The following is a 127,368-nucleotide window of genomic DNA, read 5'->3' on the forward strand; positions in this document are numbered from 1 at the left end:
AGAGATTTCATGGCAAAATGAAAATCTTGTTAAATGTTATTAATTATGACTTGGAGCACACAGTAGCCCCCTGAGTCTTGTATTCCCGATTAGGGATTCGTGTCTTATCAAGTATCTAATTAATCTCCGAGACATCATTTATTCGGCCCAACATCCCTTCGGGAAACTCTGGAGGTTTTCATGACAAAGCTCTCTTGAATATCTATTTTAATTGTTCGAATTAACTGCTTAAATTTGCATGTCAAATGGAGAGCTGGCAACCCGATAATAAATGTAAAGCAGTTTTAAGCTTTTTTAAAATATTTAAAAAAAACCGCAACACTTCATTTGATGTTACGGGAAGGCAAATGTTTCTTTCATTTTAGAAAGGAAAAAAAAGATAGCCTATATGCAAATAGTGAATTTGAAATGCTTATGTCGCTGCACAGTCAAATGGCGCTTGCATGTTATTTGAATATCTGTAGCCCCGCATTGAAAAGGTTCAAGGATGCTCTCTGACTTCTTTGTGCTTATCCAGTGCAGCGTCCGACTCTAAAGAAAAACCCAGGGAATAATTAGAGTGCGAGACTAGGCCTGGGAACGCATTGGGGACAGGAATCTCATTTAGACAACCCTTTCAAAAACGGCAAGTTAAATTGACCAGAAGGCAATTATTCAGACGAAAATTATTTTCATTACCTTTAGAATCCTGACAGCTATTTATAGACGAGATAACGTTAAATATAAAATAAAGTAAGGTTGTCAACTGTTATTTCACACTTTAGGATTTAAATTATAACGTATTTACACGTGTACTTATTTTATTACTGTTCTTAAATATGACTTTCATCCAATGTCTTAAGATAGAAAAAACGAATCTGCTTCACCAAACCACACTGAATTTTTTTTAAATGAAGAAGTTTAAAAGTGAATCCTGAGTCTTTTTTTTTGCACTGTTTGAAAAATAACCTAGATAAATATTGACAGTGCTCTCTCTCTCTCTCTCCATATATATATATATATATGAAATGAAAATTTATATATATATACTTTTTGGTGAGGAAGATACTCCATAGAATTCGTGGAACACATTTAGCAATTATATGGTTCCATTAAGTTTTACAAACGGCACTGAAATCGACATGATCTAAGTGGGATTAAATCTGTAGGGGAAAGCCGTCGCCCGGAGAGGCAGACAGTAGTCGTTGTCAGTTACCGCCTTTGTTGAGTTTCCCTGGTATGCCCTCTTGCTGTGCATTGAGCAGAAGTCATCTTTGTTTTCAAGCCACAATGAAAAAAAATATCAAAGAGGGGAGTCCTGGTCCAGCCTCGCGGGGCACAGGGTTATACTAACCAGCTCAATGATCAATGAGCTCGCGCCGCTGTTTTCTCTGTTCTGAAAATGCACAGAATGCCACAGTTCCGCATCCAAACCCGCCCCAAAATCTGTTGTTCCTGTAGCAGTTAAATCTTATTCATTCTCCCGGCCTCTGTTCGCTACAGTAATTGTATATTTATCCGCAATATTGTTGGAAATATTAATAATTACAAGAAATAATGGTGAACGAACATTGTTATATGTCAAAAAATCAACAGATAGCCTATAAATAAAACGCATATTTTAGAGATTTAAATGTGAATCTTAAAATAACTGAATAACTACCATAACATAAAATCAAGTTTGCTGACTGAAACAAATTGAAACAAATGTTATTTAGGCTATCGAAATGTCAATATGTTTTATTGACGCAGTTTGTACTGTTTCATGTCATAAGAAATTTGGCAGTTCATCCAATCGATCCCGCTATTTAAACGTTTTTATGTGAATGCAATTAAATAACTTAAACTGTCATCTTGGTATTCACCAAGAATAATATTTTTGTTTATACACAGGCACTTTCATTAGAACCTGCTATTCACGACAATGAAATCACGTTTCCGACGTATTAGCGCCACCCTCGGGTTTAGCTGAATTTGCAAAATAAGGTCAAGCATGATAGAATTTTACAATGTCGCATATTTCTAAACGTCCTTGTACTGAAACGATATGAAAATGATTTTATCATCTATCTCTGATGAATTACGATTTTAATGTTTTGTGTGGGTGATATGTCATTTTGGGAAAATAAATCCTTGTTTTGTGTTGTAAAGAAAAAACGAATTTCACTTCATCACGCACCCGTGAATCATGTGATGTGTTTGAAAATTGCCGTTCCCATTATGGACTTCTAGGTACAACTAACATCTGAATCAACGGGTTAAGCATTTTAGGAACGAGTATAAATGAAAATAGCTAGCTTTCTCAAAGATATAAGCAAATGGGAATGGAAGCTAACCTTTTAGCTCAAACCGGGTTACCTGAGTGTTGTAATTACAGTAATTATGTACATCAGAATTACATACTAATTACATTAACATCAGATCATTCTTAATCGAAATCTAATGAGCTAGAGAGGAAGAATTAATCAATGACAACATAAATACGGGCCTTAATAAATATTAATTTAACTTTCGAGCGCAGCTCACACAGGATTAAGCATTTTCGCGATTTTTTTTCCCATTTAATCATAAGGTTTAGCTCATGGTGCTATTTGCTTTGGTGACGCTGGAATGTATTTGCATGCTATCAATGGAAAATTCTTGAACAATTATTTCATTGTATTTATATTTGAATAGCTAACATAATGCAATTAATGTAAATAAATATTCTAACCTGTAGCCATTTTAATTTTAGTTTTTTTCCCCTAAATTTAAAAATTAGCTTTATTTAAGGAGGCCTTATCTTTTTGAGTGAAATAAGTGTATGGATGCAAGATTTTGACAATATCCCTTATAAGAATTTTACAACAGACGTAGCCTAAATAAATCAGGAAATGTATACATTAGACTAATTAATTACTGTAGGTTGCTGTATAGGAATTATCCTGCCGTATAGCTACGGATCCCAATACATGATTTGAACTTCTACGTTTCCTATATTTGGATGTGTATCTGGAGCAGGCCTGCTTGAGACATTTGTAAAACTACCAAATATTAGCGTGTATGGTTTATTGGGGGAAAGCAAACATTCCTTTCCAGATTGAATGCCGGTTCATTACATAATTAAACCTCGAAAACGAGATTGCATGCGATCGAGTTTACACGTCTCCGTACAGAATAAAAAATGTAACTACTCACGAAAATAATTTTAATAGGACATTGGGCCACCATCGTTGTTGATGTAACTGGCTGCTCTTGCCCCTTGCAGGTTGAAATTTGCGGTCAACTCATCAGCGCCTGCTTTCCATTTTGTCTAGCACTTCGCTTTGGTGCACTTCCGCACACTGCTGATGGTGTTGTCCCTCCTTGAACATTCCATGCCGACATTACCGTTTCTCGAAAAACACCAGTTTAACTGTCTTGGTCACCGAAGCTCCCGCCAAAAACACATCAAGAATCATCCTTCGTACAGAGTCAGAGATCACCTCTTGCAGTCATGCACGCTAGTTATAATTATAGGCATCCAGGCCTGTCCGGCATTTAGGCTACATGACCCTGTATGCTGAGATTGATAGCCTATTTGTTTAATGAACAGATGAAACACCTGTGGTAACCTCCATTGCACACATTTGTTGCGCCACTTTTACCCAGGTGTTTACATTTTTTTGTGAAGGCCTACACCTAATCTAAAGCACAAATAGCACAATCTGACGCTATCTCTACGTTTTAAATGTATATATCCCCGTAGGGCCAGCAAGACGCGGGAGATATTGTGAACTTTAAGGACCTAACACTTTGGTAATAAAACACATAGGACAAATGCGTTAAAGCGGATCTTCGTTTATACACATCCACTTACAAATTAATGAGTTTATTCATAACTGGAACCCAATAATCTTAATTTTCTAAATGATCTTCATTCAATAGTTCTTAATTATGACATCTTTAATTATTGAAATTACAAAATAAGAATTAAGAAGTGTTTTTAGGCTACTAATGTTAGCATTAATAATAAGAAAAGCAATCGTGTTATTAAAATTAGGCTTTGACAATTATAGGTCCAAAGCGTGATTAGTTATTCGAAAATGCGTCATGATAGCCAAATTTAAGGAATCAACAATATGCGAGATCCAAAAAAAAAACCACTACATATCTACATATTATTGTTACCAGTTGCTTTATCAGATTAAGCACGTAAAAAATCTCAGAAATATCGGCCTAGTTCATAAACATGGAAATTATATCGATTTATTGAACAGATATTGATGGCTACCTTTTAAATGATGTTAGACACCCAGGGACAAGAACGCTACGTTTATGCAGTACATAATAGTTGGGTGAAAACGCGCAAATGTAGAGACAGTTTATGACATATCGAGGAACTATATCTTTAATTGCAATGAAACACAAAGTTTCTTGATTTACAATGAAAAAATAATAATACGCGCATGCTGTGCGATTCACGCGCCAGACGTTCTCCATATACGGATATAGCTTCCTTAAAATAAAAAATATTTAAAAGTATATTGAATCTACGGAAATTTCTTAAATTATGCCAAAACACGGCTAATACTGTCAACCACATTTTCGATGTTTAATCAGTTTTCACTTAACAATGAAGTCTTGTACAAGTTAAAATAAATTGATCCAATTCTCACAAACTGATCATAATATACATACATTGCCATTCTTGCCCGTATTACATGTCTCAGGACTGCAAAAATACAAACGTTTTTCCATTACGCAAAAACGACTCTATTTGAGATAAAAGGATTTCATACATTGCTCGAATTTGTATGCAATTAAGATGCCTATCTGGAAGATTTGATCGAGCTGCGGACAGCTCGATCAACAGAGCCAAATCGGACAGAAGAGGTCACCGGGCACAAAAATGGTTCCCTAATTGTCAAGTCGCATTAAAAATATTTTTACTAAACTAATACAGAGAACCCCAACACGTTTGTGTGAATGCCAGAACGTATCCGTGATGCTCATACGGTGCGACACCGTTGGTAACGACTGTAAATGTACAGATGCCCTCTGCTGGTCAAAATACAACATTTGCTTTCTGAATCGGATCTAAACCCAGTTTTACACGGTGTTGTGTCATGGGTTCATTTTAGTCTCTCAGCAATTTAATAAAACAAATACAAATTAAAACTTGATTGAATATGTGAACATACTGGATATTTACTAGAAAATCAAATAAACATGCCATAATGTTTTAAAATTAAAATCTCCCAGGTCTTGAAAAGTTTGGAGGATTTCAAGTTCAAAAGTGTTCAAAAGCCCCCAGGCAACATTTCTATTTTTATTTTTTTAATTCACAGTTCAGGGTCCCATCCTTATTCATCACCAACCATCTTTTTACGGTCCAGAGTGCGTTTCCACAAACTGCCACTTTTCCCTCCGAACCCTTGCCCTCCTATCTGTGGGCTCTGTCTGATTTTATGCCTTTTTCTCCATCCTGCTCCTCTCTCTTCTCCCCCTCTGTCTATCAATGCTCCTACTTCTATCCCTTCTCCTTTCCCCCTTCTCTCCATCTCTACTTCGGCTCTTCGCTCTTCTCCTCTCTCTATCTCTGCTCCTACTTTTCTCTTTCCTACCCCTCTCCCTACTCCAACTTCTACTCTTCCTTTTCTCTCCCTTCCCTCGCTCTCTGCTCTGACTCCCCTCTCTTCTCCTGCTTGGTCTATCCCTGCTCTTCTCTCTTCTCCCCCTCTGTCTGTCCCCACTCCTACTCCTCTCTTTTCCTCTTGGCTCTCTCTCTCCATCCATACCCGTCCCTTTCCTTCTTCCCTCCCCACTCCCGTGGTCCACTCCGGCTCTGCGGTGCCTGTTTTTTTCTAGGCCGGAGTCCTCCCTGCTCCACCTGCCTTGGTGCTCAGTCCTCTGGTCTGGGCTCTGGCTCCTGCCTCTGGGGTTGGGTCTGCTCTTCTCCCCGCAGTCTCTGCTCCGTGAGCGGGCGTGGCGGGACGGCGCCTCCCCCGCGTGGGTCTGGCTGCCCGCTCTGCTGTCGCTGGAGGGTTCCCTCCTCCTCGGAGTCTTCTTGGCTTTGTGCTTGCGGCAGGAGGCAGAGCTATGCCCGCTGCTGCTGCTGCTGTCAGAAGAATCGCTGTCTGAGCTGCTGCTCTCTCGATTCTTCTTGTGCTTGCCTTTGCCCTTCTTCTTCTTCTGCTTTTTCTTCTTCTTGTTTTTCTTCTCCAAGCGATCCAGTTTCCTTTAAATGCAATGTTCACAGAAACATAAATGGCTATCAAACAATCTGACAGCCGAGGTTTAAGAAGAACTTTCCTTTGCATCTCAGTCACATTCATGCAATGCAGAGGTCTGGGAACCACAAAATATCACACTGCCCATGAGCCTCAACATGGTTTACATTCTATCTAGCATTCATACCTCAGAAGTTTCTGCTTTTGTTTTGTGGTCAGAGACTTCAGGAACTCAACTTCGGGGTCTTCTTCTTCTTCACTTACGACATACTCCTACAGAAACAAAGAACAAACCATCACGTGTCTATAAATAATGAAGACATAATAATGCAGAGGAGGAGACTGGTTCAAACCTACACAACATTATCTGCTGAGCATACACATCCTTCACAAAAAAGCAAGCAAATGAACACAAATTAAAAAGAAAGTAAAAACACCACAGGACAACATCTCCTGGTTCCCTTCAGGGAAATTATGGGAATAAATGTACATGAGCATTCCCATTGTTTTTATAAGCTCCTATTTTCATGAAATCTGCCCAACTCAATTTAAATTTCACTGGAGGAACCTGCTTTGTGTGTTCTGGTAATTGGGCTATTTTACTGTAATCAAGTTTAAATTCAGGATCCGGCAGGGATATTGTTGGTGCTTTAGCCCTTACCCCACAGTGGGGTTTGGGGCGGGCCAATGATTACCTGGGACGGATCGCAGACCGTGGCGTTTCTCCCCAACACGCTCTGCTTCAGCGCAAACCCACTGTTTCGCATCTCAGCCATTAGCTCGGAGGGGTGCATCGACGGACCTGTTAGAGCAAAACACAGCCTGAGTCTGGCGACGCCAGGCCCTCCGCGGGCTCTGCGGCGAGCTTTGTTAACGGAAAAGGGGAGCAAATCAGCTCACTGGTCTTCCGGCTGAGGAAATCATAAGATATTATTCTCCCAGAGCGGCGGCCGGGGGACGGAGAAAGGCGGTAATTGCGTCCCTCTCCCGGCACAGGAGGGGCTCCGCCGCCGCGCGCGCCGGACGCTACCCGAGCACACAAATCACCACGACGCCAGCCCACTTCCTGATTGCCAGTCAGACGGCTCTGCTCTCGCGGCGAAGCACCACAACAAAACACCGACCTGGACGGGGGTCGGGCGCATCTCAGCCAACGCGCACAGGAGTCAGCTTTTCAAACATGTCATTCACATCTCAAACAATAGCGTTTTGCAATTTTGCAGTTAAAAGATCACTTAAGGTAAATCATTGCCTTGTGCTGTAATTTTCAGGTTTTCCCCTCGTACAGCCGTGGAGAATTCAACACATAGGCTGTGATGCAAACAGTCTCTGAACACTCTTGCAGTTTCCACTACCCTCATCTCATATACACATTTTAAAAGCAAAAAAATGTACTCTGTACCTGAAGAAATCAGCATAATGCAGCATTGATTATCACGACCACAGACCATTTTAGCTAAGTCATTTTTGTCTTCGTGGTAATAGAAAAATAGAACATTATTAAAATGATTTTTGAGCTGATCACCAAAATTCACTATGTTCAAAGCCTTGGCTATTTTTTAAATGGACCAAAAAGATATGACATAACTGGAGATATTCATCTTTAGGGAATGGGATTAGACAAGCATTGCCATACAGACACACGTAGCAGGCCATGTTTGCAGTAAACAAGCATAAACATAAGATATTTATTATGGGTCGTCAGTATGGGCAAAAGCCTACACTTACAATACCACTGCATGCATTCAATGCCATGCAAAGGAAAATTGATGAGCTCAATTTTCCTTTGCATGGCAATGAAAAAAATTGAAGCAGCCGTTTATATTTGTATTTCTAAATAAAATGTTCCATTCAACATATTTTCCTTTTTCACTGGAACAATTTCATCTCAACTCACTGGAGGAGAAGATGGAGTGACCAATTACACTGAAATGGGCGCCTGAAAGGGTGATCTTCAGACCAGGTGTGACCTACCTGCACCATCAGTGGCCACGGAGCTGGCGTTGATCCCAGACAGGCCGAAAAGCGGGCACTCCCTGTCCGTGTTCACGTGGCCCCACTTATGGCACTTGATGCACCTCACATTGCGCACCTGGAGGACAGGGCCAAACAGGTCATCACTTCTGCTCCAGAGCAACATGGGGAACAGCACTGAAAATATGGCATCGGTAGGAACAGAGACATTCCATAGGGAACAGCACTGAAAATATGGCATCGGTAGGAACACAGACATTCCATAGGGAACAGCACTGAAAATATGGCATCGGTAGGAACAGAGACATTCCATAGGGAACAGCACTGAAAATATGGCATCGGTAGGAACACAGACATTCCATAGGGAACAGCACTGAAAATATGGCATCGGTAGGAACAGAGACATTCCATAGGGAACAGCACTGAAAATATGGCATCGGTAGGAACAGAGACATTCCACAGGGAACAGCACTGAAAATATGGCATCGGTAGGAACAGAGACATTCCATAGGGAACAGCACTGAAAATATGGCATCGGTAGGAACAGAGACATTCCATAGGGAACAGCACTGAAAATATGACATCGGTAGGAACAGAGACATTCCGACAGGGAAACAGCACTGAAAATATGGCATCGGTAGGAACAGAGACATTCCATAGGGAACAGCACTGAAAATATGGCATCGGTAGGAACAGAGACATTCCACAGGGAACAGCACTGAAAATATGGCATCGGTAGGAACAGAGACATTCCACAGGGAACAGCACTGAAAATATGACATCAGTAGGAACAGAGACATTCCATAGGGAACAGCACTGAAAATATGGCATCAGTAGGAACAGAGTTATTCCACAGGGAACAGCACTGAAAATAAAGCATCGGGAGGAACAGAGATATTCCACAGGACATAAGAGGGGAGGCCAACATGATAAAGGTACAATTAACTGTTGAATATGCTTTTTATACCTGAATTCCAAAAGGCTGATCTCTGATGTTCATGTCATCCTTTGCATACCTAAATTGAAGAAAAACAAATGAATATTACTAGGAAAAAAGAAGGCTCCTCTAAATTTACCATTGAAAATATGAACTATGAAAATGCATTATCACATATACTTGCACTATGACTTACTTCTCTCGTGGCGCTACTTTTTGCCACTCAAACTTGTACTCTGATTCCCCCTCCTAAAAATAAAAACAGAGGATGAAGAATTCTCATTAAAAACAGTGCCTGTTACACCAAATCACATAAACAGCAGTGAGGCCTGGCTGTCGATGAGTATTACTTTCGAAACATTGTGGCTACATTACTTTACAATCAATTAGCAGACACTTATCCAGAGCGACTCACTGGTGTCGGCACACACAACCATTCACGAAAATGAGGATTTATACAAAAATTGTGTTATATTGCAGTATTTCTATATAAAAACCTCACAGAAACCTATCCAATGCATAATGCCATTTGCAAAATTGAAGGCAAACAAAGTTTAAGCGAGGCTGCTCTTCGTCAGTATGCGTCAAATGAATACGCACATTACTATGTCCCATATGTATATCTGCAAACATCTGTCCATTAAAATCCATGCTCAATCAGTTACATTACCTCCTTTGTCTCCTCTTCACAGGAAAGCATTTGTGTGAGAGAGAGAGAGAGAGAGAGAGAGAGAGAGAGAGAGAGAGAGAAATGTTAGCCAAATAAATAGAGGATTTTGTTGCATTACTGGCACAAATAAAAAGATGGTTGAGGTTTCTACCTTTCGATGCTCCTGGTGGTGCCTCGTACATAAAGTTGAGGCCATTCTTCACACGATTATCACCCATCAACAATCTAAAAAGATAATTAAAAAAAAATTTTACACTAAAAATATCAGCCACAGGAGAGCTTATTAAAAATGTCATTCTTGTGAACAACACGAAAGATAAACAACGATACTTTGCAGAACAAAATTAGCCAAGATAAATCCAGACATGCAGTTCTGGTATCTCTCCAGACCCAAGGAACACTGCCTCAAAATGAGCATCTTCTACAGCAGATGTGCTTAAAAAAATGCAATATATTTTCCTCATTATTCAGGATGTCATACTGTACTGTAAACGGAATATACTGAAAATATATAAAAATTAAATATATTACCATAATATTGCATTACTTAAATACATAATACACAAATAAATACATTATTGCTTATTTCAGATATTTTAATAAATTCCACTGTTGTGAAGTATATAGATAAATTCAAAAGTATTGGGACACAGTGACACAATTTTTGTTGTTTTAGTGCTGTACACCAGCACATTGGATTTGAAATAAAACAATGAATAAGAGGTTAAACCGCAGATCTTAATTGCAGGGTATTTACAGCCATATCAGGTGATCAGTGTAGGAATGACAGGCCTTTTCATACACATTACCCCCATTTAAGGGGATCAAAAGTAATCGGGCAAAATAACAATCTTGAGTCATCGTATTTAGTATGTGAGTCATTCCACGGGAAATGGGCTAGGTTTTCGGGCCTGTTCCTTAGAATCCCTTCATTTTTAATACACATATTCCTTACCTATTTGTACAGACTAGAACTGAAGCTAGAGGTCCAGATACCAAATAGTTAGTGAGAAATAAATGATCAGTGGTCATCCAAAATGGCCACCTTTTACTGAGGCATCAAGTCATCTATGCAAAACAATGGTTATAAATACTAGTGACACATCTTCAGCAGAAGAACATTCTTTCTCATTCTTTCATCATTTCATGGAGATACGCTAATTTGTGGAAATGGATATCACCCTTACATAGCTCCTTCATATTCAAATGATGAATTAAGTTGTATACTCTTATAATTAGGGCCAGCGGTTTGTCTCCCCTTGTTCTCTCACATGGGGCTTCAGTCCTCTGCCAGCTAGAGGGCGTAATAGCCTCTTTGTCAAGCCCATTCCCAAAGTTTCACAAATGAGCGTTTTTTTTGTTTTGTTTGCAAGACACACGCACTCTTGTAAGAGTGATAATAACAGCCCTCTCTCGGTTCTACACAGCTGTATTACATGTAGCCCAGAAAAGAGCATGCAACAGTCTATTTAAATATATTCTTTTGGTTTTCTGGAGCAGAAGCATGTGACTTTGGTCGCAATCACGTCATCATTTATTTAAAAAATCTGCTTCCATCACTCTTTATCACATCTTCTCTTTATCGATATGCCATCTTTTCCACCTCAGCAAAGTGTAAAAACTTTTAGGGATATTTCAGCGTTTTTTCGAATTTCAGGTGTTTCATCTCCGGAACAAGCCGTGGAGAAAAATTCAAAAATTCAATGCACAAATTCAATATGCACATAAAACAGTAGGATGGAAACTATTTATCCTATTTGCACCACCTCAATAATCTAAGTTGATAAAGTAACTGGCCCTCATTAAGCACAGATGATGATTGACAGTGATGTTTACAAGCAACATGTGTTAAATTCAGTTTGATTACTTGCATACACACGCTGCAGTATTTTTAAGTGTTGTACAGGGGCATGATAGGTTTTGTTGGAAGCAGTGGGAAATGCCCACATTAAAAATGAGAGCAGTTATAGAACATTTAACTTGCACAAAAGGGTTTTTTTTTTTATTAATTAATTCCACTAATTAACTAATCCTGGTCTTCAGTCAAGACTAAGCAGAATCAGGTGTCTTAGTGCTGGGCTAAACCAAAAACATGCACCCACACCAGTCCTTGATGGATTAGATTAAACACCCCTATTTTATATGGTTGCTTTTTTCATTTTACTGCAGTCCTGGTCATGGAGAGCCACAGTCTCTACTGGTTTTTGTATTTTTCCATAAGATCAGCAACCGATTCAAACCCATAAAACCAAATGACCTGAATTAATCGTGTAATCAACTGCTTCATCAGATCAATTGCTGTGCTACTCAAGAGCTGAGCTACAATGAAAGCCAGCAGACCTTGCGGCTCTCCAAGACCAGGAGTGAAGACCATTGGCTCAAAGACATGCGTTTGTTAGCATTTAAACTTCCATCCATGTTCACTTTTCTCCTGACTCCTTCCATATTAGATCAACTAATTGTTTTTCTAAATGTCTCAATTTGAAACTCAATTGCACGATTAGTCACTTGATTGTGCCTTTGGAGCACCTATGGGGACTCCTAGAGGAGACAGAGTTCACGGTTCTAGCTCAAATGTTTTAATGTACTTTAACCTAATTCTAACCTGGACATTCTGTTCTTGATGCTTACCAATGGTTTGCATCTTGTGGTGAACCCTCTGAGGTCATGCTGGTGCTGACTTCTTATTATAGTTTTTTGACACATCTATGCTTACATCCTGGAGAGTGTTATTGATTTGTTTCATAGTTGAAAAGGGGCTTTTCTTCACAATTTAACGTATCTGTGGATCATCCACTACAGTGGTCTTCTAGAGTCTGCCAGGTTGTTTGCTATTGTTTAGCTCACCAGTGAATCATTACTTCTCAACAATACATCAAACTGTTTTATTTTATCTGTTTGATTTATCTGAATTTTCAGCCTCATGATGGCCTGCTTCACTGAGGCTGACTCTTTGATCCTCAAGTGAAGAGACAACAGCAACAGACACCAAATGCACATTCCACACCTAGAATCAACTCTAGACCTAGACTTCCAGCTGTGTTTCCAGGTAAGCTGTGTATGTTTAACTCATCTGCACCAAATTTCACCAGCAGCATACCAACAGTTCATATACTGCAAAACACCTGACATCAGCCCATCACACTACAATAGGGAGGTCTACAGAAATCAAAGGTGAATGCCCCTCAGAGTACCACACACACAATCACAGCAAATTATTTACCAGTGTCAATCAAGTTTCCAGGAAATTAAGATCATAAATACATTCCAGACATTGCCAAGACTGAGTCAATGGCAAGGGGTATGGGTTTCCAACTTGTTTCTGTGCAGATCATACCTGTTGTTATAAGTGTCCTGTTCTTTCAGATATGCTTGCATCAGATCCTCTTGCTTCTTCTTCTCGAACGTCAACTTCTGCTCCGCAATCCATACCTATATGGCAAACCACAGGTCCCCAAACACAGCTTAAACAAGACCATTTGAAATAATTGACGTATACAACGAATTATATTAATATGTTCCAGATTTACTTAGGAACTTGGATTTATAGTTATTATAAATAGTTCAATAAGCTATTAACAGAACAGTTTATTATCCTGTGATCTTACCAAAAAACGTGTTGTCATAGTGCACCACACATACGGTAACGTTAATGGATACACACACATTGTATGCATTTGTCTAGCTAAGTCCTTTCATTTCATACTGTATCAAATTAAAGAAGTGAATGAATAATAATGTAACGTTGATAATGCAAGTCACAGCCAAGTTACAATCGACAAACGTTGTTTTCTGTATACTGTCCTGCTAGCGACTTGATGCTAACTTAGCCCCCTTTACCTGGCTGTCCAACAAAAATAACAATCGGGTGAATACTCGAAAGTTTAGCTAAAACGGGTTATCAGGTTATTTGAAGAAATACGTCTCTGTAATATTCACGTCTGCATTATCGACGTAAACCAATATAAGCTATTTATAATGTCGATATTTAACTAATAGTTGTCTAAATTAGGCAAGTCGCATAACTAGCTAGCTAACGTTAGTGTTAGTAAAAATTCGCTTATTTGCAGCCAACTAGCAAGCTAGCTAACAAATCTGTCATTCACACACTTACCTTCTTTATATTGGATTTTGAAGCAGGATGAAAATCCTTCTTACACATGAAATTTGCAAACGACTTCCCCATGGCTGCACAGCAATACAGCCAGTACTACACAGAGAATTCACCGTACTTAGATAATGGTGACTGTTTGCAAAATTGTGTATTAGGAAAGTATAACTTCCGCAACATTCTTGTCCGGTTTAATTTTGTAATTCCGGTTGACTTTAAAGTTAAAAAGCTTCCGGTGTGATTGCAAAAAACGGTGAATCTGCTAAATTGGTGTCAAATGTGTTTCTGCTTAGATGTCATTTGGACGTATTGAGCCCTTATTGGATACAAGGCTGTCAAATGATTGTGTACGTTAATGCATTATTTTGCGCAAGCTACTTACAACCAAGCGACCAAAACCAGACTTCGTTTTTGAAGCTCATTTCCTGGTCTTGTTGTTCCTGGTTGCTCACTAGCGCCACTACGGTTGGCTCCAGTATAGGTGTTTTGGCTCCAGTATAGGTGTTTTCATATCCGGTTTCCATGTAAGTCTACGGTACAAATGCGGTCAAAATACAAAGTCAATACATTTTTCTCATGAGAACAAATAGAGTCACAATATGTGTGTTTTATTCGTCTTATGGCTGTCCGTGGGTCGATTTCATGATTTGTTGTGTCATTTGGGCACTGTTATAATATTTGTTGTGGACCAATGAGGTACAGTTTGCGTCACTTCTTGATTACTGCTGAGGACTAAGCTACAGTAGGGGCTACGGTCTATGGTTACTGTGGTGGGGGTTGGCGCCTCTTGGCCTTGACATTGCGGCTCCGGCCACGGTCCACCTGTGCGGAGTCAGAAAATGCAGGCATCCCATTTCGTGGTGATTTCATTATGGCGTGTGCTATTTACAGCTGCACTAGACGACCATAAAATAATCCTCCTCTTAAGTTTTTCGGTAGCCGAGTCATTTTTACTATTTCCTGTAGCCTACTTAACTAAATAATTAGTTGGCAGAAAGCGTAATCAGCTAACACTTATTTGCTATATTTGGTAGTCCAATAGCCTGTGCTAAAACAGCTCACAGCTTCGGCTACCAAGCCATTTGACTAGCAACCCTACCCGGCAAATATTCAAGTTGACAAACGTGTTTGAAGGCTTGTCAGTCGTGTAGCCTACATTCCGTAAATGTCTACCTGGGCCATGCTTCACGGATTTGACAAAGCTACTATAATCCCGATTTTGGGATAAACACTGCAAAATTTTCAGTTTCACGAAATTAAGAGTCTTAAGGTTTATTTGCTGGATAACAACACACGATGAAGTCACACACAGAGAATTTAACGAAATTAACCATCATTGTAAGACTGGCATTTAGAAATTAGCATGTTTTTAGCATTTAAGAGACCGACAAGAGCATTTAAGCCAGTGGTTCTCAGAATCGATCCTGGGGGCTCCTTGCGTATTGGCTTTTCTCCATTGGTTTTGATGATCTACAAGAAAATAATAATTAGAAATTCAATGTAGGGTACATTATTTTTGTCTTCATGCACCAGGTGGAAAACTTGCTCTACAAAGTGCGATGTCATATTTACACGCCTGCAGATCAGATATTAAAATACTTGGTAGATTTGTTAATCACCGCTGTCAGTGTTCATTTTTATTCGTTAGTGACTTGCGAACGATCGGTCAACTAGCGTCACCCAGCAAGTGAACACCACAAACGGCGATGGGGTAGCAGTTACTGACTCATTAACTGACTGTGGCGAAAACCTACGGTGATAACTTGCTTGGTTAACAGCAGGTCTATCAGACAGTTATATGAAAATTAGCCTAGTCAAAAATCACCAGTACACATCTCTGATTAATTGACCATCAGTGTAGTCGATGTTCTTCCCCTGTGGTTTATATTGCTAATGCGTGAGCTAACCACGGATAGCCTACCTAGCTCACTGGCAAGCTATGCTAGCTAAGCATATTCGTTTTGCTGAGAAACATAAATTGAAGATAACTGAACATAATTTTATTATTAATGTCATACATATAACGTGATTACATGACACAGTACAGGATGGAAATTAAACTCCGTAAACATTAGATAATATTATATGTATATATATATAGTCTCACTGTCATGGTTCTGTGGTTTGTTTGCGTTTCCCTTTTTGGGCGGCACTTCAGTTTTTAGTTCTGTTCTTTTCCCCCTGTTTAATTGTATTGTTTTCAATTATTTCATTATTCTTTTTGGCTTGTCTCGTTTTCCTTCCCTCTCTGTGGCCTGATTGTTCATTGTGCCCTCCTGTGTCTCGTCAGTGTCTTGTCTATTTAAGTTCCCTTCTTCCTTGACTCAGGTGTTGGATCCTTTTGTGTGTGTGTGTGTGTGTGTGTGTGTGTGTGTGTGTGTGTGTGTGTGTGTGTGTGTGTGTGTGTGTGTGTGTGTGTGTGTGTGTGTGTGTGTGTGTGTGTGTGTGTGTGTGTTTCGGTTTGTGCTCCTTCGTGTTCTTGTGTCTCTGTGTTTTGCCCTCAGTGTTCTTTACCCTGCCCGTGGTCTGTTTCTACGTCGTTTTTGGATTTCTGGAGTTTCTTTGTTTTTGCGTTTTACTATCTTTGCTTTGACTTTTTGAATCATGCCCTACGCGGTTTTGTTTTTGTTCTTTTGTTTTTTGTACTCATTAAAAGTAACATCCTCGGTTTGTGTTCACCCCTTTGGATTTTGAGTGTTTTTTCGACTCTGCGTTTGGGTACATTCCCTCGCCCTCCCTGACACTCTCTACCAGTAATATCAATAGTGACATTGGAAATTGTAATAGAACTTCCAGTGCATTAAGAAATCCAAGCTGCCTATATTCACAGGGTTGTATAGGTTTTCACTAGGATAATTCCAGCACTTTTACAACCAATTAAGTTCCATTCTAAATTTAACATTTGAGGTTTTCAGCATCTCATGAAATTCAAGGCCTTTTATTAGAACAATAGTCTCCTTTGTGATCTTGACAATTTTAAACATACCTCGTACAATTTTGACAAAATGCCTGAGAAACTCTTCATGCAGTTAACTGAGAAACATCCGATCTTCCAGAAGTTTTTTTCAGCATTTTCTTGTGAAACCCAACCAAGACAAGTTGGTACAGCAGTTGAAACGGGGGGAATTTTCCTTTACAAAATATTGTGCATCACTGATTCTGAGATGATTGTTTTCTTGAACAAAATAAGCTTTGATAAATTCTCACAGCAGTATAAAAGATCTAGCAGGAGGACCTTGAAACACTCTTTGAAACATACCTGGGTTCAGCTGCTAATTAGCAGCAGTGGTTTTGGCCCAAATTCAAATTATGATTTTTCTTGAAATGAAAGCCTTAATGGGTAAACAATCAATGAAATCCATTGAAATATTAAATGGCTCTGGAAAGTCTATCTCCACTGATATGGAGTGTTCACCAGATCTTAATAGAATATATCACTTTTACATAATATTTAAATGAAGTTGGAGTGTAGTCATATTTACCATTCATAAATTAAAATTATATTTCTGGCCAGACATGGCAGACCTTACTTAGAAGACAGGTGTTTGGTAGGACTGTGCCTTGCATGTGCAGTACTGTGGAGGAGTGTTTGATGGAAGACAGGTGAGTAGATAGAAGAACAAAGTGGGGCCCTGGATATCCAAAAGCCGCTATCTAGCAGCCTTTGACTCAGACCAATAGGAGTCTGCAATGCAGTTTGAGACTTGTCAGTTAAATTTCAATTTGTTTACATGAAAATCACCATTGGCTTTTTCTTTCATGTTTTTAATACTGTATTCTTCATATGCAACAATCTACATAAAACTCACTCTGAATACTTAATGCAGGCCTTGCCAAATTCATCCAGACATTCACTGCCATTTAAAGTCCATCTTGAGAGATACTGAAGTTGCCTGTGAGTTCATTTTCATATGCATGGCATGCAGATCAATCCAGTCATAACAGCTGGTAAACATACCAAGATCTAGAAAGAAAATGCTCTAAGGAGCAAGATTCATCATAACTTTAAAATACATTTCAAAATCCAGAAAGTTACTTTATTAAAGTTCATCCAAAAGCAGGTTTCAAAGCTGTACTGTTAGAGGAGATAGTTGAAATAGTTTCAGAGCAAATGCGTGCAACCAAAGTAGTTCTTGATACAATATCTCCACCTTGTGGGGTAAAGCTGCAATGCAGAAGCACAGCAGAGACGAGAGATACCAAGAAGTGAGGAATTAAGAATTGAAACTTTGTAAATTTGGAAATCAATCTTTAAATAATTTGAGACATTTATTATAGTATTCTGTTTTTCCACATACATGTATCAGTAAAAAGGTGATGTAGCATATTGTGAACAAAGAAATGGAAACACCAATGTAAAGTCACCTAATAGGGTTTGGCCCATTATAACCTGTAAACACTATGGGATGGAGTCTTCCAGTATGGAATTCTGCTGGAAAAATGTGATGAGACAGATTCAAGTCCATTAACTCACGCTTAACTGGTGGAAGTGGAAATTACTGTCTCAGACTTGTTCCAGTATATCACATAAAAACTTGTTGGGTTCATGACATTATGGCCTTTAATTATTATAATATTATCATGATATGATATCAGTGAGCAATTGTATGTTTGACATTAATTTATTGGTTCAAGGTTCATTTGTAACAAAGTTGTCTGTTCTCGGGTTCTTTGATTGCTTGTTCAGATACTTATGGACTGCACTGTATATGTGACAAGTAAAAGTGTGCCATTTATTTATAATTTTGCCATTATGGATTAAGCGTCAAGGTGCTGTGGTGATCATACTTAATTTTCAAAATGTATTAAAAATATATTTAATGTATATTTTCAAACTTATTTAACGTTTTCTTCACTTGTAAAAATGACTCTTTATAAATCATACTTATTTTATTATGCTTGCCATTCAATTTCAAAGTGGAGTATATAGGGGAAATGGCCAATTCTTGTGCCCCATGTTACAGGAAGTGGCCAACAAACTTTCTTTTGATGCATATCTGGGTCCAAGTTATGTTGCTTGACAAGTAAGAAAATCCTGTTTTCTCCGGTTTTAGTTAAAAATAGAGGCTCTTACCATTCAATTTTCCCTACTTCTCTTGAGCGAGTTTTTAATGTATTTTCTGGAGGGTCTTCTGGAATACATACAATTTCAATAGGCCTAATACATATTTTGGTCGATAAATTAGATTTATTTTCCAGCAATAGCTTGTTTGAAATGTTTATGTGCTTTGATATTCAAACAAAGATTGATTTCAAATCGTCTTAAAATAGTTAAAGCACAAAATGTTCAGGGAGAAGTTCCCCGCTCTTATTTTAAAATTTTTGCTCGTAGCGGACACCGGAAGTTCTTTCAATTTTTTTATTTAATAAAAAAAACCAAATTAAAGATAATTCCTAAAATACCGTTTAACCGAGGATACTTTAACATTGATATTGATATGTATGGTAAAACTAAAAGTGCAGTGTGCCGGGTATCTTGGTAGAGAAATTTTGAAGCCACGGGTTGTCATATCGTGAGGATAAAAGAAAACTTGCTTGTGGCCGGGGTTTCGTTTTCCATGGAATCAACTGTTAATGATTTGCTGTGGCACATCTTTCTTCGATTTACGTAGCGCCAACGCTACCTAGCTAGTCTAGCGATAAAAAGTTTGTGCAAGAGAGCCACAAAGTGTATTCTACGCCACATGAGCTAAAGTGTCATTCTTTGTTCTTGGGAGAAATTTAAATTTAGGGAACGGTTTCGTATTATTTGACAGCTGCTGTCCATTTATGAAATCCGGTCACATGAAATGAAAATAACAGGTGACACCGCAAGTGCGTAATCTGTGGGTGACACGAAGCTTCTGTGAAGCAAGATAGGCATTTCCCCGGTAATCGGGCTGACAACGTTTTCTCTGCTTCCAACCAGGTGACAACACACTTGCTTTATTATAGCTGATAACGTAGCTTTGTATTCATGTAGCTAGCTATTTACTATTACAGTATGGGCTTGTCAAAATGTTAATGGTAAGGCCCGTGACCCTGGCATATTAACACAAATAGAAAACTAGATCTTTGATGTCCTATTCGGTAGATGCACCTGTAGTGGTAGATAGCAGGCATGCAGATTACACATGAAATGAAATGCAAGTTAAGATAGCCAATCGTTTTAAGAAGTTCATGATCTCTCAAAGTTTAGAGCGTAGGGGGCCTGTAGGTTACTGTAAACTACGTGGATCTTTTGCGGAACACAAAAAATGTCTCTTTTTGACGAACTTGTCAAACTGACAGCAAGTGTATTTTCTTTGTTCAGAATGATGTTTCCTTCCTCCTGTGACACCTTTGTGGCCTTGCCTCCATCGACATTGGGGCAGCGTGTTGTCTTTGGAAAGAACTCTGACAGGCCCTGTGATGAGGTCCAAGAGGTGGTCTACTTCCCAGCTGCAAACCATGAAGCAGGACAGAAAGTGGAGGTATTTAACGTACCATTCTGTAAACCCCTCTGCTTTTGAGTTAATGAATGCACAAGAATATCCTGATGGTAATTTGGACGTGACTGCTCATTTGCTGTTGCTTTCCTGGCCTAGTGTACCTACATTGAGATCGAGCAGGCTCCCCACACCTATGCAGTGGTGTTAAGCCGTCCTGCCTGGTTGTGGGGTGCAGAAATGGGGGCAAATGAGCACCAGGTGTGCATTGGGAATGAGGCTGTGTGGGGCAGACAAGACGCAAGTGCTGAGGAGGCTCTCCTGGGCATGGATCTGGTCAGGTGAGTCTGTCACAACTGAAATTAACGAAGTCGTGTCTGCATGTTTCCTCTCTGCCACACTAACCTAAGGTATCAAGCTTTATACTGTGTAAACAGTCCTCAAAGGGCACCTCATAAGTCTTTAAAATGTTCATGTGGTACATAAAAACAGATTATGGCATAATGACTTGATCATGTTTAAATCTTTAACCTCACTTTAAGGGGAAAACATCTGAAGTGGGGATCTTCTGTGAAAGTAGAAACAAGGCCTTGATATTAAAGTATAAAATTGCTTAGGATTTGAATGGCAGGAGGGAGACCTGTAGCAGGGAAATGTATGTTCTGGCTGTCCTGCATTTTCAGGCTGGGTTTGGAGAGGGCAGACAGTGCCCAGAAGGCCGTGGATGTGATTGCTGAACTGCTGGAAAAATATGGCCAAGGGGGGAACTGCATGGAGGACGAAAGCATCTTCACTTACCACAACAGCTTCCTGATCTCAGACCGGACTGAGGCCTGGGTGCTGGAGACGTCTGGGAAATACTGGGCAGCGGAGAAGGTGGAGGGTAAATATTGTCCAAGGGAGTTATCCTATTGAATAGGTGGCATGCCTTAAAAGGCACCCAGGTCATATTTTACATAATAAGAAAGAAGTAATCACTGTGTGAATAGATGCACCAAAGCTTTATAAATGAGACTTTGTATACAGGATGTATAGTCTACTGTAATACTGCATGCCCTTTATGGAAATTGAATATTCTGCAATATATTGAAAATATGATTTTTAAAAATATAATTTAGATTGAGTATATTTTACATCTGAAAGCAACAATTTTAATATTTTTCATATATTGTGGAGTGTTGCAATATCTTTAATGCATTTTATTTTAATATATTTTCAATGTATTCCACTTCTGTAGTCATTTAAATAAACACATTTCCTCATTACTCTAAGAAGGTAATCTACTTTAGATTTTTCAGAACGTAGTACTAGCTCCCCATTGAAATCAACCATGAAGTGCTGGACGTTGAACTGTAAAATATTTGTCTTCCTTATTTCTTGATTCTGTTGGCCTAGAGGGATATCGCAACATCTCCAACCAGTACTCAATAACCACCAAGATAAACCGGGAGCACCAGAAGATGAGAGAGTATGCCAGGAGTCGAGGCTGGTGGGACGGGAAGGCCCAGTTCAATTTTGCCGAAGTTTATTCTTATATGAACACGGCCAGGATTGAAGCCTCAGGCAGCCGATACTGTGAAGGTCGCAAACTCCTGGAGAAAAGTAAAGGTTATTGTCGTTGTCATGAAGCACTGATCAAACATAATGTTTTTCTGCATGGTGAAGTCAAGGTGAGGTTTGTTTGGGGAAAAGTTGCCAGGGTTTTTTTTTGGTGAATAAGTAATGTCATGAAGTCACGCTGACACTGGTCTTCATATCTTATGTAGTTTGTGTATGTGCACCTACTGTAAAGGCGAATTAGCACAGTACACTCAGGTGAAGTGCACTATTACATTACACAACAGTCACTTAGTAGATGCTCTTATGTATTTTTCATTAGGCATACAAAAGTGCAATACCACCAAGATGGCACAGAAGGCCCATTTATAAAAAAATTGCTGAACAAAGCAACAATTAATATTGTAAGCAATCTTTATATTGGTTGCTGTGTGGATCATTTAGTTAAGGCAACGCGCTATGGTGCATGGATAAGCCCCACAGCCGTGGATCAAATCCAGACCATGCCACTGCTGACTGGCTGGTAGCTCCAATGGGCAACAATGCTGGTTAATTGGGCACCTGGCTACAAATGTCAATGGGATATTCCAAATTAGGGTGGGAATTGGATATAATCAGACCCATGTTGTGTGCCAAAAAAAGATCTTTACGCAGCTGTACCTATAACATTGTTCCAAAAGGAAAAGGGATAGCTAATGAGGGTCAGGGTTGTTAGGTTGTGTCAGAAGATGGGTAGGGCTTCTGCTGTCCTGACCACAATGGGAAGTGCATTCCAACACCAGGGGGCCAGAACATACAGGAGATATGACCAGGAAGTTTCACAAACTATGGCTGTGTCCGAATAGTCTTTTTTGCTTAGGAAGGTTCCTAATTGAGTGAAACGACCCGAAAGTATCTAAGTGGCAGCCATGATAAGAGCTGTTCGAATTCTCTAAATGCTAAGGAAAGGTGCTTCAATGCTTCCTATCTTATCTCCTTTAGCATAGGGCACACTGGACCGTCCTTTACGAAAGGAAATGCCGTCCCACAATTCCTTACGGCAGCAACATTTAAAGCGAAGCACCGTTCGGCCGTTCACGAAAAAACAAACGATCAACATGAGTTGTGTGGTGGTTCTTAAGCTGTTATATGCATAGGCTTATAATCAGATCATAATCAGCATATTAACCATAACACAGAAGTCTGTCTTTCAAGAAAAAGGGATGAGATGTTTTTAGCCAGATTATGTTTTTAATTCCACATGTTTGAAACTTATGAATGATGATATGTACAGTAGTAAATTTGCATTAAATTGCATTAAATTTAATGAATTATTTTCATGCAATCATACTAATTGGGATTCATGTCGATAAATATGAGTGGACAGGAGGGTGAGCGTGAGCAACCATTCTCAATGTGACAACCATTTCGTTTCACTTTTGTGACTGGTAGCCTATATTCATTTTTTATTTCAATTCCAACCTTGGTAATTAAGTAATATTTAACAACACGGTAAGAACGCATGGGGCGAAGTATCTAAGATGCACTTTTAGTAGTCCATCTTCGGAACGTTGTAGTTTCACCACGGCAGACCCACGTTCATAACATCCGCCGTTGCATAATTACGTGGCCTAGTGTAAGTGCAGTCGGATTCTCTTAGCACCGCGGTTGTCTTTTCCTAAGTCCTTATGAATTCTCCTTCACATCTTTCCTTAATCTCATGACGTTTTCCATCGAGGTCAAGGAAAATTGGTTAGGAAACGACATAGGACGTAATTGTTTTTGACTAATCGGACGCAGCCAAAGGGTGGGAGGGGCCAGGAACCCAGAGGTTGCAAAACTGAGAGGTGTGGCTCGTGTGTAGAGTCTGATGATATTTTGAAGATATACTGTAATGGTCCATTTAGCTGTTTAGTAGGCTAACACCAAAGTTTAGAATTAGATGCAAGCTGATTTCAATAGCAGACACTGGCTTCCAAGGAGAGCAAAAGGTCATGTAGGGGCAGAGACTTGGGAAGTACAGCATTGCAATTTTAACCAAGCTGAGCTTCAGGCAAGGGTTTGTCACCCAACTCAAGCTTGACAAACTAAGACAAAAGGGAGGAACTGCAAGCATAATTGAAGTCTAAATTGTTATCATCTGTCTACCAGCTGAACACTCCCCATGGTTATCTTAGTGCACCAGAACAGTTCATTATCTGAGTTTAATGATGGCAATTCCTACTGTAGCCCCATGTGCATAGCTCTCTACAAAACTGTACATCTGTTGACCAGAAATCATTTTCTTCATGTGACTAACTGATGTAATTCTGTAAAGATGATATAAGTATGGGAAATGCATAATCTGTGAAACAGGACAGTCCTGTCTAATGAATTTAAATAGAGTTAAATCCATGTTGTCTATTCTGTACATAAAAGACAGGGTTAAACAATATGTGCTTGCCCAGGTGTCCAATAGCTAAAACTGATCAGGCAAGTCACAATTCAGGGCAAATTCAGTTTGGTGCTGCTAAGCCAGCATAGAAGCTAAAGTGTGTGTGAGGAGAAAAAAGGTTGTGAGGAAGGTGTCACGTTGGGCACTGAGACCAGTCATGGAATTAGTGTAGTCGACCGGGGGGGCCTGTGTCATGAAGTAGGATTTCAGAGTTAGTTGGATAACTGCACTGAGTAAAACCCAAACAGCTCCATTTGCTTCAGTTCATGTTCCAGATTTGGGAGGATTCCGGGGTTTACTTGGTGCTGTCCAGCTAATTTAATAATCCCGCGTTGTGATACTGGCCCCAGCACTGGAGCTAATGGATCAAAACTTCTTCAATAGCTAGCTAACCTTGGCATGTTTACAGGAATGTGAAAACTGAAATCTGGATCAGTGTTTGTTGTTCCTGCTAAATAAGTTGCAGAAGTGAATACAAAGTTTACAACAACAAATCTGCAGTAGCAAACGAATCACAGCTTTTAGAGAGAATCTCCATGATAATTCCTAAAACATGGGAAAATCCAGTATGATTACTATAACAGTTTTGTGTAAAGCAGCTATGGAGTATGTTCAGGCCATGCCAAATGTAGCAAAATTCCATCCTCTCTTCACATTTCCTTAGCACTTACATTACAGTGGTATCACATAGGGGAAAGTAGGCTTTTGTTTTTCACAGTTAAGAGTGTTTTTTTAAATTTTTTTTATTCAATATATTTGACAGGGACAATGTACAATTTTTAACATAAATTTCAGCAATAGAAATGATGACAGTGCAACATTCCTCTAATCAAAAGGTCAAATCACAGCGGAGACGATGATGGGGATTCTGAGGGACAAAGAGAGTGGAATTAACATGGAGGGGATGTTCATGACAACGGGAAGTATGGTGTCTGTTGTGCCCTGCGACCCCTCCCTGCCGGGAGTGCACTACTTCACCGGAACACCGGACCCTGAGAGGTGACCGCATGCTGCTTGAACAGGCATTGTATCGATTGTCACCTTGTTTTGGCATTGACGTTCGACTTTTGTTGGGCACAGTTTAAACCAGTAGTGGGCAACTTGCCACCCGCATGTCCCTGTAAAGTCTAGTGACTTTAAAAGTACAGTGTCCACAATGTTTGAGACAAAGACATAGTGAGCTCCATAATGTTTGGGACAAATGCTTTTTTTTCTTGGCTTGGCTCTATACTCCACAATTTCAGATGTAATCACACAATTTGCATGTAGTCAATGTGCACATTCTCAAATTGTATTTAAGGATATTTTTATACTTTGTTTTCACCATCTAGAGATTACAGAACTTTAATACATAGCCCCCACCCTCCATTTCGGGGCACCATAATGTTGAGGACATATTAATATCATGTAAATTAGTCATGTCTAGTACTTTGTTGCATGTCCTTTGCATCCAGTGACTGCTTGAAGTCTGTGACCCATGGACATCACCATGTGCTGAGCATCTTCTCTGGTAATGCTTTGCTGGGTCTGTACTGTGGCCATTTTCTGCTCCTGCTTGTTTCAGTGGCAAGTTGCTTCTGTACACTTCAGAATTAATTCTGCTGCTACCATCAGCAGTTAAATCATTAATGAAGACAAGTGAGCCAGTACCTGTGGCAGCCACAAATCCCCTACAGCCCTGTAGAACAGTGAGGATAAATAATTAAAACATGTCTGTTTTAATAATCCTCACAAGTAGCCAGGAATGCAGGCGATATATATATAAAGTATATTACCTCATGCAGTGATCAAATGGTGGAAAAGTATAATCATAATTAATCAGTCTCATAAATTAATTATTAAATCACGATTATGAATTTCAGTGCAAAATATTAAAATAATAACCAATGATATAACATATGCAAGTTATCTGAGGTGGCAGGCTCAAGCAATTCTTCAAAATAATAATCAGACCGATGATGAGGTTTAATAAAATATAATTTATTAAACAAAAAACAAACATCTAAACTAAAATCATTAAAGGCTAAATAGAAGATGATATGAAAGGGGGACTATACCGTGTGTCAAGTCATGTGTGTGTTCATCAGCATGCATGGGACAGGGAACAAAAGCTCTTCTGTTGGAACTTATGAATCAGCTTTTAACGTGCTGCTAAACCTCGCATGGAAATCAGTGGAATTGCATGGACAAAAGGCTACAGAAGTTAGCCACGTCTAGCTAATTTCAGTGTACTTTTGAATTCTAAATATACGAGACCAATATATCTAATGAGTATATGTTAGTGCATGAGAGATAACATGCACAGATCTCAGTTAAAAGAACGACGGGCTGTAAGCTCATGTTAGTAATAGTAATATATGTGATCCTGTGATCATGACGTGATGTCATTGAACCAAAATAGCATCCAGTCCTTACAGCCCCATGTCCTCTACAGCCATTATTGGGTGAGAAATAAAAAAATAATAAAAAATTAGACAAACCTTAGGCTCACCAAAATCAACGGTTTGGAACATCATTAAGAGAGCACTTGGTGAGCTCACTAATTGCAAAGGGCCTTGTAGGCCAAGGAAGGCCTCTACAGTTGATGACTGAAGAATTCTCTCCATAATGAAGAAAAACTGCCAAAGACCTATCCCGACATCAGAAACACTCTTCAGGAGGCAGGTGTGGATGTGTCGGTGAGCACTGTCCGCAAAAGACTTCATAAACAGAAATACAGAGGCTACACTGCAATATGCAAACCATTAGTTACCCCCAGTTGGTTTCCTAAGAAGTATCTAAAAGAGCCTGCAGACCAAGATTCATTTGTGTGAGTATTGGTTAGAGAAAAGTGAGTCCAGAAGGAACTGAATACAAAGCATGCTTTGGTTTGGGCATGTGTGGCTGCCACAATATTGACTCTTCATTGATGAAGTAACTGCTGATAGCAGCAGCAGAATGAATTCTGAAGTCTACAGAAACATCTGCTCAAGTTCAAGCAAATGTCCCCAAACACATTGGATGGCGATTTTTCCTACAGCAAGAGAATGATCCCAGACATACTGCTGAAGCAACAAAGGAGTTTTCTAAAGTAAAAAATAAAACTGGAAAATTCTAGGCTAGCCAAGTCAGTCACTTGATCTGAGTCAAATTGAACATACGTTTCATATGCTGAAGTGAAAACTTAAGGCAACTAATCCCAAAACAAGCAGGAGCTGCAATGCAGGCCAGGCAGAGCATCACCAAAGATGATACTCACCTGGTGATGTCTATGGGTCAGACTTCAAGCAGTCATTGCATGAAAAGGATATGCAATAAAGAACTAAACATGACTATTTTTATTTAGAGAACATTAATGTCCTAAACATTATGGTGCCCTGAAATTGTGGGTTATATATAAAAAGTGCTGTAATTTCTACATGATGAAACCAAAATTTGTAAAATTCCCTTTAATAAAAACTGAGCATCTGCACTTTAACCACATTTTGATTACAATTTAAAAAATTGTGGAGTACAGAGTCAAATCATAATTCAATCATAAGTACATATATACAAACATACATCAATACTAAACCATAAAAGAAATCTCCCCTTGAACTGGTAATAATATGCGTAATTTGATTTGTGACCCAGTGAGGATAAATTGGGCTGGAATTGTGGCCCATCTGCAAGTCGAAGTTGCCCACCGCAGATTTCAAGTAATTAATTAATTTACAATTAAAACGCAGTTGTGTCCAGGCAGGATTGAAGACTGACCTTGTGTGTGGAATAATACAGTATCTCCTCTCACCCCAGGTCAGTTTTCAAGCCTTTCATTTTCGTGGTGGACATTAAGCAGCTGAAGAAGACCTGTTCTCCGTGCTTTGGGCCAGATGACCCCGTGAAGGTGAAACCCCGTTTCCAGAACAAGCCGGACCGCAAGCACCACCTTTTCCTCAGACATGAGGTGGTGGGTGCCATCATTGAGACTAAGAAGGTAAAGCTTCAGGCTTTGTTTATTTGGAATATTTCATCAATGGTTAAAGGATTGTTAACAAAAAGTTAATTGCCACTAAACAATCTCTTAAAGGCCAACTGTAAATGTTATGTTTTGCCCATCTTTCTACAAATTATACATGATGAATAAATCTGCAGCCACATAGGTATCATTTGAGAAAGACAATAGGATGTATAAAACTGCATAAGTGGCTGCATTTGCATAGAATTTGACAAATTATCACGCTGATTCCAATACAGGGTCTCCCCATCTGCATGTGCAATTTTCCAAGATGCCTTAAACACTTATCAGTGCAATGAAAACACACCGTTTGTTAGCCAGAGGAGGTGATTGGGTTAAAATAGTATATTTCTACTTCCAATAAGTAAAGTAAGAAGTTGACTTGTTTGAATTAAATGTAAAGCGGTAGCACTGGTTGTAGTGCTGGTAGTTCCATTTGTAGTAGAACTAGTAGTAGGAGTAGTTGTAACAGTAGTCAAGGGATAACAAATTTGTGGGAAAAAAGTAGCACACTATAGTATTATTATGACTGTAAATACATTAGCATTATACAGGTACAACACTACAGTATAAGTGTACTTCTGCAATAAGTACTAGTATAGGCTACATCTATCGGACTACTATACCTGCACAGCACTAATGTCATTATGCCTACACACTAAATTATTATTATTATATACCCTTACAGCACAAAAGCATCATTATACCTGTACCATACATTGCTATTATACCTGTATTGCAGATGTACATAATGGTATTATTAAACTGATACCTGTGAAATGCACCGTTGTTAAGCAAATAATAAGTAAAACATTTGTAGAACAGTGGTTAGCACCTTTGGCAAGCAAACCAACAATTTCTCTTATAAAATTTCACATTTTGCTCAACATATGAAGCAAACCATGGCTCATTTTCCCAAAATGCAACTCCTGGATCTTGCATTGTTGCAGACAAGAGAGATGCAAGTTGATGATTGAGTGGGCTGAACAGGAAGGGAGTAGGCTAATGCTTGGAAAGGCTGTAATGGCATCATTTCCCCACAGGAGCGGGGGAACAAAATAGTACAGCACATGAGAAAGCTAGAGAAGGAGAAAATGGCCGAAATGGAAAAGCTTCTGAGTGGTGGGGTTGAAGATTCTACTTTGGTTGTACATCTCTTTTCAAACACCATTGAGGAGGAGCTAAATGTGTACAGCAATCATGAGTAAACAACAAGTATAATGCCAGTCAAGATGCATTTTTCCTTCCCAATTTCATGCCTATATAAACATTACATAGAAGTAATTGGTTTTGTTGGTGCAAATATGCACTACTATGAGCTGTTTTACGTATAATTTCCCACAATACAACATTTTAATTCAAATTACTTAATATACTGTATATTGGTAATGCCCCATTTATTTTATTGATTACCAATTGCAGTTAATTAAAAGTTTTAAAATGTTTAAATTTCTTGTATGTAACAACAGTACATAATGAGTTATGAACATTGATCAATATCAACAAAATATATTCTCATGAAAACAGACTATAATTGAACTGTATATTGCATAATTATTACATTTTTGTGTACCTGTGAAATCACACTCACTTTATTTTTAAGTGTTCATTTAGTCTCAAGACAAATGTAACCCCTTCCAGGTATGGAAGCAGATAAATAATGAAGTTTACTTTTGATGTAAAGCGTGTCATTTCTTTAAAAAAATAAAATTCAAAAATTCAAAAGTTGACCAGGCTCGTCTGTTGTGTGTCTTGAAACTACAGAAGTCACACCAGTGATTGGTTGTAATGTAAAATACTGTGAAAAACACTTCTCCAATAATCATGGTCTGAAAATGACCAATATAAAACCCTTTTGTCGTGGGCAGTATAAGCACACTATTGCTTTTTGGAATTAAAAAAGAAAAGCTTAAAATCTTAAGTAAACAGGCATAATTGCATCACATGCTATTAAGCCTGTTTAGAAGTTACAAATAAGAACCTAACCCTGCGTCACATTGCTTTGGTTCTTATATAACTTCAAAAATGATTAATTTGATAGGATGATAATTTAAAATACTGTATTTATGATACATAAAATATGTGGTGTAAATTGGCATTGCTTTAGCACAATAACTGCAAATGAGAATCTATTCCTGAAATTTCAGAATCACTACAAATGATACTTCAGATTTCCAAAAATTAATTTGCAGTGCATCACTGCCATTTGGATTGTTAATGCCAATTTAGTTATTTGGTTAACTTGCCTAGGATGTTTTCAGGTGCATTATTCAAGACTTTTTCAGAAATTGTAATTGAACAAGCTCATTTTGTTTATGAAAGTATTTGTTTTAAGTGATGGTGAAATTTTTTATTGCACATAATATCCTGGCAAGTGATGCCAGTTCATTGACACAGAAATGACTCCATTCATCCAAAAACAAATCTGACTTAAACAGATTTGACTAATATCACAGTTCATAAAATGCAGTCACAAAAAATTATTAGCCCGCAATTTGTTAACAGGTTAAACTGGGGAGGTTTCATTTGTGTATCGCAATGAGATCATGATGTGAAATACTACTGAACTCCAAGGGAAATATGACAAACAGAATTCAAAATCAGGAGCTCTCTTCATGATCTTTATTAATCATTGTAACTCTTCAAAGGTAGTCAGTACCTCACTAGGTAAAGTACTTCGTTTTAATGCACAACTTATGAAACTTGAAACTTGAAGTGCCAAAATACTGTGAATTTCAAAATGTACAACTGAAAAAATGAGGAATTACCTGGCCTTGTTGATATACATTTGACAAATATGTATATTGTGAACACAAAATAAAGTCAGTCATTTTGACAGATTGTATAATTAAATTATATAATTCAAGAAATAGCTGTATATAGATTTTTGTCTCACTACCAGTAATATCAGTAGTGACTGGGAGAATCGTAATAGAACTTCCAGTGCATTTAGAAAACCAAGCTGCCTATATTCACACGGTTGGTATAGGTTTTCACAAGGATAATTCCAGCACTTTTACAACCAATTAGTTTTCTATTCTAAATCTAGAATTTGAGGTTTTCAGTGTCTCGTGAAAATGAGGACCCTTTGATATATTGTTACTATTCTCCCCTGTGATCTTTACAGTATTGAACATAACATGCACGATTTTGACAAAACCCCTGAGAAACCCTCCATACACCTCACTGAGATGCAAGAAACATCCGGTCTTCCTGAGGTTTTAACAGCATATTCTTGTGAAATTCAACCAAGACAAGTTGGTACAGCAGCTAAAATGGGGGAAATTTCCTTTACAAAACATTGTGTAACACTGATTTCAAGAGGATTGTTCCCTTAATTAAACAAAATAAGCTTTGATGAAAAATTCTTACAACGGTATACAAGCTATAGCAGGAGGACCTTGAAAAACTCTTTGAAACAGACCTTGCTTCAGCTGCTAATTAGCAGCAATAGTTTTGGAACAAATTGCAATTATGATGCTTCTTGAAATTAGTCTTAATGGGTAAACAATCAATGGAATACATTGAAATATGAAATGGCTCTTAAAAATCTAACACCAATATAGAGTGTTCATGTGCCTAACAGATATTAATAGAATGTCACATTTACATTACATTTAAATGAAGTTGGAGTGTAGTCATTTTTTTAATTCATAAATTAAAATGCTATTTTTGGCCAGGAGAACAGATGTGTCTGTATCCTGCATGGCAGACCTTTCTTGGAAGACAGGTGTTTGGTAGGACTGTGCCTTGCATGTGCAGTACTGTGGAGGAGTACCTGATGGAAGACAGGTCAGTGAGTAGAAGACTGAAGAGGGGCCCTGGATATCCGAAAACAGCCATCCAGCAGCCTTTGACTCAGACCAATAGGAGTCTGCAATGCAGTTTGAGACTTGCCAGTCAAATTACAACTGTCCTGGCTGAAAACCACTTTTGGCCTTCCCCTATCATGTTTTTAACACTGTATACTTTATATGCAAAAGTCTGCATTAAACTCACTCTGAATACTTAATTCAGGCCTTGCCAAATTCACCCATACACTCACTGCCATGCAAAGTCCATCCTGAGGGATAGTAATGTTGCCTGTGGGTTAATTTTCATATGCATTCTATCTCAACCCAAGGACAGCAGAGTGTATATTAGACTTCATAAAGTTTTTAAATTTAATGTTTCATACATACTGTATTTTACCATGCAAACAGAGTTAAAATGTTCAAGTTGTCCATTATTTAAAATAATTTCTCTCTGAAAGCAAGATCTCACGGCCCGAGAAGAGCCCTTTGACCTCCAGTGTCATGTGACGAGGGGGGGCCTTGCGCTGGAGCTCTTTCGTTCTGGCCATTCTCTGCTGGAGAAGCGGTAGTGGAGGCCATCGTCCCAGAAGCCGGACTCATGGGCGACGCCCTGGAGCACCCCGCCGTCCATCAGCTTCTTCCCGTACAGCAGCGCCTCACCCCGGTCCTGCGCCAGGCCCACCCGTAGCAGCCAGTCCGCCAGCTCGCTGCCCAGAAAGGTTTCCACCACAGTTCCCTCCCCACACCTGTGTGTCAGAGGAAGGATTCACCACAACCACTATGCACAGATGAGGGAGAGGGAGAGAGAAAGAACAGGAAAGAGCACAGGTCGGAAAGGCAGAGACGTCATCTCAAGCAAGGAAGGGAAGCTCTGCAAAGAGAAGCAATATAATATAAGCTGTGTTATCCTTTCGTTCAAACAACAAAGACTAGGGTTTGGATCAGATCAATCCAGTCATAACTGATGGTAAACATACCAAGATCTAGAAAAAAATTTGCTCTAAAGTGCAAGATTCATCTTAGCTTTAAAAAAGCTGTATCGATAGAGAAGATAGTAGAAGAGCAAACATGCAACATAAGTAGTTGTTGAACATTCCTTTTTCATGCCACTCATGTTACATGTACCTCCACTCCAGAACTAATTGTAATTTGTATTATCATCCTAATGTTGTAGCTTGTACTTCCCCCTAGTTTGACTAAGCATAGGTTAGGTCAGAATAATGTTCACTGCATAAACTTGACTGTGTTCTCGGCTATTACATTACATTACATTACAGGCATTTAGCAGACGCTCTTATCCAGAGCGACGTACAACAAGTGCAATGAATAACTGCACAAAATGAGTATTGTACCTAATCGAACCTGTGTTTTGTAGTTGTTCCAATGCCCTTGATATGCACTTTTGTACGTCGCTTTGGATAAAAGTGTCTACTAAATAAATGTAATGTAATGAAACAATATCTTCACCATGTGCTGCAAAACTGCAATGCACAGCTGGTCTTTTTGGAGTATTCTGCTGTCTTTTGATTTTTAGGGGTCCTACGAAGTAGGAACCCTATTGTTTTTGTTAGTATTATTATTATTATTATTATTATTATTATTCTTTTCCTGGAAATGGTCAAATAACTCAAAAAGTCCTTGACCAAAAATGATATAAATTACCAGGTCGAAACTAGAGACCATGAGTAACTATGCCAGAAAGAATGACCATGATCCATCCATAGGTGGTGCTATAGTAACCGATTCAAAAAGCAAAATTCAAAATGCTGGCATTTCCACCCCGTTTGATGAAAATGCATGAAACCGGGTATACTTGTGTAATTCCTCATGAGGAACAAATATGCCTCAAGAACCCATAAAGTCCGCCATGATGGATTTTCCTGCAGATTGAAAATTTGGCAAAACCTATAAAACGTTTCTTCTAATAAACCGTAAGTCCGATTGGTCCGAAATTGCCCATGTGCGTGTATTGTGCGTGTCACCCTATAGGGTGTTAACAGCTAAGAGATCCATTCCAAGATGGCGGAGAAACTCATATTTAAAAAAAACAAAATTTGGCCACAAAATTCCAGTGCTTATAACTTTTTACAACAATAATCTATGGACTTGAAACGGACTGGGCATGAAGAGGGCACTACCATGTTGTACCATGTCGGCGCAGTTGCAGATATCTCAAAAAACAAGGAAATTACAGGCATTTGAAATTTTGGCAGAAAGCTAATGCTAATATAATGCATATTTCAAGTGCTTATAACTTTTTTGCAACAATAATCTAGGGACTTGAAATGGACTGGGCATGAAGAGGACACTACCATGTTGTACAATGTCGGCACAGTTGCAGATATATCAAAAAACAAGGATATTACATGCATTTGAAATTTTGACGGGAAGCTAATGCTAATATAACGCTTTAAAACTCATCTTCTCATGAACGCTTTACCTGATTCCGTCACCATCGTACATGTGTACTCTTGGGTATTCTCTCCATTAAGGGTGATACGGAAAAGTTGTTTCGTTAAAAATCGCTTGATTTGTGGCGTGACAAAGTTAGCACTTTATGTTAATGCACATTCATATTTCGAACTAATGTTTCTCATGAACCGGAAGTTGGATCGTCTCACGCACGTGTATGTAGATTGTCCAAAATCCTAAAATCTATGCCGCTTGGACTCTTTTCTCCTTCGCCTTGTATTTACCCAGATTGGACATGTTCGTAGGGCCCCGCATTGCTGCTTGCAGTTATATTTTAAATTTTGGACCTGCCCATCTTGGGATCACCATGGGAAAAACAGCTGTGGTTTGGTATTTGCTTTGATTCATTTATTTTGTGTCTAACTTGTCATCGTCTTTAATATTTATATAGTTTTATCTTTTTTAAGGTAGTGAACCTTCGCTCTTTAGATTAGACATTGCATACTAGTTGCAATTTGATGAATCTCTTTATTTAATCTGGTTGTGAGATAAACGTTGATCCAACAGGTTGCTCTGCCTATAAACACATTTGAAGATTTAATTGAAAATTGATATTTCTGATAATTATCAACAAATTAAATCAAATTCATTTATTTAACATGTTGGATAAGGGGGTTTTAACTGTTGAGGCACTTGTGTTCAGTATTCAGAGAGCCAGACATTAAACAACGGCACAATTCGATTCAGAAATTAAACATATTTCACTTAATCCTCATTTCCAGACAATGCACTATGGGATGTCTATCAGTGTGGAATTCTGCAGGAGAAATGTGACAAGACAGATTCAAGTCCATCAACTCATGGAAAATACTATCTCAGACTTGTTCAGAATATCACATAAATACTTTCTGGGGTTGGTATTCAGATCTGATAACTGAGAAGGCCATGACATTAGAGATAATGTCAATGTCATGCTCCTCAAACCACCAGGTGAGTATTAGAGCTCTGTGAATGGGGGTCAACTTAAAAGATGCCATTCTCTGCTGGAAAGAAATGTTTCTACATGGGAGGATGATGGTCAGTACCATGAAATAATGACTAGTATCAACCTTGTCTTCTAAGGGTATGAGCCATGCCAGGGCAATGCACCTTCCAGAACAATGAAATCACCTGAATCCTTCATTGTTCAAACACCCCCCCCCCCCCACATTTTTTCCCAGTTCAATACCTGGAGATTAGCCTATAGGCTATTGAAAAATACAGCAGTTCTTGGGTTTACCTGATAGCTAGTTTTTATATTACGGCAAGTGATGATATGATATCTTACCAGTTCAGGGTCCTTCTAATATTTCATTGTAACATAGTGGCCTATTTTCAGTTTCTTTGACTGTTTTTAGTGAAGGCCAGACTTTCGACTCCGAATTAACTCCAGCTTGATAAAATAACTACTGACCACAATCATTTGGGATGGGATATTTTCAATAAGAGCAGAATCCATAAATTCCCAAATTCTCAAAAACCAGAAAATTCAGTGGGAGCAGGTCCTCACCATCCAACTAGACGGATACCGAGGAACAATTATTGAGTATGTATGTTCATCATCTCCAAGCACTGGTCATGGGCTGATCCAGGGAAATTTATCCAAGGTCAAGGTCACTGCAACAACATAGCCATCAACACTTTAAGTCTAGGTCACACAGCAGGCATTGGCTAGGTCAAGTTATGACAAGTTAAACTAGGAGGCATGACAACGAGCTACAACATCAAGATAACAATATAAGTGCAATATAGGTGGTGGATGAAGGCACAAGTGTAACATGAAAGTGCTACAAGAACAAGACAGGATACAAGTGATGACAGCGATGCTAGACTGGGAGTGCCCTGTGGAGTAGGGATAGTTAGTCCCGGTACAGTCTGAAGCAATGTGTCTTCAGACCATGACAGAAGATGGACAATGACAGAGTGATTCATAGAGGAATGTGGAGTTCATTCCACCACTGGGGAGCTAGGGTGGAGAAGCTCCTTGGTCGGGATGAGCGAGAACCATTCATCCAGATGGCAGGGAGTGCAAACAGAGCGTGTAGGGTTGAAGACCATTCAAGTTTTATTAATAGTTTAACCCCAGGGTTTTCAACCAGGGGACCGCGATCATGCTCTGAACCTCCGGTCCACATTCGCAATCTCTCCTCTGCCAGTCCGAGATTGCATTCTTTTCCCCCGGTCTGTGTGCAATCCCCCCAAAAATGATGCTTTTCGCTCTTCCTTGATTTCTTGAGTCGATTCGCCAGACCATTTTCACTTGCGGTGTGGTTATGCATATTCATACCATCAAGACTTTGTTTTTTGATGGCAGTATGGAGATGGAATTGCTTTTCCTTGATTGTATAGTTTGCCAATGGGATGAAAAGTGAGACGGAGTTGTCTTGTTTTCTGTTGACCCTGTAAGTAGCGCTACCTGCAGTGTGAAGCTAGCAACAATAAGGACTTGTGCGAGGGTCTGAAATTTTAAAATAAAACTTCCAACAATGAAAGCAATATTACGGTATTTCACGGTACTAACATTACTTCTAGCTATTCCAGTTAGCTACGTTACGTGACGTAGTCGGGGTGAATGGGTGGAGAGGAGGAGACTTCTTTCATTGTAAACACAGGACCACAACAAGGCTTTAAAATCCTACATACTATGCCTTTATGGAGAACAAGCATTTTCTTGTTTTGTGGTACTTTCTTTCGTTGTGTTACGCAAGTCCCATGCCATCCCCTTGTCCATAACATTTTTGCTGTGCTCTTACCAGATTTCACTATATTCTCAGAGAATATTTTAGATTGGCATGAAACTGTAAGTAAAGATAACCAGGAAATACTATCCAGTGACCTGTCGGAACTCTGGGCTACTAAACGATACACTATCTTTCTTGTATTTATTTCACTTATCAGACATTCCAATATTGGATTTCAATGGATTGGAGTGAACTGCATTAGGTCAGAAAGTGTTTAAGCATGCTTTTATATTTAAACATAAACAGCTAGCTTGCCAACTCGTTCTAGCGAAATGACAGCTATCTATAGATATTTGGCAGGCATCTTTTACTTATTCTGTGTCCGGCATAGTCTTCCAATGAACAATGGCAGCTGTTTCTCTAAAATATTTAATACAAAAACAGTTAATATTTGAAATATATGTACAAAACAGTAAAAGTCTATAGAGAGAAATGTCGACAAAGCAACAATGTGTGTAAAAAAGTCTTAATATCAGTCATTTATAGACTGTGTCATGTAGACGTGTCATAATAATTTGATAAGAAATTAATTTAGTGCTTATTGATCTCCTAGAAGATTTATGTTTATTTTTGGGCAATATGGTGTTATTCATTCAAAAATCGAATTCTCTTCACCCTCTTGGTCTTGGTCTTGACTTACAGTAGTTTAATTACCACTGTCTCTGCTTGGAATTGGATATGTCTGAGCTGGTCTTGACTCCAGCCCTGCTTGTAATATAGGGGCATTCCTGTATATAAATCCTGTATGTTTGAATGTATTTATTTCTCAGGGCCAATCAGGAAAGATGAGACGGTTTGTATCGTGTGAACAGGAAAAGCAAGAAAGCCATACCCAAGCACAAGATTAATAGGCTATTAGAGATAGCTGTTTTGATACGGAGAGGAAAGTGATTTCACTCCTGACTGCAACACAAGACACACAGGAGAGACATGAGAGACATGCCAATACAGTATTACATAAAATGTGTCATGTACAGTAACATTTCAAACATTAATAAAGGTATTTTTTTAAATTTTACGCTACTGGCTAAATTTGCCAATACACCACATCCCCAGGCACTGACATCCCTTACCTCCTCTTCTTCACAATGTCCTGCACGCACTGGTCCTTGTGGTACCGCACAAACTGGGTGCAGGTCAGGCGAATCTCTTCAGGAACAGCTACCTGTGGCTCCTCCACCCGCTCCCTGCCTTGCCAAAGACTCAATAACCTAGACACATTCAGTTCAGAATATTACACACATAAGGGCTAGTGTGGTTAACAGGATACTTTATTCAGAATGGAAGGCTTACCACAAGATATTACTCAGTCTAGCCTGGGTCTAACTGCACAACCTTGCTCAGTGATTAGGTCATCTTGGTACCTCATCCAGAACCTTGGTGTTACCACAAGACTATAATTACACAGCAATTACAATTAGTTCCTGATTCTTGCTGCAAAAGTCTAAGAAAAACCTGGGACTTATAGCAAGACCTTCCTAATTGCTGGTTCTTACCTCAAGACCATACTCATCATTATAGACCAGGGGTTCCCAAACTCAGTTCTCAGTCCACCTGTGTGCTGGGTTTCGTTACAACTGGATGCAATCACAGAATTTTAACAAGCCGTTATTTTTCTTAATTAAGTGCTTTTCACATTTAGATGGATGACTTACACTCCTTAGCCACATTATGTCAGAAATGGCTATGCATGCAATAAAGAATAAAATTCCCATATTCATTTCCATGTTCATATAGTGCTTATTGTATTACATTGCAAAAAATTGAATAAAAATTAAAGGCTGAGGTGAATCGATAGGCTACTAATTGCTGAAAGTGGGGACACATGGTTGCTAAAACTAACCATCTGGAAGATAATAAAGAATTCAAATACAAATTAAGTAAAACTTGCAAACCTGCATTGTGTTAATAAGTTCAAGGAAAAAATTAAGAAATAAATTAAACACATGTTCAACAACCTATTTAGGTGCCTATTGATTTACCACTGTCATTCAATTGAAAAAAACTCTTTTTACGCAATTGTTTGAAATGTAGCGAAATAAGCACAATTTAGCACAGTATCAACATGGAATTTTATAGTTTGTATCATGCAATGCTATTTCAGACGTAATATGGCTTAGGAGGACAAATAATCCCTCTAAACCTGAAAAGCACCTAATTAGGAAATTAGCAGCTTGTTGAAATTATGGGATTGCAATTGTGGTTGGAACAAAAACTAGGGGGGCCCCAGGGCCGAGGGAACCACTGGTATAGACAGAAGAGGCAGACTACAGGTGCCCAACTGACCAGAAGAGTTGCAATTTCACCAAAGACCAGGACAAATGAGGAGGATGGGAAGGTTAATTTGTGGCATCAAAAAGCACACCAACTTTATTGATTACCTCCAAATGCTAAAAATCCATAACTGTAACCCTCATAAAATACCAGAGGCTTACCTCTTCTTGAATGGTAGGATTATCAAATGCTTATCCAGTCCAAAGATTCCAAATGAAATGAAGCCCTAGGACACGGAAAGTGAGTATTACAACGGATGCCTGGTGAACGCACCATGAAGCAGTTCCCCCCTGAGTAGGGTTCCATGAGGTATACCTGTCCATAATTGACCACAACACAGAAAAACTGCAGCTCCAAGTACAGTCTCCCAGGGACACGGTCAAACAGCCACCACAGGCAGCTGGACAGATTCTGAAAGAGAAAAAGGAAGCCAAAGTTTTTGAGAGACCATCTTCTGGAATCAATATCACCACACACCCAGGTATGTACCTAAAATTTTATTCCATTTATTGAGTCAATTCAAGTTAAAGGGGGTATTTCTGAATGTAGATGGGCAGGGTTCGAGTCTCAGCTGTTTCTGTAGCATCAACAACTGTATAAAATTTCCTTTCCTTCTTTCCAAGTTTCTTCTCATATGGCCTAGTTATAAAACTAACATTATTTAAGAGAGCACAACTACTTTGCTAAGTGAAGTGCAGAGGGATATAATCTGGTGTGAAACATCAGTCATTACATGGAATTAGTGAATGCATACTGATCGATCAGAATTGAGTATCCAGCAAAGCCATGGTTTAAAAATATGTATGCATACATACAGACACATACAGAGTATACAATGTATGATAAAATATTACACATTTTAGCTATTACCTATTGTCTGAATGAGTGTGAAAAGTTAACCTTTCTCAATTTGGCTCCTTTTATGTAAACGACCCTAGCAGCACTCTCACTCACATGACATTGTAATACTTGATATAATCTAAAAATCGCAATGATCTTTCAAACACCACCTCAATTTAACTTTTTAACAAAATGCTTACTAGTGATAATGTTATCTCCACACTCTTGTTTGCCACCCTCTCCATCATCAGCTTTTATTTTATCAAAACATTCTTTGTATTTTATCCATACAAATGAACAAAATATTTTATGCAAAAATATTAGCTGAACCACAGCGGTCAGAGCATTAAGCACTGAGATTGTCTTCAACAGACTAAATTTAAGGCCCAACGAGTCAAGTTCTCAGACCTTAAAAAACATATTAATAGATCAACTGGAACAGTGCTAAACTTTAGGGGGGCGACATAGCTCAGGAGGTAAGACCGATTGTCTGGCAGTCGGAGGGTTGCCGGTTCAAACCCCGCCCTGGGCGTGTCGAAGTGTCCTTGAGCAAAACACCTAACCCCCAACTGCTCTGGCGAATGAGAGGCATCAGTTGTAAAGCGCTTTGGATAAAAGCGCTATATAAATGCAGTCCATTTACCATTTACTTTAGCACATGCCACATTTATGGTTTCATTTTTCAACTGTTAAATTCTGCAAATCAATAGCAATGCGCATTTAAATTAGCTGAACTATGTACTATGAACTATGTAATGTTTCCAGGAGAGGTTCAGTTACCTTCTTTTCACTTAACATGTAATTTGACTAGGGGTGTACAAACATTTGCATAGGACTGTACATCTTCCAGCTGGCTAGCTGCATCTGCTTAGAGTGGTACCAACACAAACCTGTCTGTTGTACTCATGCGTTGCATTAAAGCACTGGAGAACCACGGAGCGAAGCAAAACTCCATGAAAAATATGTGTGCACCACTCATAGCTCCGCAACACTCGTGGCTCATGGCATATCCAAAAGCATTCTAGAAAGCCCTCCAGCTTTCCAACTGTTCATGACTAAGCATGCAAATCTGTCAGTTTTGTTCAGCACCACTCCCATACAGTGGAGCATAGAGCATTTTAATGAGTAAAAGCTTTTGACTGCAAACCCTGGTCATAAGAAAATGCAAAAAGTAAATGAACATTTATACCTCTTAACAAATAAATGTCAAAAAAAATAACAACACTGTATTTGAGCATAAATATTGAGCACAAATATTATTACATTGTATTAGCCTGATATGGCTGGCTGATGGAGAGGGGTAGGTAGGGTTTGTATGGCATTACTCACAGCCAGCTGGCAGACAGTGAGGAGCAGGCACAACAGCACGTGTCGGGCCACCTGTCTGTCAGACCTCGGCTCCTCCTCAGGGGTCAGAAGGCAACGAGGAGACTGACAGCCCTCCCCACACGGATCTGAGGAAAAGAGCACAGGGGCAGGCGCATTACTGGCATGCATCACTGATCTGAGGGAAAGAGCACAGGGACAGGCGCATTACTGGCATGCATCACTGATCTGAGGGAAAGAGCACAGGGACAGGCGCATTACTGGCATGCATCACTGATCTGAGGGAAAGAGCACAGGGACAGGCGCATTACTGGCATGCATCACTGATCTGAGGGAAAGAGCACAGGGACAGGCGCATTACTGGCATGCATCACTGATCTGAGGGAAAGAGCACAGGGACAGGCGCATTACTGGCATGCATCACTGATCTGAGGGAAAGAGCACAGGGACAGGCTCATTACTGGCATGCACCACTGCAGATAAGATCTGATAATGGCAAGTTTGGAATTTACAGTCAGTTCAACTGAACACATTTCAAAAGATTGTTGTGAAATATGACTACCAGTATTACCTAACGTTCATGAGGAAATGAATATCAGGAAGTGTACCTGAATACTCAGGGCTATGCCCTTCTTTTGGGCATCAACTAGATTATTAAATAGGATACACAGAGTAAACTATAAGGGATATCACCAACAATACATTCTCAGGCCCTTCAGAGAAAACCAGCAAAAATACATTGTTAATGTCGACTGTTCGGTAGTTCACCCACACTGAGGTTCAGAAACAGCAACAGGAACTTTTAGCAACTGAAAACACTACTTTGTAAAAAACACACAAAGTCTTCCTCCTCCTGCTGGCACAACATTTTTACAAAAGTGCATTTATTTGTTGCACACAATCTACATACACTATATGACCAAAAGTATCTGGACATCCCTTGATCTGGGGCTGTTTTTCATGGTTTCAGCTAGGCCCCTTAGTTCCAGTGAAGGCAAATCATAATGCCACAGCATTCAATCACATTATAGACGATTCTGTGCTTCCCGAACAGTTTTGGGAAGGCCCTTTCCTGTTTCAGCATGACGGTGCACCCGGGCACACAGCGAGGTCCATACAGAGATGGTTTTGTCGAAAATGGTGTGGAAGATCTTAATGGGCCTGCACAAAGCCCTGACCTCAACCCCTTCTAACACCTTTGGGGTAAATTGTAAAGCCAAGTGTGAGCCAGGCCTAGTCACCCAATCAGTGCATAACCTCACTAATGCTCTTGTGGCTGAATGGAAGCAAATTCCTGCAGCAATGCTCCAACATCTAGTATAAAGCCTTCTCAGAAAAGTGGAGGTTGTCATAGCAGCAAAGGGGGTACCAACAGCATATTAATGCCCATCATTTTGGATGAGATGATAGATGTCAGCTGTCCACATAGTTTTGGCCATATAGTGTAGTTTGCCTTATTTGAGAGAAAACCTCCATCAGGTATAAGTCGTCCATAGTAAGTCTACTATTGTACTGTGCCAAAATACCTGCGTTTATGGATGCTAGGTCGCTTACGTTGGTGCTTACAATCATTTCAGGCATGGGTTCAGGCTGAACACAGTCACAAGAATGGCACTCTGACAGGCACAAGAACAGAACACATGACACAAAAGGCAAAAACACAAGTACATGCAAAACATTCACGCAAATTGACATGTCACAAATGAGTACATTGAAGAACATTAAAGAAAAAACCCAACACCCATTCTCTTTAAGAAGTTAAGACAAGAAAATTCCCCAAACAGAACACATTTAGCATTCCAATGAAGGCACAGCATGTTGCACACAGAATTACCAGTAACATCCCTGAATGGTTACCATTTATAAAACACATCTTTCCATATCCACGTGTGTGAATAATATAAGCATAAAATTATCATGAAAGGCCATCCGCAATTCGAATAATAAACCTGAATAATGGACTAAAACTGCACTGTTCTTGTGGCCAGAAAAGTATTCAATTACTTTCAAATACATTTCATAAAAGTTTTCATTGAATATAGTATTTATAAATAAAAGGCATTTTAATATAGGAAAATATTAACAAATATACTTTATAAATTATTTGAAAGGAGAACAGTTCATAATTACATGCAGAGTACTTAATCTATATTTCAAGAGAAACAATTCCATCCAACAGCTGTTCATCACAATATCATGTTATTCCTGGTGTAGTCACAAACAGACTGCACAATATTTGATTTTGTAGAAGTATATGAAAATATTCTCACATATTTATGGATTTAGGCTAAATAACAACTAACACAACACAATTAGTCTTATTTCATTTGATTTCATAATCATTTTTTAATTATAATGTGAACTCGTGGTAGTGTACCCAAGGTAATGTATTTTAAAAGTATTATGATAGAATCTTAAGGAATATACTTCAGTTACAAAGCATCCATCTGGGCCGGTAAATTTGTAAAGCTTTCCAGAAAATAAAAATTGTTCAAACATAAATATTTAAATACTCATGTATTAGGCCCATGTCTGCGTGTGACTTATACATGACACTAAAGGAACATCCACCCTAACTTCCATACTGTGTCCAGGGAAGCTAAGCACGTCAGCTGGGTGGGTACCTCTAGGATCGCTGGTCCCTGTGGCTGTGGCCTCTGGCGTGGCCTGGTTCTCTGAGCTGTTCTGGGGCCTCAGGTCCTCGCTGGTGCCGGACACAAAGCCTTGGTCCAAGGCCTGGTAGCTGCTTTCCTGGGAGCCCCGGCTGAGGCCCATCAGAGAGCAGCCCCCCAGCAGGATACTGCAGGCGAGCACTACTGCAGTGCTGATCACCTAACGCACAGGGGCACCAACCACTGTTACATAACCCACTCCTCACACTGTGCATATGGGCTCAGAGCACTGTGTCTACTGTCCAAAATGCCAACTTATCGATTTGTATAAGCCACTCGTGTTTGCCCGCATCACGCAGAATGTGTGCAGGAGTTAACTTATGAGCCTACCATAGACCTCAAAATGTTTGCATCAAAGGACAAAGCTACCAAAGAGGTAAGGCCAAACCAAAGGTGTGTACATATGTTGCATAAAAGCAAATAACCAAAACGAGGGCAAGGCTGCTTCACTCCCATTCAGTGCGTTTTCATGCACAGTTTAAATCGATCTATATTAATAGCTTGATTTGTCCAAAGATAAGATTTAATTGGACTATTGTCGTTGTCCCAATATACATGACTCGGAAAGAATCGATTTATTGACCGAGGTGTGTCTGACGAAGGCTTCTTATAAATCCTGCTTCCTCCAATTTTGTCGCAACTTTTTTGAAATTCGCCATTCCACGTTTTTCTTCCATCCATGTATTTTAGGACATTTAACTCCTTTAGTTGAGATAGCATGAAGTTTGTCTCCTCCTGATTTTTTTCGCCATGATACCTCCTCAACTGTGCGCCTAGGCCAATTTTTGGCCTATTGAAGCGTATATATATGCCGTAGTAAATCAACCCCCAACCGCATTATCTAGGTATGTTAGCCTGACTCTGAAAAAATCGACTTTGTACGATTTCAGACTACATTGGTTACATGATTTTTAAAAGTGCAGTTTTAGCCGAACTAAAACAATAAATCTACTTTTTCAAAAATCATGTAAACCCACTGACTGATACAGGTAGCAAAGTGACCCACTGCTGGTTGAAAACAGAACTAAATCCTCTGGATTCAAATATAAGCACATTTTTGTGCAAACAAAATCCAAAGCTCACAGGGGGGAGAACGAGTGGTGTGCCGAATCTCAACCCTTATACAAACCGCCCCCCCCCCCCCCATGCAGCCGAGATTTCAGTTCCCCACCATGACACCTGCTGTGATCTCTTCACTGTCTGTGACCCTCTCTGCTCTCCCCAGTTTGAGGAACTGCACTAGTGTATTTAAGGTCCTCGCAAGCACCAAATGTCCCAAAATGTGAGGCATTTTCTATATGAATTGGGATGCAATCTCAAAAAGCACCCAATATGTAAGATCACAGTCTTTGCTGGCTAGGGCGTTGTAACCCTATACAGTTCTATCTAACTTTCATAAAACCCAATATGTTTTGGCTCAGTGTTGCTGGCTAGGATGCAAACTGCTGCAAAGAAATATGAGGAGACAATTTTTCAGAAAAACTCCTAAAACATTCAAAACTCCAACAGTTTGGAAATGCCAAAAAGATGTTCTTAAACTGTCTCATCTCATTGCATCTTTACAATGTAAGAAACCCCTCAGATACACCAAGGTCACAAACGGCAAGAAACCTCTCGGCAAACCAAATAGTGGAAGTATCTGAGTGGCGAAGGAACGAGAGTAGTCTTACCCGGTGCTACTGGAATGGAATTCATTTAAAGTTGTCTCAGTTATCTGACTCCAAAAAAATGTTTTAACTTTTCCTCTGTGCTAACAGTTATGCATAACATCAATGCAAAACACCACGTCATCAAATAAAGACACAACCATGGCAATACAGTATAGATCAACAATCCTGCTTACACTACCTCTAAGCATATCACATCGGGTTACCCTTTGTATCTGGCAGGGTGCTGACCCATAGGTAACAAGATCTTTTGTCAGCACCCCACCACTAAAGATACAAACTTGTTCCCCATGACATCAGTTTTTCCACAATACAAAACATGATTATATAATAGATTATATTAACATTATTATAGAGAACCTAAAGTTCCCATAATGCACAATAAACAGTCTGTTTTCCTTTGAGGGTATGATAAGAAGCAGACTTCTATCAACAGCCCTACAACTACTTCCAGACTATATAAGTATAAGCGCACATAAATACGGAACATTCTTAGTGTCACTTTGATAATGGTATTTGCTATATGCTCAAAAATCCACATTCAAAATGTCTAGCTAACTAAAGTTATCAAACCATAATAGCAGAGGTAGAACTAGCCCTGAAGATGAATGCTAGGGCTGTAAGGCTAAGAGCAGAAGCGAGTGACATAATGTTAGCCATGCTGATTGCTCAAACCTCCCACTCAAACTGTAGAGATGAAAGGTAGGTGTTGTAGGTGTTGCTACGAATCATTTGCAACCTTGACACTTTCACACCTGACAAATACACCTTGAAACGGGCTAACTTTGTCTGTCTTGCAAATGGGGGTTGGATATCAATAAATACCTACTAACCAATAAATACACTAGCACAATTACAATGACAACTATGATGCCGACAGAATACAAATTACGTGCTTAATGGATTTACTTGTTTGATTTGGGATTGGAAATTTTTTTGACCATTTAACGTGGATAATCCAACATATTCAATCAGTCCGTTTATTTCAGCGACAGCTCCAAATGTGGATGACAGCTGTGACGTGGTGTCGCGTGTGTAGGGTGCTATTCCAACCTTAATTCAAATTTGATTTATGAGACAAATTAACGCAGAGTTCTGCCTTGAATTCAGTACCTAATAAAGTACATAAATAAAATAAAGAGGGTGGACTAGCCGTTCTTTTAAAAATACAGACACACACACACACACACACACACACACACATCAACTTCTCTTGCTTCAGATAAACTGAGATATTTATGTCTTCAAGGGAAGCACCTGCATGTGGCATGGTCACGCTACAGTAGTACTTTCCCAAAATAAAACCAAAAGCGTGTTTGTGTGACTTTTCTTTACTATTAGCCTTTTGATTCTTGTACATATAGATGTAATCCATATTATACTGTACTATCTGGTCTGGTTCCTTACTCTGATTGTAATGTTTTTTGTCTCTTAGGGGTTATTTGAATGGGAACACAGTAAAACGCCTCATTAAATGTAACAGAAGTTCAAACAAAGCCCAGTATTTGTCTATGATGCCTCTGTCTTGGCTCTGGATCCCAGGCGGCTCTCACCTGGGGCCTTCCATAGAAGAAGGCAGAGTCGATGCTGTCAGATGTCTTCTCTCCAGCAATAAGGAGGACTCCCACAACCAGCACAGGAACTCTGAATAAATTTCCAAAGGTTTGGTGAGAAGAATGTGTCTGCCACCACCCCCCACCCCCCCAGCCACCACACAGTACAATCTCAGGGAAGCAGGACTTACCCCCAGCCCACAGCCATGAAGAACACTGGCAGAACCTTCAGTTCATTGTCCCTCTTCATCAGTGCAAGGGAGAATGCAATCAGACCTACAACAACCAGAGCAGCATGCATCATATCAATTTACCTGTACCATAACACTTTTTATCCCCAGCTAAACTGCCTACCCAGTTGGCACAGGCAAAACACAGAAACTAAATCGACAGGAGAAGGTGGGCTACAACACCGGTTCCTCCCACAGTAATGTCATGGCCAATTAGGCAGCACACAGTGGACACATGTATGTTTTGGATTGCAGGCCGCATACTCCAGGTGAATGCACATTACAAAAGTCACATTTACAGAACTACTGTGAACTTGAATTATGAAGATGAGGGGATGACATACCTGTCCACACATAGGTGCTGTAAATTGAGCCATACAGCAGACCAAAGGTCAATACTTGTCCGATAAAGTTGTCTTGCTCCACAATGAAGTTCCACAGAATCATACTGACACAAACAAGAAACTATTGGAGTGAAGGCATAATATATGAATGAGACAAAAATGGAATTCAGGACGGTACTTAAAAACCAAACTCTGTTCATTTGATTGCTGGGTATACAAAGTTGCTCTAATGCTTAGTGGTTAACATCAATTTAAAGGCTTTACTCTAGGGTCTGTGATGCCTAATGCAAAACCATATGCTAAGTACATGGACTGAAATAAGTTATAACTTGCCTGTGCCAGAAATAGGTTCAAGGTGAACACATGCGGCAGTCTTCTGTACTTCTTACTCAAGAGCATGACGCTGACAGTCCACACCTGCAACACACACAAACACACACACAAACACCACTGAGTTTTGTATTTCTCTTAATTTAAACAAGCTAATTGTCCACAAGCTCTGCGACTGTCCTGATCCCTCAGTGCCCATATGGCTAAGAATTGAATTGTGGCTTAAGGTGGGTCACAGCCACACCATTCTTGTAATTTGGTCCAGAGCAACCCAATATTTGCAATGCATCCATGTAGCAGAGATGACAATGCAATCAAACAGCATGTTTTGGTATTTTACAGTATTTGGCCATTCTAGACCCATTAAATCTCCACTGAACTTCCTATTGCTTTCACTTACTATCACAGGGGAGCTAAACAGATAGCTTTTTTGCTGCAAGCAAAAAAAGGAAAATTAACCAGCTAATATTGACTTAGCTAACATTAACCAGCCCATTTCTGTAAAGTTTATACATTAGCTTATAATAACTGGACAATAATCTGTGCCCTTAATTTGTATACACTCCAATACGTTTAAAACACCACATACTAAAAGAAAAATTTAACTGTCGAGCTAATATCATGAAAACTAGTTTGACTGATTTGCTACACAATTGCAAAATAAAGGTAGGAGAGAAAGGTGTGATGAGCATTAAATTAGAATGATGATTCAAAATTTGAGTTTGACAAACAAGTCAATGCTGGGTACCTGCAGTTCTGATTGGCTACAGCAGTGCGTGATTGAAAGCCTGTCATAGTGTATTGCTTGTTATACTTTCACCAATATATCCATTTTTTGGCTTTGTGAATGAGAGAGGAAGGAAAGATAAATAGGAAGATCGTGGAACAGCACAAAAATGTATGTGTGCAAAAAAATACCACAAAATTCACTTTATTCTGGGGATGTTGAAAAACAAATTCTAAGCTTACTAGTTATCAGTGGTTGTGTTTACAAAGTTTATTTATGCAGAAAAAAAGAGCCAAAATGTAGGAAAAAAATACACTGCATTCTATAAATGCAGATATTCTGAGGTCTTTTTTAAAAAAGATTACAATGGGTGATAACCCAGACTAGGGTGATGACCCAGAATAATTCCTCCTGTTTCTTTGAGCCAATTGTCATTCGGTGTCTGAAGTTTGTGTTTTTTATTAATCAGAATACTTACACAGCTGTTGGTAGCACTGTGAGATTCAATGAGAAAGACCTTCATTTGAGTCGAAAACGTCATGCCCTAGCTAGCTTGTTCAACATGAATCAATTAAAACAGATATTACTCCTAGGATTTTTGCAAATATTATTAGCCTGCATGGCAAAAATGTATTTTGATTAGAATTCCAAAACATGCATAGCTTATTTCATCCCAATAATCCCACTATTTCACCCTGCTTCTGTCACAAGTGTCATAATAAATTTATGAACGACACACATTTGTGTTATTTTTGTGAGTTGACATATTATGGTATGTTTTTTTTATCAGAATGCAAGTGAATTAGTGTAAAACACAGATTTTAAAATGTTCTGTCCCAAAGCCAAAGTATTTCATGGGCTAGCATGACCACTGGTTATATTTAGCATGTACATGAAACAATTTTGATGGTTACCTTGATGGAAAGCTAACTGCTAGGCTACTGGTAAACTCAACCTGCTAATCACCAAAACTCACTTTTGCTAGTAGTGGGACGATTTGCTTCTTTTTCTTCTAACTAGCTAACCAAACGACTTCTGAAACAATGGGGAAAAGCAGCATGCTTGTTGCTTTCCCTCTGTTCATAATTTAAAGTTGTTAGTTAGCTGGACCATCAAGTTTAGACTTAACTAGCTAATTTATACCAATGTTTGACTCCCAAGCATCTTGCTCTTTGGCTATTGGCCTTCTTGTAATAGCACTGCAGATGTTGGCAGGATCTATGGTAACGTTTGGGACCTAAGTACTTGTTGTGGCCTGACAGTTTAAGGGATCCACTGTTTCAAGACTTAGACACAACGCAATTATACCTGGCATGGCAAGGTACAATGGGGAAAATGCAGCTAATGCCTGACAGTGTTTTCCCTACATTGACTTCATCTGGGCACCCCGCCCAAATAGATTAGCCCCCCACTTAAAAATATTTTTTGTATTTAATGTAGACTCATGGTATTCCGAACACGAAGTTTGCTGTGTTCGTAACACCATGAGATAATATGGTATTCTGAACACAGGTGGAAGTAGGCTTCCTTTTTTTAATTTAAAGTGTCGGTTACGATTTTCTGGGCTTCAGTTTGTGTGTGTATTTTTGGGATTTCTTTTATTGTTTTGTAGTACACTAACTGAAATGCCGCTGGCCGTTGTGTTTTCAAAACAAGCCAGTTCTCCCCCTCCCTTCACTGTGCCAAAGAGCTCCATCATTTGTTCTAATGTGTCAATAGAGCGAGCTGTGAGGAGAGTGTTGCACACAATTCTCATCCTCACAACACCACCACCCCCCTCCAAACACAAATTCCGATCACCACAAAGGAACAATAGCAACCTCTGGGAAACACTGACTGAGATAAGATGATAATGAGGTACACATGCTTTTTCACCACAGACATGATGACATAGGTAAGAGACTTCATAATCTCCAAATGGCTGCACTTGTGTTGTGGCATCTGTGAGTCACAGGATTTTTTCATGGAGAAGAAAATCCTCTGATGACTCCATGTAATTAAGGGACAGACAACATGTTGCAGCTCTGTTTGTTCTAGAGATCATGATGCCTCACTCTCCCATGGTTAATGCAAAATGTATTTACACACCTCTAAAAACATTTGAAGTGCCAGTGGATGCTAAAGATGACATTGCTGAATATGCGAAGCGATTCGTAAGGAGGAATATCCCCGCACATATATTTATGAATAGTTCTAACCAAGAAAAAGGTACAGAACAATTACATCAGGTCTCCATTTTCCTCAGGGAAAAAACTGAATGTCAGCACAACTGCAAGCTGAAGTAAGCTTCCATCCACTGCATTGCATCAGTGTGCACATTTCACCAACCGCATTTATAGTTCCTTCAGAAACTGAAACTACTCAGCTGGAAGCGGAAAACGATGTTGCATCTAAACTCTAACTGATCACTAGCTGGAAAGCAGAGCAGTAACAATATGGAATTTCCTATACCACAGTGGCAGAGGGAGATTTCATCGCGGTTAGTGATGATATTGCAGGGGTTACGCTTAGACATGTTATTATTATTATTATTATTATTATTATTATTATTATTATTATTAGGTGTGTGCCTTTTAAAATGTGCAACCACTAAACATTAAGAAACATGCTAAAGCCAAAGGAAAATCTTGATAAATGAGAAGAAAATATTTATTAAAAATGCTCCATTGTGAGACTGTTTTTTTTTTTTTTTAATCATTGTTAAAATCTTGTTAAATGTGTTTACAAATGAACATCATTACAAGGGGCTAATGGTCTATAACATCACTCATGCACATTAAACATAATACTGTTGGTACTACTGCTAGTCTTACTGCACAGCCTACTCTGTTAGACAGCGGAGGTGATGACAAGATCTTGCTGGAGGCAAATCAGCCAGCCAGCAAATTAATCTTTATCTGCGTAAATAATAACACTGACTTTTTTTTGCATGGTTTTAATTTATTTCAGAATAGACATATGTCTTTTCAAATACTAGCAAATCCATATAAGACATAACCTACACTCTCTGCTTATTCTCCAAAATTAAGCACAAGCTCATGAAGTGCCCATGCTTAATTTATTTAGCACATACAACATTATTATTATTATTACTATTATTATCGGTATTGTTATTATTATTATTATTCACCTTACACTAACCTTGTAGCTTGTAAACTTATTTTGCAGATATAAAATGAGATGACATCATAGTATCAATTCAATTAGTCTAAAGCCCTATTCGCACGGGACTAGTATTACCTGGGGACCTCATGTGATTTAGAAATTACCCCCCCACGTCACTTCTCCTCTCTTGAGCGTCGAGCAGCGATTATAGCCTAACTATCGAGATTCTAAGTAACTGGAGATAAAACTTTTTTTTGTACTCCACGTAGATCATAAACCCTTGAATATAAAACCGACTCATTGAAATTGGTTGAGAAATGTAAACATTATAGTGCTTTTTATCCAGAAAATCACAGCTCCCCCGTTCACTTGTATTTGTTTTCAGGCCAGTCTTACCCAGTCCAATATGGCGGTGACGTTGATGTACGATCCAAAGGCCAATGCGGCGTCTATGTATGTATGTCTATGAATGTACTGACATTATCCCCCCGAATATGATTGAAAATGTCAAGGCTCTGCTCTGCGTAACAGTAAAATATGACCCAAAATCACCGAGATGCCGATTCGCACGGGACTAATATTATCACATGACCTCTGTGTTTGGCGAAATATGGTAGGTAACTTGCGGTGGAATTTTTACTTTACAAATTACGGACATGGCAGATTCGCACGGCATTAAGATCACAGACGACCTCCGCAATTATTACAAGTTACTAGAGGTGGTCCCCAGGTAATACTAGTCCTGTGCATAGAAGGCATAAGATGGACTGTCCTGAGGGCTATACAATTTTTTTAACCTGCTGTAATGACGGTAAAATGTCCAAACCCATGGTAAGCTTCCATCACCGTGGTACGGCCACATGCCGTATCATTGCAGGCCTACAGAAAAGCGCATGTCTGGTTCCCATTCATTAGAGGCCTGATACTGGACACACCTACTCCATTCATTTTTCAATACTCAAACACAAAATAAATTTGTTCCAAGTGAGTGGTTATGACCCAGACACATCACCTCAACTGCTCTACTAAGCACACAAGTATGAATTGGGTCTGGGAAAATAAGCTGAAGCAAGTTCACTCTCTTGTGTCTCAATTCCGAATAATAGTGTAACCAATCACAATGTTCTGCTACAAAAGTCTTTTGATTGGTTTATACAATTGGTTCATACGTTCACACATCAGCAACTTGACAGTATTGTTGTAGTCTGTAATTCCCGGTCACTTGTCTCCCCAGTACTGTCTCTGTGTCTGTGTTCCCTGAGCTGCTTCACTCCCCTGCATTTGTGTGATTTCACTATTCGGGTGGTTCCGGGTTTTCGTGGTTTCCCCCCCTTCCTTCCAGTCTCGTTTTTACTTCCTACTTATTTCTAGTTTTACTAATTTCTACTAATCCTTACTAATTTATAGATTGTAAAGTACTAACCTCATTAATATACTAACATGTGAATATTACTAATGGACTAACACACACTAGTTTTGGGTTTTTGATAGTTTAGATCACTATACTAATACACTAACCAGTCTCCCCTTTTCCATGCTGCGCTGTAGCTCCGCCCCTTTTCTTTCTAGCCTGCTCTAACGCTGAGTTCTGCAATTGCCTGCACCTGTCTCTTGCTCTGACTGCACCTCTCTCTCTCTGCACGTGTTTTTACCTGCTTAACCCAGGCCGTCTATTATCATTGTTGTCTATGTGATTCCAGTCCGCGTTTTGTCAGTCCCATGCCATTTTATTAGTTATCCTAATGTTCTTCACCTGGATGTTGTTTGTTACTCCTCCCTCACTCACTTAACCCCTCCTTGATTGTTACCTTCCCCAGTGTATAAATGTCAGTCTTTTCCACCAGCTCAGTGTCAGAACGTTGATCGAATTCATTGTGCCGATTGTTAGTAAGCCTTTGTCTATCGAGATTCCTGCGACACCCCTTTGTACGACTTCTCTTTTGCCTGCCCCTTTTGGTTTTGTTTGCTTCTGGTTTGACCTTCGCTTTGCCTTGACTTCTCTTTTGCCTGTCCCTTTGTACCTTCGCCATTCAGATCTCCTGGTTTTTGACACTTCGCCTGTTTTTTCACTATTCTTTTGGAAACTCGAATCGGCACCGTACTCTCTCTGATTACCTGGCTTCGAACCTCGGACTGAATAAAGACAACGTTTTTTGGATTTCCCTGGTCTGCGTGTGGGTCCTTACACAGAACATCACAAGTACTTAAAAGCACCAATCATGATAGAGTTCATGAAGTATCACCCTCCAATCCAAACTTATTCCTAGTTTTTCAGACTGAAAAAATAATTAGACGTGAAATTACTCACCACAGCCACTAAGCTGACAACGCTGACGTTGAAGCCAACATTCTGCAGTGCAGATGCTAATGGCTTTGGGTCCATCCATGGGATTGTCAGCAGCCAGGCGGAAACATACATGATTGGAGCGGAAAGAAACGTGCTTATTACCATCCCTGAGGTAACCTACAAAGGGAAAATTTAGAAAGATATATAAGTAAAAACAGGATGAAAGAATATGAAAAACACAAGCTATGATATCCATGTAATTTCACCACACTACTTCTTTATCTATAAAACTTTTATAACCAATTACCTCAAAACCTCCAGATTTCAAATGTCTAACTGCAGTTGTAGGCGCATCATGACTGTAACATTCTCTATCAGTCCAGCAGACGCACAAACATCCTGTGAAGGGTTTGCAGCCCACCGCTGCTTTTCACTCTGCAGCCCATTAACTGAGTTACAGGACCACGCTGTAACAAAGCTGGCACAAACAGGGACCAGGACAGTTGCTCCTGTGCACTGAGGCAGGGAAAACCCTTCTGACTGAATCCCCCAAACCCTGTGAGACTCCTGGTCACATCTACACTGGAGTAAAGCTGGGAGTATACTTGCTGCAGAAACGAACTTTGGCTAGTTCGTATAAACTGATGTTAAATGACGCATTTGAGGAAAAAAAAAATCTGCACTCTTCACATCCCTGCTGGCCAAACTAGTAGAGATGTTCACACAAATGAAAGTGCAGAGATTGCCAGCAATTGGTCGAGCATATCACATGGGTGGCTGTGTTGGCTATGTCCCATTTCCTTGTCTGATTAAGCTGACAAATTCTCTTCCCTTTCTTCTTTTCTTTTTTTGCAGCGTTTACAGTATAAACTAAAGCAACTTTGAAATAATCTACGTCCATCTGTCCAAGTTTCTGCTCCTTTACCTCAGCCATTGCAATTTTATGTTTGGTGAGGTAAAAATTGTCAGTTTTGTGTTTCCCGAGGTTATGAAAAAACGTAGAATCTGAATCTGCTCCCCCCACTGGTATGGAGTGTCACTAAACAAGCAGTCCAAAGCTGAAATGTGTATACACACCTTTGTATGAGGTCATTACCGTGTTCGGCTGTGGTTCAATTTCACCTGGGTTCGCCTTCTTATCAAGTGAACTCCCACCTTTAGTCACCATACCAGGACCAGAGCTCAAACTGGATGTGGCCCTGAGGAGACCCTTCTCCCTCATAACTGAACAGACATGCGACTCACAACTTCTAGCTCCATATTGTACTGGGCTGCATAGATGGCCACGCTGGGAGCCGTGGGGAAGACTCCGTAGATAAAGGCAAAGTTGGAGAGGCTGCTGTGGTTGAGGGAGCTGGTGTTGTCTGTATCCAGCAGCTCCACCATGTCCCTGCAGATTAGCGGCATCACCAACCTAAGACAGACAGAGCAAGACTGTCTCACACTGTCTCCTATAAGCACCTGTCTCCTATGTTCACCTGCAACAATTAGTGATTGACAGCGACTTTCGCTCCATACATTCATACTATTTCAGACTGGGTTTGTGAATTATGCAGTGCAGCGTCCAGCAATATTCCCATCCCTTGTAGGACAGAAATGGCCAAGCACTGAAATAGTAACTACATATGAGAAAGATTGCCATGGCGAAAAGCAGGTCCTTAGATCCGAGTGTCTACCATGAACTGCATGTGCATTTGCATTTTTTTTTCATTTGTATGTTGCCAAGTGGTGTCATGCTGGGTAAATGTCACGCCCTGCATTAAAAGTAAAAAAAAAAAAAAAACAGAACATGGTGTTCCATCAATATGTATATCACTGCATGTTTGCACTGACAAAGGTTTATCTTCAAATGCATAAGCCTAATAGCAAATAAACATTTTTCAAGGAAGTTCCTGCCCTCAACTCTCTCTCTTACTCTATGGACAAAACAACCTTTGAGAGAACAGTGACATAATTTCACCTCAAACGATCAGTACCCTCTGTTCGCTTAGTCACTGTACGTGTGCAGATACTCTACCGACAATGATAAGGGTCAAATGTAAGATGTTAAGAACACACCCACATTATGAAGCCACTACAATGTTGCATTTAAATAAGTCTTTATCTATCAACTTTCAGAACTAAGAGCCAAAATATTATTGGACTTTAGGTTGGACAACAGAATCAAAACAACTTGAATTTCTAAGTGCAGTGTTTGAGCAATAACAGCGTAAAGATTCCAACATGAAGACTGTGACTGTCCTTGTACAACATTTATGCAAGAACATTCACAAATAGATAAGCTTGTGAACCATTTGCTAAGGTCATACTAAGGATAAGACGAACTCAGTGCCTTATGTAACCTGGTATTCTGCTTTTCACAAAGTTGTTTCAACATGTCATGTAGCCTTATATAGATGCAGCATTTTAAGCAGTCACAGAAAAAACATGCTTGTTCCCCATATGTGAATTCCATCCCTGTGGAACATATAATTAGAAGCAGATTTTTACATGTTTCATAAACAGACACCACTCCACACAAATGATTATGTTTTTTTATACGTAGTTATATGTAGAATTGTCAAGAAGCAATTATTATATTGTGTCACTCAGCCTTAAGTGTGGAAAATATTAAATGCTAAAAGGAGCGAAAAGGGGGCTGTTAGTGGTTTGCACTTCCTGGTGTGAGTCACATGCCCTGACTGCTACATACATGGCTGCCTGTTTACAGCAGTGCTGGGGGCAGGACACCATACTCACAGCTTGGCAGTGATGAGCAGGATCAGAGCAATGACAGTGGACCGGGTCAGCTTCCCCAGTTGGCCCACCATGGACAGGCCCAAGTAGAACAGTGCCGCCCCTCCAAAGGAATTGGCGAGACCATCCACAAACTCCTCCATGAAGGTGGGTACCCTCTGGCCCAGGAGGAAGTGAGAGACAATGCCAACGATCACCATGAACACTATGGGGTTCTTCAAAACCTGCAGAACCACCAGGCCCACGATCTGCATCTTGTTTCGCCGCTGGTCCGAACTCTCACGCCACTTCTGGATCTCACAGAAGGCAAACCCGATGGGGTTCAGGATCATGAGGGACACTGGTGCCACCAGGTAGATGTACTGCAGGTACTCTGGGTAGGTGTTCTTGTATAGAGCCTCCACTGTAAGGAGAGGACAAGTCGCAAATTTAACTGGACAAAACCAGACTGAATACTGTGTAATCTGTGTCTCACATATTTACTAACAGGTTCTCAGAGCATGTACCACAATTTCTTGTAGTCTAAAAATGACAGTTCAAATGAAAAGTATGAGAGAGAAGGAGAGAGGCATGAGTGTGTGGAGTATACGGGATGTTAATATATGTTTCCCCTAGAATTTTTCTCGGGTCTGGGTGGCATGTACTGAAAAACCGCTGAACAGACGTGGCAAACAGGATGGCCTATTGGTGTGGCTGGCTTCAGTCGTATGGCACAGTGGGGGGTATGCAAAATATGTGCTTTCAAGGGTAGTGTAGAGGTAAAAGAGGTAAAAGTCTGGGTAGCGTAGAGGTAAATCGCCTACCACCGCAGCGGTACTTCCGGCTTGTTCAGACGTTCCTACGAACACAGTTGGCAGTGTTCACGTGTGGGAAGCCGGTGAGGGTATGAGTCCTGATCGTTGCATTAGCAACTCCTACTGGTTGGTCGGGGCGCCTGTTCAGCAGGGAGGGGATCTGGGGGAGATAGCGTGAACCTCCACACACGTTACGCTCTCCCAGTGAAACTCCTCGCTGTCAGGTGAAAAGAAGCGGCTGGTGACTCCACATGTATCGGAGGAGGCATGTGGTAGTCTACACCCTCCCCAGACCAACAGAAGGATAGCGCATCGACCAAGACTGTTATACACACGGAAACTTTGTATAACGACTAAATTGGGGAGAAAATGGGAGGAAAAAAGAATATGTGCTTTCAAATTTCTGTTCGCTTTGTATATTCAACACTTGATGATTTAATGAGCTGTGTAATCTATGTCACATTATAATTAAGACTCCAAAATTGCATACAGACTTTAACAATTTTACAAACTTGAGTGACAAAGAAGATTTTTAAAACATTAAATTAAAATATATTAGATCAAATTAAATTACATTAGATTAAATTAAATTTTACTACGGCTTGGCTGAAAACTCAATTCTGATTGGCTGGAAGATGTGCATTATGTAGGGATAGTGACCGAGGGCCTGGGAATTATGCACATATAACAGGGTGGTGCCATTGTATTTTTACAACCAACGCAAGCAAATTTGAGTGAAAAGGAGGATACTATATGATAGTATCGCGGTATAGGCGATTCTGCGTTACGCAATATATTGCAAGACAATCATCTACAATACCAGGGTTTTACCTGCATAGAGATTTCTCCACTAAATTCTGACCGGTGTTGGCTTGAAAAAACATCAGAAATACTAGCGCTGAGCACTGTCGATCTCTATCATTTGTAACTGCAACGGCGGCATTACTCTGAGGTGGCACAGTATCGCAATCAACACAATGCACCAGTAAAAGTGTTACAGTCAGCAAAGCTGCATCAGTTGTAAGTGCACGGTGCGAGTTCACTACATTTGCACAGGCAAAAATTGTTTTCTTTAGCACCCAAGCACATCCAACATTTTCAAAAAAGTTTCATAAAATAATCCTATCGGTTTAATGTTTTCAGCCAGTGGTAGGACTAGCCCATGTAATGCTACATCTTCAGCATTTTGCATGAATGCACTAGCATGCTGCTAAAAATAACAATTTGTGCCATAATGTGCCAACTCACTGTAATAACACAATAAATGTACAGGTATGTCGTTCATAATTTTATTATGACACTTGTAACAGCATGGAAACAGCGGGGTGAAACTGTGGGATCAGTGGGAGAAATAAGATACAAATAATGTTTTATTTGTATAGTATAATGGGTAAGGAACTGGTCTTGTAACCTAAAGGTCACAGCAAGGTACAAAACCTGCATTGCTTCAGCATATATTCAGCTGTATAAATGTAAATGCTATGTAAAAAGTTGCATAAGTTGCTCTGGATAAGAGCGTCTGCTAAATGCCTGTAATGCAATGTAATGTTTTGGAATTCATGGTTTTGTGATCAAAACAATGTTTTGGTACACAGGCTAATACTATTAACAAATGCTAGGCATGATTTTTTTTATTTATTTAATTTTTTTAAGTTTATTTATGTTAACCAAGACAGCTAGAGCAAGACATCTCGTTTTAAACTTTTCATTCAAATTAAGTGTGTTCTCTTTGAATTTCACAATGCTATGAAGGCCTGTGTAAATATTATGATCAATAAACAACACAAATGTCTGACACCGAAAGACAATTGGCTCAAAGAAACAGTAGCAATTCTTTTTGTGGCTAAAGTGTGGGTCACCACCCATTGTAATCTTAAAAAAATACGTTGGGATATCTGCCTTCATAGATCGCGTTGTATTTTTTCCTGCATTTTGGCTCTTTTTCTGCATAAAAGCGCAGAATCATTTTTGGGATTCCGCGTTATTGGGATCACTATGAACTTTGTGCATGAACAAGTGCAATGGACAAGTAAAAAATAAATGTGATAAAAAAATCTATAATGTAGCAGCAAATAAATTGAAGTCGCAGCCAGTCTTTGTTTGCGACGCACAGTCTGTTTCCCAGTTGTCTGCTTGTTACTAAGGCAGAGGTTAGAGATGTCTCGTTGACAAACATCTCACTAGCTCTGCATCGACCACAGAAAAGGCTAACGTATTTGTATTTCATTATATTAATACGGCCTCATTTCAAATATTACCTTTAGACTTGCCACACAATCAGAATTCCTTAATCACAACAATTGGGGGCAACATCCCAACATTGCTTCACCTAATATTCCATATTTCTGCTTTGCTTCCTGCGACTTGGGCTACAACTGTAAATTGGATCGCTCTAAATGTCGATAGGGACTACCTTTTCTCATATTAAAGGCAAACTATGCAGGATTTCTTTCCTTGCTTTGCTCCTGTGTTTACAATCAAAAACATCTCCGCCTCCATTCTCAACCCCGCCTACACCGCCAAGATGACGAAGCTAACATACTACGACTAGATATTTTGCTCTGGCTAGCAATGTCGGTGGCTTTATAACATTGTACTGCAGACTGCTGGAATCACATCTCAAAAATTTCAAAAATACAGAAATAACTTCACTGTATGAATACTGTACCGCAGAAAAATATATCCCAACACTATGCTGTATCAATGTTTTTCCCCACCTCTATTGTCTAGTGTGTAATCAGAATCAAACTCTGCAGCCTTACACATGACACTGAACCACTCTGGTTTACACACCAGGCAAAGAGAATGGGGAGTTTCCTTATATGATCATATGGTAATTTATGGTAATATGACAATCCACATTGCATCCACTGAAGTTATCCCCAATTCTGGAATACTGGCACAATTACTTTGAAAAAAACAGACCAAGGGTAGACATTTGAAGGGATGGGATTAACAAGTTAAACCATCATTTCTTGTGTAAAAAATGTATTTATATTGCCACAGAAAACATTGGCCTCAAGTTCAGAGAACAAGGCCTGAGGTTTCAAGTTCCTTGTGCAACCAGCTGTTGTAGTTCGCTCTATAGCCACTAGAGGGGGGGGGGATACTTCAAATATGGAAGGGGGGGGGGGGTAAATGGTAAATGGATTGCATTTATATTGTGCTTTCATCCAAAGCGCTTTACAATTGATGCCTCTCATTCACCAGAGCAGTTAGGGGTTAGGTGTCTTGCTCAGGGACACTTCGACACGCCCAGGGTGGGGATCGAACCGGAAACCCTCCGACTGCCAGACAACCACTCTTACCTCCTGAGCTATGTCGCCCCGGGGTGGGTTTGGTGCTAGATTTTGCTACAAGTGGTGACATGCTCAAATTAGCTACTGATTCTAGTAATAATTTGCCTTAATTTTCATTATGGGAAAATCGTCTTCGGGCACACCATCTAATTCAAACTTATTACAACATTGATAGCTAACGTTCACTATTTGGCTATGGAAGGCAGTATTCATGCAACACTAGCTAGCAAGCTGATTATTGAAATAGTTGATGCAGTCATATTATTTTGGATTATAGGTAACATTATGTACAAACATATCGATACAATGATCATGAACATTAGGTTGTAGTATTGACAGTGCAAACAAGAGACAAATACAGTGAAATTGTGGTTTCACAAGAAAATATAAAATATCAGAAATTTATTTTCACTTCAAGAAGCCTAAGAGAAGAATCAACAAAGATAAAGAAGTCTGAGATCCACTCCACTCTAATGTGTGGTCAGCGTTCTGGCACAAAATGGCTGCCCTGCATCACCCATGTGGGTGCTTCACTTTGGTGGTGGGTGAGGTTAGTTCCCACACATCACTGTAAAGCACTTTAAGCGTTCAGAAAAGTGCTATATAAATGCATTGATTCATTAATTCATTCTATCAATACCCACATGCCATATGATTGCACTCTCGCTTCAGAGTAACAGAAAGAGACTCTCATCGAAACACGTTTCCTAGGCAACAACACAGAAATTAACTAACATACAGTGCCTTCGAAAAGTATTCAGACCCCTTCACCTTTTCCACATTTTGTTATGTTACAGCCTTATTATAAAATTGATTAAATTCATTTTTATTCTCATCAATCTACACACAATACCCCATGGTGACAAAGCGAAAACAGGTTTTTAGAAATTTTTGCAAATGTATTAAAAATCAAAACCTGAAATATCACATTTACGTAAGTATTCAGACCCTTTGCTCAGTACTTTGTTGAGGCACCTTAGGCAGCGATTACAGCCCTGAGTCTTCTTGGGTATGACACTACAAGCTTGGCACACCTGTATTTGGGGTATTTCTCCCATTCTTCTCTGCAGATCCTCTGAAGCTTTGTCAGGTTGGATGGGGAGCATTGCTGCACAGCTCTTTTCAGGTCTCTCTAGAGATGTTCAATCGTGTTCAAGTCAGGGCTCTGGCCACTCAAGGACATCCACAGTTGTCCTGAAGCCACTCCTACATTGTCTTGGCTGTGTGCTTAGGGTCATAGTCCTGTTTGAAGGTGAACCTTCGCTCCAGTCTGAGGTCCTAAATGCTCTGGCACAGGTTTTCATCAAGGATCTCTCTGTACTTTGCTCCGTTCATCTTTCTCTTCATCCTGACTAGTCTCCCAGTTCCTGCCACTACAAAACATCCCCACAGCATGATACTGCCACCATCATGCTTCACCACTGCGATGGTATTGGCCAGGTGATGAGTAGGGCTGTGTATTGGCAACAATCTGGCGATACGATACGTATCATGATACAGGGGTTACGATTCAATATACTGCGATATATTGCGATACTGTAAGCAAGGCGATATATTGCGATTTTTTAAATCTAATTTTAGGAAAACTGTCATAGTATAAAGAACACACCACCATATGCATAAAATCTGAGTAAAAAAAGTCTACTTGTTTACAGTGAAATGGCTTAAGATAGATTACAACACTGCTATCTAGCGGATATACATCCAAATGTTGCATCCGGTCTTAATGGGTTAAAAATCGATACAGTGTTTTTGAGAATCAATACAGTATCACAAAACATAATATCGCGATGCTCAAGTGTATCGATATTTTCTTACAACCCTAGCTATGAGCGGTGCCTGGTTTCCTCCAGGCGAGATGCTTGGCATTGTGGCTAAAGAGTTCAATCTTGATTTCAACAGACCATAGAATCTTGTCTCATGGTCTGAGAGTCCTTTTGGAAAACTACAAGTAGGCTGTCATGTGCCTTTTCCTGAGGAGTGGCTTCCATCTGGCCACTCTACCATAAAGGCCTGATTGGTGGAGTGCTGCAGAGATGGTTGTCCTTCTGGAAAGTTCTCCCATCTCCACAAGGGAACTCCGGAGCTCTGTCAGAGTGGCTATCGGGTTCTTGGTCACCTCCCTGACCAAGACCCTTCTCCCCCGATTGCTCAGTTTGGCCGGGCGGCCAGCTCTAGGAAGAGTCCTGGTGGTTCCAAACTTCTTCCATTTAAGAATGATGGAGGCCGCTGTGTTCTTCGGGACCTTCAATGCTGTAGATATTTTTTTGTACCCTTCCCCATATCTGCACCTCGACACAATCCTGTCTCGGAGGTCTACGTACAATCCCTTCGATTTCATGACTTGGTTTTTGCTCTGACATGCACTGTCAACTGTGAGACCTTATATAGACAGATGTGTGTCTTTCCAAATCATGTCCAATCAATTGAATTTACCACAGGTTGACTCCAATCAAGTTGTAGAAACATCTCAAGTATGATCAATGGAAACAGGATGCCCCTGAGCTCAATTTTGAGTGTTATAGCAGAGGGTCTGAATACTTTTGTAAATGTGATATTTCAAAAATTTGTAAAAACCTGTTTTCGTGGTTACAGGGTATTGTGTGTGGATTGATGAGAATAAAAATGAATTTAATCCATTTTAGAATTAAACTGTAATGTAACAAAACATGGAAAAAGTGAAGGGGTCTGAATACTTTCTGAAAGCATTGTATAAGAATAGTGTCACTCAGGGGCTCCCAAGCACAAATTTCTTGACCTGGTAATGGTTCTTCTTGGCTTGGAGGCCTGACAAGCCTGTACAGTTGTAGGGGAAACACCATATTCTTCAAAATAATGTTAATTACAAACAAATGAAACCCCACAAGATGCACATTTTCTTGTATAGTAATTCATCTAATTTTTACTGTAATGCATCCTTTCCTACAGAAGCCCTGACAGGCAAAGTAAAAAATAAAAGAAATTTAAAAACTGTCAACATCAGCCAAAACCATATGTACGAGATAAACTTTGTTTTTGGTCTACTTTGCTTCAATTTTTTAAGCTAAATTGTGTCACCTTCACAGGCAGCAAACCTGCCCCTGATTTCTCAATAATCTTGAAGTGCTCTAAACAGGCAACCCTCAGCCTATTAAATAGCTGCAACATGTTGAGGCTTTTCCTTTCTGGAAAATACATAAGTCAGTGCTGCCAGTAAAGGTGACACACATAGCCACAGGAATGCAGCAGAACTGGACCACAAGGTGAGACACACCAATGAGATTTGAATAAGATGTCCAACCGTGTGCACCAACACAGGACTTTTACTACACATATGGACAAAAGTTTTGAAAGTTAAAATTTAACAATCCATTCATTTGAACATAAAGGCTCTCCAATTTGCCTCCTTTTGCGTGGTCACCAAAGCTTCCATTTAATTTTTGAATTGAGAGAGAGGAAGGACCTGTGAAATTAACTGTGGTCTATCCTTTCAAATACCCGAATCTTCCCTATTATTTCTGAAGTTTAATCAAATTAGCGCTGCCTCATTGCGCAAATTCAAATATGTATGTCGATAAATATATGAATATGAAAAGGAGGTACACCATTAATGATGCCATTAAAAATGTAATAAAATCTAATCCAGCCAAACCGAGTTATATTGATTGATTGATTGATTGATTGATTGAAATTCTTTATTGATCATTAAAATACAAGTGCCCCCTCAAGCCAGAGATGCCCCAGATACAGAAATCATCAAAAGGATAAAAACACAATAAAGCCCAAAAGCTTATTTCCATTGTGGTCCTTTTAAGTAGCCATGCGTCACTTACTTTTCCAATCTTGAGAAATTATTAGGGTTGGCTATCAAAAAACAGTGCCATCAGGCACCAAGCAAAATATATTGGTCCTACCGAGTATTGAGAAATGTTGTACAAAACGTTCCCAAATTTCACTACTTCATGGTACTTGTTGACATGAACGCTATTTTCTCAGCCAGCCAAATACTACCAGCATTGTTGTATCCAGGCAACGTGACTGAAAAATCAAGAGGAAGCTCTATAGGTAAGTGTTGTGATGCCATGCCTTGAAGTTGCAGGCTGATGAGATCATGCAATCTAAAGGCTGGCTACATTTTGTTAAAATGGACACTGATAGAGTCAAAGGCAGCCATTGTGCAGCTACAGCAGCCACACGCTGAATACGAGACCCGACCAAGCAGCCAAAACCTGGCTTTATTTTTCTTCTGCTTATTTTGTCACTTTACAATGACATTACAGACAGGTGACAAATTAAAGGAAAAACCAACATAAAGTGTTTTAGAGTAAGCTGTTGGGCCACCACAAGCCACCAGAACTGCTTCAATGCACCTTGGCATAGATTCTACAAGTCTCTGGAACAAGTTTCTTGGCATAGATTCTACAAGTCTACTGGAGGGATGGAATACCATTCTTCCAAAAGATATTCCCTCATTTGGTGTTTTGATGATGATGGTGGAGAGCGCTGTCTAACACGTCGCTCAACAATCAACGTGGCTAGGTAACAATAGGTACGGTGGCTCTGAAGTGCAAAACGCAAAAACAAAAACTTTCGGCCCAGAGGTGCAGATGCAACATACAAAAACAAAAAGGAGTGGTCCTGAGGTGCAGAGGCAACATACAAAAACAAAAACATGCAGCCCTAAAGTGCAAAACACAAATACAAAAAAAAAAAATGCAAAAACAAAACTTTCAGCACAGAGGTGCAGATGCAACATGCAAAAGTGCACTTCGGGGCTACTAGTTTTTGTTTTCTGGGCTGCTTGTTGTTGTATGTTTCTGTTTTGCACTTCGGGGCTACTAGTTTTTGTTTTTGTATGTTGCATCTGCACCTCAGGGCTGCTAGTTTTTGTATGTTTGTGTTTTGCACCTCAAGGCTGCTCCTTTTTGCTTTTGCATTTTCTTTTTGTATTTGTGTTTTGCATTTCAGGGCTGCACGTTTTTGTTTTTGTATGTTGCATCTGCACCTCAGGGCCAATAGTTTTTGTTTTTGCGTTTTCTTTTTGTTTTTGTGTTTTGCACTTCAGAGCCACCGTACATAGGTGTTCAAATGGGTTGACATCTGGTGACTGAGTAATCGAACGTGCGCTTTCGACAATTCCCAACCCTATTTACTGATGTCTTTCCCATAGATCTAAATACAGATCACTTCAGTAACTGTTGCTATTGAAACACTAGCCAGTTGAGCAGTCTTTGTGAGTGAAGCTACTGCCATCCGTGCCCCAATAATGAACCCTCTTTCAAAGTCCCTTAGGCCTTTTCCTCTTGCCATCTTGATCCAAAATCAAGGTCACCTGGGCCTATTCAGCATTTTTATACATGCCACAGAGCATGATAGGATGGTAATTGCTTAATTGTATCATGCAGAACACCTGTATGGAAGCATCTGCATTTGTTATGTTTCTAAACTAATTTATCCTGGTTTTTCCTCTAATTTGTCACCCGTCTGTATATTTACAAAATAACTGTCATTTTGAATTGATATGTTGTTTACTGAATAAAAATGTTTACGAATAGTAAATACATCAGCTATAACAGTTTATAGAAACATAGTTGACGGATAAACCTATAAGGTACTTATACATATAAAGTATCAAAAAAGGTATAGTGAAGGTATCCTATCAAATTAAAGGCATCAGTTTTGGTACTGGTATAGAAAAATTACAGATGTCAAACCCTAGCAATTACATATGCTCATATTACTGCCCTAGTTCAATACATTCCTCACTGTTAATAATACAATTGAACACTTATTTGTCATTGGTTGCTTGAAGTACCTCACTCCTGGCGAAACCCTATAAGTGAATAACAATCCGTGGCTTTTTATTGGATGCTGGTCATTCACCCTGACTCCTGAAATTGATCCCTGGCAGAAAATGTAACATTGTTTTATATCTATGAGCTGGTTTAAAGATGTTCATTGGAGCAATTATCATCGTAATATCATTGCTGATGTATGTTGACAATTGTTTATTACATTCTGACAGATTAAATGACTTACGGAGGTGCAGTGTGTACATTCTATCTGACAACCACTGTGCACTTAGCCTAAAATTTAGGCCCTAAATGATAAAGACAATAATAAGACAGTGACTGTGCTTTAAAAGTGAAATGTATTGATGTTTAAAAAGGGGTACAAGGTTCCAAGGACTACACAGGAATTTTTTCAGAAAAGCTAGCAACGTTGAAGACAAGCTAGTCAACTCCCATTGCTCCAAACGCCAGTTACCCACTTTGTGTCCAGATCTCCCAAATGGCAACTCAAATGGAACCTCCACAGGAAAAAACACAAGTTCAAAATGCAGAAAATGGAAAATTACAAATATCTGTTTGGTTCCTGTTTTAAAAGTGCTTACTTTTGTCATTTTCATTTTAGAAAGCAGTTTCCTGTAAACCATACATTGTTCAAGCACTAACACTGAATTCTTCACCCATCCCTGTTCTGACCAACAAATAAAAATGAAGGGCTCCATTAATTGCACTGTAACTGTCCTACATCCACAAACTGTGTGTAGCAAAACAAATAGCTTCACTTATAAGTAAACATAAAACTTCTGTTTCTAAAGATTATGGTAAAGTGAGACCTGACTCCTCTTCTCAGACTTTAGGTTATGTCCGTATAGTGAGGGTGTAGTAGGCTAGTTCAAGAATACAAGTGATCTTTTCTTCAAAGATATTTAATAGATATTTCTTCACAGAAAGGCTTACTGGATTACTAATCTTCAAACACTGACACTATAAATTAATCTTGGCCCATTAACCTACATTATAAATATATGTAAGTATCTCCATGACAATGGTCAGGTATGTGGAATTGGTGTTAAATTAAGCTAATATTTTACATTCAAATAATCTTGACAGGTTTGGGATAAAAAATCTCCCTCTGAGTACAGGACTGTAGAACATTGCTATTTAGGTGCTGTGGGTACACCTTCTGGGAAACCCATTGGCACAGAAGACCTGAAACCTATCATAAGCACGAACATAAAGCAATGGAATAAGTTTCAGGAATAATAAAAAATGAAGCCTCTAACAGCATTCTCCTGTGTAGACAAATATTGACCACGAAAGAGACACAAAAAAAGTTTCCTCCACAAAACAAGGGACACGTGTGATACTCACCTATGGGGTAACCCAGTGCAAAGTCATTGCTTTGAGTGGCAAAGATGGAGAAGAGGCCCGCCTTGCCGAAGCGAGTCTCTGAGCCAGTGACCAGCAGCGTCAGAGAGCAGACTATGACAAACACTGTCACCTTGGCAATAAGGATGCTCCACAGGAAGGACCAGATTACGTTGCCGAAGTCCAGCAGCACCATGTTCTTGAATAGCAGGGCAGGCAATGCGAACTTGGACACAAAGTTCCCCAGACCCCTGGCCTGCGTGGATGTGATTATGTTTGCCCTCCCAGCGATGTAGCCACATAGAATGATACCAAAGCACTCCAGGAGCGCTGGGAAGAGCCTGTCAATGGACATACTGGGAGGGGAAGGTGAGGCATTGTGGGATACATTCAGACCCCATCTGGCAGCAGAAAAGTCTTCCATGATGGCTGTGGGTGATGAACCCTCACGGGTCAACTATGGGATCTGAAGATATGTGCTCTGTCACTGGCATCACAGCAGAACAACTACCTGCAGTACAAAAAAAGAGTAAGTGAACATTATTGCCTTAGACTGCCCTCTTTTAAGTCTGATTGTCAGTAAAATCTATCTGTTATATATGAAAGGTGAACTCATTTTGGATAAGGGAATTCCAAATAAATACTGGAAATGTATCAATTTCATAATAAAATCAATTATCTGTTCAACTGCAAGACACTAGCTGCACTATATGAATTTTTATAGTCAACTGTGTTACCACAGAGTCAGATATCTTACCAGAGGAAATTCAATGAGTGCTGTTCATAACGCATTGGCATTTAAATAGTTCTGGTTCATAATTTAATCAGCTGACAGGAGCCACATTTGCTGTGGCTGATGAAGTCTAGCAGAAACCAGCTTCTGCTCCAGCTGGAATTTGGTGATGGTTTAAATTCCTGTACCAAAGGCAACGTGGTTGCCATCTCAACCATCTTGCCAGCTTGACCATCTCCAAACCAGGTTTAAATCAGTTGGACCAGCTTAAAACCAGGATGGAACCAAGGTGGAATTTTCACCAGGGCACCCTGTACTCTTCTGATATCAGACTTCCAAGCTTAGTAGGACTTTGATGAGAGACCTCTTGGAAAAATTAAGTTTGCTGCTTGAAGTGGTGTTGATAGGCAGTGCTGCAGAAGGCATCATTAAACTTAGGTCCTGACACACAGTGATCATTAAAGATCCCTAGACTTTTGAAAGAGTAGGGGTGACAGGTCAGGGTCGTGTCCGAATCAGCGCTATTGCCAACCATTAGGTACAAGCTGTATAGCTTGTATACTCAATAGTAAATAAATGCGCCGATTCGGGCATGACCATAGTACCCTGGTCTAACAAAATCTCACGCTCACATTGAAATGTTCGCAACCTTGCATCGCATCGCATCGATTGACCTAAAGTTACCTTACATAATGGAAAATAAAATCAAAAATCATCATCAGCAAGTCATATACTCTACGCAATAACATGTTTAAACGTTTTTATTCGCTAGCTTACAAGCCTAATGAAGTGGGTTTTTTTTATTTTTTTAATTACTATTAAACTGAAGATACACCATGTACCAAGCAAAGAATTGTTAGCGTGGTGTAACAGTATTCATTTCTAACGCGAAAATTAAGTGTCCAGTAGTACAATGATCCAAAAGCTTCTTCACTGAAAAGGGTGCGTAGCTAGCTATGGAACGGTATACCCAACTACGGTAATAATATTAGCGTACGATTAGCAGATCTCATTGGTATATTCAGCTATAGTCTAGCAGCTATTACACCGTTAACTAGATACTTTACCTAGCCAACCAGCTAAAACAAATAGGCTACCAAGACTAACGTTAACGTTACATTCGAGATTGCCAGCTGCCCAGCCAACGTGAACTTCGCCGTTGGGGGTCTTGAAATAACGACATAACCATAACAAGCTAACCCAGCGCTGCCAAAAAAATCATTTCGATCATTTTCTCCATTGTAAATCTCGATAGCTAAATTATCCAATTCGACAGTTTAAACCGTTAAAACAGCCCGCTCACCTCTGTCAATCCACAGCGATGACAACAACGGAAATTATAGCTGGTGTGGTTCGCTACGATGAATGTTAGCCACCGAACAGACTGCAGTGAGTAATTTACAGCTCGGCCAATACAAGGCAGGGATGGGCGGGGAGAAATCGCAGATCTACAGAAATGCATTCTGCAGCTCCACTTTTGAGTGGAAGGAGAACAGTGTGTTAACAACAGAACTGTCGTGTTGACATACATGGGCTTTCAACATGGAGGTCCGACAGTGTTGTTGGCCGTTTTGCTACTCTTGTCCAAGATTGTCTTGTACGTTCATGGATTTTAACGCTGAAAGTCTCCAACGTTCATCAGTGATAGTAACTTAAGTGTTTTGGCATGCGAGCTACCCTTCAATCTGTTAACCCAAAGTTAGCTAAATGTAACGGTGTCGTTCGGAAGTCAATTTAACGTGATAAAGTCCTAACAAATTTTATTTAAAAATATCCAGAGAATAGGCCTATGGTTTCTCAGATCAATGCGCTATCGGTAGCTTTTCATTCAAATCAATATTTTTTCTAAAATTGTTTTTGTTCGGCCAAGTAACGTGTTGTAACTTGCAATGCTTAATCAGGATACTATTGCCTTTCAGGAAAATGTGTCATAGCCTGAGGTTGCTTAACTACCTGCCAGCTGTCAACCTAATTTTAGTCAAGTCCTACTTGGTTTAACGTCCTTCCTCACACCCCATTGCTTTATATCGGTGTAGGGTTTGTTCTTACCTTACGTTTTTGATAGGAGAGCCTAGATGAGAAGTTTGTGCTTTCGAATTACAAAAACGAAGAATATATTACCATTTTCAGCAATCACATTTGGAGGGCTTAATTTCAAATTATATTAATGTCAGTTTTAACATAAGATATTTCCCATAACGCGTACTCAAATCAAATAATTACATAGCCTACTTAGAAAACACACACAATCAATGGTTAAAGACGGTTTTATTCGGAAAACCCAATCTGGGAAAATAAAATGAAACAGAAAATATTTGTGATCTGGAAGGAGCACGTCCTCGTGAAACAAGTGTGACGTAATAAAAATAAAAAAGAAGTTAAGACCTCTGATGCAAACGAGTTGCCTGCGCACCAAGGGCCATTAATCTGTGAAAGTACCATGATTAAGCCCCATTCAATAGCAATGTGAAGAACATACGATTCACACTGGGGTGTGTGGGGATTGGGGGGTTGGTTGAGAATAAATCAACTCTGCCATCTACGTCAGATATTGCGCCGAATGACAAATAGAACCCCCGAGCATATTCTGAAAAACGAAACAAAATTGTTGGGATATTATCCAAATTATCTTTGGTTTAATGACAGGGATTCTTTCTTTGGTCCACTATGACTTACAACATCCCAGTCCTTCTGAATCGAATCATTCTTCACATAAATAATTCTAATTGTTTAAATAATAAAGCAAGAACTGATATATTTTCTGCTCAGCACTTACAAACATAAAATACACCTCCCATCAATGAAATTGAATCAACAATGACGGATCATGCATACCAGACATTCTCCTTTTCATAATCCAATCCAAAAAAAAAAAAAAGAAGAAAACATTTATTAGTCACACCATTCATTCTCTAGATCACATGAATGTGCGGGATAGGGGTTCCTGCAGTTATTATGAAAACAGCTCATGCAATAGGATGTATAAAAAGACGATGTGCACAAATATGTAACAAAGACTAACGGTAATACTGTTCTCACAACTAAGAAAGTCTAATTAATTCAGACAAGTAATGTGGAATTCCAAAAAAAAAACAAGCAAAAAAAAAATAAAAATTGGATGACACCGTGACTTTTTTTTTCTTTGGTCCAGTGTGGCAGTCCATCACTTGTGTTTGTCCTTATTGGAAACGATATTGAACTGACTTTCTTACAGTCCCATGTTGACAAACTACACAACACTTAATTTGAATCCATTTTGCCATGGACTCTCTCCACCAGGGAGAGTGTTCTGTATCAAAAATAAAGGTAATACATAGAAAGTTTGTGGATTATAAACTTCACTGGCTATACTTACATAGTGGCACAGTCTGGGATTATAATGGAAGTGGGGCAAACCAAAAGGAGACCTTATGCATCTACTGCAGGAATATGCTTTGGCAATGACAGACTGCATTATCTGTCACATGTAAAAAATAATAATAATAATAAAAAAAAAATACATATATATTATTGCCCTTGGAGGTCCCTATGATTAATCTTGCATAGAAACAGAAAATAGTAAATTTAGCATCAATTCAAATTTATAGAAAATAACCCATTTGAAAAGAAGAAACAAAAGAATAAACACCCCGCCACATTGCCCCACACTCAGGTCTCAACGTAAACAGATATATTTGGAAGGGTGTTACTTCAAAGCTTACATTTTAAGAGGGTGGGCTGTAAACTTCAATGATCTTTTACTATCTAGGCCAATATATGACCAAATGCTGCACATTTCCTTAAAAGAACAAAGGTAAAAGAGAAGAGCAGACAGTTCTCTGATAGATAACCAAGAGGGGAGGTTTGGGATGGTGGTCCAAAAAACGGCAGCTCCTGTGAGTCAACTGTGTCCCTTCACCTGGGGATGGGGGGCAGTGGAGGTGCACCCCTTTCCTTTTTTCCAGAGCCTGCAAACACACAAAAGCTAGTAAGTAGGGCAGAAGTGCAGCAAATGGAAAGACGTTGCTGACCAAAGCTTGGCTGTGAGGTGGGAGTATTCTGACAGTGTGTCTCACCTCTGCTCTCATTCTTGCCCATCTTGCTGGGGTAGGTCTTCTGGAAAGGCACGTAGGGCTCTGGTGGGGGCAGGTCTGATACTGGATGGAAGGAGAACCTGCCTTCCCAATCATCTGTTCAACATAAATTCACACGTTATCCTTCACCGTCAGCCTTCAGTGCGACAATGTTGCTCTTCTTGATCCGCGTTGCACAGATTGCTTGACCTTCTGGCTGATACAAAATGATAAGTGAGTAAGTTGAGCCATCAGGATAATCAAACAGTTAAATCATTCATGTAGCACTAACCAACACACAAGTGTCCAAACTTAAAATAATTTGCACTGTTGTAGATAGCAACTTTGTCTATCAGGTACCATGGTATGTAAAAGTTTGAGCAGTCCTGGTCAAGCTGCATGTTTTGCTGAAGTGAAAAGTTAAGCTCTGCAGGAAACAAATATGAAAATAAACATGACATATTTATGCCAATTTGAATGCACAATTACTTTTTATTTAATTAATTTGACAAATAAAATGGTAAATGTGGCACATTGGGTACCTTGTTAGTCAGCAATTAGTGACAGAATTCAGTTTCAAAAAATAAAATTCTGAAGTTTTCTTACATGCACTGCATGTTTGAGATTTATCTACATATTTTCATTAATGTTGAAGACTAGGGAAGTGAAGGCTATTCCAACTTTAAGTAGTTCATGTAGTAGTTCACAACCCCAAAGCATAATAGATCCAGCTCCATGCTTAAAGGCTGGCAAGGTGTTCTTCTATTCAAATGTTTCCCCTGGTTTTCTCCAATGGTATCTTTGGTGGTTGTGGCCTAAGAGTTCAGTTTATGTTCAATCAGTCAATAGTGCTTAATTCCAAAAGAACTCAGGCCCCCTGTTGTGCTGCATACTTCAGATGCTGACTTTTGTGATGAGATGGCAGGAAAGGTTTGACAAGTCTTCCATGCAGATAGTTTTTGTGAAAACAACGCAGCACTTTTGACCAGAGCACCACTACTTCAGTGTTGGCTAAACCTTTCTGCGGTTTGCAGTGATATGCAGGTTTTGCTTTGCATTGCCGACCAGTCTACAAGCAAGTCTATCAGTTTTTCCCACTCTTCCAGCTTTGACTGGACTTAAACATTTCCCCTTAATTTCCATTTTTTTAATGTTTCTGACAGTGGAAATTCCAAGCTGGAAGTGTTTAAATATCATCCTACAGCCCTCCCCTACTTTGTAAGAGATTATCTTTAATTTTAAGGTTCAAGTCAGCAGCGTACAGGAGCCCATGATTGTTGAATAAGCACAACACACTGAGAGGGATACAACAAAGCATGCAGTTTGACCAGGGGTGCCCAAAGTTTTGTATACCACTGTATGCTTTCCTATAAGGAGGACTGAACATACATTTTCAAAAACTTCCACCAGAGGGTGTGCAAGCTGTGATGTGGAAATAACTTTGTCAAAGCTCAAATAACAAAATATTCACTGCAGGACATTTAGATCCACACAGATCCTCAACATGATTATGTTGAAATGCATGGAACCCTACAGAGTAGCAAGTCATGCCAGGGAGATTCTGCATTCATACTGGTTATTCTCACTAGGATAGGTTTTAAAGGTGAACACTAGTACACTAGCAGCCGTGTATTAAGAGTTGCTCTTTGAAACCCTTTGAAAACATGTTATGCAAACCCAATTATGTTGAGTCTGCTGGTACTCCAAGGAATCTGCAAACACAATGGAGCTATATTCTCCTAAATCAAATGTGGCTTTTTTCAGCTTTATTTGGATAGAACAGTGCAGAGGGAAGTATTAGGAAGAGAGGGAGAGACGTGCAACAAAGGTCAGCGGTCAGATTCGAACCGCCAATGTCGCAGCTCGCATTGAGCATGTGGATAGCGCTCTACGGACTGCGCCACTAGAGGCCCCTTGCCAGTAATTTTTGCCCAAGTGCATTTAGAGACAGAAGCCAGAATTCAAGGGAACAAGTTTGGCATGTAGGTACAGTTCCCAGTTCTGGACCCACTCAGTGGAAATTCTGCCCAGCCTTTTATTTGTTTTTTTATTTTCTAAGAAAACGGACATAGGCAGTGTGGGCCTGAGAAAGGTGATCTTGAAAAAAGTCTTCTGTGTAAATATAATAAGTGGGCACGAATGTATATGTGTGTGCTTGAAGTCAGACATTTTCATGTCCAAAGAACCTGCAGACCCCAGACAATTTTACCTCACAGTTCAAGTCCAGTTTGAATCCAAACAGAATGCCTCAAATCTCATTAAATAAAAATGTGCAGACAGTGAAGAACAGTCTGCATTCAAGACAGATAGCTCTGATTGTCGTGTATTGACAGAATCTTTTGAAGTTACAGTGTGATTAGCTTTGCATGATTGCATAAAAGCTTAGTAAATGGTAGAAAAACACACTGCATAACACACACACTTAATAATGGCATCCTGGTCATCTTGATATCTAGCACATAGCTTTTGTAGATGATTCAAGCTAAAACCCACCTTAATCTGCATGTAAAGGTAGGGACATCTCATCTTGAGAGGGCAATGCCACCCAGCAGGGCACTGGCACATTTTCACAAGACTCATTTCAGCTGCCCTCCAAAATTTTAGTAGTTAAACCAAAAAAAGGTTGACTCTAAGCTGTACATTGTACAGGTACCTTGTTTCATGTTATAACAAATTTTAAGCGGAAATAACGTAGAGGGAAGCATCCTGTAATGCTAGCTGCACTCTTGCCTGAGGGGTTATGGTGAGAGTTCTGGAATCCGTTTCCCATGGGAGGAGGCGGTGGAGGCGGGGCACCTCCTGCACCAGGGCGGTCGGGGGGAGGCGGTGGTCTGGCTCCGCCTCTGGGCGGCTCTGCTCCCGGTCGATTTGGTGGGGGAGGGACTGGCGATGACCTCACACTCCCTCCTGACCTACCCCCTGGTGGAGGGGGTGGGAGGGGTCCTGACACAGTGCAGAATCAGAGATTCTTCAATGAAGACCAAGAGCTAAAACAAAGACCTGCAGCATGAAACTGCGGCGTGTGAAACCCCTCCAATCATGCCTACATACTTCAAGCCTAGTTACCAAGCAGCTTTAAAATGGGGACCAAATGAAAAAACTTGTTTCATCTTAACCACGTCATTCCAGAAAATAAAATTTACAGAGATTTTTACTACAACGGGTAGGGAAGTAGGGAGACTCCTGCATGCTACAGTATTATTCTCAGCAAATAACCTTTCAGTTCAAGTTGGCTCCTTTTATCATGGTAGGCAAACTAAGCCCTGCTGTTTGCAAGTAAAAACACAAGGAAAGGAAATAAACTGAAATGGTGTCATGTGATCCCAACCCCACATTCCTGCAGATAGTAAAAATTGTGATCATACAAGTTTACTCTAAGGGTTGTATTTTAACTGTAAACGGATATTAAAACACACCAGCTGTTCCGTCAGGCAGTGTGAAAAAGTGAACAGAAGTTCAGCAGTAAGGCTAAAGCCCTCATTGGCCCATACAAGGGCAGGCTGACACTTCCTACCTGAGCGCCCAGGTGGGTTCCGACCAGGCGGGGGCGGTCTCTCGTTGGGAGGGGGCGGCAGGGGGCCAGACCGCCCCGGTGGAGGTGCGGGGGCATGAGAGTTGAGGGACAGATTCCTCTGGGGCAGTCTGGGTGTGTGTTCATCGCCTCCGGGAGTGGGGGGCAGGGGTGGGGGGCCGGGTCTGCCGGGGGGCAGAGGAGGCGCGGTGCCGGTCGAAGGGCGGGACGAGGAGGAGATGGCTGGCTTGCTGTTCAGAGACGGGGGTGGGGGGGGCCCGTCCCGAGGCATGGATGGCCTGTTCGCCGTGGGCACCGGAGGGGGGCGTTCATCGAAGGACCTGCCTGGAGCTGGGGGCAGGGGCGGGCGGCCGCTGCTGGGGACGGGGGGCGGCCCGGAGACCGACGACTGACGGCCAAACGGGCCCCCCGCTGGGCCAGGGGGCGGGGGCGGGCCTGACGGTCGTCCTGGGAGGCTGGGGGGCGAGGAGGCCGGGGTGGATCCCAGGGATCGCCCCCCTCCTGGAGCTTTGTTCTGGAAGCCTCCTTGGTTAGGACGTGGGGTATTGGGCACCGGGGGTGGTCCCCCTCCCACATCAGGTCTTGGGGGAGTCGAGCGGGACTTGGGCAGGTCAGGTGCACCGCCCCGTGGGACTGGGGGCCCTCCAGGAAGTCGAGGGGGGGCTGCCATGCCCCCAGCTAAGGATTTGGGACCCGAGGACCTTCCTCCAGGGGGCAGTAGGGGAGGTTTGGCACCCCCAGAGTCTGAGGTGTAAGAGACATAAGTTAAGAATATGAAGAACACTGCACCACACCAAAAAAAACAGCATTCCCATGGGGCATCTTCATTTAGAGTTCTTTAGCGTTTCCACACGGAGCTTACCAGGGCTGTCTCTGTTCCCGGCGGCTCGGAGCTTGGGCATCCCACCCTGGAAGAGCCCACCAAGCCCTCCAGGAGCTCCTCCACCAAACCCTCCCCCCCCTCCTCCTCCTCCTCCTCCTCCTCCGCCTCCGCCTCCGCCACCTTTGGGCTCTGTTAAAACAGTCAAAGCAGTCTTATTTCACAGGACAGATGAAACTCTAGTCAGTTTACACACAGGTGTACACTGCCCACACAAGAGAACAGATCCAATCAGAATGAGCCATCTAAAAGGGAGAGGTGAACACATAACCATATGGTTACATCATGTGACCAGTCTGCATCAGTCAAGCAGGAAGCAGCGGCCTGCACTCCTAGCCTGAAGAAAGCAGGCAGCCGGAACTGCTCAAGCCTCCTGTGCGACGGCTCCTGGATATTAAAATGAGTTTCTCTCTCCATCCCTGCGCTGTGCTCCACTGACCAAGGGTAGCGCATGGATGCCGAAAGGCCTGCTTAAGTCTCATTATGTGAGCAGTCTTCCTGCTGAGTCAGCGTTCGATTAAAACAACCACGTCTCTCCCATACCTTCCATGTGCCTCGCTCAACATATGCGGTCAAAAAATGTTCATTAAAATATCTATCAGTGCCAGGTCCCAAGCCACAATACAAATAAAACTATTTCATAAGTGAAAGAGCAGTGTTCTACCCTCTAAATGTAGAGTGTTATGACATTTTATGCAATGTGGTAACGGCTAAAATTAGAGCTCACTGAATCAATCATGTCTGTACCACCTTACTTACTCTCAAACACTGGGGCACTCCTGTCATTTGTGACCGCCTTCTTCAGTCTTGCGCCTTTTGATATGTCTGATAATAATGCATTTCTTCCTTGCTGTTCAGACCTGTTGAGGTTTGGCTTGTCCGTGTTCGCCTAAAATGAAATTACAACACAGTGATTAACAGGAGAACACAATTCTCACCAGGAGCTTAGACTCTCCATAAGGTGTCACTGTAGTTCACTGTCAAATAAAGATACTAAATTATAAAGCAATGGCACAGTTAAAGATGGTTGTACGCTTCACGTACCGTAACTACGATTAAGCCCTTCAGTCAATCTGTATGTTGAATAATGGAGCATGTGAACTCTCTAATGCCCTGATGACTGGGGATAATTTTCTCAGAAATGTTCTAATTTAACATTTATTTAGCCAGGTAATTCATCTGAAAACTCAATTCTCTTTTGCAGTGATGACCTGGATAATCCAAGTGGGCAGGGAATGCAAGGTAGCTGTGTAGCCACTAGGTAGTCAGACAAAAAGAGTAGGAGGCCAGATGTAGAGCTGGTTTTTGTGGGGATTTGGCCAGAACATCAGGGTTAACACCCATACTCTTTCAAAAAGTGCCTTTGGATCTTTACTGACCACAGTGAATTAGGATGTTTAATTCATCACTGCTCTGGAGCATTGGACATCTGTGTGCCAGATCAACATCTCCTCCAGGAACAACTTGGCCTTCTCAGGCGGTCTGCCATCTAAGGACTACCCAACCTCACACCTGCTTAGATTCAGCAGTTAGTCATGAGAAGGGTATAGCGTGGTATGGCAGGTGAGACAACCACAAACCTATTCAATTCTCAGGCACTTATTGGACAGTATTAATCATTGAGAGCAATAACTGTTTTTTATGTACAACACACTCTTTACTGGGCAAAGAAACAAGGCATAAAACGATATTCTAATATAACTGTTGTGCACAGTAAATAATCAATCGGGAAAGTACGGCTCACCACAGCAAATGTAGGCGGAGGAGGAGGCCCAGGTGGAGGTGGTGGTGGAGGCACTGGCATCTTGAAATCCTTTCACGTCTCACACCTGAAGAATCGAACCCAACCAATCACACACTGATCACCCCAAATGTACAGGATACACACAATCACACACTGATCACCTCAAATGTACAGGATACACACAATCACACACTGATCACCTCAAATGTACAGGATACACACAATCACACACACTGATCACCTCAAATGTACAGGATACACACAAACATGCACTGATCACCCCAAATGCATAGGATACACACAATCACACACTGATCACCCCAAATGTACAGGATACACACAATCACACACTGATCACCTCAAATGTACAGGATACACACAATCACACACTGATCACCTCAAATGTACAGGATACACACAATCACACACACTGATCACCTCAAATGTACAGGATACACACAAATATGCACTGATCACCCCAAATGCATAGGATACACACAATCACACACTGATCATCCCAAATATACAGGATGCACACAATCACACACTGATCACCCCAAATGTACAGGATACACGCAATCACACACTGATCACCCCAAATGTACAGGATACACGCAATCACACACTGATCACCCAAAATGTACAGGATGCACACAATCACACACTGATAACCCCAAAAGTACAAGATACACACACACACACACACACACTGATCACCCCAAATATACAGGATACACACAATCACACACTGATCACCCCAAATGTATAGGATACACACAATCACACACTGATCACCTCAAATGTACAGGATACACACAATCACACATTGATCACCTCAAATGTAGAAGATACACACAATCACACACTGATGACCCCAAATATATAGGATACACACACACACTGATCACCCCAAATGTACAGGATACACACAATCACACATTGATCACCCTAAATGCACAGGATACACGCAATCAAGCACTGATTACCCCAAATGTACAGGATACACACAATCACACACTGATCACCCCAAATGCACAAAACCCACACAATCACACACTGATCACCTCAAATGTAAAAAGACCACAATCACAACAAGCACTCCCAATAGACAAAATGTACAATATACAATATGTTTCCATTCTTTAGATGCAAGTTCATTTACGAAAGATTAATTTCTTCATATAGAAATAATGCTTCGTACAACTGAAAGTGACTCAAAAGCTGTGATAATTTCCGGCTGAGCAAGTCACCCAAGTGACGTGTTGTGAACCACACCCAATTGTTTTCAGTATAAATGTATAATGTATTATTGTATGTTACAACATGGCTGCAACATTGTACCTGAATAACTTAAACCATTGTATTTTATTCAAAGAATAATACGCTCCCAATCGTCCAGGAGGTATTTATTTCATTTACAGAAACTATTTAAATTACTTCCTTTCTGATGTTTGAAAGAAACACAATTTCAAACTTCTTTTTAACCCTATTAAACCTTAATAGTCTAATCTATTATAAAGAACTAGCATCAGACACTTGTCAAATATCCGTTTTTTTTATTAACATCCCCATCAAAGATAATCAATTGAGAGCTCAGTAACTTGATTTATCAAATGCCAGAACCTAGACTTAAAGTAAAATAACAGCCTACATCCTATTCACTCTCATTCTGATGTTTGACAAAATGGCCACTATACACTCCGTAAACTCTTCCTACCTTACCTCCCCCGGAAATAAAACAGTTTTTTATCTAGTCTTTTTAAAATGGCCTTTGAGAAGGAAACAACTTCCTGTATTTTCATGCCTCGCTATCCAATCGGATGGCTTTGTTTTACAAGTGTGTTCACAGTGCTCTGCAGCAGGCCGATGCAGTTCTGGATTTGCATGTCAAAAAAGAAACAAATGAGATGGGTCTGCTGGAGGCCCTCGACTTCCTGTGAAAGTGGTCAACAGGAAGATCTGCACACTGAAAGCAAAACCCACAGCCATCCTGTCTCTGCAGGAGTACACCTCTCCTTCTCATGTTGATTTCACAATTCACGCTAATTAATGAAGCTACAAAGTAAACATTTTAATAATGACACCAGTAAGAGTAATCAAATCAATCTTATCCTCTCTCCTCTCTCCAAGATGCATTTGTTTCCTTTCTGAAGCATTTTTTCCTGACGAAAGGAGTCTGCTTTCCTCCTTGGTCCCCCTTCCTTTCCAAATATCAAACAGCCAAGTTAACATCTGCATCGGGAAGAACGTGAGGGCTCTATTTGAAGGCATCCCATGCTGCTCATCCACACGGCCCAAGCCCTTACAGTTGCTGCTGGGCCAACAAATGCATGGCTCCCCACCAGAGAGCAGAAGACCCCACACCCTCCACCGGCTCCCAGACCTACAGCCCAGCTTCACATAACTAAATCCACAGAATACACACGAATGCAAACAGCTGAATCATCGATTAATTCCACAAAAAACAGGTTTCATTGCATTTTTGTGGCCCCTGTCTAATCCTTAATCAGACTTGCAGGGGGAAGTGTCAAAAGCAGGGACACACTCACCAAAACATTTTATTTAACTTTTGTGTTAACTTTCTGAAATGGAATCTGAGAAGTTACTTGTAAATAGATCGCAAAGCAACCTAACCTTTTTATTTTTAGGCCATTGGCTAACCGGAGGAACATGCTGTGACCAATCAACACATATTAATCATTAAACATCTCTGACCATCATGAAACCAATGTAATGCCTCACCCCATCAATCACTGTGCACAAATTCACCCTCTGCCAAACAGCTAACTGAGAGACAGGCAGCCCTTTGAGAAGGAGGTGTATTATATCCCAACCGCACTTTGGAATAGCTGGAAAAACATCCAGCGTGATATCGCCATAGCAATGCTTATCGCATTTTCCCCATCGTGTCCACCTACGGCCACCTCCCTCTTTCCAGTTTACAGCTTTATCTGTCCTGTAAATAGGTTCAGGTGCAATGTTGTCCTTCAGTAAAAGTACTCCCTCTCTTTAATGCTGGTCTATAATAGACGCCATATCTAATGAGCCTACGTGCAAATGTGAATGTAAAAAAAAAACATGTAGCCACTGCCCAGCAGTGACCTTTTCCTTCCCGGGGAGAAACACTGACTGCAGGAGCTACTCGTTCTGTCAGAGAGGGCTGCTGTCATTTCTACCGATGCTGCCATTGCATTCTGGTATAAATAGAGCCAGCTACTGTGAGATGAGTAGTCAATGACACATACACACATGCCACATTTGACCTTTTTTGCTCTGCTACGTACAATGGGGCTTCCTGACAGGCCGATTCCGCCAAAGCCCTGAAGCCAAGAGGTTCCCGCACACTGATCAACTGTGCTGTGGTCGGTCGGCAGTATCAGCTGAGAGTGGCTCACAATGAACCCTTTCACTTTGGGGGCTGGAGACAGCATGCGGACAGCACAGCAGTGGTGGGGCCTGATGACGAATCCCGTACCCAGGCACCTACAGGAGCCCCAGAGGATCATGGGAACTCACTGAGACTGCCCGCCGCAGTGCCGGGACAGAAGCTCTCCATCCTTCCAACGTGGGGAGCTGGAGTTACGTCAGTGGTGTAAATTTAGCAGATTAAGAGGCAGCATACGCTGGAGCTGTGAGCTTCCCGTCAGTAATGGTTTCCAAATGCGTCTCAGCAGCTGTAGGTTTTGGGGGGGGGGGGGGGGCAAACCAGGACTGGGCAGTGCTGGATTTAGGGGGGAAGGGTTTGAGAGGGCACAAGTGTAGCATGCCAATGTAAGTGCCCACACTGTGGGGCCTTTTAAGCATGCTGGCTCAGATGCTCTTAAAATGGCTCCGCTTTCATCTTCCTTGCTCGCAGACCCTGCAGGCAAGGATGCTCGTTATAACAGCAAGCACTTAAACTGGCCAACACAGCATTAGCAGAGCCAGGGCAGATGCTGAACATCACTGGAAACATAAAATGCAATAATTATTCTTTTGCAAAAAAAAGAAAATTAATATATAATAAGCAGTCACCACCACAGCTGCATAAACTGAAGTAGTATGCCTAAATGTTCCCCAGTCATAGGCTAAAGTATAAATATCCTCTCATTCATTTTCATTCAGGTATCTGAAGCTGCACAGCACATTAAATGCTTAAAAAAGAGAGCAGGCAGGCTCTCATTTAGCCAACTATACAGCAGGCATTATGGCTTGTTAGTGATCTGATGACACATGCAGTCACAGGAAACTGAAATCTGTGAATTCTTTGTAGAAGTTGTTTTAATACTTTTTTGCATTTACGAATGACCCAGAAATACTTTTTTTTTTTTTACGTAGAAAAGCCTGTGCTGGAATTGGCCTGCGTTCCCCCCAGGTTTTCAGAAGGCGGGGTTAACTGGGTAGAATGTCCGGTGAAATCCTTGCTAATTGTAATGTATAAATGATGCTCTTGCCACTTTTGTCCGGGCAATCCAAGTGGGAAATCCCTAAGCATTGTGCCTTCTCTGGATACATAAAAATCAATATTCTTTTTTCTTTTCCAAAAAATGGAGACGCCACAAGAAATGGGTTTCATTGCTGAAAGGTGCACGAGCACCGCAATATTGCAATAACTCCAACAGTTAATATTAGTAGTTCCCACTTGTGTATGGAGGACCCTCCCTCAACTCCTTCCCATCTGTTGCTGCTAGAAACACACTCCGTGAAACAGACGCGCGATAGATCGGTTAGTATGCCTACCGTTAGCAAGCAACAATGAAATAGCTTTCAAACTTAAAAATGTGGAATCAAAGCCTCTCTTTATTTGGGTGTAATGTCCAAAGTTGCTGTTTGGACAGCTGTTGAGTCTAATGTTAGTGTACAGTACAGTACAGTAGCTCAGTGTTACAACATTATTACAAATTGAATAATCTGCAGGTTTACCCATACAATGGTAAAGCCTAGCTTATGTTGCTTTCTTTCGCTTTGCTAGGTAGTGTAATGTTACTGCACAGGACAACCTGCTGTAACCTAGCGACAGGGAATGGTTTACATATGACGTGTCTTATGGATATGAATGTGAATGAGTACAGGATACACGCCCACCCCGTCCTTACCTGCTGAACAGGTCATGATAATCTAATAGTGTAATTACATTTCATGGTTATAACTGGGTTAAAATATTAAGAAGACAATCGATTGTCAGTTCTGGGGAATATAATCACAATTAGAATTTCCTGAACCTTTAAATCGACAATCAATCTGTTAAACGATTTACGGTACCTTTCAGTTTATGCGAATTGGCGGTCTGTGGGTGGTGAGTGGAAGTGCACCTCTTTTCAGGGCAGCTTGTATCAGAGAATAAACAGTGTCCAAACACAATAAAACCTGGCTATGGGAAACTAGTGATTCTGTATTTTACTGAGAGTGAAACACAACATGAGGCAGAAAGGGGCAGGCCCTCATCTGCCCACTTATGGCCACAGAGACCAGCTGTTATCCGGCACTCAGAATTGTGGGGAATGTATTCTTTGCATACTTTCGGCATAGCTCTATCAGTGATTAACAGGCAGACTCTGCAGCACAAAACCACCAAAACTGAGATCATCCAAACCTGTCCTTTATTCATTTACAGCAAGGACCAAACATAACACAACTGAGGATGAATTATTGTGGTATGACACACTTGTCCCATGCGCATTGCCTGTCCACAGACCTGCAGGAGCATCTCAGCTAAGATCCCACAGTTACTAAACCCACTGACCTCTGATGACAGAAGCAGTGATGCTCTCTTCAAAACAAAGTAGACTAGCAGATACTCAGAGACTATATTCTAATACAATGTTCCCAGCAACAGAACTCTGGTATTAGCGACCGCATGTCCACACTCAGGTCACTTTAACTAGAGAAGTTATTTTCGAGAACTTTATCAGTTTTGCATCAATATTTCAGTCCCTAATGCCTCTGTCCTTAAAACTGTGAAAGACAGAAAAATGCACATGGCCTTAAGGTTCAATGAGTGAAGTTTAGATAAATCAGGGCTGGCTGCAAACAAGCCTGACTGTGTTCAATCATATTGAATCGAATTATAAATTAAAAATTGGTTAATCGGTTGATTGAATACCTAACTTGAAATCACTTTTTCACATGGGTGATATGGATGAAATACTCATTTAAAAAAATGTGTTTTGTGTTTACTCAGGTTCCCTTAGTCTAATATTACATTTTGTTCAGTGTGACAAATATGCAATAATAGAGGAAATCAGGGCAAATACTTTTTCACAGCACTGTAGGCCATTTCTGCTCTTGTTTTCAGAGCCAGGGTCCAGGTCACAAGGCTGTTTACTGGCCTCTTCTGGAAACTGTTCGGCTTTAGGATTTCATTCCTTCGACCAACTGTAATGTTTGCCAGTACTCTGGCCCATGTGACACAGAGAGTTAGCATTCCTTGCACATAGGCTGTGTGGGTGCTGGACACAGGAAGTCTGTCCAGCCCTGACAATCATCAGCACGGATTTACCAAGCAGGAGGGCCAAGAGAAATTAAGTGACTGAAAAACGCAAAACACATCAGTCTACCCGCATAACACGCACATGCTCTGTGGGAGGTGGTGTGACTAATGTCCTCTCCTATTGAGGAAAATTTACCTCACAAAAACAGGCATGCTTCCTGGTGTGTTTTTTATTTTTTAACAAACCACATAGTTTTGGCTTTATAGCCCATAACAAGTTGTGGCCAAAGAAGACAGCTCCAGGACAGAGGTCCTGACTGAGTTTACATGGAGTTTAAGCTAGCATTTAGCATAAAAAATTAACATTTTTAACTTTTATTACACATGTATGGTAGGACATAAATGAACTGGCTCAATAGATGAACTCCAATACTTGTAATAATATTTTTAATGCATACAATGTCATGATTCCCTTCACAAAAACAGTAGGTAGCCTTCTTCTGACTGTCATCCATTCTCAGCTCTGCTAGCAGCAGCATGACGTGGCAAGCAGTTTCCTTTGTACTGTGTCTGGCAGTAAATCAAGCAGGCGGGTTAGAAACCTTGCTGAGCGGCACAAACTGCATCCTGTATGAAAGCGCTGCTCTACAAGCACCAGAGCTGACCACAGAACAGGACACTTTCACACCAATGAAAATGGTGCTGGAGGTGAAACAGCTTCTGTGTTTTAAGCTAAACCACCAAACTCAGTCAGACCGGCAAGCTCCTGACTAATTTAGTCTGTTTTATTCACAGACATGCATGAATATTCAATTATCACTATTTACATCTGCGAGAAGAAACTGACCCTCATGAGTGATGTTAAAAAGTACAGTGCTAACACATTATTTCTTCCAAATCAAATGTTATTTTAGGAGCATTAATAGTGCAGAAAAAATATGAAGTTAAAAGTACAGTCTCAAATAGAGTTGCATGGGCATTTGTGTGGGCTGTAAAGTTCTGTAAAGTTCAGGTATAAAAAAAAAAGATCTCTTGTATGAATGGAGAAAGAGACCTTTGTAGTCATTCGATTTGGATACACTAAGCTAAAAGAAAAGGAAGTCATTATTCAAGAGTTACAAATACTTTCCTCACAACTGAGCATCGGTGGCCCCCCACACGCGCGCGCACACACACACACACACACACACGCTGTCCCCTGGATGGCCCAATCTCAGGCCAAGATAGGCCACTGCATTCTGCGCACAGCTTCCCTTGGCCTGCATCTTAATTTTCCCACGCGTTTATCTAAATGCATTTTACCAGCAGTTTATATTTCACCATAATAACACAAAGGCAACCAGCGGCAGCAACACTCATACTACGATTCCCAGCGACCAGTCTGAAGTGGGGAGAATTCCTTTCAAACAGCTTCCAAGTTCTGGACCAGTTCCACATTTCAAGGGTAAACCAAATACACAGAGGATATGCATAGAAAGAAATGATGGCGTTATTGGCGTACTATAAAAAATAAACCACGAAGGAAATGCACATATTAAACCCGGAGCCAAACTGAGTCATGGTTCGCTTACAACTGCTGTTGGGCCGCTGTCACTTCAGAATCCTTTTTAAAAGTCCTCAGAAGATTGTCAAAAATAAACCAGTGACAACTGAGGCCACTGCAAAAGTGCCTTGCATTCCCTTGAGGTCTTATAATGAAAACCTGAACAAAAGAATATTTAATCTGTTCTAGACAGCAACTAAATTCACACAGCCTACATAACATCAAAATGTACTTTCCCCCTTAGAATGCAAACCTACTTATTTAGATTAAATGACTATCATATAAAAATCACTACCTTTTAACATTGAAAATACCCCTCCCCCAAAAAAGGAACATAAAAAGAGGATTTGCATGAAAAACTGACAGTTTGCAATGAATCACTCAGGAAGTCACATTTGAACACATTTCTGTTCATGCAAACTCTTGGTTTCAGGCAATGGATTTTGGTTTACAGGCAACTGGCAGATCATTGCCAAGGTTCACTTCACAGGTCTCTGTTATCTGACAGTCATACTTGACTGAAATCCGTTTAAACAACAATCAGATCATGTCTGAAGAGTAACATGCTCCTCTTGAGATTTACACACGTTCCTACAGCTCCCATCATCATAGTACTGCACAGCCACCATTAGAAAGTTCTTCACTTTAGGAAGTCCCTCTGGGTAAGTAATTAGAATGTAATAAAACTGAACAGCATGCACTTTAAAATAACATCCAATAATCTGGACTGACATAAAAATATGATAGAGACCATAAGACTGAAAATGTTACCAACAGTCCTATCACAGACCTACCAGTAACAGCTACTGTAACAACATGTCAAAACAGCGAAGATCATAATGAAATGGTAAAAGTAAGCTACAATGTAAATGTTAAAGAATATCAAGGCACAAAAGCCGTCCCTCATAAAACAGTTTTTCACATACTTACTTGAGCTGAGCCCCAAATGTCAGTGGTTACTTAATTTCCCTTCACAACACTGTTAAGATCTTTTTTTTTTCAAAAACAGGAAAAGACATACTGCCTGTAAACTGAACTGGCAGCAGAACACTATGATACAATGATAGCTTTCTTAATTTTGCTCTGAGCACTCAATAGACATTGCAGAAGTCGCAGTTCCACATTTAGTCAGACTTCTGCATCTCAGTTCCTCATGTGGTCAGAGTTCAGGCCATGAAGCTGCAACATAGAGTGCTCAGCACTGCCTGCAGGACTGACGGAACGCAGTCGGTCGAAAGCCCCTTACCTATTCCAGATATTCCCTCGCTCTGGAGTTTATCCTTCCAGGAAAGGGGAATGAATAGAGGCTTTGAGGAAAGTACTCACCTCAAAGCGGTCTCTCTCCTGGCAGCACAAGCTCCCAGCAGGGTCTCTTCCTGCGCTTTTACACACTCACACGTCACACTTCCTATGTTGCGCCCGTGAGCCTGCCTGCCTGCCGGCACTCCCCGCTGCCTCACTGCTATTCAGAGTCAGCCGAGGCCTCGGGCTTGCTTCGCTGGCAGCAATGGTTCCGCTGAGCAACGGAGAGCGCCCTCCAAGGCTGAAGTGGATGCCAAAAACTCACTCTACCGATGCGGACATTCACAAACTCCATTTTTGTAAGCTGATCATGGTTTCATGCAGACGCCAGTTTTAAAAGTCATACTATCACTGGAACACCAGTGTTCTGGTGAAGGACGAGGGATCGTGCTAAAAGCATTTCTAACCGAAAGCGCTCTTCTTTATTGCAACAAACAGAATGTCCTGATAAAACCAATAAGCACAGAGGAGTTCTTGTGCTCTGTCCTCTGTGAAACAGAGATCTTTTCATCTTCTCTCCCTCCTCCTCCCTTCATCTTACATGCTCTCTCATTCAGACACTCACTCGCTCACCCACCCCCACACACACACACACACACAGTGATGACCCAGTACCACTTAAATCCATGATATCTGTCCTAAAATCAATAAGCACTAGACAGGAGTCCTCCTGTATTGACAGAAACGCATGTTGTATATGTAATATGTAATGTGTGCGTGTGTACACAGAGTTGCAATATTAATAGGCTTAACTTGACACATAAACATGAATGGGAGTAAGTGAGGTAGCACTGGAGTACGTAAAATCAAAAAATAATAATAATAATAGAGTCAATCCATCAGGCCGGACTCATGGTGTAGTGTGTCAATCTTTCAAATTTAATCTAACATAGGGCCTACTCTTTGACAATCCACATGAATACATGTTCAATAAAATCACACGGCCATATCAGTTCAGCTTCAGACCCAGGGAAGTTTCTGGATTAATTTTGTTTGGTTTTTTTTTTAAAAATTCCCCCAGGGAATATGCTTATATTTCGCAGATGTTATGGTGAAAACTTTAATTTAATTACAGCAGGGTTAATTACAGACATGGCCTTTGGCCTTGAAACATGTTCTGAATCGAAGGGCATGTCATTCTGAACAAGACAAAATTTGTACATTGTCAATAACCTGAGAAATATGGCCGCTATAAGAAAAAGGTTATTTAGCATTGTTCCATCTGAAGAAATACTGAAAAATCTTATTCTCCTGAAGCATACATGTGATCAACATGCAATTTGGAACATGAGCACTTACACTTCCTTACACTTACATGAACACTTGGAACATGTGCCTAACTGAACAGCAAAGGAATGGTTTTTACATTCAAAATGGCAAAATTACAGCCAATCATATTTCAGTACATAAAAGTTAGCATACAATGCTAAGTCATAGCTTTAATTCTTGGTCTGTTTAATTTCAGACTTCGTCTTCAGCCTTATGCAGTGACGCACTGCCCTTGGACCCAGGAATACAGCTATATTTATTAGGGGTCCAAGCAGCAAAGCTGCTGGACCCCTATGTATTTATTTTTTTATCTCTATGGAAAATGCTTCTTTCTCCCAGACGGTATGGTGAAAACTCTTGAAACTTGGAAGGCATGTTAGGGATGTGTGAAACTGCAATCTATTACAACAAGGCAGCAATTGACCTAGTGGTGATGCTATAGAGCACATACAACGTTGAAAAATTCATAACTTTCAAACCATTTGACTAAGAGACTTGCAACGAAGACTACTAGATGTCCTTTGCTCACAAGAAACAAACAATATTATTGGGCCATTAAATCCGGAAACTAGATTTTTCTGCTACTTTGAATTTTCTGAAAACCAAAATCTTCTCATGAACCAAATGTCCAGTTGATGTCAGATTCGGTGTGTACCTTCTTTGTACTAGTCCCCAACTAAACTATGAAGTAATAGTCGATATGTCAAAATATGGCTGAATGGTGAACCAATTAAATTGACCTATTTGGGCGTGTCCATTAATACCACTCATTTATTCCAGACATGGTCTTTGGCCTTGAAACATGCTCTGCATCAAAGGGCACATCATTCTGAACAAAACAAAACTTGAACAGTGAGACAGCTTGAAAAACTTGGCAGCAATACAAATTGTATATTTAGCATTGTCAGCCATTGTTCCTTCTGCAAAAAATACTTAAAACGTACTCTCATGAAGCATAAGTCTGATCAAGTTGCCATTTGGAGCAGGAACACTTTGATCAACTGCCTGACTAAATTGAATGTATAAGCAGTTCCTTTGCAAAGATGGCAAATGACAGCCAATCATATCACAGTATTTAAATGATCATGTTCAAGTTCCACTTAAAAAATTAATACTTAAAGATATTCCTCTCATAATGGACAAGTGTGATCACATGACATTTGGAACATGAACTCTCTGTTCAACGAGCGTGGACACAGCTGATGCAGTCTCATGTTGCATTAGCTGCTTGGACCCCGGAATCGCTGCTTTGCAGCTATATTTTATTTTTTAGAAAGGAAATATGGACAGCCTACCATCTGTTCATTTGTTTTTCTTTACTCAATCAGGTAAAAGACAGAGAAGGTAACCAATGAGAGAGTATCATGGTGGGATTGAGGCCCAGCCTGCATGAGAGTATTCTCGAATGACCAAGCGTTGGCTGCCTTACAGACTGTGGAATGTCTCCCCTGACCTTAAACATGTTCAGGCTAGTGGTATGTAGTAAATATGTGGAATTTGTGCTCTTACGAAACTCCTTTATTGTGAAATTTATTTGTGCCCCATGATCCCTTTTTAACAAGTATTTTGATGTAATGCATACTTTTGGCGCCAGGAGTGCTGGCTTTAGTTAATATTAGCCAAATGCGATTGTTAGGCAACTGTTCTATTACAAAATGCCCAACCAAATGAAGGATCCTTGGGAAAATGAAATGCTTCCTGAATTTTTATTTTATTTTTATCACCACTAATATCTAACATCTAAGACAACAAGGTCATACAGCTTCCATGTGATCATGTGATATTGTAAATCACATGGAAGCTGCAAGGCCTTCAGCTATCTTATGAAGATCGAATAGATATCGGTGGTGATTTTTTCTCCCCAAAAGCATTTCATGTTGCCTCTAGTTTGGATGTTAGCTACTGCATCAGGTATAATTTAAAAAAATATATAGAAAGGAAGGCAATACAGCACACTGTGGCGATGATTTCTATTGCACTCAAAATTATTCAGTAATTCTCTAACAAGTAGGCTATATCGCCCAGCCCTACCTGCCACTGGTATGTCATCTCCAAACATAGGGCCTGATTTTCGAAGAACTTTAGCACGTGCAAAACCTTACAGCACACAAAAAAGCTAATAACACAACCAATGACTGGGGCAAAACAAATACCATAACTAAACATAGGTCATTTTATTGGTTGTATGCATGCTAAAGGGTTTTGCACATGCTAAATGTCTTAGTAAATCAGGCTTTTAATGTTTTAACTGATTGAGAGTACCATACACAGTCACTGGTATACAAAACAGAAAACAGAAGAGGTGAGAGGAGAGTACTTTGGGGAACACCAACGTTAAGAATCATATACTTTGATAGCCTATCAGCTATCTTTACCACCTGTTTCCTGCCTGACAAAAAATGTTAAATCCACAATGACTGACTCACACAAGAACCTGAAGTGTGTCATTTTAGAGGGCACAATAGCATTGAACGCACAGCTGAAGTCAATGAATAGGACCTGAGCTTAGGTATCAAGGGCTTTAAAATGTTGCAAGATGGAGTGTAAACAGAGAGACACAGCATCATCCACTTACCTATTGCGCCGGCACACAAATGAAAAAACACTAAATATGGTTCTCTTGTTAATGCTTAATGCACTCAAGTTCATTACATTACATTAATTTAGCAGACGCTTTTATCCAAAGCGAAGTACAAGTTCACATTCAGTATGCTTCTGCTGGGAATAGGGAAGCAACAACCACATCGGCGGTTCACAGTAATGGTAAATACAGTCGCTAGACCTCTTTATAGTGGTTAGAGCTGTCAAGTCCATACACAGTACAGTTCCAAAAAGAAGGTAGCAAGGACTATATTAGCTAGTCCTGCAAAAGACAGGTAGCAAACTACTTTAGTCCTGTTAATGTAAATGAACATGGCTCTGTGTGTATGAAAGGCAACTGCAGATGACTACTGGTAGTAGCGAAGCAGTCAGCAGTGAACACTTTAAGAGAAGTGACTTACTATCACTTCTCACCAGTTCTGCAGTTGGTGTGTCATTCCAATAGTGCCAAGATCAACTGAGGGCATTGACGTGGACATGGCAAAGAACTACTGCTAGGTTTTCATACACTGATGGAGCACATGCTTTCCTGCATGGACCTTTCCAAACAAATGATTTAGGAAAACATGAAAATAATTAAGAAGAATCTGAGACATAAGCAGGCATCCCCACAATTCACCCCCCCACCCCCCCTCCAAAAATGACTGCTCCAGTTAAGGCTGATTCTATTCTTACTTCTATATTTTAAGCTTTCTACATTCTGTATAACATAATATATTTTATATACAGATTATTTTTTTGCATATGCACATTTGTTTGCACAATATTCTTCTGCAATGTAGTCTTGTTTCCCTCACACGTAACTTTTATGTAATACTACTGTGGTCACAGAAGCATAATACCAAGCATTTCACTGCACATTGTGTATGCAACAAATAAACTCATTTGAATCATTTGATTCATTCATTCATTGTATAATTTCTGATTTCAGATATAATGACCCCAATGCACCTTCCGCCAGATTGCTAATACTAGATAATGCACACTTCAAATGAATGGAAGCATTATGTGGGTATATTTGTTCTGCTATGGCAGGCCAGGCCACGTGGTTCAGAAGGCTGTGGGTAACTGTGACAATCAGCATTTCTTTCCATAGTGACAGGAAACAGAAATTAGACTCGCCGAGTTATCGCTCAGCCCCCAGATCACATTACCCTCATGACGTGTGCAGATGCTCAGCGGTGAGGCGGGGTCACGTGCCTGCCACAGGAAGCAGTGTGCATCCTCTCAATGTGCAGCCTTACAGGGGGACTGCAGCTGCTCACAGACAGCAGCCTCCCTAGCAGAGGCTAGCAGCCTACAGTTGCACACAGAACAGGCTACAGTTATACAGGCTGCAGTTATACAGACTACAGTTACATAGGGCAGCAGGCTGCAGTTACATGGAGCAGCAGGCTACAGTTACATGGAGCAGAAGGCTACAGTTATACAGGCTGCAGTTACATGGAGCAGCAGGCTACAGTTATACAGACTACAGTTACATGAGGCAGCAGGCTGCAGTTATATGGACTGCAGTTATACATGCAGTTATACATGCTTCAGTTACACGGACTGCAGTTATACGGGCTGCAGTTACACACGCTGTAGTTATACAAGGTGCAGTTATACACGCTGCAGTTATACAAGGTGCAGTTATACAAGGTGCAGTTACATGGAGCAGCAGGCTGCAGTTATACGGGCTGCAGTAATACCAGCTGCAGTTATACAGACTACAGTTACATGGAGCAGCAGGCTGCAGTAATACAGACTGCAGTTACATTGAGCAGCAGGCTACAGTTATACGGGCTGCAGTAATACCAGCTGCAGTAATACAGACTACAGTTACATGGAGCAGCAGGCTGCAGTAATACAGATTGCAGTTACATGGAGCAGCAGGCTGCAGTAATACAGATTGCAGTTACATGGAGCAGCAGGCTGCAGTTATACAGACTACAGTTAGCTACATGGGGCAGCAGGCTGAAGTTATACAGGCTGCAGTTACACACGCTGCAGTTATACGGGCTGCAGTTACATGGAGCAGCAGGCTGCAGTTATACGGGCTGCAGTAATACAGACTGCAGTTACATGGGGCAGAAGGCTGCAGTTATATGGGCAGCAGTCCACACCAAACAGTGGGGCCACAGACACAGACAGAGACGTCCGACTTACAAACGGAGGGGAGACAGTAACACGTGAACAGGGGGCAACAGCACCAAAGAAAATGCCTCTGCAGAGGCATGCTTCCACCATGGCCGAAAGTGTCAGAGCTGGCAGCAATACGCAGCTCTGTAGGTTTGTCACGCAGACCGCTGGAAGACGTCCATCAGCAAACTTCTGGGCATTCCGCCTCCTGGCACTACAGAAGGAGCTGCAGTAACAAACCAGGGCTGACCTCCACAGCAGCCCCAAACAAAAAGGAAGAGCCTGGCAAATCGTTCCGTCAAGGACCATAAAACCTGACACACTGGAATGTACAGGCCTACAATGCAGCCCTTCAACATTCACTCGCAGGCATAAACCAAAGACAAAGCAGGCACGGACTCTAAAGTTTACCTGGAGTGCGGTTACTATAGCAGTGACGGGCGCTTCACAAACCTGTGTGACGAGATGCCCGGGCGGAAAGCAGAGTGCACCTACATTCTTCAGGAAGCATATCTAATGTCAAGGAGACTTGCAGAACACAATGGCCTGCATGCTTCCAAACTCACTGCATGCAAAATGAGGCTTCTAAAGACCGCATCCTCTATCCCATAACTGCAACCTGTTCTTTGGCAACATGCTTCCAGAAAACAAGAAGCTGTACATGTGTGTATGTGTGTGTGTGAGACAGAGAGACAGAGAGACAGAGAGACAGAGAGAGAGCGAGAGATCCAAGGACTAGGACAACAAAAGAAGCAATGAATTATGAGACAGTTAGCAGTCTCACCCAGGAACTGCATGTACAAAAGCAGTTATGAGGACTTGACTTCACATTGGCCAAGGCAAAGCCAGTTCATCTAAGGACCCACTCCTGACACCCAGCATTCCCCTGCTACTCACTAGCCAGACAGTCTTTTGGCAATTAAAATGCTGGCTTCAGGCAGAAATGTATGCAAAGGTCATGATTTTAACTTATTTGGAACAGTATCCAGGAGTTCTCACAGAATTGTTAACCACTACAAAAAAGGATTTCATTTAAATTGCTCACAGTTCAGTCCATCACTTCTAATCAAAGACATGAAGCCTAGCCCATAACTAAATAATTACTAATTGACCACACTGACCTTAGATATTATACAAACATTAATATCATTTTTTGTAAGAATGTGCCTGGGGAAATATTTTGTCCATGTCAATGTCTACCGATCTAAACAACCATCTAATCAATAAACCTGCCAGAGGTTTTACAGCCACCCTTGTAACTGACATATCGATGTCGTGGAACAAAACAGACAATTGGAGGCATTTCAGTTATGGAGGTAGTCCTCAGTGTAGTACAGAGATACTCAAGTCGGTCACTCGAATCCAAATCCACCTCTGATTTTCTTTTTTCCCCCCCATGTGATTAACTTAACAATTAGTGCTACTGATTGGCCAAACAGTCTTCACACTTAATTCCAGGTAAAGGGACGGAGGGTAAACCAGCAGTTCTCAGCCCTTGAGGACCGTGATTGGAGTAAAAGGGATTTAGTGTAATCTCTCAACTACTTCCCAAGAACTGAGATCCCCCCCCCCCCCCTTTGACCTCAATGAGGTCAATGATCGCCTACTTAATATTTTTTTTCTTTCATTGCGAAAACTTGTGGCTAGGACCCTTGTCAACAACTCATGATAATTTATGAGAACTTTGACATCCAATTTAAGGAAGTGACAATGAAAGTCACCAACTCAACTCAACAACTGTACTGATGCAGTTACCACCATCCTGCACCTCATACTGCACTCATAAATCACTGCGTGTGAAATGCCTGCAAGTCATCACATTTTTTGTAGGAGTCTAGGTTACACTAAAATGCCCTGTCTTTCCCAATCAACGTTGAAGATTAAAAATTGTATAAATGGGTGGAACCACCAAAACCAATTGGCTATATACATGAACACACCACCACCATTCCTTCAAAAGGTAAATATTTATTTTTAAAAATAGTAAGGAAAAATAATAATAAAAAGATGCAGAGAATTTCAATTAATACACCTTGGTGCTTCAACATGTTCTATGCCTATGATGGCACCTAGAATCTAGTCGGTCCAAACCTTAGGGGAAATCGCACACATAGATCACTATTAGTCGATAATAACTAAAGTAAGCAGCAAGTTGACTACCGTCATGGGTCATTTTTTGTCACTGTGCGAGTACTGCGATACAATAAAATTGCTTTTAATGGTCATTTTAAGAGCACATTTTTTGTGTTTACATGATATTCAGTGTCCATCTCTCTATACAGTATTGTTGTATTTACGTGTCTTATTCGGTTTTATATTTGTTTTCAGCGATACTGGCTGTTCAGTTGTTTCACCGTTTTATTTTTCTAGTTTCTCCCTTGGCAGTCCTGCCAATACTGTACATTGCAATTACAGCCTTGTAATTCCCTCTACATAAGGGCACCTGCTATTTAGCACAAACTGAAATGACATGCAGTTACAGTTATATGCATAACTGAAAACACTCTCTCAGCCTTTTACAAGAAATAGATCTTGTTCCATATCCGGCCGCACTGCAATGATTTCTGGCTCCTTGGGTCATATGACTCCAAGTCACCATGCTCTCCCATAATCCATCACTCTGTATCTGCTTTGCCTGCGTGCAGGCAACCTTGTTTACCAAACCCTGTCCTACCTGTTCTATGGCGGCAGGTTACTCTCCCCTCATGACAACCACCACACTTTGTATGGTTAATAAACAAAAGTAATCTAATTGTATCCCAACAAAACGGTAGTCTACTTTCCAGATATAAACCCGCACAGATAACTTAACCCAATCACCAATGGATTCTGCAAAAACGATCGTGGAAAATTTTAAGTGTTAGTACAACGCGATTCAAAAAATGAAGCCAAAGTAATTGTATGAGACATTACAGAAAGTCGGAAAGAGACAATACAGAATACTACAGTTTATTGGTAATAAACACAATCGTATAGGCTAAAGAAAAAACGACAGTAAAACACAGAAGGCCTAAAATAACTCATTTCAGTCATGAATTGTACACTGTGTGACGTCCTCAAGGCAGAAGAAAAACCTAATCAGTTGTAGCCTACCGTACAAGATTAGGCCTAATACAGCAGAGATCCGTTTCAGACCTAAGGTTTATTTATCGTAGATACAGACATATTCGATATGGTCATATCATTCAAACCACTGCACAGCGTATTAATCACATTAATAATGTTGCGGTGTTCCGAATGGTTCATTTCAAATTAAACATCGCTAACGTTAACGAAATACGGTTTCGGTTTTCGCGAATACTACATCGATATGACTTCAAGGACAGCGATAAAGGGTAATATTTCGAAGCAGCAAATATAAATATTTTGTCACTTGTTCCGAATTTCGACTGTAATCCGTCTCAGAGTCACGGAATTTAGCTGTAGCTAGTCCCGAACGACCTTGTAAATTCCCAGGAAATAAGGGGTGGAAAGGGGTTCTTCCTGCCCGCTCGAGTTGGCACAGGTTGCAAGTAAACCAGTTAGATAAAAGTTTTGAAGTGAGCGTAAAATGCTTCACGGTCGAATGAAACAACAAGCTGTTGAATAATTGCTGAAGCCAGATTACACGTAGGCCTTGTTTAGTTTGAATGCAGTTAACTTTCTTTCGGTGTACGAAGGCTTGGCTGAATCAAAAACCAAATTGAGAGTGAATGCTTCCTATGTAGCTAAAACACACATACACGAACCTTAAGTAAAATGTAAACGATCTTTCGAAACTAGCAAGCTACGTCTCTTTGGCGATTTGTCCACAGCCGCTCCTTCGGCGTAAACATACATTTTGATGTTGATTTCCGCTCAACTTCCCCAATTCAAAAAGTTCTGAACAGTAATTATATTATACACGACTTACCTGTGAACTTGCTTATGTCTCCAACCGAATTTACATAACTCGCAATTTGCTTGTGGCTTCACAAATTTTGCAAACAGGACATTTTACTCCGAGTTAAGGTATTTATAGCTTCTGCGTCTCTGGCTCCAGAGAAACTTCTGCTTCTCCCAAATCCGGGACATTCGCAGTGATGCAATGTTTGCCAGATGTGGTAGCCTACTTGCTGAAGTTCAGAGAAGGCGTTTCTACACTACGCCAACTTGAATAAATCAAATCAAATACAGTAATACGCATTCCAACAAATTAATTGGAACAAACGTGCAAACTAAATAGAAACGACGTCTATATCATGTTGCTTACTTATTGCGTGTATAAATTTTATTCTCATTCATGCATTTACCTGAAGGATTACTCAGTGTAAACCTTAGAAGTTAGTCGAACTGTGTCCTTAAAAGATTTATGCAACACAGGGGTGTACGTGTAGGCTTTCTTTAAAAAAAAGTTTGAAATAAAAAAAAGATAAACCCCTGTTAACCCTTTAAGGTGTGAAAGAGAGGTCAGAACATATCTAACTTCTTGATTTGCTGCAGTTCTATTAGTTCTTTTGAAGATCTGAGGATGTTCATTATCCAGCTTTTAAAACAGTAAAATATTCTAATTGAAATATATCCCATATGTTGAATTTAGCAGAATTCAAGTGACAATTTTTTAAAAGAACGAATAAAATCACTTGTTACTTTATCAAATACAATTTGGTTTAACAGAAGAAAATCCTCAGTCTGTGAAAATTGAAATGTATGGGCAAATATTAACTCTTCACCTCTAAAGCTGAAGCCAACAAGTCTGCAATAGCACAGAAATGTCAAACAAAGTGATTAAATGGTTCTGTCTGCGACTTCAATATTTTATTAATCTCTTGTTTCACGGATTCAAGCAAACAAAACAAAGTAGGAAACATATTTGGCTATATTAAGCATTAATTTGACTTGAAACTCGAAATTTCACCCAGTACTTAACTTATTACAGACTAAACTGCTCTGCTCTCTACTTCCATTTAATGACAAAAAACAATTTGTGGCCAAAGGCTAAGGATGGATTCGGTTTATGTCTGTACCTGCTTTAATGTTGCCAGATAGTTAGCACTCAACCTCACAATACTAATTATTCCCTCAAAAATAAACAAACTCACAATATATGTGCTGAAACCACGGTTGAATAAACTTGATTTTCCTTTACTTTTTCTTGCATAGTGTCCATTCTGTCCTCACTTGGCTTCTGCATATGGGCGAATGAGAACACCAGGCAGGTGCCATAGTATCCCTCGGCCTGTTTAGTCATGAAGAAGTGGATACAAACCTCTACCTCATTTACGGTTAATTAATCCTCAGATTAGCACATTACCTTACTTTAGAGATTGCAGATGAAAAGATGACTAGCATATCTTGATAAATGAAAAGACAGCTTCACTTTGATCCAAGTCCAGTGATGAGGTGGCATGTCCAAAGAATGTATGGGTTTGTACAGGACAAAGGGTAAGGCTCCAGCAGGTTCTCACATGAGTGTGTGTCCCTGGAGGCTCTAGCCCTGCATGTTGAGCTCAATGAGGCGGCCAGCAAACACACCCAGGGTGCCAATGATGCACACGGCCATGAAGACACACAGCAGAATGTGATCCATCACCATGGCAACAAATTTCCACTCCTCTGCAGCCTAGTGAATCAGAGAGCAGACAGTGATTAACGAGTTAAGAGAGAGTCAAAGAACACAGTGAGTGAGAACTTTGGAGAGAGTCAGAGAGCAGAGTGAGTCAGGAGAGAGTCAGAGAGCAGAGTGAGTCAGGAGAGAGTCAGAGAGCAGAGTGAATGAGGAGAGTCAGGAGAGAGTCAAAGAGCAGAGTGAGTGAGGAGAGTCAGGAGAGAGTCAGACAGCAGAGTGAGTGAGGAGAGTCAGGAGAGAGTCAGAGAGCAGAGCGAGTGAGGAGAGTTATGAGTCAGATCACTGAGTGAGTGAGGAGAGTCCAAAATCAGAGTTAATAAGTGAAATAAAATAAAATAAACCAAGCAATCACCAGACTGTGCTGGACTGACTGGTATTTAAATGACACACCATTAAAATCAACCCACTCTGATACCTGAGCACCTATATGACTATGTACACCTGGACCAGGGCAGATATTTGCAGAGGAGCAACACCCAGCCCTGAATCTCCAGCCCATCACCCCTTCAGAGGACCACCACACCACCACCAGGGAACATGACGCACAGCCCAGCCATCACAGTGGAAGGACCCACCCAACAGAGCCCCATCCAGCACAGCCACGCCCAGCACAGCCAGGCCTCAGGACAACGAGTCTGGCATGGTCCGCTACAGATGTGACCTACACCGCACAGCACAGTGGAGGTCACGTCATTCCCATGATATACAGCCCACCTATGCTCAAGTACTTTATGGTAAAAAAAAACGCCCAGACCATCCAGACTTTGGAGAGGAGAGGCAATTATTACAGTTTATCTGTAAGATTATTTGTTAAAAATATATAGTGTCACTGCTTGTTTTTTTGTTATTACTTTCCAAATTCTCTGTATTGCTTTTTATTGTACAAATACATAATCAAAGAAATTGTAATGAGACTTAGATCATTATCAATTAGCTCTTGGTATATTCAGGGTTTGCACTCCTCAACATTTGGATTCGAAGGCAAAGGTGCTGAGATGACACAAACACTCGCTGTCCCCCAAACTGTAGAGATATTTTACTTCCATCTCTAAAACATAAAAATATCAAACATGGCAAAGACTTGGGAGGGGTGGTGATATGATACAGAGAGGACCTATCATCCAGTTTATCTGAAATTAAAAGAGCACCAACATGTGTGGCTAAAATTAAACAAAAACAACATTCCGTGCAATAATGACATACAGTATATTTGCACAGTCTACATTCCCCCCTTTAGTTCTTTGAAAATCTCCCATGGTAATGTCCTATTGATAGGAGATTTAAATACCAGAACAGGATCAGAGAGTGATATAGTGATTCTGCTGGCAACAGTCACATTTTCAGAAGATCTTCTCTAAACCTTACCCCCATCACTACCCAAAGAAAAAGCCTTGACTATACTGTAAATAAAAAATGTGCACCTCTGTCAATCCTTAGGTCTGTACATGCTCAATTGTAGGATCAGAGGGGATTCTTTAGGGAGGTTTACTTGTTCAGCTCTTGGGACTAGTGTAGTTGATTATGCAATCATTGACATGAACCATGAATGCACTTCATTAGTGCATTCACTGTCAGAGCATAGACACCACTTTCAGATCATTGTCAGATAAATGTGTATTTAAAAAAAATTACAGTGACATAAAATTTGAAACATCAATCAGATCACCAGAAACTTATTAACAACTTTCTCTCAAAAACATTTCAACCAAACCAATCTGGCATAAATATGGCTGTAACACAAATCAACAAAATAAATTATAAATCAGCCAATAAAGCAGGTCTTAAAACCAGAAGTTACTAATCTCATCAGAGATCCCAAAAAGAAAAATGGTTTGGTGAGGACTGCATAAGTGTCAGAAAAAGATTATGACACTTACCCAACCAAAAACACCATGAACCACAAAATGTTGAAAATCGTCAAGACTATGCTGAAACACTGAGAGAGTATAAAAAGATTTTAAGACACAAAAAACGTAGTCATTATAGTAAAAACCTCAGAGAAAATGAGGATTGCATTGACCATAATCAGTTCTGGAAACAATGGAACAAATTGAGCAACAATAGTACACAAAATCTCACAAACCCATTTTGAAAACTTTTCAACAAAATTCAACAAATATCACCAAACAGTCTCAATTTGGAACAGAGAAAAATCCAAGACAATCTTATAATCCTAGAATGCACTATCAAAAACAACCAGAATCCAACCGACTACCAAATCTCAATGAAAGAATTAGATGACCAAATAAAAAAACTTAAACATAAAAAAGCTTGTGGCTATGACATTAGGACAGAGATGCTTAAACACAACAAACTGAGCCACAACAGGCCCTGCTCAAATTGCTCAATCTAGTTCTCCAACTAGCTGCTTCCCTAAGAACTGGAGCTAGGGGCGTATTTTCCCAATCCACAAGAGTGGAGACAAATTATACCCTGATAACTATTGAGGCATTTGTGTAAACAGTAATCTGGGAAAGGTTTTCTGCAGTATTGTTAACGCCTGCATACTGGCCTTCCTCACTGAAGACAGTTCTTGAGTAAAGGGCAAACTGGGTTCTACCAAATCACCACACTGCAGATCACATTTACACGCTACACATCCAAATTACACATGTCAAATTAATCAACATGAACACCAACAAAACAAAATACTTTTTTTGCATGCTTTATTGACTTTTAAAAATTGTTTGATTCGACTTGCAAGAAGTTTTATATTATAAGATTCCCCAAAGTGGTGTTGGGGTAAAGTCGATGATATATTTTATTATCAATATATGCAAATAATAAATGTGGAGTAAAAACAACTAGAAATAAAAGAACTGATTTCAGGGATGCCTAAACTTGTCCCTATGGCAGGGATATAACATGTCCCCTACTTTATTTAATGTCTATATAAATGAGTTAGCAGTGTTATTGGAAAAATCCACAGTCTCTGGTCTAACACTGCCTTGATAGTAAAGCCCTAACAGAAAACCCTAAAAAAATAGAAAATAATGATCACCCAAAGAAATGCAAGATCTCAGGAATGCAGACACACATTCATTCTAGGAAAGACCGCCCTAGAACACACCCTGTTTTTGTCTGTTTACCTGGGACTGAAAATCAGTGCCTCAGGAAACTTTGGTCTGGCAGTGAATTCAATAAAAGAGAAGGCCCGAAGATCCTTCTATGCAACCAGAAAACAATTATACCAGATTGATATTCCAATTAGAATTTGGTCAAAAATATTTGCCTGTGTAATCCTCCCAGCTGCTTTATATGGAAACAAAGAATGGGGTCTACTCAATCAGCATGACTACACTAGATAGGAGAAGCGGAAGCCCTACATGCAGAATTCTGCAAAGCAATTCTAAACATCCAAAGAAAAACACCAAACAATGCATGCAGGGCTAAATTAGGATGATTTACCTTGGATATAAACATACAAAAACAGGCATTGAAATTCTGGATGCATCCTTAATCAAGTCCCAAAACAACGCTGCAGTTTCATGCACTTCAAAGCCAAGAGCTGAACCACGAAAAGAGTCCACTAAGTCAGCTGGTACTGAGACTAACTATCTCACACCGAATAATAACATATAATATATCTTAGACCAGCATGGATTCACAAACACAAATCAGAATAAATCATTAAAAATTGTTAAACAAAATAAAACTATTTATCTGGAATATGGGAACAGTCAAACCAAAACACAAAGCAAGATTAATTGCTACCTCGCCCTAAACTGAGAACACAAATTAGCTGAATATATCTTGTTACTGTCCAAGATATGAAGTAGACATTAGTCCTTATCAAGTACAAGCTCAGTGACCACAACCTAGCCATTGAAAAAAAGCAATTGTCACTGTACAACATGTGAGGTTGAAACTGAGGTGCACTTCACTCTAAAATGCTAAAAATATGAGAAAATTAGGGGAAAATATTTAAAGAAATTTAAAAAACATATTCCCAACTTCATAAACTTTGAAGAGAGTGACAAATTGCGAATAGTCCTGTGGAAGGGTCCAACTGTACATAGTGCAGCAAAATATGTGTCTGAATGTCGTACAATGAGACAGTGAGTGACAAAAACATACATCATGAATGAGTGAGGAGAGTCAGGAGAGAGTCAGAGAGCAGAGTGAGTGAGGAAAAGAGAGTCAGAGTGCAGAGTGAGTGAGGAGAGTTAGGAGAGAGTCAGAGGACAGAGTGAGTGAGGAGAGAGTCAGGAGAGAGTCCGAGAACAGAGTGAGTGAGGAGAGTCAGGAGAGAGTCAGAGAACAGAGTGAGTGAGGAGAGAGTCAGGAGAGAGTCAGAGAACAGAGTGAGTGAGGAGAGTCAGGAGAGAGTCCGAGAGCAGAGTGAGTGAGGAGAGAGTCAGGAGAGAGTCTGAGAACAGAGTGAGTGAGGAGAGTCAGGAGAGAGTCCGAGAGCAGAGTGAGTGAGGAGAGTTAGGAGAGTCAGAGAGCAGAGTGAGTGAGGAGAGTCAGGAGAGAGTCAGGAGAGAGTCAGAGAGCAGAGTGAGTGAGGAAAAGAGAGAGTCAGAGAGCAGAGTGAGTGAGGAGAGTCAGAGAGCAGAGTGAGTGAGGAGAGTTAGGAGAGTCAGAGAGCAGAGTGAGTGAGGAGAGTTAGGAGAGTCAGGAGAGAGTAAGAGAGCAGAGTGAGTAAAAAAAGAGAGAGTCAGAGAGCAGAGTGAGTGAGGAAAAGAGAGAGTCAGAGAACAGAGTGAGTGAGGAAAAAGAGTCAGAGGTGCAAGAGAACATGAGAGCAGAGAAATTAAGTGGGCAGTGTCAGGAGTCAAAGATTTGACAGAATCAGAGTCAGAAAGCAGTCAGAAATTAATGTCAGAAAGATGCAAATCAGGAGAGACAGAGAGGGAAGGCGCGTCAGACAGGCAAGAGGTATCACTCATAGTTACATGACAGGACATGATCTCAAAAAACAGGTTTAGACCCTCAGACACTTAGATCTGCTGGGACAACTCTGATTATTGATATGTCAAGCTTGAGTAACTTCTTTGGGTAGTTATTTCTTTAAACTAGCTTAAAATGACACACTGGCAACAAAAGTAAAATATAAATCTAAGTTATAAGCGAAATGACAGGAATCCAATCTCCTTTTCACTATATTGTGAAAGCAACATTTCGAAGGCTAAGGGCTCTTACATTGTTGGACTCCTCATCAGACTTCATGGTTTCGGCAATGTACTTGACACCTTCGATGGCACTGCGGACATCAGGATTCTTGGTGATGGGAGGGTGGAAGGTGGCAGGCATGGGCTTGCCTGAAATTTCTGAGATGTCAAGGTCAGCAGAGTAGATATTCTTCTGTGTCTCCTTGGAGGGCCTTTTCATATTTGAGAAGAACATGAGGTTGGGAATGGTGTCGATGAAAATCTGGAATTAGGAGAGAGTAGTACACTTATATACTAGAATTTCCTCACTAAACAAAGCTGACCATACATTTATTTCACTACTATATTTCCAGTTAATTAATTAAAGGAAAAGAAGGCTCCGCACACCAAAAGACTTTGGAATTTACGCAACCAATTTACATTTGAGTGCATTGATTGAGCGCATCTATACGTGTGTTTATATATATATATATATATATATATATATATATATGTATGTATATACAGTGGGCTCCAGCATTATTGGCACCCTTCATAAATATGCACCAAAAAATGTTAAACTAAAAAAATAATACAGTTATTGACAAGCTTTATTCTTAAATTTTTAAAATAAAAAAATATTTTCCCAAAAAACAGGTTCCACAATTTTTGGCACCCCTGGTTTAATACTTTGTGAAAACATCCCTGGCAAAGATGACAGCCATTAGTTTTTTCCTATAATTTGTGATAAGGTTAGAGGACACATTTGGGGGGATTTTTGACCATTGCTCCATGTAGAACGTTTCAGAATCATTGGGTTTGCGCTTATGGACCACCCCCCCCTTCAGTTCAGACCACAGGTTTTTGTTGGAATTTAAGTCTGGAGACTGAGATGGTCATTGGAAAACATGGATGTTGATCTCACTTAAGCATTTCTGTTTAGATTTTGATGTATGCTTGGAGTCATTGTCCTGCTGGACAATCTACCTATGACCAAGTCCTAGCTTCTTAGCAGAGACAACCAAATTTTCTGCCAAAATGTCCTGGAACTTTGTTGAATTAATTGTGCCATTGATCTAAAATAGTGCCCTGGGACCACTGCCAGCAAAACATCTCCAAAATATCAATGACCCTCCTCCATATTTGACCGTAGGTATGAGGTGCTTCTCCTGTATGCATACCTCTTTTGCCACCAAACATGTTGATGGTGTGTATGGCCAAAACATTCAATTTTGGTCTCATCTAACAATAGCACTCTCTTCCAGTCATAATTCCAATGGCAAACTCCAGATTTTTGGTTTTGTTCATTGTGCTCAGAACGGGCTATCTTCGTGCCACCCTCCCAAAAGTTAGTTGGTATGGAGGTGCCAATGTATGTTTTTTTAAACTTGTTGACCACAAGAAACAACCCAATCTCTGCAATTCCTAAACAGTGATCCTTGGGTTATTAATGGCCTTCACTATCTTCCTCACCGTCCGTGGGGACAACATGCACTTGCTTCCTCTTCCTGGCAAGTTTGCAACCATTCCATATGTTTTACACCTTTTCATTTTTGCCCTTACAGCGCTAAGTGGTATGTTTAACCGTTTATATCCTTTTTTGTACCCATTACCAGACTTGTGACAGTAAATTACCATCGGTTTCTTCTGAATTGACAGTTATTTGTCTTTTCCCATGCTGATGGATGAAACTGGAAGTGATGGAATGCCACAATATAGTTCCTTTAGACTGAGATGAACTATATTAAGTAAAATTGTATTGCCAATTTCATTTTGTTTGATTTTACTTACAATAATTGTTAGGGGTGCCAATAATTATGGCACCTATGGTTTTCAGAAAAAATAAAACATTGAAAGCATGAGAGTAAATGTATTGAAATAAAAGTATATAGTTTTTCCATGTGTTTGAACATAACATATAGATTATTATATGTGTAATTTATTATATGCAGCCTTTTTTCTTCATTTTTATTAAGGGTGCCAATAATTCTGGAGCCCACTGTATATATGATTTCTTTTATGATTATATTCACATATGATAAAGAACATATTTGTATAATATTTCTCATTCGTGTACAGGTCCTGTTCCTGTTCAAAGTTTCTCCAGCAAAAACAAGGAGACACACGTGGTCTAAGCAGAATGAGAAATAAACATAGGCTTGTTTTTGAACATTTCGCCTTAAGAATATCTGGGAGAAAAACCGTCTCTAACTCAAACAAAAATTCAGTTTAGCAAGAGAATGAGGAAAGCCACAGGCCAGAACACGGTGAACACTGTTGCTCTTAGAAACAAGACAGAACATGACCAAACAATGAGGCCACAGTTAAGTGCACACTCCACTTCCTTTCCTGAAGATACAAGATATTCTGAAGTACAGAGCCTCCGCACGCTTGAGATCAGAATTCTAGAGAAGTACTAATATATCAACAGTAGGTGGAAGCATAGTGCAAGACATTCTTAGTGGGCTTGCATCAGCAAGCCCACTCTTGATATCTTTCATACTTTTTTATTATCTGCACTTTCCGCCCAATTTGTCTAGCTCTAACTAGTCCTACAGGTTTTGCACTACATTTAAACTTTTTACACCAAAATGACCAACTAGTTCCAGACATTTTTGCTTGTATTCATATTTTTTAAATATTCAAAACTTTTTGAAATATTCAACTTTTTGTGAGCAATTTTTCCCCATAGGAAAGCATTGTAAAATGTTAATTTAGGCGCCCTCTAGAGTCCACAAAACATATTGCTCATACCCATCGGTAAGCAAGCCCACACAATTCCTTCAGGAATTGTAACCTTTTTAGTTCCTTTATTCTTTTCCCTGTTTCTCAGTTTTAAATGCCCAGCTGCATTCCCAGGCAAAGCTCATTGCTGCAGCCTCATCAGCTGTGCTGAATGCAGGCAAGCATGAGCTCTCCCCCAGAACACATGAGAGCAGCTGCTGTTTCTTTACAGTCTGCAGTCCACCAGCTGAGCCTGCGCATTGAGTCACGGGAGACGTTTCATATGCAGCCTGCGCAAGCAGCCTGCGGGTGCCCAGTTGTCTAGAGGGGTGAGACACAGTGAAACACAGTCCTAAGCAAACTGAATCCCTCCCTTATGGGTGACATCGGTATACACCATTCTATAGGGCAGGCCACTATAGCTGGCATATGGTCTATGGTCTGGACTCCATACCAGAAGGGAGCTAGGAATTATATTCTTTCCTTTCAGTAATAAAATGAACAAGTTACTCATTTTTTACATAAGCAAACATTAGATGTCTGATGTAGCTGTCACTGAAAGTTGGGTGACAATGGAACAGATGCAGCACAACTGAACAGGAGATCAATCAATAAATGGTTTGAATAAAATATTCATAATAATATGTAATAAATTACATATAGTGCAATGTAATCACCCATAAAAATATACCATACTGATACCTTGTAAAATTGCATAAAAATCATAACATAATAGTACGTCTAGCTAAATGACCTCTAAATGAAAGTGCTCAGCCATTGACTGTCACTCATTTTAGTCACCAGACCCTGAAAAAAGAGAAAACTACATGATTACAGTCTGAAATATAATTTGACATTTATAGTATACTAAAATAAAAAGGCAACAGTAGATAAATCTGACTCAGTCAGGATATAGTAAGTAAGTAATCCCTTCCTCTCTGTCCCAGGGAGCCCATGGATAGTTGGCACCATGGCCGCTGTACCCACCTTGCGCACCCACTGTGGCATGGTGTGGGTGCTGGGGGAGCGGTGATGGGTGTTGATGATGACAACAGTGATGATGATGGCAGCGATGACAAAGACCATGGTGAAGAGCATGTACTTCCCAATGAGTGGCACTGCACTTGAGGTGGAGGGGATGAGCTCCACAATGACCAGCAGGAACACAGTCAGGGACAGCAGAACAGAGATGCTGAGAGTCATCTTCTCTCCTGGACAAGTGAGAGATGATTGATAGTGAGTGACTACTTATGGTTTGCATAAGGCAAGCCCCTAGGACAGAGTCTACTGCACACTGACCAAGCCTTGCACTGCAACCTGTTCACTGCTGCTGCAGGAGGGTAATTCTGATTGTGATGGGGCGGGGGTCCAAACAAAGGGGGGAAAATTTTTTTAATGTGCATTGTGTCCATGATAGTCGACAGACACCCTCGACTATAACAAATAAGTAATAACATTTCACTCACAATCATTTACTTGCCAGTCCGCACTTAAGATCATTGGATGATTGATCAGAATCACTGTAAATCCACAGTGAGGCAGAAAGAACTAGCACTTCTATCACTTGTTTATTTTTTCATGTGTTGTATACCAGGGTTTTTTTCAGTGTGGAATCTTATGTTTATGTGGGCAAATATGTTTACATGGTGCAGTTATATGGACCTGCAGTGATTACACCACAACAAGCACAACCTCCACAAGCCTTCCACAGCTTGAGCCAGAAGAAGGCACTCTCATCAGGATGGTCAAACAGAAACAAAATATGGGCTTTAAATCAACACAAGTTTTTTTTTTTTTTTAATAGCAAGGGCTAAATTCAGCTTTACGATGAGGACTTCTGTGAATGCACAAGAAGCTCTTGATTTCATGGGTCCTTTAATTTCATAGTTTTTCATAGTTCAACTCATCTGTGCTTAGAGAATCTGAGTGGGATCTGCCACCTACACCGATGAACAAACACTGAATAATTTAGAGCACAAAGTGCATGAAGTGGCTGGGTACTGACAGCACACCACATGCCTGTTAAAAAAGTCTTCCGATTCCGACAGCCATAAAACTGGAGGCATTCAAATGGACAGAAAAATCACTGCGGTCGGATCACTGGTTTGATCAGTATGGTCAGAGATCATTAACAAGCATGGCTACACTGAAGCATTCAGACTAGGAGGAGCTGTCAGACATGTATTATAGATCAATAGATGGGCCTTCTCACAGACAGGGCACAGCAGTGGGCAGTGAAAGGATGAAGCAGGCCTCCAAGTTGGCCCAGAACAGGCATGGCCTCATTAATGTTAGAGCAGAGGCAGGGAGCGAACAGGCCAGCTCTAAGTGGATATGCTACTGTGAGCCCACATTACAATGAAAACATATGGCTTACTGTATACTGAAGAACCTATGAATCACAAGTCACTGCAAGCCATAGAAAAATATTATGCAGTTGTTTTCTTTTAAACAGCAACATGAATGATCCCTCTGAGATGTTTACAGATTTTCTATACAGACCAAATATTCAGCTCTGTACCATTAATGTTGAACGTGAAAAATGTCTTTACCACTGCAGAAATGCAGAGAACTCTGATTAAAGGCTTGTTATTAATATACATGATTGGCATGGTGGAATATTCTTAATTGACCTTTATTATCCACCACCCCACACCCTGTGCTGTGGTGCTCACATTTCAATTTCCCTGCTTTTTAAGCTTTGGCAGCTCTTACTTTCACTCACATTTTTCAAACTAACCATAATCTGAGATGTGCGGTCGATTTTCATGATGGGAACCTACCAGAGTCTGTAGGTAGGTAGAAGACCAGGCCAGTAAGGAACGAGAAAAGCATGCAGGGGGTGATGACGTTGACGATGAAGTAGAGGGGCAGGCGGAGCAGGAGGAAGTGGTAGGTGATGTCCAGGTACGGCGTGTCGGGGCAGCAGCTGTAGTACACCCAGTGCTTCCAGCCACGGTAGTCCTTCATTACCCACTCACCACTCTCCATGAAGTTACTCAGGTCAGGCCTTTCACCATCCTGGGAGACAGGGAGAGCAGAGGCGCCGTGGACACGTACACTACGACTGCAGAAGTAGACGCCACCTCTCCTACACACAGGTGCTTTGTCAGGACTGTAATAACACCTGGCTAACTAAGCAATGAATGTGAGAATGTTGTATTCTGGCATTAACATTATACATAGAAATTCTATATTCAGGTTAGATGTTCAGCTCTTACGTTCCTTCCTTCCTCTGTGTGTACACTTTCCTCTTCCTGGAGGTTTCCTCTTGGTAACCATGTCTGTCTTGCTATGTCAGAAATGTATGGTCTGTCTCCAACCATGCCCGTTTATGAATATTTATAATGAGTCAGACATTTTTTTGCTTCAATTATGGCAGAGACAGAACTATCAGTGATAAATACATGGAGCTGAATATCTAGTCAGTGATATCTATGGTTGTATCCTCTGCTTAAAGCTCATGTAAACTGGCAGGAGCCTACGATAGAAACAAGTAATGAAGGGGGATATCAAGAACTAAAAACAATGCAACAAAATAGGCACTTTAGATTTTGGCTGATTTATCCCATCATAGACTGGTTTAGAGATCTGGATTTACATTCTTCACCTCCTGCTCCCTGGAGCCCCTAAACAGGTTGCTGACAGAAAACAGATTTTTCAGCGGACAATTACCGGCTCAATGCTAACCAAGTTGCCATCATATGTCCAGGTTCCCAGTTTCATAGAGCAGTTCTGCACGTCAAAGGGGAAGTACAGCACAATGATCTCGCAGTAGCTCTTAAAGATGGCAGGTGGATTCCATGTGATCATGCCCGTGTACTCCAGCAGAACTTTGGTCTTGTGTACAATGGCAAAGTCACCATCAGCACTGCGGGACAGACAAGCAGACATATCAGCACAACAGTGGTACAACTAGTGCTAGAAATGGCACCATTGTCACAGCATCCACTCACACCGGCCAATCAGGGAACAGGCCAACTGAGGTTGTTGTGGTGAGGGGCTGTTGTCAAGCTGAAACAGCAGTGTTACATGCAGCACATTTTAGAGGGAGAGCATGTGATCTAGAGGACTGATTTAGCCTTAGCCAGAATGAAATCTGATTTATGTTACTCAAAAGTGGCAAAGAGTAGCAAAGAGTCATATGCTGAGGGAATCTCTTCAACTAGTCACTGTAGGACTGTGTGCTGGCCTGACTTGCATCACGGGAATTTAAAAACAACATTCAGGCAAAGCATAGGTCAGTTCTTACTTGTTATAGAGAACAATGTCTGGATACCAAATGTCAGTGGAGGGAACTCTGATCTTTTTAATTCCACCATAATCACTTGGGTCCCATCGTAAATTCACATCTTCCCATTTCTGTAAATATATCATACAAAGGTTGATGTATGCCTACATTTAAAAAAGTAATGAGACTGAAAAAGAAGAGAACAGTCCACAAATAAAATTCTGCTACATCTCCCTTTGACTAATTTTATTTAAATCAAAAACTTTCAAGACAAGGCATGGATTCCTTCCAAGATGTTTTTACCTTCATCCTGAAAACATATGCCTAATAGCCAATAGGCTGCTGCTGATCAGCTTCTAACTATTTGCACACTGTTCAGTAGCAAAGATAATAACAACCTGTTTCAGTCGCACATTACTGGTAACAATCTGGTTGACTTCATCCTGTTGGTAGAGGAAAGAGGTTAGGTGTAAAAAAGGCAGTAAGAGCAGAGTATAAAGATAAAGTATCTTGGTTGCTGCACTATATTTCGTACCACACTGATGAGTTGGATGAGCTGCAGGCCCACAGTAACTTTCACTGCATCCTTATAGTGATTGACAGGACGCACAACTTTGTTGTAGTTTGAGAACAGGTCACTGACCAGGCGAGTCTCATCTTCTGAGCATTGGACAGATCCTATGAGAGACATCACAGAGGTCAGCACTACACACAGGCACTTCCTCTCTCCTGAGTTGCTCATGGTGCTGTAACTGCTGTTACAGATACTGGTCTATTATCAGTTTAGTTTGTTTACGTGCACAAGTTAAAAACAACTGTAACTGGAGATTCATCTATAGTGATATAAAGCCCAAAAGTACCCAAAACTTTTAGTCCCAGGAACTACTTTTCAAGGAACTAAAAGGTTCCTTCAGCCCATGGTTGTCTGCGTTTCCACCGCGGTCTAAAGTCCCGCGAAGATTAGGCAAATTAGCCCACTGACGTATGAAAAAGCGACGTTGTCGTCGGTCCATCTGTCCCATGATTTCTTCTGTAACCCCATACTACCACCGAAGTAGCCTACATTATTTTCTAATAACCGGGACAGCCCGGAGGGGTTTATTCCACTTATATACAATGGGCTACCAACAATGACTGTATATGATTACTTTTGTATTTATTGATTTTTATCGATTTAATCACCTGGAATTGAAATATTCTTCTGCAGCCGTTTGGGCATATTTTACCGTTGTCAAGCAAAAATGTTGTTGGTAGTTGAACTTGGACCGTTGTTATGCAACAAATAGTATATAACAGGCCAATAGTCAGATTGTAACTGTTTTATATATCCTCTCAAACACATTCATTATGTTTTTATGCAAACATTCACTTTCATGTCTTGACATCCGAGGCGACAGCATGCATTCACATTTCCAATATAACTGGCAACAACAGCAGAAAACATGCACACGTTGTAAACAATTTGCTGTTTGATTACTTTCTCATCGTCAATTCCATATAGGCTAATCGCAAAATGACAAGAATAGAACGAAAACTCTGATTTGCGTGAAAATTTAAATTAGCAGTGGTACAGCCACCATTTGCTTTCCTTCGAAGTTACTGCTAGCCGAGCAGCGAAGTGTGCCCTCCAGATGCGAACCATGCACCATAAATTAGTCCATCACCAATGTGAATTACGCAGAACTACCGCATACCTCACATAATTGTATCAAACGTTTTGAGTCAATTACAACGGGCTAACAAAGAAAATCCGGAAGAAAATATTCAGCAACCGAATTAATCCGTTTGAATGTTTTGGTACGTAATATGCTGTCCCAGCACGAATGCTTAGCATTTTATAAAACGAATACTAAAGCAAGAAAAGAACAGAAGAGTACACGTTATAATTCCAAGACGTTGGCAGGGCTATAACCAAAACTAGGCTACTGCGCCGCATAACATACAAGTTTGATTTGAAGTTATTATGAAAATAAATTGGTTTGCGGCTGCATATTTTCAAACATGGCGGTTGAAAATAAATACAAAAAAATGCTGCGAGTACTCGACCAATCAGAAATGTTCAGCGCTGCAAGCTCCACCCAAAAGGTTCCTGTACTTTCGGAAAGTACTACCCCCCGAGCAGGAACTTTTTGGGGGGTAAAATAAAGCCCCAGGAACTAAATTTAGACCCTAGTTCCTGCGGTGGAAACGCACTGAGTTCCTCAAAAGGTTCCTAGTTCCGGGGTAAAGTTCCTGCGGTGGAAACGCGGCTTAAGTTCAGGATAGGTGAGAGAACTTCCTGTGCCACTATCACAATGCCATTGTCTCCCCAGGATTCTTATTTATGCTGTGGCATAAAGTATCACCACTGCACCTCACAGCCTGTATCCAGAGTTCCTGAAGGACAAGCATTTTGCCTCCTCAGCAAAATGGCAAAATTCATAAGCACTGCAGTGCTGTTGAAAACAGCAACCACAAAACAGGCTTGTGCATAAGGAGGATATACCTACAATTTTAAATGAACATTGTAAACTGGGAGAGAACGTTACAGAAAATAAGGCCGGGGGGTATGGACATGCTTGTACTTTTGCGGTAGGTGGACGCGACAAAAATGTCCCTCATTACATTATACAACAGAATGATGCAGCCTCCTCAACTTGTCGTAGCGATAGTCTTGCAAATTTGTGTTTAATAACTGAATACGGGTTGTTAGCCTGCTACTACCTCGCCATGCGTTTGCAACTACATTTGACAGCCGTTTCAGATAGCATTACTGGTAAGCATCTGCTATTTCCGCCCCGAGTTTAACCCAAGCTGAAGTTGCAGGTCCGGTTTCGTCCTGGAAGTGACTTTGAAACGATAGGCTGCCACGCGAGTAGTAATTAAGGATTGAGTAGACGCTATCTGAGACAACTGGGAAATGAAACAACCCATGGAAACCACAAGGTGGTAGTTGGTATTAAATGTGGCTGCTAATGCCAAAAACGTAGCCTAACATGAACGCTGTGATGTGCAGCGCCTCGCAGTGTTTAGAAATAGCACAGCAAACAGAACACATGCTCCTGTCAATCAAGACACTCGAAGACGGCAGCGCATTTAATATATTTAGTTAACATAGCTTTTCCGTAGTTTTCGTTGATAAATAACGTGATATTGTCGTTAGTTCTTAATGTACTTTGTTGACGTTGCCAGCTAAGCAACGACGTAGGTCATTGTAACATGCTAGCCTACATTTTATGAAGTAGGTTATGTTTCATTTGGACTACGGAGAAAATTGTTGACAGCATTGAAAAATAAAAAAGTCAATATAATCAACGTCTGTGACAGGTAAATACATTACTGGGGAACTGCTAGCACGAGAGGCCTATATGGTATTATCAAATATACTGGACGCATAAACATGCAGTTTAGCCTACCTGTTAGGATTATAAGAGGAACCACTCCGTATAGCAGATATAGCAAATTCATTGCGCAGATTAAAAAAAAAAAAAAAACTGATTTCAATAACTGAATAATAAGAATCCTGGAAAAAGTATTCAACACAGTATGAATAGCCGTGTCTGCGGAGTCCTCACTGTCAGCCTCCGCTTGGAATGACTTGAACAGCACTGTACACAAACACCATGCTTCCCAGCACAGCTGATGATGGCTTGATGCCATTGAGACAACTCGGACAAATGCTCCCAGTGATTTATACATACATATGGGCATAGGCTATAGCATATGAGTAGGACAAATAGTTTACTGACGTGGAAAGGGATGATGAACATTTTCTCATATGGGTAGCTTTCTTAAACGCGTAGACATTTTTAGCTTTTCTGTCACTTGCAGGAGATAAGGTGAAAGAAAACAGGCTAGCCTACATTGCAAAAACTACCAAAGGAAAGAAAACCATTTTAAAAGTTAAATCAGAGGTTGTGAAAAAATTAACTAGTGGTCACCTTTCCATAAATCGTGTTACACACATTTGTCATCCCGGTTTGGAGTTGTTGTTAATTGAAATGTCGCGGGCATATTTTATTCGTCGATGGTGGGGAGACAAAGTAGGCTAAAGGTTGAGGGGAAATGTATAGTCCTCAGCAATGTGCAACCTCTCTGAATTAGCCTATAGGTGGCTCGAAACTACGAGGCTTTGAAAATGAACCCTATGGAGAGTTGGTTTTTTGGAATTTTTTTTTTTTTTTTTTCAAAATTCTAAGTCAGTGTTGTAGAACACCATTGCTTTCATTTACCATCAGTTACATCAGTAGGCTATTAGAATGTTCTGTTATGAACATTCTAATAAAATGTTTGTGATCTCTCACCACGCTGTTGTAGGCCAATTGTAGTGTAATGAAGGTGAATGAAAATGTTCACAAATCATGCAATAAAGAAAGCCATTTATTTTCACATAGGCTAGATATCTGGAAATAAGATTTCCCTACATTGACATTTGGCATCCTGACATTGTTCTCTATAACAAGTAAGAATTGGCCTATGCTTTGCCTGAATGTTGTTTTTAAATTCCTGTGATGCAAGTCAGGCCAGCACACAGTCCTACAGTGACTAGTTGAAGAGATTCCCTCAGCATATGACTCTTTGCTACTCTTTGCCACTTTTGAATAACATAAATCAGATTTCATTCTGGCTAAGGCTAAATCAGTCCTCTAGGTCACATGCTCTCCCTCTACCATGTGCTGCATGTAACACTGCTGTTTCAGCTTGACAACAGCCCCTCACCACAACAACCTCAGTTGGGCTATTCCCTGATTGGCCGGAGTGAGTGGATGCTGTGACAATGGTGCCATTTCTAGCACTAGTTGTACCAGTTCTGCTGGAGTACACAGGCATGATCACATGGAATCTACCTGCCCTCTTTAAGAGCTACTGCGAGATCATTGTGCTGTACTTTGACGTGCAGAACTGCTCTATGAAACTGGATTGGCTATAGCCTACCACGGTTCATTAATGAAGGTAACATTAAGCACGTTAACTATTCGTGTTTTCACATTTTATTTCCTACCTCTGCACCCGATTGACCATTGGAATATTAGTTTTAAAAGAAAAAAAAATTGACCAACATTTCTTCCTAGTTTATTTATGTATTATGTGTGGAAAGTGTCATTCACGTGATATGGGTCAAAGATAAACTTTACTCTATTCAAGATAGAAATAACACAGTTTAATGCAAAAGTATTGGAACATTTGCATCAGATTGGTTGTTTTTCCTCTGTACAAATGAAATTTGTATTTTAAATCAAACAATGACTACGAGGCAAAATTCACAACGTCTGCATTTATTTCACATGTTCTTTTAAACAGACATTGAACTATATCACGACAATGGCATTCAACGAGCCCCCAGTTCCAAGTCAGCATATGCATTGGGAAAAATGACCATCAGCTCAAATTTCATAGGTTTACCATATTACAATAATCATTTTAAAAAGGACAGTGTCCGGACGTGGGTTATGTCCATATTCAAATTCAAATTCAAATGGCTTTATTGGCATGACGTAACACTGTACATATTGCCAAAGCAAGCGTTTAAACATTGAAAAGCTAAACATTAATTAGAAAATATACTACAGTAAATAGTAGAAAATATAGTGGATGGAAGTATAAAATAAATATAGTCATAAAAAAAGCTGATTGTTAATATCAGCACAAAACAAAACAAATAAACTGTCATCAAATATAACAGCAACAATGTGTGTCAGGCAGGGCTTAAATTGGGGGTGGACGCAGGTGGACGGTGTCCACCCACCTTTGGTAAATAAATAAATAAATAAATAAATAATTTTGACCGGTTGTTTTACAAATAACTATGACAATCTAGAAGCGGATGCGGTAGGTAATTTCATTAACATGTAATTTCATCTATGCAACATTTTGAAGAGAGATGAATAAACAGACCACATGAACGCTGGCTATTCTTAACGGCAACTTTGATTGCCTGAGCAAAATCAGCAGGTTGCTGGTCAGCAGCTAAACTAGGATTGAATATTTCCAACATACATCATGTTTTATTCAGCGGCGACTGGTCAGCTGGAAATTGGTGGGGCGCAAAACTTTCCTTTAAACTAATCATTGAATTCAACCTGTTTTCATTAGTAATTTTCCTTTATAATCAAGCATGCCAACGACCGGATTAATCAAATGGCAAGTAGCCTAACACACAGCGTCTTCATACCGTGTTAGGGGGCTTAAATCATAAATTCAATTTATCTGTTAAAAATCTGTTTTAATCACCAAGTAGTCTACACTTAACAAAGATACACCAGTCTGTTATCTACCGTGTTAGCTTTCAGAATAACCATCAAAAACAAAACCTGCACTTCAATTTTGTTTACAATATATGCATTATGTTTGCCATGAATATGAGTGCGGAGAAAGAAGTGCATGTATCCGCAAATAATGTTGATTAAAAATGTGCACAATTTCGTACTGTAAATGAAAATAAATGTAGGCTATAAGGCCTAGGCTACTCGCTAAAACTGCCTATTTGGGAACAGCTGGCTATATATGATAGTATTGAGTAGCCTATTTTGTCGATTAATTGTATTGATACTCAAGGAAAAAAAGATTCCACCACTGCTTAGTGATTAAAACGGATTTTTCTAAATTGCATTTATCATTTAATCTCCCTAACACAATGCGAAGAAGCTGTGTCCCTTTCCAATTGATTAGTCAGATGTTTGCATGCTTGTTAATCACTGTAAATGAATTAAAACAGTTTGAGATCAATGATTAGTTTAAAGGAAAGTTTTGCGCCTCACGAGTTTAAGAAAGATGGATAAAGGAGGAAGAAAGTGAGGACACGAGGAGGATGACCGATTATTTTCGTGGGTAAAAAAAATTCTCAGCATTAATGACACTCAATAAACTTGAAATATATTATGTAAAAGCTTGCATCAATGGTATACATTCTTTTTAAAACATTGTTTTTCTTAATTACAATTATGTGCACAATACAATAAAGATACAACTATTTTGAGCTGAGACATTCATTGGTTTGTACCTTTTTTCACCCACCTCCCACCGGATCTCAGGGTCCACCCACCTCCCAAATCCCAGTTTAACCCCTGGTGTCAGGTGACTGTCACTCACTGTCCCTCGTTTTATGGCAGGCAGAAACATAGACTGCTGCTAACTCACAGCTCTTTGAGTCCTCCCCTAGTAGGACTGGTAGTTTTTCTTCATCTAATAGGGAGAAAAACTGGTAGTTTTTCTTCATCTATCCTTTGGGAGCATTTGTAATCTACTTTATAAGCTGGAAGATACAAGACAAGAAAACTGCTAGTGAGGGCCAGAGAACTGTGTATGACAACTAAGAAAGATATTGCAGAAGACATCAGAAAGTGATCACAGGATGATTATAAGCTGTGAAAAAATTCTAAATTGTCTCAATTAATCAATTAATTGCTAATGATCTTCATACATTTGGGGTGAAAGTATCACTGGACACTGTGCAGAAGACTGAGGGGCAAGTTATAGAGGCTACACTTCCAGATGTAAAACTCTCATCAGCACCAAGAACAGGAAGGTATGATTGGAATTGGCAAAAAATAAAAATAGAAAGAGGAGTCTGATGAGTTTGGAAAACAAGACTTATGGATTGCAACAGAATGACAGCTGCAGTGTATAAAAACATATTGTCCACCAATATTCAGAGAAATTCCACCAGACTCATTGAATGGAAGTTTATCACACCACAAGACAATGACCCAAAACATACAGCAGTCAGTAACCTGATTTAAACCCCTTTGGCCATGATTATCACTAACTTATCACTGATTGTCAGAAACTCCAGCTAGCAAACAGAAACCAGAAACCGAAAAGGCATTATTAAAAGCAGTATAATATATATATATATAGTATAATATATCTTATATTATATATTATATTTTTTAAAATGGCTCTGCACTCCGTAATTTTAGGTTTGTAATAAATTCACCATGTGGAAATAACAGCACTTTTTATACATTACACCCCCCCCCCCACCCCCACACCAAATTGTTCATATTGTGTAAATGAAACTAGTCATGTTTAGTACTATGCTGAATTTTCTTTGCATGCAAAGACTGCTTGAAGTCTGTGACCCATAAACATCACCAGGTGCTGAGTATCATCTCTGGTGATGCTCTGCCAGCCTGTACTACAGCCATCTTCAGCTCCTGCTTGTTTCAGGGGCTAGTTTCCTTATGTTTCTCTTCAGCCTATAAAAACATGTCCAGTTGGATTTATATAAGGTGAATGACATGGCCAGTTAAAAAGTTTTCAGTTTATGGCTTTGAAAAACTTTTACGTTTTGTTGCTTTATTAGTATGTTTGGGATCATTGTCTTGCTGTAGGATGAAGCACCGTCCTATGAATTTGGAGATATTTACTTGAACTTGAGCTGATATGATGCTTCTGTACGCTTCAGAATTTATTCTGCTGCTGCTGACAGCAGTTACATCATCAATGGAAACTGAGCCAGTACCTGTGGTAGCCATACATGCCCAAACTATAACACCCCTACCACCATGTTTCACAGATGCAGGGAATGCTTTGAATCTTGGGTAGATCCTTTTGGCCTCCACACTTTGCTTTTGCCATCACTCTGACACAAGTGAATCTTGGTCTCATCTGCCCACATGAACCTTTTTTGAAATACCCTTCAATAAAAGCTGAGAACCTCTAAACACATGTGATTTGTTTGATTGCAAATCTAAAATTGTGGAGTACAGAGCCAAATCAATAGTTTCCCTCTGTGACGGTTGAAGTGCACTTACAATATTGCATGAAAGAAAATGTAGATTTGCAAAGCCTCAGGACCTGAAAAGTCCACGGAAAAATAGCCTACTTAAAATATATAGTGATAAATTAGGCAGTCTTTACCGAACTGTTTCAGATGTCAGTTGATCGTTAATATACTCCAAAATGTGAAATATGTCTATAAAAAAAAAAGATTGAATTGAATCAGTACATGTAGAATTGTCTGGAATTACTGTGGATGTAACCTAAATTTAAAAAAAGCAAAGCAGAGCAGTTACAGTGAGACTGTAACATACTGTGTTTTGCTAGTGGAAACACTGTTGTGCTAGCCTAGCCTAGTTATCGTCTGTAAAGATCACATTATGCTTAGATGGCTGTTATGTGAAATCTATTGCCGACTTGCAACTCATGACATTTCTTTATTTTTTGAATGTTTCTCAAACTAAATGATTGATTCATGCTGAGCAGCTGTTGCAGTAACAATGTTTTACCAATAGAGACACTGTGCAACAAAATGGCTTGGCAAAGCCATTGGGCATGTCTGAAACAGCCTCTTATCAACTGTATCCTCAAAATATCTACTACTAAACATATTGCCGACTGCTTAGTGTGTATTTTTAAGTATGCAATGGGCAGTTTGTGAAAAATAGCCATCATACTATTTCCCGCTATTTTACTGTGGAAGTGCCCTTGTAGTTAACAGGCCCCTTCCTCTTTGATTTATGGGACCCAAAGATGGCTCCGCCAAAGCATGCTCCCGAATACACTCAGCCAAATCCCAGAAATAAGTATGTAATCCAGGGATTTTAATTACACTACATTTAGAGAAAATTTTGCCTACTTTCTCATCCAGTGTACTGAACTTACAGTATGTACCCAATTGAAGGTAAGTAAGTGGTTTTGGACACGGCCTTCATGAAAAAGGCTGTCCAGGTCCTGTTTGTTTCTTAGAAAGAAACGGCAGATAAAATTTTTCCATATCTCACTGGTGTATTATTGAGCATTGTCTCCAGATGGCCAGGACTGTCAAAGCACTGCCCTTCCTCCACTAGCAATAATGGGACAAGGCACTGCAATTTTTCCCTGGCCTCCGCCCCTTCAATCAGCCAGTTACTCACCCATCAACATCATCCATCTTATTTAGAGGGAAATGGAAACTATGGTGACGGCTGAATTAAGAGGGATCACTCTCTCCCCTCCTCTCTCCCCAATACCCAATACAGACAACCTCCACCAGTCCACAACCACAATACTGAAAAAAACATGTCTGACCTTGGAAGAAGAAAAAAGCATTCAGCAACCTCATTCAGCCCCTGTGCATGCTGGCAGTTGGGTCTATCTGCTCCGCGCCCAGAGACGAGCACAGCGCTGGCCCCATAGGAGCCGACACGCCCGGCCCCCTTCCATTTGCATTCTAGATGCGATTAATGCCGTCTTTTAACCCAAATCCACAGTTATGGTGATGTAACATGTCACATCTGCTGGTGCTCGCTGTGCCAATTCCCTTCCCCCACAGCACTTTGTCCCTCCAGCCCAGTTGTGCTCCAGCACACAGATTACTTGAGATCAGCCACGCCAGAGTGGAGATTAATATATGTGTTAGTGGAATGCATTTACATAATGCCTTCCCCCCTCAAAAAGAAAAATACAAATGCATGCAGTTATCTGTTGGGTATGAAAACAGAAATGCAAATGATGGTGTTTCTGAGAATTTGTCAACAGTAATGCACCTCTTAAAGATATTAGTCTTAGCAATTTAAAAATAGAAAATAAACTGACCACCTTATCTTCTGTGGACAAATGAGCAGCTACTGCACATTGCCTATTCTGTTGCTAAACACAAGCACATTGCACATTAAGTTGGCTTTTGTGAGATACAAAAATGGTGATTATTTTTTGTTGTTTTTATTTCCCCCCACAAATAATCTTACTTTTCCACAAGCAGTAGAAACTTGATTCTCATAGAGAGTATCCCATTCAAGTAATACCCAAGCTTAGACTATATAGCGACAACTTAATTTGATCATATGAATTCCCAATTAGTTTTGTTTTCTCTTCTCCACCTTAACTAATGTGTGGCAAGTATTTTGGGTGCTGTAGACATTGGTGGTGGTTGAGATGAGTTTCCCCTTCACAATGGATCACTTTCAGAATCTGACATTAAAAAAGCGATCTATATTCTTATAATCCATTATTATTTTAAGCCAACAAACATCAATCTATGTAATGTGGTTTTCAGGTTCCTTTTCTTTCATTTTCAGAATGTTGTTGCTGTTCTACGAGCTGGTGAAGTACCTTATAATATTAGTGAATATGTTCTATTGCCATTCAGCTGTTTTAAATACGTTTTCTGTCCTACCTTGGAAAACTAGGCAATACATAAATCAATTATCATTCATTACACACTGAACACAATATTCTTAATCGGGCATGATTTAATCACCATGAAACTTGAATCGGACTTATAGCAGAACGGTTTGTAAGATACCTAAATAGGTTCATGATCTGTTTCAGTAATACTATACATGGAGGTTTCAGTAACATTTTCAAAGCTGTCATATGACTATATAATAATAATTCAGAGGATACCTAATGGTAAAAGTAGTTATTTGAACTTTGAATAAATGCAATTATACTATCTTTTATATATAGTATCTATACTGTATATACTCTATATCTTTTTGTATCACCATAAAAATAATACATTTGACCAAACCTGTCCCTCCAGGTCCATTTTTCTTGTCATTATTAGTTGAGAGATTTAACACCAATCAGAATACATGAGATACAACACTACCCAAAATCGACCCCCCCCCCCCAAAAAAAGGAAAAACCATGGAAAAAAACTGTTGTAAATTGAAAGCTGATTGGAGCAGTCAAGTCAATCTTTATTATTCCACAGGGAAATCTGTTCTTGCAGACAGGGTCAATAAAAACAAACAATTATGACATAAAGGGACATAACACTAGACAAGATTCTGTTCTCACAACCGACACCAATATAATCAATACATACAGTGATGATCAAAAGAAATTGATAAGCCACCTATACTTGTTTCAAGACGTGTATGTGAAGTGAGAGAAAAACCAATTACAATAATGCTATGAAAATAAACACTATAAAATACAATAAACTGCATGACACAAGAAATATCAGTATAAAATATTTAATGAGAACACAGAAGAATATGCAGGTATTTGTGTCTTGTTCAGCAGAATGCCTGTAAAGACTTGTTTATGGCCGTTGCGCTTAACCCTGGGAACTCTATGACATTGGCAAGACAGTAGATGCTGGAATTAAAAAAATGATGGGGGCGTGGACTGTCTGAAAGTACACATTCTTCTTTTTGTAAAACTTGTTTAATGAACAGCTCGGACAGATATTTCTGTTGTGATCCAAACATTTTGTCACTCGGCTTTACAATTTGGTTTAGTCGGTTTTAGTTTTTAATGTTCAAGTTACCCACCATGATGAGAAAGAAAATATTAAAACAATAAAAGCACTGTAGAAAAGTCTCATCGTTGTTCTGTTGACTTAAGAAAAATAATGAATTTCCTCAAAAATAAAGAGTGTTCTTTCCTGTGAATTACAGTAGTGTTCCACTCAAATTTAAGCTGTGAATCAACCATCCCTTGGCATTTATAATCATCAACAATTTATACTCCTTGATCTTTTACAGTTGTTAGTTGCAGTGGGGTAGTTTGCCACCTAAAGTCAATGATCGTGTGTTTAGTTTTCATGATTTTTAATTGCAGAAAGGACTCAAAACACCAATTTAAAATGTACCAGACTAACAATATCAGAGTCACGTGAAAACTGTATAATAAGCCTGCTTTCATGCTTGGAATGGCAGTCACTCAACAGTATATATAAGAACAAATAGAAGATTAAACAGTGTGATGAATCAGTGGATGAGAAGTCATTAGAGACAACCATTTACCCTCACAACTTACTGTAAGTCCTTGTTGTTAGATCCATTACCAAGTCATCTTTGAACTTATGTAAATTTGGGCAAAAATAGACAAACGCGGACATCCATTTGATTAAAATATTTTGCTCTGCTGCAAGATAACTGAAATCTGCCTGTGTAGCTTCTCCCAATGAACCCCTAACCCATAGCAGAACTACCACCAGGCAACCTCATACCAAATATATAAGAATATGTTCACAAGAACAATTATTATCACATTCAGGCCTGCATTCAAATACAGGCTTCATTAACACACAAATATAAACCTTATTCAGACCTGAGAGAAACAACAAGCATCATTTCTGAATCAAAAGAGGGAATGGCAGCATACTAAACACAGTCCTGATTGATGAACAGACCATCCTATACAGACGGTCTCACTAAACACAACTGAAAAATTCTTGATGGAGTTAATATACATTTAAAAAGATTTAATGCAGCGCATAGAATATCAGAGCATTTATAATATTGTGGATGTGTGAATATAGGTCATTCTGTCTAGAGAAGAAATCTAGTCTTAGAGCACTGAAAGGTCACTTATCACGCATCACAGAATTACCTTTTAGGATAAAAACTGGCTTCATGTGGAAAAACAGCCACATCGCAATTAATTCAGAAACATTTTATTTGATGTGTGTCAATGAGGCCTCTGTAGCCAATGAACACAGCAGTGGTCTGGGCAGCATGATGTCTATTTGGTGCCCTTGACTTGTATGATAAAAATCTATTTCTGCATACATATCCAAATTGTGTAGATAATTTTGGTTTGTAATGATGGTTTCTGACCGATTCAAAAAAAATTTCTGCACCTATATGTCAGAAATATAATTAGTGCATTTTAGGAAGGACAATGGTGTAAAAAAACTGTAATTATTAAGATTAATCTTAATGTCATTAGTAGATGCTTTGGCACAGTGGTAGGCAACTAACATGGTTCTTTGAGAACTGTTAAATAGTTAAATATTGTATTGTATACTGTAAATATGTCATAAGGGTATATTTTAGAGGAGAAATTGTTTTTAGAGGGAGGCAGCTTTTATTTGCACAATGATTTATTGTCAACAGTACAACAGGAGCCATACATATGCCCATTCTAGTAAGTGCAGCAATCTCATGCCAAATTTAATGCTTACAGGGTCAAGTTCACCTGAGAGGACACAGACAGTACCTGAGAAATTAAATCAATTGTCATTGCTTTATGTTTCTATATGTATCCACAATGACAAGTGAAACCAATTCCAAAATCCTGAGACAGAAAGTGAAGTAAAACATTGCAGATAGACTTTTGGTACTCCACGCATACTCCATGTTTTTTTATATGCAGATTCCAAAAATGTTTTGTACATATACAACGTAAATATTTAATTTCTTCCTCAAAATAAAGTATTTTGAGAACCTAGGCACAGAAATGCATAACTACATTTAGCTAACATGCTAGACTATATGGTTCAGAGGAGACTGCACTAACTCATTGCTGAGACTACACAGTTAAAGTCTACTGACTGAATATTTTAATAAAATAGCAAGGGATTTAATGCTGTGTTTCTGAAAATGTATGCTGCAAGTTAGCTAGCTAATCTAAGCAAGTAACAAAACTTGTAAACTAGCCATTTCACAAATTAATTCACTTTAATAAGCTGATGATCTATCTAGCAAGAAAGCTATCCAATTTTGGAAGCTGCCTTGTTAATGAGTTATTTTACAAACAATGCACTCTGAATAAGAAAGATTCCAATGATCATGATGAAAATGCCCCAGAACTGTAGATTTCCCCAAACCTTATGCAAACACACACAGAAAAGCCTCTCGTTTATTAGCCTGTCAAAGTGGATTTTACAATGGGTTTCAATGGGATCAAAATCTATTTCCCTCAGCATGCGCAGAAGAGACTGTTTTCAGTTTCTTCCTTGGTTTAAGTGCCTGGTCCTTCCCACCCCCTCCAGCTCTAATGTACTCTCTATGACCTAGACAGGGCAACAATGCCTTTTTTGTACACAGACAGAATACCGCAGACGTTGTTCAGTGGGCTAAGGGTCAGGTCTCGTCAGATTTATGGGTCTTAATAATCAAACCAAAAAGTTGTGGTTTCCAGTTACCAACAAGAACAAGGGCATTTAAACGAATTGTAAATGGACTGCATTTATATAGGCCTAGTGCTTTTATCCAAAGCGCTTTACAATTGATGCCTCTCATTCAGCCATTCACACACACTCACACACCAATGGTGAAAGGCTGCCATGCAAGGTACCAATCAGCTCGTTGGGAGCAATTAGGGGTTAGGTGTCTTGCTCAGGGACACTTCGACACACCCAGGGCGGGGGATCGAACCGGCAACCC

General features: G+C 40.1%; 5 protein-coding genes across 17 annotated transcripts; 1 reads left to right on the forward strand and 4 right to left on the reverse strand.

Annotated features, from left to right (window-relative positions):
• Positions 1-4,528: 4,528 nt before the first annotated feature.
• Positions 4,529-14,081, reverse strand: cir1 (corepressor interacting with RBPJ, CIR1). Its single transcript, XM_064327221.1, has 10 exons — positions 13,866-14,081; positions 13,089-13,183; positions 9,903-9,976; positions 9,752-9,765; positions 9,278-9,330; positions 9,112-9,160; positions 8,145-8,262; positions 6,866-6,972; positions 6,358-6,443; positions 4,529-6,178 (listed from the first exon to the last, which is right to left on the reverse strand). Exons 1-10 carry the CDS (start codon positions 13,935-13,937, stop codon positions 5,407-5,409), a joined length of 1,440 nt encoding a protein of 479 aa, XP_064183291.1. The 5' UTR covers positions 13,938-14,081; the 3' UTR covers positions 4,529-5,406.
• Positions 14,082-19,258: 5,177 nt separating this feature from the next.
• On the forward strand, positions 19,259-29,943 carry scrn3 (secernin 3). Of its 2 annotated transcripts, none has more exons than XM_064327239.1 (8): positions 19,259-19,868; positions 20,155-20,314; positions 20,429-20,610; positions 20,953-21,152; positions 21,665-21,877; positions 25,076-25,238; positions 28,014-28,194; positions 29,259-29,943. In XM_064327239.1, the coding sequence occupies exons 2-8, from the start codon at positions 20,156-20,158 to the stop codon at positions 29,421-29,423; spliced, it is 1,263 nt and encodes a 420-aa protein (XP_064183309.1). In that variant the 5' UTR covers positions 19,259-19,868; position 20,155; the 3' UTR covers positions 29,424-29,943. The 2 variants fall into 2 exon arrangements, with proteins under 2 accessions (XP_064183309.1, XP_064183308.1); XM_064327238.1 differs by having other exon boundaries at positions 19,260-19,770.
• An 872-nt stretch (positions 29,944-30,815) lies between these two features.
• On the reverse strand, positions 30,816-70,763 carry gpr155a (G protein-coupled receptor 155a). Of its 6 annotated transcripts, XR_010328982.1 has the most exons (17): positions 70,558-70,763; positions 68,525-69,032; positions 57,296-57,695; positions 55,802-55,970; positions 54,578-54,733; positions 48,441-48,524; positions 48,108-48,228; positions 47,725-47,809; positions 47,534-47,624; positions 44,266-44,473; positions 43,168-43,257; positions 41,645-41,769; positions 39,791-39,886; positions 39,637-39,701; positions 38,275-38,412; positions 33,325-36,077; positions 32,649-33,257 (listed from the first exon to the last, which is right to left on the reverse strand). XR_010328982.1 is itself a non-coding variant. In XM_064327223.1 (16 exons), exons 2-16 carry the CDS (start codon positions 68,943-68,945, stop codon positions 32,509-32,511), a joined length of 2,496 nt encoding a protein of 831 aa, XP_064183293.1. In that variant the 5' UTR covers positions 68,946-69,032; positions 70,558-70,759; the 3' UTR covers positions 30,816-32,508. The 6 variants fall into 6 exon arrangements, 5 of the variants coding, with proteins under 5 accessions (XP_064183293.1, XP_064183294.1, XP_064183295.1 ...); XM_064327223.1 differs by lacking the exon at positions 33,325-36,077 and having other exon boundaries at positions 30,816-32,755; positions 70,558-70,759; XM_064327225.1 differs by lacking the exon at positions 33,325-36,077 and having other exon boundaries at positions 32,612-32,787; positions 70,558-70,761.
• Positions 70,764-71,505: 742 nt separating this feature from the next.
• wipf1a (WAS/WASL interacting protein family, member 1a) lies at positions 71,506-99,315 on the reverse strand. Of its 6 annotated transcripts, none has more exons than XM_064327232.1 (8): positions 98,601-99,315; positions 79,463-79,550; positions 78,478-78,607; positions 77,701-77,850; positions 76,821-77,582; positions 76,037-76,249; positions 73,310-73,423; positions 71,506-73,201 (listed from the first exon to the last, which is right to left on the reverse strand). In XM_064327232.1, exons 2-8 carry the CDS (start codon positions 79,520-79,522, stop codon positions 73,149-73,151), a joined length of 1,482 nt encoding a protein of 493 aa, XP_064183302.1. In that variant the 5' UTR covers positions 79,523-79,550; positions 98,601-99,315; the 3' UTR covers positions 71,506-73,148. The 6 variants fall into 6 exon arrangements, with proteins under 6 accessions (XP_064183302.1, XP_064183301.1, XP_064183307.1 ...); XM_064327231.1 differs by having other exon boundaries at positions 79,463-79,547; positions 98,600-99,315; XM_064327237.1 differs by having other exon boundaries at positions 79,463-79,540; positions 98,591-99,315.
• Positions 99,316-99,453: 138 nt separating this feature from the next.
• Positions 99,454-115,982, reverse strand: LOC135250675 (acetylcholine receptor subunit alpha-like). Of its 2 annotated transcripts, none has more exons than XM_064327229.1 (9): positions 115,738-115,982; positions 112,878-113,020; positions 112,741-112,785; positions 112,364-112,473; positions 111,802-111,982; positions 110,895-111,132; positions 109,099-109,322; positions 105,440-105,670; positions 99,454-100,288 (listed from the first exon to the last, which is right to left on the reverse strand). In XM_064327229.1, exons 1-9 carry the CDS (start codon positions 115,979-115,981, stop codon positions 100,157-100,159), a joined length of 1,548 nt encoding a protein of 515 aa, XP_064183299.1. In that variant the 5' UTR covers position 115,982; the 3' UTR covers positions 99,454-100,156. The 2 variants fall into 2 exon arrangements, with proteins under 2 accessions (XP_064183299.1, XP_064183298.1); XM_064327228.1 differs by having other exon boundaries at positions 111,787-111,982; positions 115,738-115,981.
• Positions 115,983-127,368: the final 11,386 nt, after the last annotated feature.

The sequence above is a fragment of the Anguilla rostrata genome, chromosome 3 (assembly GCF_018555375.3).
Source record: "Anguilla rostrata isolate EN2019 chromosome 3, ASM1855537v3, whole genome shotgun sequence".
Classification (NCBI taxonomy): domain Eukaryota; kingdom Metazoa; phylum Chordata; class Actinopteri; order Anguilliformes; family Anguillidae; genus Anguilla; species Anguilla rostrata.

Bases quoted from the DNA above. Each gene is read 5' to 3' on its own strand.
- wipf1a (XM_064327232.1), bottom strand. From the start codon at position 79,522: ATGCCAGTGCCTCCACCACCACCTCCACCTGGGCCTCCTCCTCCGCCT. The intron at 77,851-78,477 runs GTAAGTAAGGTG...CTGTTTTAACAG, and splicing joins GAGTGCCCCAGTGTTTGAGA to AGCCCAAAGGTGGCGGAGGC. The intron at 73,424-76,036 runs GCAAGAGTGCAG...TATGTTGAACAG, and splicing joins CTCTCACCATAACCCCTCAG to ATGATTGGGAAGGCAGGTTC.
- cir1 (XM_064327221.1), bottom strand. From the start codon at position 13,937: ATGGGGAAGTCGTTTGCAAATTTCATGTGTAAGAAGGATTTTCATCCT. The intron at 8,263-9,111 runs GTATAAAAAGCA...CCTGTCCTCCAG, and splicing joins ATCAGCCTTTTGGAATTCAG to GTGCGCAATGTGAGGTGCAT. The intron at 6,179-6,357 runs GTATGAATGCTA...TTGCATTTAAAG, and splicing joins CAAAAGCAGAAACTTCTGAG to GAAACTGGATCGCTTGGAGA.
- gpr155a (XM_064327223.1), bottom strand. From the start codon at position 68,945: ATGGAAGACTTTTCTGCTGCCAGATGGGGTCTGAATGTATCCCACAAT. The intron at 48,229-48,440 runs GCAAGTTATAAC...TCACTCCAATAG, and splicing joins TGAACCTATTTCTGGCACAG to TTTCTTGTTTGTGTCAGTAT. The intron at 38,413-39,636 runs GTAAGCCTCTGG...GAATGTGTCTAG, and splicing joins ATCCTACCATTCAAGAAGAG to GTTATTGAGTCTTTGGCAAG.
- scrn3 (XM_064327239.1), top strand. From the start codon at position 20,156: ATGATGTTTCCTTCCTCCTGTGACACCTTTGTGGCCTTGCCTCCATCG. The intron at 20,315-20,428 runs GTATTTAACGTA...TTCCTGGCCTAG, and splicing joins AAGCAGGACAGAAAGTGGAG to TGTACCTACATTGAGATCGA. The intron at 21,153-21,664 runs GTAAATATTGTC...CTGTTGGCCTAG, and splicing joins GGCAGCGGAGAAGGTGGAGG to AGGGATATCGCAACATCTCC.
- LOC135250675 (XM_064327228.1), bottom strand. From the start codon at position 115,981: ATGGCATCAAGCCATCATCAGCTGTGCTGGGAAGCATGGTGTTTGTGT. The intron at 112,474-112,740 runs GTTGTTATTATC...ATATATTTACAG, and splicing joins GTAATGTGCGACTGAAACAG to AAATGGGAAGATGTGAATTT. The intron at 109,323-110,894 runs GTAGGTTCCCAT...TCACTTGTCCAG, and splicing joins CTACCTACCTACAGACTCTG to GAGAGAAGATGACTCTCAGC.